This window comes from Thermobia domestica, chromosome 5 (assembly GCF_964235325.1).
Source record: "Thermobia domestica chromosome 5, izTheDome1.hap1.1, whole genome shotgun sequence".
NCBI classification, from domain to species: Eukaryota; Metazoa; Arthropoda; class Insecta; order Zygentoma; family Lepismatidae; genus Thermobia; species Thermobia domestica.
This window is the reverse complement of record NC_137458.1, coordinates 26,099,011-26,219,803: the sequence shown is the minus strand read 5'-3', so window position 1 is coordinate 26,219,803 and position 120,793 is coordinate 26,099,011. Positions and strand designations below refer to the sequence as shown.

Here is a 120,793-nt window from a genome sequence, read left to right as displayed (position 1 = left end):
ACCGATGTTCCCAGGCAATATCAGAAATGTCTTACTCCTTTATTCACTGAATCTGCACTACTTAGAGACGAAGGATGGAATTCTCTGGCGATGCAGTTACTTTCCTCAAATTACAAAAAATGTGGACTTTAGAATAAAACGGTACGTACTTTTGGTGTGCACCTCGTAATTTTCAGAAGAGAATGGAAACTTTAAGCCTGTGTTTCTCGTTTTTAAATTAGTGTAGGTTAGACCACTGTTGCACCAAGGTTCACAATGAGACTTTCTCAAATAAAATGAAAACAAGTGACTATCATCTTCAATACTGCAAGATATTATTATTAAAATTCTTGTGTTTAGTACATATGTTACATATACCACACGAAAATAAGAGTAGACTCCATTTTACCATACTCCATTTTACCATCATATATATATCCTTCAAAACAGGCATTATCAATCAAATTTTTACTTGAGGATTTGAAACGGAATGTTCTTGAACTATCTGCAGTATTATGTTTTCAGAAATCAGCGAAGAACATTGAACTTCTTGATCGAAATATTTCCTAAAATTTTGACCTTCTAATAAGCACGAAAACTGTATAAAATGTATTGACACATTCACACATCTAAAAGATTTTTTTAAACGTACAGAAAAGTCAGTCCAAGTCATCATCCGACGCAAGCAATGGGATAAGCTTTCCAATATTACTTGTTAGATCAACGATATAAGAAGAGGTTTCATCCTCTGGTATTTCTTTATTTCCATCTCTGGATACTCCAACAACTTCAATCCATGTGTTTTTCTTTCTTCGAACGAGAGAACATGGGAAACCTATCTTATCTGCAAGAACTTTATAAAGTATAGCTCTTTCTTGCCGACCACCGATCTTAATATACCCAATAGGAATCAAATTTCTTCCCAAATCAACTTTGATATCACGAAGATGACATGACACCACACTAGTTTCATTATAATCAGCTCCAGGAACTTGACCACACATTTTTGAGTCAACAAACTTGGCAATTCGTTTTGCTTGCTCCTTTATACCAGAAACGTTTTCCATTCTTCTTCTTAGTTCTTCCACATATTCAACTAGGTACTTGTCGTAAGGTAATTTTCCATAATTTTCCAAATCTTCTAATGGCGGAATATCTGCTTCAATTTTCATCTTGCTTTTCTTTGTTTTTGATAGAGATTTACTTTGAGCTTCTGTTTTTCTACTTTTGCGAGGGGTTTCTACCTCTACAGGTGCTTCCACTTCAACAGGTGGAGGTAAGAAATTAACAGTATATATGTGATGAATAGGGTTGACTTGAGCTTTTAAAATAGTTTCCAACAAATGGACATCTATTTTGCCTGTAAGAAATGGAGCAACATAAAATCCAGTATTGGTTTTGTCAGTCGAATCGATACGGCCACAGAAAGAAAACTTAACTGAAGGATTGGAATTAAGTAATGTGTTAATAACAGTCTCCCATGCAGAAGAAACTTTACCCTGCATTTGTTGGTTTAACATTGTAGTTAGAGCTGAACTTCCTGCTAGAGCTGATCCTATTTCTTTGTCTATTCCAGCAACCTGAACAACCATTAATGCAGCGGTTTTCAAAAGAATATTTTCATCTTTCAAACAATTTGTAATTTTAATTGATGATGGACTTTGTAGAAATAAATCCCGGAAAGAAGATTCGCAAAGATAACCACACAAGGTTAAACATGCTTGTGTTTTAATTTCAGTACTTCCTAATTGACTATACGAAATTAGTATATGTAACAATGACATGTTTATTGCTCGGGCACGAAGTTCATTGTCCGCTGTCCACACCCGTAAGCAAGAAAGTAACGTTACTGTCATTTCCTCAGTAAGAGAAGTTGATAAAATGCGCAAAACATCATCAATAAATTTATCTTCCAAAGCAGAAACCAGAGATTTATGTCTACTTTTGGACAAAACTAATAAAGCCACAGCTGCGGCTTCTCGTGTGTTTTCTGTTTGGTTAGTATCCTTGATAATAGAAACGAGTTCACCAATTACTCCCATGTTAAGCATATGAGATAAAGCTTGAGGATGCCTCGACATAGCAGTTACTCCTTTGCATGCCACTTCAAGTGAACCTTTCTTAGTTTTAAGAAGTGAAACAATACTTTGATCAAATTTCTGGATATATAATGACTCAAGTAAAGCTTCCACTTGCGCCATGCAGATTATCACATCAGTCGCTTGATCTTTCAAAATTTGACTCTCACATGAATTGATATAACACACCAACTTCGAATACCCACCAGAGCGAAAAATGTATTCTGTGTGCTCAAGGTTGTTCACAAATGCTCGCAGAACTTTCAGCATCGGAAGATGCACCTCTTCTATTTTCTCGGATTCCAACAAAACCATCAAATCGTGTAATCCTCCAATACCTCGAAATTGTGTTCGCATATCTTCATGGCACGTTAGTAATTCAATTAGAGTCCAAACAGCTTTTTGAATTTCAACAAAACTGCTTCCCGTAAGATCTAACAATATTTTAAAATTGAAATCTTTGTTTCCTCGTAAAGATTCTATACAATGAGGATCACCTAATAAGTTACATAGGGATTGAATATTATTTAGTTGCACATCTGGATCTTCAGTGTCTTTAAGTAAGTGCATACTTACACTAAGAAAATTCGTATTTAATATTTTATTTCTTCCTAACGGTCCAGTAGCTAACCATGATATAGCAAAAGAGATATATTCCTGCATCAAAACGTCACTCTCGTCTCCCAAATAATCTACTAATTTTGTTACTCTATCTGGTTCATCAATTAGTATAGTTCTAACATCAGGATGTTGGCTCAATATCGCTAATATTTTCCCAGAAAATCGTCGAATATACAAGTCTTCGGAAAAAAGTAGAGGCATGAGCGGTGGTATCATCTCTACGAACTCTGGATGGTTTCCTGTTGGGTCAGCTTGAGCAAACTTTACCAATGAACAAACTGCTGAGAGAATCACTTGGTCCTCAATACTCTCGAGACATAAAATAAAGGTATGGACTTTCTCTATCATTAATTTTAGAGATGCGAACAAATTTTTGTAAACAATGGTTCTGTCTTCGCGTTCTTCAGGATCAAGGACTTTTGTGATCCAGGGCTTCTGTCTGGTAACCATTATTAATCAATCAATCTGGAAAGAAATTAAACGATTGGTTTATGGATTTTACTAATTAGTATTGAGATTGCGAAAATCTCAAGATAATCTGAAAAAAATATTAATAAATGTAATGAAATCAGTATAACGTCGTACTATGCCTGATTTCTGGAAATGATCACTGCGTTGAAGACAGATCGTATAGCGCATAGAGGAAGGGAACAAAGATTTCGTGTTCAAAATAATAGCGCTCCCAGCTAGAAAACTATCACCCGCATGTGAATGTGCGAACATAAAAATAAGAGAGAAATACTTCTCCAATATCTTTTTTCCACTTTGATAGCGTAATGTGAGCAGAGTTATACTTCATAGAAATTTTGTTACTCCTTTAACAGAGACCTGAAGTGCCCGAAAAAAAATACATTCGTACTCCAATTTATCAAATAATGTAATAGTCAACTGCTTTTTAAAGTTTATTGTATGCTGAAGTACCTTAAAGACTATAAAAACAGTAAGTTGGTTTCAGAAAGAAAACTAACGTTGTAAATAACGATAAAAAGGGATCTGCTACAATTTTTATGAATTATGCTTACATGAAGGGCTAAGATGTTAACATGTTACATTTCAAAAATCATGCATATGGCGTCACTAAGCGTGCCGATCAAACAAATGGTTGTTGGTGATTTGTCGTGATCAAGCGTCGATCAAATGATCTGGGTAAATTTCTATCGATTTTGCTTCCATTGGGCCGAACAGGCGAACTCGTTATCTTTCCACAAATTATTCATATTACGTCAATATGCTTGGCGACCAAACGCTGATTGTTGGTGATCAAACGACGACAAAACGATCTGGCTCAATTCTTATCAATTTTGCTTCCGTGAGTCGGCTAACAGGTCACCGTTCAAATATATATAAGTACTACGCTTGTAATTCAAAATTAGAAAGTAGTAATAAGTACTGAATAGTCAATTGTCATGTCTTGTACGGTAGGATAAGGCGTACAAAACTCACGGGGAGTCGGTAAATTTGGTCCCTGCTATATTTGCTGAATTTCATGAATATTTACAAGCTTCCTCGTGCATATATGGTTTCTAAATGCGTCTTCGGCATGAAATACCAGAGTTCGACTCTCGATAGGAATATGTGCAATTCAGAATGTACGTTAAATGTATCATAATGCAAAGTTACATTCAAAAGGAAAACTGGATGTTCCTTTTGCAAGGTCTGTCCTGAAGGAAATGTCAGTGAATTTATTGTGACGCGACTGTACCGATCAGTGTTGAATTCAGACATTTACACCCGGGGGGGAATGTCAACTGCTCGGGGGAGGGTTATTTTTCTGTATTTTTTTCAAGAAAGCAGCATATTTAACAATTCCATTCACATACACATCTTACCTAATATTGAGACTAATTGCTGATAAATATTCAATGAGATTATAATTTTAAGAAAACAATCGTTTGATTTCATCTAAAACATTAAATAAAGACTGGCAAAAATAGTTTACACTAAACTTTAACTGCTATTTACAGTAACTATTTTTATTATTTCCTATATTCAGTAATTACTGTTTGTTACTAATGTAAAAATTTTTAAAAAGATTTAAATTAACTGAAATATTTTTTCTCCTAAAACAAACATACTTAGGAATATCTTAATAAAAAGTTATCATTCTTTCTCACACTTCTGATTCTAAATCAAACATATTAGCCTTGGTTTCTTCACTGCATATACATCAATAGTTTAGTTGACGAAATCTTCAGTAGGATTAGTGCCGTGTCGTGGAAAATCAGCGCTTGGCGCGAGAGTATACGACGGCATCCCCGTATATATGAGTGAGGTCGACAGACCAGCCGCCAAAGGTGGGAAAATTTTAAAAAGTAAACCCTGCTTTTCCTTGATTTTGAGCACTTTTCATTACTTTTTTCCTTTCATTTTATATATGTCCACATGTATTTCATTCCTCTGTTTTTCTTTCCTTCTTTTCTTTTCTTTTTCCCTCCCGAATTTTTCACCCCTTACTTCGGCGCCCGGGGCCGTCGCCCCGCTTGCCCCTCCCCCATGGAACGGCACTGAGCAGGATCTTGGCCACCTTCAATAGCAATCTTTCACTTATATACTATTATTATATTGATAAATTCTATATAAGTCTCTAATCAAGGAGGGATAACTGTTCCTCCCTGATCCCTCTAAATGACGCCCACTGAATCTCACCCTTTAACTGAATTATTTTTAATTAAAGAAAGATGTGTTTACTTTAACAATCGTAAAACACATTTACGTCTGTTACTTCCGATGCGAGAAATGGGATTTAGGCGCCCTATTTCAAATAATGTAGGAACTGTATATTTTCAAGAACTGAAGTCTGCTGACATGAGAGATTATATGGAATGATCGAAAGATCTTCCCTATCTTTCCTTCCTTATCTCAACCTGTGCTAGTGCTACCTACTAATATATAATATAGGGCGAGAGTATAGTACCTACTAAAATGCAAACCTTTCTTCAACAGTTAACAATTTCATGTTCTGCCAAACTCAGTCATAGCGTTAAGAAATACAAGTTTTATTGACTATTTGGTATTCTATCTTAGATGTTACATGTTAACATTTATATAGAATGGGTCTGCGTCATTTATATGTATATTGAGAGATCGGATTTCGTCTGCACGTACACGGAAAGAAAAGCAAATAATTGGGTGAAGTAATTTCTACATTTTGTGACTGAAATTTTGGGAGTTTCTCCGGGGGGGAATGAATTTTCTTCGGGGGGGAGATTCCCCCCCTGGCTACCCCCTGAATTCAACCCTGGTACCGATTGAAACTGCTACTAGAGGAACCCAGCTAGTGTTGTAAATAGAAAAAAAAACCGTTCGTTTTTTTTTTCAGAAATGTACGTTTTTTTTTAGAAAAAAACATTGCCTCTCGTTTTTTTTCTAAATTTCGTTTTTTTTTCAAAAAGTCATTTCTAATGCATCTTACGTCTATTTAAATATTAAATATTTTTATGTAGGTATAATCAGCGTAAAATGCAACATAAATTAAACGCTAGATACTGATACGCTACAAATATTTTACAATTTACATGAATACCATACCTATTAACAATTCGGGTTTCAGCAGTTTTCATCAATATCAACTAAGAAATAAAAGTAGAAATGAAATTTTGTTTTTTCGTGAAAGCAGGTCTTTAATAAGTACGAAAATAATGTCACGAACAGTATAAAATTCATATAACTTGTCTAAAGATAAAAACTAATACTAATTTGCCTAATAGTATTTTTCTAAATGTCATATATAAATAATTTGTCGACTAGATACATATGATATGCAGAGCCGGCTCTACCATATATGCAACACGTGCATTTGCATGGAGTGGCAAGTTTGGATGGTCCGGCAAAATCTGTCATAAGTATATTATTTAAATTAAATATTTGTTGTTGGAAACAGACTATATGATGATGGTAGTTACATTTACTAAGCTGACCTTCTATTTGAATACTACATTCATAAATTATGTTTAGGATGCATTAGTTTAAGGCCACATGGACAATGCTAAAGCAAATAGTCGAATAAATCCGAGCACAAATTGCTTGATTGTTGCCAAATGCAAGAATTCAATTCTCGAATAGTAGTGAATATCTGTTCCATTTAGTAAGTTATCACAGTTTTGATATGACAACTAGTCTTGTTTTTGTCAGAAACAAGTTCCTTATCATTGAAGATAGAAACATGTTTTTTAGAAAATGTTAACAGATATAGAAGAGAAATAAAGAAATAAAGATAAAAGAACTAGTTGCACTGGAATTGCAAACTGATACATTGACATTGAAGCTCGCTAGTGAATTCTATAAAAAGGATTACCATCTATCCTCTGCAGGTGTGTTTGCTTTATGTTTCACTAACATAATAGATTAATATTTAAAAAACACACACACACAACGGGATTGCATTTTTAGTGAGTATTTAACCCTTATCCGGGCAACCGGGGCCTCCCAGGCCCAGTAGCTTCATTTTTCTAAAATTTCTCAATAACCATACATATTTAGAAGACATAAAATACTGAATTCTTCTATCTTTCGTCGAAGTTAAAATCATGAACATATCGAGTTGGTAAAGCTTTATTTTTTTTTTAATTTGAAAATCTTTTCCTGACGTAACCGGGCAACCGGCGCCTAGGAGGCCCCGTATAAGTTTAGTGAAATTCCTGTCAAATATTAGATCAAATTGTCACATAATTATATATTGAACACGTGACTATTGTAACCTTTAGTCGGAACAGTATGCGGCAACAGACATTGAATTTTGAGTGTTCTGCACTTAAAATATATACTGGGCCTGACAGGCCCCGGTTGCCCGTTTACGTTACAAAAATGTCTGGACCGGATTTGCTATTCTGCTTGGTCGGCTTACAAAAGCGTGACACGAAGTTTCGCTACTTGACAAAAATATATACCGGTACATTCTAGACTAGTCTGAACAGTAAGTGACAATAGGCATTGATTTTGTGTATTCTGCACTTAAAATATATACTGGGCCTCACAGGCCCCGGTTGCCCGTTTACGTTACAAAAACGTCTTGCCCGGATAAGGGTTAAGCCTTTCTGAGTGCAACTGCACTTACCCTCACCTTTGTTGTTCATGCTGGAGTAGCATACTTAAAATCATGGCTTTTAAGATTTGTTCTTTCTGGAGAAAGGGGGAGGCGGCAAATTATGCCATTGCATGGGGCGACAAATTGACTAGGACCGGCCCTGATGATATGTATATAAAAGACACGAATATAGGATGACTCAAATTGAAGCAATGCAGGATGTTTCAAAATTAATATTAGGGTTTTGAAACTTTGTAGTATCTATTACAATTAACTTACAATTATAAATATTATATAAAATATTATATAATATTTTATAAAATATTATATAAAATATTATATAATATTATAAATATTATATAAAATGAAAGAGCAACTCAAACAGTTTTGTACGCACGCATGTACATGCATTGTTTCTTCTGTCTGCCGTTAGAAACAGCAAGCAGCAAAGATGTAAACTGGAGTGCAGAAAGTTTTTTGTGTTTTAATAAAGACTGAATCTGTACAGTGCAACGGTCTGTGTGAAGAATATTAAGGAGACGCTTGCAACTACATCCTTATCGTTTGCAGTTGCTACAGGTCTAAAGTCTACAGACTACGGTTTACATGCCAATTTCGCAAGTGAAATATTGCTGCATAACAATGAAGATTTTCTGGATCGTGTCGTCTTCAGTGGTAAATCGACATTTCACCTAAGAGCTAATGTGAACACTCATAATGTTTGTATCTGGCCGTCAGCAAATCCTCAGGAGATGGTACACTTGAAACGAGACTCTCCTAAATTGAATGTTTTGTGCCATATGGCGGAAAGTTTATGGGCCTTTCTCGCCTATCGACTACATGTGTGCCGTGTGACGAATGAATCTCACATTGAACACTTGTAGAACCCCACCAGGATATTAGTGCGGTTTTTGGAGGATGGCGCTGCTGTTGTGTTTACATCAGTTTCTGGTAAGCGCGGTGGGACAGGGGAGCGGAGAGCGTCACTCTGCAGTGTATCCAATGATTTTTTAAAGTTGCAGTTTACATGTTATTAAGTAGCCTATTTCTTTGCGCTTAATAAAGAACGCCATAAACTACGAGTATATAGTAGTTATTGAATGCAAGAATGGTTCATCATTCCTGCAATAATGCAGATGTATTGTGAATAATGACATATCCACGGAAATTAACAATTTAAAAACAACATAGCACGTAAATATGTATAAAAATTGATTACGTTTTATTCGATTTCATTATAAAACAGGTGCAACCTGCAAAACGCAGGAATGACGATGCCAATGACTAAAAGGTTAATGTATGATTCATAGCTTAGAGATTTGCGCAATACTTTGTAACTGTAAGTTTAAAACAAGTTAAGGTTCGCGATTCTTGTATTTGTTTTAAGTGTACATTTGTCGGTTGACAAATAAATTATTTTCTCGAGTTTTAACCAAGGAAGAATTCCGATACGTTTCCACTCGAGAACTGTAGAAGTCCTCCTCGTTGGTCTATTGGCTAGCGCATGTGTGTGCCTGTGCTGTATGTTGTTCTGGGTTGAAATCCCAATGAGCCCAAAAATTAATTTTATAATCCTTCACTTTCATTAGTCATCTGTCTCCTTTACCATAAAGAGCATAATTATGGGACGTTAAACTAAAGAAATTTCATTTCTTTCATTCTTTCTTTTTTATGACCATAAAGCCTTTGGGGAAAAATGAGGTGAAGAAGAATTTTTCCTTCATTTTCTTTAAAGGGCTATTGGATAGCTTGCCTTTCGAGATTGGCTTGTAAAATCTGATTATAATGCATCTTTCTTTTAGGATTATTATCGAAATGCAGCCTTTTGGTAAATGTGGAATAAAAGTATTGATAAAACATCAGCGTATGAGTAATGTAAACGTAAGTCAGGCCCGTGCTGGCCCACCGGGACACCGGGGTGCGCCCTCCGAAATATCACAGTATAAATAAAGATACAAGTTTTTAGAAATAAATTCTTACAGTTTTATTGGTAAAGGACCCGTGAAAGGTGCTGTGCGCCCTTTACATTAGGCGCCCTTCCGAGACCACATCAAAGACGAACGATTTTATTTACTCTTCTGTATAGCACAGTTCTGTACAATAAATATACACAGTTACTGTTTGCGAAGAACCCGTGAAAGGTACAGTGCGCCCTTTACATAAGGCGCCCTACGAAACATCACATTATAGATAAGTGGTTTTAGTTATCCTGTATACGAGCTTTGTAATAAATTCAAATACTGACTGGTAGTACAGAACCTGTGAAGAATACAAGCGCCCTTTACATAAGATACCCTGCGAAATATCACACTATTGTTTTTTTAATTTTATTTTATTCTTCTGTATTTCAGTTTTGTATTATGAATTCATACAGTTGCTATTGGTAGAGAACAGGTAAAGAGTATAATCACTTACAAAAATATTATAAAGTTATATATCTATGAAACGAAACAATGTGATACATCAAGAATAGTTCGGATAGTCAAACGTACGATGCATTTATGTAATACTACACTGACACTAGTCTCTAATTTACGATTTTTACGGCATCGAAGCTTTCACAGTCTTAATATGCATCCATATATCCGAGCATATTGATTGTTCCTGTGTGTTTTAAAGTGTTCGGATAATCAGTACCTTTTGTATTTCGGAAATATAGCTGTATTAATTTCCACAAAATGTGGTCTTCCTGTCACCACGGCACGGCGCGTCCTCAGGTGAAGGTGGAGAAGGTCTCTGGGATATAGAGGTTAGCTGCGAATATACTAAGTAAACAGTCGCGGACAGACAAGGGGTGATAATCCAGCTTGAGAATTTGGTATGAGGCTAACAACCTCACCCTGTAAAAAAAGGATTGTTCAGATAAGTTCGCAGAATCCTCTGATCAGAACTGATAACTTGGCACGAACTCAGCAAAGTAAAATCGACACGAGATCTGGAACATGAAATATAAGAAGTTCCTATAGGACAGGCGCGTTAAAATTTGTAAAAAATGAGTTTAGAAATAGAGGTTGGACCTAGTGGGATATCAGGAAGTTAGATGAGAAGGAAATGGAGGAGTCAAGTCGGGAAATTTTACGTGCTTTTACGGGGAACAAATTAAAAATTACCAACTAGAAACAGAGCTTTCCGTTCACAATAGGCAATTACATAGGTTGAAGTTGTTAATGATAGATTTTCACATGCCCCAACAGAAAATAAGGATGGCGATTTAAAAAAAAAATGCAGTTTTTACGAAGAAGTGGAACGGGTTTTTGATCATCTCCTGCAATATCATATGAAAATTCTGTTAGGCGGTTTCAATGCGAAGGTAGGACCAGAGGGTATTTTCAAACCGATTATAGGATATAAATGTTTCTATAAGGAAGGTTGTGACAACGGCGTTAGACTCGTGAACTGTGCAATATCCAGAAACCTTATCGTGAAGATTACAAAATTCCAACATCGCGAAATTCATAAATATACTTGGACTTCATTAGATGGAAAAACACATATTCAAACTGATCATGTTTTAGTAGACAGAAAAGAACAGTCTAGCACAACTGATGTTCGGTCGTTCAGAGGAATTGATTGTGATACTAAGAGGGAGACTATCGTTGAATAAAGGAAATATTCAATATCTGACAACGGAGCGGTATTTTTTTTTTTTAATAGAGGAGAGTCAGGTGAGAGGGGAGCCAGATTGAAGTGTCGAATAGATTCTCGGTTTTAGAAGGTTCGGAGTGCAATAGTGTTCAAGATACTTGGTTGAAATGAGAGATAACATTAAAATTTCAGCAAAAGAAATATTGAGTCACGCAGAAATACGTAGGAACAAACCATGGTTCAACCAGGAATGTACTAAAGTAGCAGAGAAGAGAAAATAGAAGAAACAGCGTTGGCTACAAAATCTGAGCGAAATAACTACATAAAATTTCATTGTCATCTGGCAGAAAACTTCTAAAACTTTTAGAACAAAGAAACGCGGCTTTTGAAAGTTAAAATTAATTAACTTGAAGATAATAGTGAAAACAAAAACATTCGGGACATGTATAAATGCATCAACGAACTTAAGAAAGGCTATCAACTTCGTGCCTATATATTAAAGAAACCTAAAGGAGCAGTTCGCACTGATACAGATAGCATCTTAAATAGATGGACAGATTTCTTTGACGATTTGCTTAACACATAGTCAAAAACTAATGGGCGTGGAGAAAGTGAAATGCATGCAGTATAACCGTATATTCCAGAATCTAACCAGACAGAAATAGAAATCGCTATTTAAAAAAAATTAAACACACATATCCGGTAGTAGACGAAATTCTGGTTGACTTAATTTTAACTGGAGGGGAAAAATTGTAGAGCAAGATACACAAACTAATTCTCCTTATCTGGAACAATGAGGAATTACCACAAGAGTGAAGAGAATCAATCATTGTTCCAGTTCAGAAGAAAAGCAGCAAAACAGATTTAATAATTATCGAGGCATTTCTGTCAACATCCAATAAATCCTCTTAAACACTGTATTAGCAAGATTGACTCCATACGCAGATGAAATTATTGGAGATTATCAGCCCGGATATAGGTAAAATCGATCAATTATCGAACAGATATTTACCATTCGACTAATACTTGAAAAGAAATGAGAGAATACAACATCCTGACACATCAATTATTGACTTTAGACTCTGGTAGAAGGGAAACATTGTAAAACATGCTTACAGAATTTGCAATACCGAGAAAGGTAGGTTAATTAAGATATGTTTAAATGAATCCCAAAGTAAGATTCGAGTAGGGAAATTCTTGTTCACGAGCTTTCACGTTGAGAATGACCTGAAACAAGGAGATGCGTTGTCGTCATTATTTAACTTTGTTCTGGAGAACACTATAAGGATACCAATACCAATCAAAGATACCAATCAAGTTCTAGAGCTGAATTGTATTTGCCAGGTTATGGCGTATGCTGATGATGTAAATTTAATAGGGAATGATAGAATAATAGAAAGGAATGCAGAAATCTTAATTAACGCTTAGGATATAGGCTTAAAAGTTAATGCAGAGAAAACTAAATTAACGGAAGTTTGGCGGGATCGTAATTCTTCATTTTATGGATGCGTTAAAATACCAAATTATATTTTCTTGCGACAAAGTGGATACTTTCATATATCTAGGATCATTATTAACAGACCAAAACCATAATCACTAAAAAATTTGATGTCAACTGAAAGCGGGGATTTCGTGCTATTATTCAGTTAAAAATCTTTTGTTGTCGCTAATTCTGTTGAGGAGTTTGTAGCTCAAAATATAAAACGATAATCATGTTTGTTGTTCTGTATGGTTGCGAAACATGGTCACTGTCTCTGAGGGAAAATCGCAGACTGAAAGTATTTGAAAACAAGATTCTTAAACCAATATTCGAACTCCAAAAGGAACGGGAATGGGGAAAGGCGGAAACTTCATAAGGAGGAGCTGCATAGCCTAATTTTATACCGTTTACCAAACATTGTTAGGGTCATCAAGTTTAGGAGGCTCAAATGGTCAGGTTATTTAGCCAGAATGGAAGAAATTAGAAACGCTTTCGAAGTTGTAACTGGAAATCTAAATAGGAAAATGACCGTTAGGAAGACCGAGGCGCAAATGGGAGAACAATATTAAAATGGTTCTCGCCGAGATTGAAATATGTATAAAGTAGAAACTGGGTTCAGTTGGCTAAGGACAGAACTCAATGGAGAGCTTTTGTAAACGCGGCACTGAACCTCCTGCGTCCGTAAGCCATAGAACTATATTAAGTTGTTGATACATTTAACTTCTTTTTATTTGACAGAAATATTATTGCAGGAACTAAAAAGTTTTTCTGTAGTAAAGAGGATTTCGATTCGAGGTTAGCTATTTACGTTAATACTAAAACAAATTTCGTGGTGATTTTGATATTAAATGGCACCCATACTTTCTTTCAAAGTCTCTCTCTCTCTCTCTCTATATATATATATATATATATATATATATATATATATATATATATATATATATATATATATATATATATATATATATATATATATATATATATATATATATATATATATATATACGTGGAGAATTCAATAAGTAAAGAGACAAATTGCTATAGCTCAATAAAGATTTATTTCAATCTTTCAAAACTAAGGCTATTTTTCAATATAATCACCCTTTACAGTTATGCATTTGTCCCATCTTTCTTGCAGCTTCCTAATTCCCTTGGCGAAGAAATCTTTCGATTTACCCCGAAGCCACCTTTGCACCGCTGCCTTAACTTCCTCATTGTTAGCAAATCTTTTTCCACGTAGGGGGTCTTTGAGTGGTCCAAACAGGTAAAAATCAGATGGGGCGAGGTCTGGGCTGTAGGCAGGATGAGGTAAGACCTCCCAACCCAATTCTCGAAGCTTATCTCGGGTCAGCTGGGCTGTATGAGGGCGGGCGTTATCGTGCTGAAGAATGACTCCTTTTGACAAGAGTCAACAGCGTTTGCTCCTGATAGCTGGTTTAACTTTGTGTTCTAGCATCTCAGAATAGTATAGGCTATTGATAGTTCGCTGATCTTCAAGGAAATCGCAATAGATTGGACCCTGTGAGTCCCAAAAGATGGTCAGCAGCACTTTACCAGCGGAAGGTTGAACCTTGAATTTTTTGCGAACTGGAGAGCTAGTGTGTTTCCACTCCGTACTCTGCCTTTTGGTCTCAGGGTCGTAGTGATGGATCCAGGCCTCATCGCAAGTCACTATTCTTTCAAAAAAAGCGTCTCTTTCAATCAAACTTCGTTGCGTTAAGGCTTGACAAATGGAAAGCTTTGATTCTTTATGAGCGTCAGTAAGCTGTCTGGGAACCCATCTGGCACACGTTTTTCTGTACTTTAAAATGTTCCTAATGACATTGTGAACAGTTCCAACACTTACTTGAACTTCCTCAGCTATCATTTCAACAGCAATTCTTCTGTTATCACGAATAAGTCCGTCAATCCTCGATTCCAACGAAGAACCAGAAACTTCCACTGGACGTCCACATCGGGGTTCATCACCTACACTTGTTCGGCCACTTTGAAACCGATCAACCCACTTGTACACATTCGCACGGTTCATACAACTGTTACCGTACTGTCTCAACATTCGAGAAAAAAATTCTTGGTTTTAGGCCTACACCTTCTGCGACTAAAAACCTCATGACTGAGCGCTGTTCTTCTAAGGTGCAATCTTGTAGAGGACTTGCCATGATGAATTGATATTTTTGAAGTTATGTTGACATAAAATTACGAAACAGCAGATCAGAGCATATCCCAAGGTTGCCAGCTAACACCCCTGAAACAAAAAAAAAATGATTAGTGTTAAAAATATAGACTTTGTCTCTTTACTTATTGAATGATCCTCGTATATATATATATATATATTCCTGTTTGTATGGGCGCCCTTTTAGTAGACTTGTCCACCGCCCTCATTAGTATCCCAGCACAGCCCTGACGTAAGTATCATTGCTTCAACACATAATAAATTCACAGCCTTTATTTTTGAAAACATAAATTCCCCTTGAATTCCCTCTGAATTTCTTTCAGACTCTAGGTTTCAGGTGACAAAGGATTAACTCTACTAACTGTTTTCACACACAAAATAATTTTAAAACTTGGGGGAGGTACCCCGGAAATGTGTTTTGTATGTTTTCTTTTTTAATACGTATTTTTTTTCTGAATTTCACTGGAGCTATAAGGAACTTTCAATTGTCAGGTACCCCACTTAAACTTTAATCGCTCCCCTACCGCCCGCAATGTAACATTGTTTTTTTTTTTTTTTTTTTTAAGTTTTCAAAATGTGGCAGAAATACTGGATTTTTAAATTACCAAACCATGCTAAATGACAGGTTAGACATCAGAGAGTTATCTTTTTGTACAATTTCAATCAGGGGCGGATCCAAGTCTCCTTCGGAGGTGGCTAGGAATGTGGCGGTCAAAGATTATCAGTTTCTCTCTGACCGGACTTCAGCACATCCGAAAATAATTTCAATGCAAAATAATGTTACTCAAGATACTGCTTAGACAATTGATCGGAGATCAAATGGTGCAACTTGGTCTCAGTTTTGAATACATCTTATTTCAAAACTACACAATAGAACTTGCTTTAAACAATGAAAGCACAGTTGCCAAAATATAACTTTGATTCACAAAGATGAACTTAGGTTTTGTTAATAGGAGAAGTAGAAATTCCTTACACTCGAATGCTACCAAATTCTTAGTGTTTCTTTGTACAACACTGAGGTTAGTTTATTCGCAAGTTATTGCCAAATTAATATGGAGGTTGTGTGTACTTTCTTTGCAAGTCCTTTAAAATGTTCTGAAAATATCTTACACAACTTTTGAAACAGTGTTTGCCTTAACTTGAACATATGCGTGAAGTGGTTTATTATGAACAGGACAAAAATAACAGTGATAGATTAATTACAAGTAATCTGGTTAGAAACACTGTTGTTTGTATTTTAGTTCCAAAACTGGCCGCCCGCACTCGTTCGTTGGTCAGGTAATAGCAAAGACTGTTTGAGGTGCTCTTTTACTTGATGCATTGTTTATAATTGTACGTAAAATGTAATAAGTACTACGAAGACTTAAAACCCCAAAATTCATTTTGAAACACCCTGCATTTCTCACCAACAGTGTTGGAACTAAGATGTAAAAAGGAGAAAATTTTCCTTATAAAGTTATTGTTTACAACTACGATAGTATTATTAGTCGAGACTATAACTACAACAACACGAGTTAGTAGTAAAACAAAATGTAATCAAATGTATACTCAGTGGCCCAGGTGGCCAAAGTGGCACACACGGGTGTGTCATTTGTTTAATCCACTCCTGTGTGGACACTAATTAAGATATCGGGATATTATTCTTGCAAAATATGGTTGGACTATAGTTTATTATATTAATTTTTTTCTTCTGGTGTCGAATTTCCCTCTCAAATTTCACCCCAGTCAAAAATGCGAGAATTTTCTAATTACAAATTTCCTTTACTACTTTTTTCCCTGTAGCTTCCTTCGTTGTAGAAAGACCTCCTTAAGACTTGCCAAGTAGATACCTCGGATGGATACTTAACTGATGACATCAATTGGACGGGCCTGCGCGCAGTGTTGCCAATTAGGGAAATTAAAATTTTCCTAAATTTGGGCAAAAATTAGAAATTTTTATTTATAAATCCGTACCTATACGTCCGAGTGCAAGTCAACTTATGCCAATCGAACATTTGTCCTTACTTAAGAAACGCAAGTTCAGATCGTTACAATGGGATAATTAGGGAACGCACGAAGAATTCATATTTAGGTTCTAACCCTTGATTTTTCTAATTTTTCTTTACTTTTCTGTTTACCGTAATATATTTTTGGTAATTACAAGTTTTGTTCCTTAAATATCGTCATAACACTTGTAGAATATATTAGTGGTGTACCAATGTTTAATTTAAGATAGTTTACGTCTGTCTGGTAGCAGCATTACCAGATACAGAAAATTTTAATTCCAGATTTTAGGGGGAAATTTTGGAAAAAATATCTGTTTTGTCTCTATTATTTCCCTCTTGTTGGCTATATCGGACCAAACGTACCAGTATCTGGAAGTCTCGTCTTTGCTCTACACAACGCACTATAGAAAGTTTCAATAGGATAATTAGGGGAAGTACAGTTGAGGTTTACAGTAGACCTTGTTCTCTAATTGGGAAGATAACTGAGATTTTTTTAAAGGTAGAATGAGATATTTTTTATTGACATGCTTACTTTATTAGATGTCATACTACTTGTAGGATATATTAGAGGGATACCAAAGCTTATTTTAAGATAGTTTGTGTGTGTGTCTGATAGCAGTGTTGCCAGATACAGAAAATTTTAATTCCAGATTTTAGGGGCAAATTTTGGAAAAAATTCCCTTTTTTATTTCTATTATTTCCTTCTTGTTGGCTACATTCGAACAAACGTAGCAGTGTCTAGGAGCCTCATTCTTAGCCTAAGCAGTGCACCATAAAAAGTTTCACTAGAACAATTTGGGAAAGTACAGTTGAGGTTTATAATAAACCATGTTCTGTAAGTGGTAAGAAAATAATGAATTTCTGAGGTAGAATGAGATTTTTTTTAAATTTCATGCTTACTTTGTTATATATCGCCATGATACTTGTAGGATATATTCTTGGAGTACTAAGGTTTATTTTTAGATAGTTTTCGTCTGTCTGATGGCAGTATTTCTAGCCAAAACAATTAATTCCCGCTTTTAGGTGAAAAATTCGGAAAAAAATCCCTTTTCCCCTCTAATATTACCCTCTTACTGGCTACATTGAAACAAACGTACCACTACCTGAAAGCTTCCTCTTTGCCCTACAGAACGCATCATAAAAAGTTTCAATAGGATAATTAGAGAAGTTGTAGCCCCGGCATATTTGATTTTTGCTTGTGAGGCGTAAAAAGTGTCAAAATTTCATGTGTATGACAGAATTTTTTCTCTCTCTCTTTGGATGGAAGCAAGCGACTACAGGATTTCACTGTACCTTGTCAACACACCAAAGATTCTTTTTGGTGATTTGAACCCATATAGCAGGAGTGGTACTAGATACAAAAAAAAAAAAAAAAAAAAAAAATGAAATTCGGTTAGGGATTTTTTTGTAAATTTTCACCCCTACATTTCCATCAATAATTTCCTACCCATTGGCAACACTGCAATGCAACTTACACCAAAAAATAGTCACATCTATTTTCTAAAAAACAAGGCCTTAACCATATCAATCGAATGAATGGTTTTTGAGCAATAAGTCACTAACTGGAAATGTAGGAAAACGCCAAAAATGACCTGGGGCCGAAAGGAATAATCACACAATTTTGCTAGTATATACGTATAAAGAAACAAAAGATTTGTAAGTTACGAGGGCTTCGACTCAAGTTCTGTTGATTATTTCAATAATCTGCAACGTAAATCAATAAATAATAGTTGCCAGAAAAAAACAGACATTTGAAAAAAACATGAAAAAGAACGATGTTTTTTATTGAAAAAAAAACTTCACAGAAAAAAACCGTTTTTTTACAACACTAAACCCAGCTAATCAGCGCTTCATCGCTCAGTGTGCTCCGAGCATCCGGAGAGTGAAGACGGGCCTATCGGTGAGAGTTGTTTTTTGATCTTGTGAAAGTGAAAATGCAACGCTCGTTAGAACAAAGATTTGCGATCAAGTTTTGCTTGAAACTTGGCAAATATGCACAGTGACACTTCTGATGCTAATTATATCCAAATTCAGGACCTCAACTTGAGGGAGGGAGAGGAAGAAGATATATAAAAATGATTCCCATGGGGGAAAGGTAGAGGAGATACATAAAATCATCGTAAATGACCTATATTAGTGCCAAACCCATAGTTTTTTGGTATCGTGAGTAGTGAAGGGTAAATTCCGGGGAAGATTCCCAAAAACGGGAATATTTCGGGAATTTATGTACGAAGAAAATTCCGTTGTATTACTATATTATGATTTCAAAATAAAATTCGTTTTCATCACAGTATACTTATTACTGTTGTCCAAAGAGGATTCTTTAAAATGTATACTGAACGGCAATATGTTATTTTACTATTATTTTATTCTATTTAGAGACTACGTATAAATGTATGTTTACTTACAATATGTTTTATGCGAGTAAATATGTAGGCAAAACACTTGGTATAGAAAGTCCACAAATCTTTACACCGCTAAAACAATTTAAATTTATATGTAAATGGATTTTCTAAACTTGACCCTACTACCAATATTATAATCATATTAAGTTTTTAAATGTTATAAAGAAATTAGGTTGGTAACTGCCAGAAAACACTCTCGAAAAATTCGTAAGATTGTCAGTGTATGGGATGGCATATATACAGAATATTGATTTGAGATACACTGTGCTCTGTTGCTGTGTTCTTACTGTGTACTATTAAATCTCTAATTGAAGAAGACAGGTTATTTCGAACAATATACACGGTGTTACAAAAATTCGCCAAAAAAGTTTGGTACATGAATACACACGTAAAAAGAAGCAAAACAAATCCTAATTAACACAAGTACGGAAACAGCGGTACTAATGAAACATCCAGAAAAGCAACTCTAATTTTTGATATGTAAACATTATATTTTAAAAGTATATGCATTTACAACAACAGATTTCTTTATTCAATATCTGATTTTCTCTCAGAGAGCGTAATTCGAATCAGACAGAGTACACAGACCGATATCTATTACTGATGGTGGTTCGGAGTGTATTGACAGTACTTCACCTCTATCTCTACAGAATTTCTATATTACTTTACAAACTGGTTCCTTTTATCATATATAAATTTGTGCTTTGCTACTTTCTAGTGCAAACAGAAATGGAAATTTAAAAAATCATATTATTAATTAGCTAAATACAGTAGTCAACGAATTTGTTTTTTAACCCCGAAATTATTTAAAATCTAAAAGTAAATGATAACATTAATTAGTCATATGGTTCTTATAATCTGCAAAATAAAGAAATGAAAAAATCCTTCACGGGAATTTATATGCCAGGGAAAAACACGGAAATATTCCCATTTTTTATTTTCCTTCGCACCGGGAATATTCCCACTGCCCATCACTAATTCTGACATGAACAGTGACACTTCTGATGTCATTTCAATTGAAATTCAGACCTACAACTTGGAGGAAGGGGAAGGATATAAATTATATATATATATATATATATATATACAGAGTGAATCAAAAGTCTGGACACGGTGGAATAAATCGAGAACTTAACTTCGAATCGAAAAACCAAAAAACACGTGTTTAGTAATATTAAAAAAACTATCTGATGAAACCAAATTCGACCCTCTAGACCCACCCCCTGGGGGCTGGGGTGGGGTCAACTTTGAAATTTCAAATGGAAACCCCAATTTTTGATTGCAGATTTGGATTCTACGGCTCAAACTATGTAAGGTTTCATAAACACTTTTCCGTCGATGCATTATATGGCGCCATAATCGGCGAAAGTAAATTAACTGTTTGGGGTGAAAAAGAAAGACATTTTGCTGTTAGACCGAGAATCGTTACCAACAGATCCGTCACCGTTAACGACCTGCCACTTATAAACGAATCGCTCAGGTAAAAGTCGCTTTAACATGTGAATGAACGAACGAGCAATGCCATCCCAATGTTGCAATCCCATGTCACGTGCCACTAAACGTGTTATAATTCACACATCCATACGTTGCATGTGAGAAGAGAAAACAATAATGAAACGAATAACACACACACACTCACACACAGGTATCACTTCTTGTACAAATCCTCCACTATAATGCTCAAATTACAGGTTACGCCTATAACCTTCGTCATGTCTATCCCGAACGAAAGTTCGATCAACGTACTTAAGAGGACTCCTTGCCACGAAAATGAAATGAAATTTTGGAGTTTTAGGTCCCACGATTTTGCCGGTTAGGCTAAAGGAGACGGTGATTATGAGAGAGATGAATGAAATGGTGGAATTAAGAAAGTGGGAGGAAACGGGAGATCCCCGAGAAAACCCACGCACACGGTGTTTGTCTACCACAAAGTTCATTTGGCGGGAGCAGGTTTTGAACCCAGGACCCCAAGCACCAGAGGTGAACGCTGTACCACTGAGCCACCGTGGCCCCATCCATGCCACGAAATTAAGGTGGTACCGTACATATGTATTGAAGTGTGCACTCTGTTCATACAATGCTCTTTAGTGGTAACTCCTTTAGTTTTGAAATTATATTGGAACGACAGAATCTAATCTTGTCTAGGGTCCGATGTGATCAATTTATTGATGACACATTAATAATGTCGTATTTACGATTTTGTTTCGGGAGGGGCTTTGCTAACTTTCGGGGGGACTTTGCCTGGAAATGTGAAAATTCTGCAAGATATTTCATTTACTTTACTATACTAAGTAAGATTTCGGGGGAGGGCTTAAGCCCGGAAGCGACCCCCCTAAATACGCCACTGCACATTATAGACATTTAAAAATTAAAGGATGAAAGGATTAAAAATAAAAATAAAACATACTACTACAGACTACTACCCTTTACAGACTACTACTACGATCACTACTACTACTACTACTACTACTAGCAGATAATAATAATAATAATAATAATAATAATAATAATAATAATAATAATAATAATAATAATAATAATAATAATAATAATAATAAGGAGAAGAAGAAGTAAAGAAAGAATTCAATAATAATTTCACCCATCTAAAACTATGCGAGACTGCGAGCAGTCTCGAGAGTCGCAGTCCGACTATTCGCACAAATCAGGCGAAATGATGGCGAAAATCATGATGCCGTCGCTTCGGGGGACGACGTCGTGCCACTGCCGGGCCAAGACAGCCGTCTGTCTCATAGCTGCCGTTCCTGAACAGCGGCGGGGCCGTCACGGTGTTCGCTGCCAAGCCGACAAATAGGCAGCCGCCTTTGAACCAGCACTAGCACACCCTTTTCGCTGCTGTCACCCAATAATCGACGACGGTCGGACAAACTTCGTCGGCAATTGTTCATGGGGAACGTCTCGGTTCCAAAACCTAATAGAGGTTCGGATCCCACTTTCAACTGTAGGTCCCGTCTCTCTCGTCCCACTGCGGAAAAGGAACGATAAACACCCTAACAAACCCAATAGTCACACATTTTCTTTTGTTTTTTGATCACATGTATACTTCTTTCATCACGTCTACAGCATTGAAGCTAATTAAAGTTCATATAGGGAGTTCTCCTGATTTCGCCATTACAGCGCCACGTCACACAGCCACAACGATGTTTCGACTAAATCTTATACAGGTTTGTGCGCAGAATCCGACTCTGCAATAAGAAATAAAAGCTTCCATTTCAAATCTTTCAGCTAACCCCACCTAGCGGTAGGGTGCGGTATCGTGTTTGGTACCATTGAATAACTTTGTTGATCCGACGCTTATTTCTCAAAATACTGCACCTTGTACAGACGGTCGGGGCTAATATCAAGCTCATAAACGAAGAGGGGAGCATCTAATTTCGCCGATTACAGCATGATATCACACATCGACGAAAAAGTTTTGATTATACCTTACATTATTTGAGATGCAGTCTCCGAATCTTCAATAAAACATTGGAGTTCCCATTTAAAAAATCATTGCCCCCCCCCCACTCCTTTTCAGAAGGTGGGGGCGGAGTGTTGCGTTTGATATCATCGGATAGCTTCTTGAAACATATTAAATACGTTTTTTTTTGCGCTTTTATGATCAAAAGTGTATTTCTCCAGTTACTCTACCGTGGCCAAACTTTTGGTTCACCTGTTATTTCAAACATAAATTAGCTTGACAGTTACAGGCTATTTTTGATAATTTCATACCATTCGAACATTTGCACGTTATAGGGCCAATTCTACACTATCCTGATATCTTTTAATCGTCAGATAACACTGGTCGCAGTGGTCATGTGTTATTTTGTGTAAGATGAGATCTACTACCGCGACAAGGTTGGATCATTCCGATAATTTATCTTTATCAGAGAATGGTACAATCGACCCTAATGAATGTCATATTTTAGCGATTAGAAAACAGTTATATCAATACATTTTCATCTTAGACACAGAAGTCAAAAAACACCATAGTGCAATAAGCAGATACTTCAATAGCTATACTTTTCTTCAATTTTCCTTTTACTTTTAATTGTTTTATTTTTTGTGCTCTACTTGCCGCTTTTGAATTTTCTGGTTTGCAACACTGATACTGCCCGAAGCCCGAATGAAGAAGGTGTGCCTTTCTCTGTGTCTTCTGCCTGTGTGTAGTGTGCTTCTATCCAGTGACGAGAAGGAACAGAGAAGTGAACCAGTGACACTGAACGAGAACAGAGGTACCAAGCTCATGAACTAAATGGGAGTATTTAGGGGCCATTTATTTTCCCCGATTACTGCGCCATGTTATGCATCGACGGAAATGTGTTGATGAAACTTTACATAGTTTGGGCCGTAGAATCCAAATCTGCAATCAAAAATTGGGGTTTCCATTAGAAATTTCAAAATTGACCCCACTCCAACCCCCAGGGAGTGGGTCTAGAGTGTCAAGTTTGGTTTCATCAGATAGATTTTTTAATATTACTAAAAACGTGTTTTTTGATTTTTCGATCCGAAGTTAAGTTCTCGATTTATTCCACCGTGTCCAGACTTTTGATTCACTCTGTATATATATATATATATATATATATATATATATATATATATATATATATATATATATAGAGAGAGAGAGAGAGAGAGAGAGAGAGAGAGAGAAAGAGAGAGAGAAGATACATGATCGAAATTACCAATATCAGTGTCAAATAAATAGCTTGAAGGTTTTCTGTGAAGAACAGTTACATTTTCGATGCCGTTTAAATCTAAATTCAGCCACGCCACGTGGTGCAGAGGAGGGCAGAGAAATATAAAAATAATCGAAAATGACCGATATCAGAGACTGCTTTAGTAATAGTAAAAATTGACTGACTAACGGAACATATTACTATATTTTTCTTAATTTAACCCAGCGAAGCGGCTAATTGATGGTAGTAAAAATTGACAATTATGCTGTGAAGCTGAATATTTCTTCTTCTTCTTCTTCTTCTTCTTCTTATTATTATTATTATTATTATTATTATTATTATTATTATTATTATTATTATTATTATTATTCGTGTACTTTTGAACTTGCACCATGCAATTACTACACGTTATTATTATATCTTAATCTTTCTTGGATTGTATGTTATTTCGTTTATTCGTGAGCAGTAATTTGTCTCAAAGTTTAGGGCTGAAGTTAGTAATATTTGGGTTACAGTTTTAGCTGGAATGATAATGTATGGGTAACGTAGTGGACTTACGAGTACTAAAGCTATCCAATAGGTTCAAATCCTGTTCACGCCGAAGTTGTCTCTTTATAAAGTGATCTTGAAGAATCGGCTTTTCATACTAGACGAGCAATTCTAAAGAATGTGGAAGCAAACACCTGTATCATGATGGAAACGATTTACGAATGTAGGTTGCGACAGGGCAAAGAATTACCCGGACATTTGAAACACTTCATTGATATGCAGTATACGCTTTCCGTGTTATCGTTCTCAGAAAGAAACGCTACACCATTTGTTACACGAAGTTTGGCTAGAGCAATCCTTGAAGTAATGGTATCGTCCAATCTCGGTTCGATTCACCGCTAGGTAATATAATTTTTTTCGCGTAAAATAATGGATGCCAACAGAGGTTCTTCTATGGTTAGAGAGCTTACAAAGCATCATTGGCGAGACTCCGAGTAAACAGCGTGTGCGTTCTTCATCATACACTGTAATGATAAGTAGGTTCATATTTATATTCGTCTCTCTTTCTCTCTCTCTCTCTCTCTCTCTCTCTCTGTCTGTGTTTTTCTTGGCGTTTTCCTAGCATGTCTTTGCATATTTCCCCTCTCCTTCTCTCTCTCTCTCACACACACACAATTTATATGCGTGTGCGTTTTCCACAGTTAAAACAGAGCAAGAGCCCGATCGACCCGGTCTAAAAAATCGAATTAACTGGAAACTTCGGCTTCGTGTTTTTCATGCCCTGGGGATAACATCTCCAGTTCTGGTCAAGTCTGAAAGAAACACTTTAATCGCTAGGAAATAAGTAAAATCTCCTTTTTATCCTCTGGGTTACCGAGTCTTAATCGAATCACCGGGTCACTACGGGTTCGAATGCTCGATTCAGTTGTGGTTCATCCGACTGGCACGATGATCCGTTTCAGGTTTAGCGTGTTCATTCTATCTGTGCGAATTACAATGTCATATCCGCAATAGATGAAATTGACACTGGATGTTCCGAACAGATAAATGTTCGGAGATGACCAGGCCCCTTTTTTGGTTATTTCAAAACAAGATTTTATTTATATTAGTTGGACATAAAATTTGTTTCTATCCATTTAATGTGTTTTATTCACATTGGAAATTCGAAACATGCAAAGTCTGCTACATCTATAAGAAGCATTCAATTTTTCTTTTGAACATTTGTAGCTTTTCATTATGATACAGTTTGGACTTTTAATATAAGGTGTTTCTGATAGAAATTGAGAAGCAAATTAATATTCATTCATTTTTCTTCTTTTTGTTTCTCTTCTTTCTTTTTTAGTTTTAATTAGTAGTCAGGAATGGAATGTATGACCTATGCTACCTACTGGGTTTATTAGAATGTTTCGGAATAGTACGTCCAATGTACAGTACCAAATTTGCAACCGAACCACATGGAAACAAAGTATGAGTAAAATTATTATTATTATTATTATTATTATTATTATTATTATTATTATTATTATTATTATTATTATTATTATTATTATTATTATTATTGAAATATTTGCAGTGAGGTGGACATTAAACCTGCATGATCCTTCGCATTCTTGTGCCTCACGTTCTTATGTCTTCTTTCCAGAAAATCTAAAACTACACACAGACTTTGCTTCGTTTCGAACGACCTCGACTTCACTTGGGGAAAATTTTGCGATGCGAGTCAATTTTCAAATGAAACTCGCTCCAACTTGCTTATGCCCATCCCTAGAAAGCAGGATCAGTAATCACACGACCCGTATGTCTTCCAACTCTGCCACATACGAGTATGGGGTACAAACACTTAATATTAACATTCAGTTTGCACGTCTCAACAAATAAACAGTATTTTCATTCCCTTCCTATTTTTATGCATCTATTATTGCATTCTACTGAACTGTAATGATTTTTTATGTTTAAAAATAATTATTTATTTCTCAATAAATGTAACTGTATAAATTCAGCAACTCACCAGAAGTGAATAGAGTCAATCAGAAGTGATTTTGTAACGAAGAAATAACAACATGAAATGCGAAATCTCTTTTAATAAACTGTCGAGATTTGGGAGTCGACAAACTTAACACTTTCGGGTACCTATCACTTGCAAATCCTGGTAGCCAGAATTAGCCCGGGATATGTTAAAAATGACAATCTCAGCAAATTGCAGAAGTCTTTTAGTCTGAGAAAATAGAAACGAAATCTCTAATTTCTAGTTCTACTAGTCTTGTAGGTCTGTGTGGCAAAAGTAATGACAGAAATAGGGACAATGAATTATGATTATTTTGTAGAGCATTCCACCTTAATATCACAGGAATTTCATCTTCCGGTTTGGTTAATAGTGAACAATTATAGAGTATATTGTTCTATGAAATCTTTGAGTTTCTCCAAGGCTATGCCAGTTAGGTTAAAGGAGACAGTGATGATGAGAAATGAATGAAATTGTGAAATGAAGAAAGTGGGAGGAAACGGGAGAACCCCGAGGAAACCCACGAACACGGTGTTTGTCCACCACAAAGCACTTGGCGCGAACTGGGATCGAACCTAGAACCCCAAGCACCAGAGGTGAACGCTCTACCACTGTGCCTCCGCGGCTCCTGCCATACTAAGTAAAGTATGTGTCCTGTCGCTTATTTGTGATTACAATCAGAACAAGAGTGAAAGGTAAACTACAATAATAGTTTTCTATTAAGGAGGAAGTATACCTACTTTTATTTTAAGAAATGTTTTTAGCTTACAATTTGTGTTCTGGTTTACCCCTTCCCCTTAATCTTGGCTGAAAATGGAAGGGCATACTTAGATTTTGAGTGTTGGTTCTAATATATTTTAAGCATCATTTCTGGGATCTAGGCCTGTGCGATATGTCGATGTATCGAAATCGTCGATATCATTATTGAATACTATATCAACATTCGATATCGCAAATATATCAACATCCTAAATTTTCGATATGGATATTCGGGTGGAAGAGGTGAGGTATAGGGATCCCTAAGACTTGCGATGGATGAAGAAATAAAATTTAATTTTTACACTAATATTTTCTAACGACAATTTCTTTATTTCCACAAATTGCAATGTAAATAAATCCACTTGCAAATTTGCAATATTATATATCGTAATTTCTTAGCCGCCAGAATTTTTTTGTTCCCGAAGAAAAAAAGAAACAGAAGAGCTCCACACAAAAGCAAGTGCTTTGAACTTTGACCTAGAATTCACGTATCATATGAATGTTGTTTTGTTCCTCTCTCTTGGAGAGTTCCATCCCTTTGGTCTTAGAGACCGCTAATTGACAAAAAGTGCACACATGACCGCTATATGCAGACATGCTCTTAGTAGGAGTCTGAGAGTTTGAAAAGGAAACGAGATTTTAATAATAATAGTAAGAAGAATAAGAATTATTATGATCATAACAATTGAGTTTACAAATAGGGTCCCACCTCTTTATCTTGCATGGGAGGCCCGCAAGTCTGCTGCGCCACTGGTGTTCCTTATTCTGTATTTGTGTCTCCTTCCGTTTTGTGTGTATGATTTTTTTTTGTGCTGTTAGGCTTTAATATTAAAGCTTTACACTATGGCATATTTTTCTTTTTTAGGAGATTTATTTTAAAAAGGAGAAAAACTGCTTTCTTTTGATATATATTTTTTGCCATTTAACTTGTTTGAACTGCTTAAGTAAGGTCATTTTGTAACTTTCTATGTCATCCATTGCTCTCATGATAATAAAATCGTCACTCTTAACAATTTAGTTTATTCTCTTATTTACAGTTTGCCACACTGATATATTTGTAACAAATTTGAGGTTTGGACCAACGCCTTTCTAATTCTCAACCACCCCAACGATCCTGTTTTTATTTTCCTACTATTGCAGGAAAGGTAGAACTGCAGTTGAGAATGCACTTTTGGAATCGTCCATACACTGAATTACAAATGTGTAATATCTCTAATAGTATCTCTAATTATCTGAGTCGAACCTCCTACCCAGAGCAGCGCGGAGTTCTTATGACTGTTTGGTTAGGAGTATCGTGCCCAGTGAAGCTCGGAGACGGTAAGGAATCTCTTGCCGTAGCAGCGCAGAGGTGGAGAGTATCTCCTGCCCAGTGCAGCGCGGAGATTTTAAGGAATTTCTAGCACGTAGGAGCGGAGAGGTGGGTTAGTGTCTTTTGCCTAGTGCAGTGTGGAAACGGTAAGGAACCTCTTGCCCGTAGCAGCGCAGATATGGGTGGTTTCTCCTGTCCAGTGCAGCGCGGAGATTGGATAGGAACCTATTGCCCAGAGCAGCTTAGGAGTAAGGTTAGAGAGTCTCTCCAGCCCAGAGCAGCGAAAGGTAGGAAGTGATCAGCTGGAAGTTCTGCCTCTTGATGTGCTTTTTTATAGCAATTTTTGGAGACGGGGCCTGTGGAGGGGTAGTAGAGATCCTTTTCATGACTCGTTGTGTAATTCTCGTGTTTCTTCGGAGACACCATCCGTCGGCTGCTTGATGATCCCAATGGAGAAGAACATGGCATGTAGAACAAGCAGCATATATATATGGAAATGTTAAGGGATACAAAGTCTTCATTAAAGTACAATTAAAAGTCAACAAAGATTTGTTTAGTTTGTTTGGTGGATTTAAGTGCAGCATCGAGGCTATATGAGACTTGATCTACAGCTTAGCGTGGAATCCAAACCACATGAGCTCCCACTAGGAATTGTAATATTGTGTGTGTGTGTGTGTGTGTGTGTGTGTGTGTGTGTGTGTGTGTGTGTGTGTGTGTGTGTGTGTGTGTGTGTGTGTGTTGCAATTATTTTAATATTATTGTTTCAATTTCCAATTCAAATTATTTTGTTACTACTTTGTGTGAAATCATAGACGTGTTTTTTATATGTAAAGTCTGAATATTACGTAACTTCCTTTTTCCTTTCTGAACATCGTAAAATCATTTCTTTCTCTGAAAAATCTGGCAACCTTTGCGTACGCACTCTAGCCCTCGACTAAGAAAGAGTGATACGGTTAATATATTGACAACAATTACCATATGATTATTTATTATTACTAAATTCCTAGTAATGCAAAAATACTGAAAGTTGTTGCAATGCAACTGTTACGTTAACAATAATCTAGAATGAGTAAAGATGGGATAACCATAATAGATGGTCATGTTGCACTGGGCTTACTCGGGATTAGGCTCACATTCTTCAGTAAAGCTCGCAATTACTTGGACTCGCGCTCGCTAATTTTGTTCTGATTCCATTGAGCTCAGGCTCAACTCCATCAATGGTGCTTGTACTCTATCAGGCTCTTTAGTCTACTCTCGATAAGCCTCGGGGTCACTTTTCCTCGATCTCAATTATTGACCCCGAGTCCAGTTATTCGTGAATCTCGATATCTCTGCAAGAGTGAACTTGTTGTCACTATGTTAAATATAACTTTTTTTCAATGTGCTTGTTCTTTGATCTGTATTGGGCTGCGGTTCCAAATAGTACTTTTATTTTATTAAAAGAATATCGAAGCCAAGTCCTTACCCACACTTTGTTTACAGGTCACCGAAATCAAGAGGTACGAAATCTGCTTAGTACTTAGGTGCATGACTTTTGAGGAAAACAAAACAATGTTGCCAATCTGGTGGCAGTCAACTCTTGATGTGCTGACCACAGATCCTTCTATTTAAAATCACTGTTTGGTGGTTCAAGTTCTTCCGGTCTTCGTTAATTTAAACCTTTTAGGATTTTTGCTAACATTTCTTACCATGGCGTAGTATAGTCTTTGATCGCTTATTTAGGTTCCATAACAGGTATTTAAGAAGTTTTTTTTATTATTATTATTGATCAAGTCAACGATGAACCAAAGAACATCCCAGATGGTTTTGGAACCGGATGGTCAACTTGGCGGCGCCAAGTGGTGGCGTAGGGGCGTGATTTTTCTTTTCTTCTGAAGGCAAATTCCAAAAAATTCGCGCCTTTAGTTTTCAAGATATCAGCTTGACACTTTGCGAACGGATTGAGTGTACCTTTCGGTACTTCTCAATTTTTTTTTTTTTTTTTTTTTTTGAGATCCCTACCTGAAACCAGGGCCGAGCCCGAGAGGCACAAGTGTTCCGAGGGGGTGATTTTTTCATTAAAAATTCCGGTTTTACTCGATTTTTACGGTTCAAGTGTATGATATGGACATATGAGTGGTACCGTTGGAAAGAGCTCGTTATACTGAAGAAAATGGGTTTTGAACCATGACTCTATGTCAAATAGTAATGACACAGTACATTTTTGAAACATTTATATATATATATATGAAAAAAAGGGTCACCATCAGACTTCCAAAAATTTCTTTCGACCTGAGTTTTCAAGATACAAAATTGAAATTTTGCACAAGTATTATGTACTACCATGAGCAAAATAAATGACGCGTCTCTTTATTTTGAAGTTTTTTGAAAATATCTCCGTTTTCTTTACATGTTCGAAATTTCGGAAGGTTTCCCCAGCAGGACAGGTTAACAACAAACCCGTTTTTAATATTTGTGTTAGATATTAGCTTAAAATAAAGAAATTAGAAGCAAAAAACATTAAATCGACAGAAATCTCGAGAATTACCAACTCTGCTAAAGTGGGAAATTTTCAAGAACACGAGGGAATTCTGCATTTCAACACGAAGCAGCGACATCTATGTCATTGAGAGAAATGTGGATTAAATCTACAAACTAAACTTTTAACGAATATTTCTTGTATGTCTTATTATATGCATTATCTGCAAACTCCAAATATATGAATATATGCTAAGTATTAACATAAAGATAGAGCAAATAGTGGAAATTATCTATGGAAAAAGGACGAATTGGTAGGACGATCGTAATGAAATATCGTCTTTACCGGAACAGGCACCGTTCACGTAAGAAGCAAATAGCTCAGTTAGTTAAAGCAACGAGTCTGTATGCTGAAGGTAGCGGGTTCGGTCCCATTGAAATGCCGTTGTCATTTTTATCACTACACTACGGTTAATTTATTTATTTTTTTATGTGGGAAAGAATCAAATTGTAACGTATGTGTAAAACTCATGACGATACCAAAAAAAGAAAAAATGCCGTTGTCGCACTTGCATTAGCGTCCCTAATTTTGTCTGCAAACAGTTTCGTAATTATTTCCCCTGTGCTCACTGCTCACCATATGCTCGCTGGCGCATAACGAATGTTTCCCAGTAAATTAATTCTAATTTGGAGAATTTTATAAAGTTTCACAATATTTCTCACTAGATAGTCTTCTATCTACGTGTTTGGATATTTTGATAACAGATGTCCCTATTAAATGTTTAATTTTCCCTAGATCAGGGCTGTCCAAATGGCGGCCCGCCAAACCATTTCCTGCGGCCCACAAAGCTTTCATGATTTAAGATTGTTATAACTGATAATATTTTAATTTATATTCATTCATTCATTTAATGTTTCCACTCTTCTTTCGGAATAAGGCATCCATTTAGCGCTTCTATACAACAAAAAGGAGCAGGCATCCAAGACAACACTGGAGTCAGTAATGTAACCGTTGCTGAAAGGGGCGATTACTTCAATGAACAAATTTATATTTGATCTAGCTTTTTAAATCAGACCCTTTCTTCCTCGAACTTTGCCTAGAAGCCATAGCGCGCAAGAAATACACCAGTTCTTGTGATAAACACAATTTAGCATACTTTCCAAGCTGCAATCGTCTGACATTAGATTTTGAAAAGGAAGCGTTTAATTTTTCTGAGCTCTGTAGAAACATCGAGAGTATCATGAATGGATTTAATGCGAGATTCTCAGATTTTGACAAATTAAAAAAAAACTGCATAGCATTATTTACTAATGCATTGACAATAAACATCGAAGAACAAGCTCCAAACTTACAGCTCAAACTTTGTGACTTTCAGTCTGACCCATTGTTTCAGAGAAGAACAAAGAAAGGAGTAGATTTTTCAGACTACTTTCTAACAAACGTTTCCCTAGCTTTTGTGTGTTGTGTTGGAAAATAGTGTCACTGTTTGGTAGTACTTATCTGTGCGAAAGTGCATTTTCCACCATGAAAATTGCAAAGAATCGCTCCAGAAGCTGCCTTGGAGATTCTTCTCTCTTACATCTGCGGGTTACATCTTTTACAAGAGGAATGGATGTAGATACCAAAGCCCTTGTAAACGCTGCTAGTCACCCTCATTAGTCACATTGAATAGGAATGTTAAATTTCAAATATATTTTTTATATTTTTCTTTTGTAGTGTAATAATATATATATATATATATATATATATATATATATATATATAATTATTATTATTATTATTAGCTGCGGCCCTCCACCTTACTAGTAAAGACAGTTATGGCCCTCAGGCTTATTATAATTGGACACCACTGCCCTAGATGTTTAATTACGGAAAAGTTTTACAATGTATTTGTATTGAATTGAAATTGTTTTGAATTTACTACATAAGGTAAGTAGACCCAAGGAGGAGAACTCAAGTAATTGATATTCTACGTAAAAGCAACCTATTGTAGAATGATGATGCTTCTTACCTTCAGCACATAATCTTTACGTTAGAGAGTCAGAGAGAGAAAAATCCTGTTTTTCCTCCTCTATGACCACCCATCTTAAACCTCTACATATCATTGTTCGTCTCACAAAATTTCGGTGCTCCAAAAACATTCAAATAATAATAATAATAATAATAATAATAATAATAATAATAATAATAATAATAATAATAATAATAATAATAATAATCCTGAATATGCCATCCTCACATAATGTAAGGATATCTTAGTTTCCTAGTTTAAATCTTAAATATCTTAGTTTAAAATGCTTTCTTTAGTACTTATTTGAGCAACCATGTAGGAGGGGGTACGACTTTTTATTTTGCCCCTCTCATTTCAGTACCCTTCCAACAGAAAGTAATTTTTGATAAGCAGGACAGACAAAATGAATAAGAAATATATTTACAGCATCCTCTCCCCTTTCATGACTGGAATATCACGTAATATTTTTTATTCTACGAAAGATGGCCCTTTGCGGTTAGGGGTAGGTAACTAAAAAAATACCTAATATATAGCGCCCCTTGATTGTAATATTACCGCTTCTTTATTTGTACGAGGGAGCCCCTACACAATCAAGGGTGACAAAAAGAATAGGAAGAGTGTCTATTGATTCCAGTGGTGGATCCAGCACGAACTCCTGGGGGAGGGGAGGGGAAGTGAAACATTCTTTTGATGATGTGAAGCTGTCACAAATTACCACTTAACTAAACTAAACAATAGTGGGGGGAACCGGAACCCAGTCAGTTTAAATTGATGTAAAAGTTTAATTTTTGGCTTCATATTAAAGTTTTGGTTTCAAATGAGAATTTCAGTCCAAGTGGTAAATGATCAAATCTCGTGGGGCTCTTCAGTGTAGGCTAATACGGCCCCCTTATGAGAAAAGGCAAAATTATTAACATGTTTATAACTTTCGAATTTTTCGTCTATTTTAAAGAAATATTTTGCTTCGTATTAAAGTGTTGGTTCCAAATGACAAATTCAGTCCGAGTGGACAATGATCAAATCTCCGGGGGGGGGGCTCTTCAGTATAGGGGGCTACGGCTCCCTTATGGGAAAAGGCAAAAATATGAAAATGCTTATAACTTCCGAATTTTCCGTCTATTTTAAAGAAATTATTGGCTTCATATTAAAGTCTTGGCTTCAAATGACAATTTCAGTCCGTGTGGACAATGATCAAATCTCGGAGGGCTCTTCGGTGTAGGGGTTTCGGCTTCTTTATGGGACAAGATTCACGTAGTTGATATTGCAAAATTGTTTTATATATATAAGTGGAAACTTGCACCATTTGGTTAATTTTAACTCTTATGTTTTGCACATTCATATTCTAAGCAATAGTTACTCCGCAGAGCTAAAAGAAGGCACTTACAAGTTTCATTAAAATGAAATGTCTTTTATGAGAGGAACGAACAGGCACCCAAACGTTGGTTGAGTCGTACGGTTGAAACTCGTTAAGCTCACTTCAATTATTATTATTATTATTATTATTATTATTATTATTATTATTATTATTATTATTATTATTATTATTATTATTAAAGCTTTTTGCTCCTAATTTAGTTATTTTACTTTATTATTTAACGAATATATTGAAAATTGTCAGAGACACGTATGCAGTAATTTATTTCGGGAGGGGTCCGACTTCAATATTAGGATAAATTATAATAAAATTTTAAAAGATAATCCCCAAAATTAGGCTAAATTTACAGAAAAGTTGGGGTTTCAGAGGGGGTCCGGACCCCCTGGACCCACCCCTAAATGCGTCCTTGTTTGTCAGTAACATTTCCTCATTTTGAAACCCTCAAAAACTTCGGATAGACTATATAAAGGAAAACGAGTTATTTTCGATAAAATATCACTTCAAGGAGACGCGACAGTTTTAATGCACATGGTGGTATCCAACGTTCACAAGGGCAAGAATTCCTTCCCTTTTATTCTTTTGCTATTGTGCTGTATCGAAAGGTCAGGTTTGTAACTCCTACGAACAAGCATGACTGGCAGATAGGAATACTGAACACAACTCCAGAGAAATACATGCTGAACTTAAGTTTATAGCTACGCTTTGGTGATTTGCCCTCAAGGTCAATCGAGTGGTAATTCAGTTCCGTCTCTGTTCTTAAGCCATGTTCGTATTACTTCGAACAGTTTTGCTAATGAAAAGCATGCCTCTTAATATAACAGACTTCTTTCGCGTAAGAAATCGAAACTCAGTTGGTCAGAGCAACTAGTCTGTAAGAATTAGGTTGTTAGTTAGTTAGGAGCCCAGTACGAGTAAGGATTTTTATTACTATTGTTTTTATCTTTTTTATGTGAGGAAAAATCAAATTGTGACATCGCGATATCAAATGTATTTGATTAGGTAGCTTTGTCTTAGCTAAACTTTAAACATCAGTAACCGTCGAAATTATTTCACCAACTGATCACTTACTGAACATTTCAAACACGTCAAACCAGTGGCATAACATGAAGGTTAACCTCTCCTCCGCAGTCCTTAGTTATGCGTCCGTACTTTCAAGGGCGGACTAAGGGCCGGGCGACTGCCCGGGGCGCCAGAGAAAGAGGGGCACCAAAACGAGTCTCAAAAAGTAAATTTATAATGTGCTTTCTACTGACGTTTTTGGTTTATATTCTTGTAAAGTAGTGGCAATTAGAAGAGAGTTTCATAGTACTAAGGGGGCTGTATCGAAAAATTGAGAGATGGCATGTAGAATAAAGAGTGCCGGGAATTAAGTATTGTTTGTTTGTTTGCTTGAGTTTAGCGTTCGACGGTTATGCCTTAATGGGCAAGGGAGATGTGGATACTAATTATAGTGGAATCCGAACCACTTTTATCGTTCAACAGTAATCCACCGGGAATTGGACCCGGTACCACAGAAGGCAGGCGTGCTAGCCACTAGACCAGGGGAAGTGGAGTTGGTATTGTTTATAGCGGGCCATATTCTTTGTGAAGTTTTCCTAGGTAAGGATTTCTTTTTGAAAATGGGTTTAAAACAGGGGCGTCATTTAGGGAGGGCAGGGAGGGGCATTTGCTCCCCTGAGTCTGAGATGTATATAGATTTTATCATTAGAATAGTAGTAAATCAGTGAAAAACGCGAAATTTTACTTATATCAAGAGGTCTTGCCCCCCACCCAAAGCAAAATCTGAAATGACGCTCCTGGTTTAAACTATTAAAAAAACACTATGATAAAATGTAAAATATAGGCTACTACTAGGGGAAGGGCGCCAAAAAGTCACTTTGCCCGTGTGAAAATTTGGCCTGCCCCGCCCCTGCGTACTTTCTGTATACTTTTTGTCCTTGCAGCTTGTGCGGTCCCCACGCCACATTGTTGCGGGGGCGCTATTTACGCCTACCCTTCGAACGCAATTCAATAACGGTTTAAGAAATTCTACCATCAGCGTGGAAACGGGAATATATTTTTCTAATAGTCCCATAGAACTTTCACTCAGAACGCCAGTTGCAATTTTTCAGAGTGGGCTCTGGCTAAGTAGAAGGAAGATCTGTTTCCTAAGTAAGTTCCTTTCAGAAAGTTTGCGATTTCTTTAACAGTGATGTAAATAAACATACTCATCGTTATTAGCTCGACACCAAACCAATGATCGGCAAAAGTTATTCTGCCTAATTTTATAAGTGACTCAAGGGTGAAACACTTGTTAACGAAAGCAATGTTGTGTATATACTGCCTTGTTTCTGACAAGCTATAAAGTCTTTTGTAATCTTTAGACACTTTTCCTATTCTTTTTGTCACCCTTGGTTGTGTAGGGAAGCCTCGAACAAATAAAGAAGAGGTAATATTACAGTTAAGGGGCGCTATAAATATATTAGGTATTTCTTTTGTTACCTAACCATAACGGCCTAGGGTCGTCTTCAGTAGAATAAAAAATGCTACAGGATGCTCTAAATGTATTTCTTATTCATTTTGTCTGCTCTGCTTCTCAGAAATTATATACCTTGTGTTGGAGGGTGCTGAAAAGAGAGGAGGGGAAATAAAACGTCGTGCCCCCTCATACATTTTAAATTTTGTGACGTGGTTGCTCAAATTATTACTAAAGAAAGCACTATAAACTAAGATGTCTAAAGTTACAACATTATGTAATGGTGGCATATTCAGGAATAATAATAATAATAATAATAATAATAATAATAATAATAATAATAATAATAATAATAATAATAATAATAATAATAATAATAATAATAATAACAATAAATATGAATGTCTTTGGAGAGCCGAAATTATGTGACACGAATCATTATAGGTAGAGCTTTAAGATGAGTGGTCATAGGGGAGGAAAAACAGGATTTTTCTCTCTCTGACTGTCTAACGTTAAGATTATGTGCTGAAGGTAAGAAGCATCATCATTCTACAATAGGCTGCTTTTACGTAGAATATCTATTACTTGAGCTCTTCTCCTTCGGGCAACTTTGCTTATGTAGTAAATTCAAAACAATTTCAATTGAAGACAAATATTTATAGAGAAAATTAAACATTTAATAGGGAAACTGTTATCAAAATATCCCAACACGTAGATAGAAGACTATGTAGTGAGAAATTGTGAAACTATAAAATTCTCCAAATTAGAATTAACATTTACTGGAAAACATTCGTTATGCATCAATGAGCACAGGGGAAATAATTACGAATCTGTTTGCAAACAAAAATTAGAGACACTAATGCAAATGCGACGATATTTTCTCTCTTTTTTTTTTTGGTATCGTCATGAGTTTTACACATATGTTACAATTTGATTCTTTCCCAAATAAAAAATAAATAAAATAACCTTAGTGATAAAAGTTACAACAGTCCTTCACAGGATTCGAACCGTCTACCTTCGGTATACAAACTCGTTGCTTTATCTAACTGAGCTATTTGCTTTCTTACGTAAGTTGAACCTGTTCTACAGTAAAGACGATTTTTCATTACGATTGGGCTAACAATTCGTCTCTTTCCGTAGGTAATTTCCACTATTTGCACTATCTATACGTTAATACTTAGCATAGATTCATATATTTGGAGTTCGCTGATAATGCATATAATAAGACATACTAGAAATATTTCGTTAAAATTTTCGTTTGTAGATCTAATCCACGCTTCTCTCACTGACATAGATGTCGCTGCTTCGTGTTGAACTGCAGAATTCCCTCGCGTTCTTGAAAATTTCCCACTTTAGCAGAGTTGGTAATTCTCGAGATTTCTGTCGATTTAATGTTTTTTGCTTCTAATTTCTTTATTTTAAGCTAATATCTAACACAAATATTAAAAACGGGTTTGTTATTAACCTGTCCTGCTGGGAAAACCTTCCGAGATTTCGAACATATAAAGAAAACGGAGATATTTTCAAAAAACTTCAAAATAAAGAGACGCGTCATTTATTTTGCTCATGGTAGTACATAACAACGTATTTTTTTTTAAATTCAGATGTCTACGTGAACCCAGGCCTGGGACAGACGGGCGCAAAAATTTTGGAAATTTTTTTTTTTGAAAAATCTCGCGGTTTTCCCGATTTTCCTGTTTCTGGTGTATAATACGAACAAGCGAGTAGTACCGTTGGAAGGTATGCTATATTCTAAAAATAAATAAATAAATAAAACGAGATATGAACTATGATCCTACGATAAATAGTAAGGAAGTGGTAGATGTTTGAGTGAAAGTCTCAAAAAGTGGAAATCTTGAAAGGGTTAATATATAAAAATCAGACTGATCTTGTGGGTGATCATTTCACGGGAAAACGGCTGAACCGTTTGAAATGAATTTTGGAAAGGAGATATCACAGTAGTAATGGACTATGTTTATGCTCTTTATACGTTTAAATGCCATTGACTAACAAAACGCTTAGCACTGCATTATGATGTCAGCAAAATATATGAATCGCTTCCTTCAAGGTCAAATAAAAAGAAACTAAAGTGATTCATATGGAAATCATACAAGAAAAACAAAAGTAAATAGTAAAAGAAGATGCCTAATAGATAACACTAGAACAATACGAACCTAAAAAAAAACTAAAAGATTACTATCCTTTACAACACCAGTAAGATCCTACGCTACCATACCAAATTTTAAAATTTGGTAATTTCCAAAATTTAAGGGTGAACCGATACACATCTCCAAGATGCGTTAATGTGTCCTTGTCCACAAAATAATAAATCACCATAAAAGAAGAGGGTCCCTGAGGTCAATAATCTTTCATTTTGGCAATTTTAGGGAGCAAGATGAATCACGAGGTATATATACTACGATATCAAATTTGGGAATTCTCAAAATTTAAGATGGGCCTATGAACACCTCCCCAAATTTAACAAGAACTGCACTAATGTACCTATGTCCTATGAAACGAAAGGGGCCGTGAACTCAATCACATAACGATATACAGGGTGGCCCAAAAGTAGGTATATACCCCTGAATTGATCAAGTATAACATTCTAGCTTGTGGGTTTATTTGCTTCAGCTGTTCCGGGCTTAGGATATAAGAACAAATAACAAAGAAGCTAGGTCTACCTGTTTGATAACAATAAGAAATGATATGAAATACAGTGAGCAGATAAGTACGGAACTGTATACCTACTCTTGGGTCACCCTGTAAGACAACAAGACCTCATTAAAGAGGATACAATAGATGAAAATCTCCGAAATTTATATTTTTGATAATTTATACCCATAAAGGGGAGCGAGATACTTCCCCAAATTTAAGAAGGGAGTGCCTACCTTAAACTGGGCTTTTATCTTGTCAATGAGTATCTAAGAGGAGAGCGAGGGCCCCTTGGATACGCATTGATGCACTACACGAAAAAATCTCACGACTCTGTCAAGTTAGAAAGATGCAACTATTTACATAAACAAAACACTTAAAACAGACATGTTTTCGTTGGAATGTTTAATAAGCGTATCTCAAAATTTGCGAGTGTTCGTTGGAATGTTTAAAAAAGCGTATCTCAAAATTTGCGAGTTTTCATTGGAATGTTTAATAATCGCATCTCAAAATTTGCGAGTTTGTGTCAACACCAGACCTTATATGATTTCACGAGATCCACCGATTGCTCCCCTTTGTCATTAATTCGATATCTCAGGAATGAAGTCTCCATCTCTTCTCCCAACGGATTGGTAGATCTCACTTGTATCAATACATGCGAGTGTTAACGTCACAACACAAATTTTGTGGCATGTCTATTGACATTCCAACAACAATGTGTCTCAGTCTTTTAGAAAATTCCCGTTTTAATGGGGGGGGCATTTATACAGGGTGTTTCAAAACAACACTGACAACGTTTGGGAGACTAACGTAAGACAAAAAGTATAGATCAACGTGGGTGCACAAATGCTTCCTTCCGGAGTTATAGGCCGTCGAAAACATGAAAAAATGAATTTTAAAGGTCCATAGCTCCAAAACTATGGGATCTACGCAGTCGGATCAAGACTTCACGTAGGAACTACTATGTGGCGTATTCAAATATCCATGTTTGAGAATTCTGCGGTATTTTCCACAATTTTTATAGAGGTAGTTGATGAGTACTTCAAATTAAATGCCCGTAGCCAAACTCCTCCAATAAAAATTGTTGCGTGAGTACCTTAGGATTCTGAAACATGTATTTTTTGGATAGCGCACATATTAGTTCCTAAGTGAATTCTTGACCCGACTACGGTAGGTCCCATAGCATTGGAGCTATGGACCTTTAAAAGTTCATTTCTTCACATTTTTGGTAGCCTATAACTCCGAAAGGAAGCATTTGTACACCCAAGTTGGTTTATACTTTTTGTGTTATCTAGGTATCAGAAATCACTTAGAATCATGTTGTCGGTGTTGTTTTGAAACATCCTGTATAAAGTTCTCATAAACAATAAGCGGACACATGTCCAGGGGCGCACCCACGGAAAAAAGGCGGCCCGCCGGATCCGAAACTCCCAAAACTTACTAACCCAGCATATATTTGACACTTTGTCAATAAAACCATACTTGTTTAACAGGGAAATGATTGATAGCATGAAAATTTGAAATTACACTTCATCTGTACGCTTTCTCTTATAAAAACAATTTAGTTTTATCATCTTTTCTGAAAATGTAGGAGGAAGCATTTTATAATTACTTACCGTCTTTTCGGGTGCAGAATAATATAATTTTAATACGACATAGACGTAGTGGCTTGTAGTATTCGATCCCATCTCAAAGCGTGGACCCCTCCGAACAAAAATTTCTGGGTGCGCGTCTACACGTGTCCCAACACTTTTGGAATTCCCATTTTAAGAGGGGGAGGGAGCATTTTCTATATTTTTTCGCCATATTAAAATCGCCGTTGTCTGTTGTTTGTATTCACATCTCGGGAAATCAGCTGCCTCCTTTGAAATGACTTTTTTTTTTTAACATCAAGTTAGTACCTACCCCAAGCTACATTTTTACCATGTCTCTTTGATTAAAGGACGTATTCTAACTGGGTAGTTGTCAAACATAGATTATCTCACAGGTTTGTATTATTACACTTTCATTGAAATGTGTACTCTAAGGAGGGGGGGAGGGTCCAACGCATTTCATAACCCCATTCTCTGAGTGCGGAGAACCGGTATTTCAGCTACTAAAGTATAAAAATTACTATTTATATATGTGTGTATTTTGCACCCATAAGTGTGTTTTTTATCCGAACTTCTGTGCAATTAACAGGTTTTTCAACCATATAGGATTTTCCGAGCCAACTTTTGGCGTTCCCCCTCCTCCTTTTAGTAAAGGATAAAGGAACAAACATTCAATTACGTGGTACCAATATTTCCCTATTTTTCAGACAAGCACAATTAACGCGTTTCACGACTGTCTGATCACTTATAAAACATTTATTTGATGAAATAAATATTGTTCTTCGCTATTTTATTCTATATTGTAATGAAATACACTTTTAGAATAGCTGTTCAATGATAGAGGTCATACTTCTGTAGCGAAAGATATCTGGTTCAAACCTAGACCATTTAAGTCCGTGGGGGTTTCTCGAAGTTCCTTCCCATTTCCGAAGCGAGGTTCTAGGACAAAAACTGTATGTGCGTCTATTGTAAGGTAACATTTCCAAAATATCCCGATATTGATAAAAGATAATGTATATAAATTTCATTTGAATTTTGAGAATCCTTACCTTGTGTTTTGTATCCTTATAGTATTTTCATAATCTGTTCCTATTATTCAAGTGATTATCATATTACACTAATTGCAAGATGCTTTGGTTTTAAATGTAGAAAAGCGAGAAATAGGAAGAAGAAGAATAAAACTGACTGATTATTTGATATATAGAAGAAAATATTGGGAGTTGAAAGAGGAAGCTGAAGATCGAGGAATGTGGAAGAAACATTTCCAGACCCAAACAAACAAGATGAGGAAAAAGAAAATAAAAATTAATAATTAGCCCCAGGACCTTCCAAAAGATAGAATACTTAGTAACAATAATAATAATTTTTGGAAAGCGAAACGATAAAAATAGTAGTTTTAAAGGTTGCATAGAATGAATTTAATACCGTTTAGTCTAAAAGAGACGAGTGATCAGTAACACTGGTGCAAATTCCGGGGGATGAGGGACGTGTTCCCCCAAATTTGGAACTGGCGGACTGTCCTCCAGAATAATCCGATTTGAAATGTGTTTTATTGGGTAGAAATGGGTTGATTTATGTCTGACTGCCACAAAGGAAAGTGAGGTGAAATTGATGTCCCCTTGTTGTATAATATACAACAGGTGCATCTCAGAAATCAGATTCATCTACCGTGATATGGGTCTCATCTCCCTCCCCCCGAATAAGCCTCAAATCTGCCCGCCTCCCAATGTTGAGGACAACTCTGCTTCCCTGATCCTCCACAGCATTGTTTTTCAACTTCATAAATACTTTGAACATCGCTTTAAAAAATATATGGGAACGGTCTTACCTGCCCCCCCCCCCCAATGTTGATGACATTTTGCGGCCCTGCTATGATTACTAATAGTGAATGATTATGACAGGATTTGTGGAATGAGAATGTGGGAGAAGAAAGAGTGTATACGCAACGTAGGAGAAACACATCAAAGCAAAACAAAACGAGAATCACATTTTTTTTCATGAAACGATATCGACCATAACAGCAGCATTTCTAGTCATTCCGAAACAAAAATGAAAATAACATAAAAATCCTAACCCTGATAACAGCAACTGACAATTCAGCATCATAGGGAGCCCAGTTATACAAACCGAGAAGCATGAAATAATTATGAGAAATAAATAAAGTTCACCAAAATTTATGTCATATGTACCGGCATGTGTAAGCATTAGCAATCCGTGTGTGACGAAATGCGAGTTTGTAATGACGTCACCGCCATGACGTCATGTGCCACACCTCCCTTCTCGTGGAACTGAGCTTATATTGCAGCCGGCGAGACAATCCCACGGAGATCGACGAGAAACCCAGTGGAATTGGTTGCCAAGGAGACTCGCCCATTGAGCTAGTGTAGCACACAGTTGAGTTTAGTTGTGTTGGTTAGAAACAAACGCAGCGAAATGTCATTCGAAGACGCCGGTAAAAGTCCAGGCCTTCAAGTTTGGAGAATTGAAGTGAGTAGCCATTGCATTTACTATTATCTTTGTGTTTTAACATACATTTTAAGTAGAAGACCTTGAACCGCGACTCACTCACGACTCGCCACGACGAAGATACATAGGATTCAGTGTATACATTGGCAAAGAGCTTCGCGTGATACATTCCAGCACGCCTTTACTTATCATTCATATGTCAGTCAAATAGAGCAAACAGATATTGATATCTCTTGTTTTTATCTATTTTTGTTAATTTTAATGTTTTGTAGCCGGCAAAATATGCTCTGCATGCTCCGGTCAAGTATTTACACTTTTGTTTATGAGTGTGTGTTGTATTAAATACGACGGCTAAAGTAAATTCTACAAAAGAGCAATAGATTGTTTACGTCATGCGTGTGTCATACAGTGTTGTCACCCGAATTCGTTTATTAGAGAGAGAGAGAGAGAGAGAGAGAGAGAGAGAAGGCGGGGTTAGTTTTTTTCTGTTTTATACTATTAACGAGTATGGAGTGGGCGTGATGCGAAGAAATGTATTCTTTTGTTGCAAATAGAAGTTACCACTGGTGATTTTACTGCAATGGAATGCGCCCAACTTCTCTTCTTTTTAACACTTTTTTTCCTGTCTGTGTTGTGTTCAGCTGTTGCAGTTTTCAGTCACCTCATTAGAAACAAAAAGAAAAAGAGCGGAAATTGGGAAGAAAAAGACTACATTTGAGTCTAATTTGGGGTGGTAAACTAAGAAACCGGGATTCAAGTTAAAAATAACATTTATACTTATTTGGTCAAACAAATATAATTTCTTAATCATATTATTACTATACATTTTGATACGACGTTTGTCGGCAAGGAGGCTATATAGGACATCATATAGTTTACAAGTGGTATCTGAATCTGTTGGGGATTTAACCCTGGTCCTATGCACCAGAGGCACGAGCTCTAGCCAGTAGATTAAATGAACTGAGGAAGACAATCTAGAACATATGTTTCCAATTATTTTTATTAAAAAAAAAAAAAAAAAAAACTTGGATCCTTTTCTTTGTAAACCTTACAAAGTTTATGCTCCCTCATATGTAGGGCCAGCCTTATGTGTAGGGACCAATTGGGAACAATTTTAGGAAGCTCCACATTTAAAGTCAACTTGCGCCTATTCTACATGATATAGATAGATAGATTGTAATAAAAGTTGTGCATAGTTTTCGAGAAAGTTAATTTATTTTGATTCTTAGAGCCTCATCCTTTTTGTTAAAATAACACTTCTTCCTACTTCGTTCTTCATTGCTAGCTAATGATGAATAGAAATCTTGACGCCGCAATTCAATACCCCTATCCAAAATACCTTACACATTGTATTGCAAAAAAGTAACTACCTGTTACCGTTTCCGTTCTATGGCGACTCTCCAGGATCGAACTCGGGACAAAAAGATCAAACAGAAGAGCCTTATTTATTCTTTGTGTCTGTTTAAATAAGAGGATTATTATTTTAATCTGGTGGAACATTATGCCTTCTTATACAAGAATAGTATTTATGGATTTTGTTAGGGACAAGTAAAAAGTTTTTACAAACTATGCACTAAAATTTTAATTCTGAACGTAGCCTACTGCCAAAACAGACTTTGTTTTTGTGCAAGTAACTAAAATTTATCACATCTCGAAAAATACAGTATGTAGTCACAATACAAATTTTTAAGTGACTATAAAGTTATTTATTTACTCTTCAGAAATAAAAATAAAAATTTAAGTGCACTATTGGAAATAAATTATATATATTTTTTTGAACTTCTAGACATCATTAATATCCATAAACTATGTATGAGTCTTTATTATTCCTTTTTTAATTGAAGTATTTTTCTTGCAACCCCCCCTCCCCCTCCGTGCAAAGTCTTTTAGAATTTTATCTTAAGTTCAAATTCGTGCTTATTTCACAATCAATAGACAAAATCGCCAAACTGTTCAAACGTTGATCTCAACAAAAGTTTTGATCACTTTCAACTTGGAAAAGCCCTTTCTTCAAATGTCACAATCACTGGGATCAAGAAAAGCGTGTATTGTAGTGCGTTCTTGTGTGTATTTGACACCGAGAGTAGAATACAGTCGAGAGCGAAGCCCGATTTGAAGCAATCCGGCCCTGCTCGTACGCGTTTTGTGCCTGCCTAATTCCGGGTTCGATCCCTATATGAGTACAATCCTTTGGTAGAAACTAGAGTAAAGATCTCATCGTCTTGGTTCTAAAAGAACATAGACCTTCTGTTCCATCAGTTCTATTTCTTTTCATTAATCAGGGGTGCCCACAAGGGGGGGGCTATGACGCAAAGTGCGTCATTGAAATATTTGGGGGGGGTTAAAAATCTGTATAAATATGTTTTAGGGAATGTAAAAATTAATCGAAAAGATGTTTTCATGGAAGAACACCTACGGGTAGACAATTAGGGGGGTGCGTCATGGACATAAGGGGGGGCACCACTGCATTAATCATCTGTCTCTTTTAGTTTAAAAGACACAATCCTGTGATATTAAAACGCCGCGACAAACATCTTGGCATTTGAAGGTGGCGCTCCAAGTTCCCTTTAAATGCTGCTAGCAAATGCGAGGCCAGCGGTATTGCCACGTTTATTTTGTACACTTCCACGTCTATCCTGTCACCTGATCACGCTGTAGTTTGTCTGCTTAGCCATAGCCACACCCCTTTACCACTTGGCAACGTCGCGCCAGAGCTTGCGTTTTATTCGTTTAGCTGAAATGCCAAGAAGTTTGTCACAGGCTTTAAATTAAGGTTTTCACTCCATTTTTACAATTCAGAAAATATAGTTCATAGCTCCTTTCGTTGGCCAGATTATTTCTTTGTTAGGTGTAGTATCGCGTATGCTTTCAAATAAGGAGACATTAAAGATTTTTTTCTCCTTAAGTTTATCTTATTCCATATCTTTCAATATCGTGTGCTTCCCTTCTGGATTTTCACGCTCCTGAGTTCTGGACTTATTGCTTTTATAGGGAACAGCGACTCGCATCTTCCTTCAGTCTTCCCCTAGCAAGGCGTATAAAAGGAAGATGGGTCAGGATGTGAGCAGGGTGGTAACATTCAATAGATCACCACTGGAAAATTTACTATAAGCAGTGTTGGATTGTCTCCGGTCGTGCCCAATGTGTTACCACCCACGTATATTGAAAGCCTGTTTCTTTCTTTTCCAAAGGAAGTCTTCTGAATCATCTATGACTACAGACATTGACAATACATCATTAGCAAGTGTAAAGAAATGATTGGGTACAACAGAATGTGTGGGAGGGGGAGGTGGTAGACAGGAGTGAAAGAAAAACTTCGCACTAGAACGCTTGGATGTAGAATTCATACATTTGAACATCCATCATTAAACAATGTAAGATTAAGAATACCGCGCCTTAATTACGTATGGACTACAGTAATTCAATTTGCAAACTTTAAGCATTAGTATTACTTTATACATCCTCAGTAACTTCTTAGTGGAAGATTTTAATCCAAAAAATATTGAGGGGGGAATACCCCAGGATTTCGCACCTGCCGAAAACTAATAAAATGTTGGAAAAATTAGATGAAAGAATACTATTAAAAATCGTTTTAAAAAAGCTGATTAGAACATTGACAAAATTTTACTTTGAGAACGTGGTAAAGGGAAGAAGAAATCAACTGGTAAACATAAATGGAACGAGGTTACTTCCACGTCAACACCAAGAGAGAAACCAAAGATAGGTGGATCTGGAAAGATAGGCACAGGGGATGGCGTGGCCTCATGCGTCCCTCTATCTTGGTTCAATGTTTTTAGGAAATGAAGGGTCATAGATATTTTTGGAAGTGGAGGAACGACCTCCGTCCGCGTTTCCCCTCTTTTAGGCCCCCCATTTTTTGACTGATAGAAATAATTTAAACTATTAGTTTTATATTTTTGAAAGTTTGTATCTATCATAGTCTGGGTTCTGGGCGCCCCTACCCAGTTTTTTCCTTCTATATCCGCCACTGATTTTGATCATTGATACGCCTACGGAAAATCATAGGAAGGTATCCTACGAGTAGTTGCCAAAACATTTTCATGTATTCTCGTGATCCCAGGTTTGATCGGAAGTAAAGATTAACGTAGTTTGTTTGTTTTAGGGTTTAATTGCAATTTTTTTCTTATTCTACAACGAAACTATATCTGAGAAGAACCAATTAATTTTAACGTGACAAGTGAATCCAGCACGCATTGAGAAATCGGGCTTTCTAACCACTTGATTACATGTGGTTCTCAAGTCACGTCATCTTTGTTGGACTCACTTTTGTCATCATTGCTGGAAATAAGCTGAATCTAAAATAAAATAAACAAATCGACAAGTTTCTGTATATATTCCAGTGATGAAACTATTTCTCTAATGCTGCAGTAACAAAACAGTCCTTTTCTCCAAAATCACTTTTCTGTGTTGACGCATAATGTTTACTACAATTAGGTTTCAACGTTGAAAAAGGTAAAAAGGCAACTGAAGAAGCGTAATTTTGTTTTTCTTATGTTCATATGAGAATGACCCTGAGTATTATTAGTGTATGCCTCAAGGGAAGGATCTGGGAACCGGTATATTACGTCACGAGCAAAAAGATCCGACTATTTTCTCATACTTTCCTTTCTCTCGCTGTTTTCAGACAGTCACAGGAGATAGTTCCACTTTGTCGGAAAGGTTACTGATGATTCATCTGAAAAATAGTAGCAGTTCCAGGTCAAGCTACGTGGAAAGATTTGTATATATTGTTTAACGAAATCTTGCTGACAGCGTTACTCTTGTAAAACTTGCTTTGATTTTACACTCTGTTCCTAATGAAAAGTCATTGCTGTATGCGTGACAAGTGACGTTACGAAATTAATTATTCTTGCTGGCGTATTGCCTAAACGAAATCTTATGCTGGTATGGAAAACAATCAATTTGATTTGGACAAGACGAAAATCTGTTCTAATTTTTATAAATACAATGTCTTTCAAAACAACACCGACAACGTTTGGGAGGTGATTCCTGACACCAAAATAAGACAAAAGGTATAGACCAACCTGAGTGCACAAATACTTCCCTTCAGAGTTATAGGGTGCCGAAAACATGAAAAAAAAAATACTTTAAATTTCCATAGCTCCAAAACTTAGGGATCTACCGTAGTCGGGTCAAGACTTCACTTAGAAACTAGCATGTGCGCTATCCAAAAGTACGTGTTTAAGAATCCTAAAGTACTCACGCAACAATATTTATAGAGGCAGTTTGGCTACGGGCATATAATTTGAACTCACTAACTACCTCTATAAAAGTTGTTGCGGAAGTACCATAGGATTGTGAAACTTGCACATTTAGATAGGGCACATAATAGTTCCTGATAGAAGTCTTGACCCGACTACAGTAGGTCCCATGGCTTTGGAGCTATGGACCTTTAAAGTTGATTTTTTTCATGTTTTCGACAGCCTATAACTCCGAGAGGAAGACCCAGGTTTGTATATACTTTCTTATCTTGGTGTCAGGAATCACTTCCCAAACGTTATCGATATATATATATATATATATATATATATATATATATATATATATATATATATATATATATATATATATATATATATATATATATATATATATATATATATATATGAGATGTCCAACATAACAGCAATGCTATGTTACACTACAACGTGATAACGATATTAATGACAAAGGAAAACACGAGTAACTCAATGAACTGCAGCAACATGGACTCAATCAAAGCAGAAACGGAAGAAAAATGTCACGCAAAACGATTACAGTTTAGAACGGAAGTCAAATATCAAGGTTGACAGAAATATTTTATTTATTGAACAGCTGTGTTCGCCATCATTTTTACATTAAGGAGAGAAGAAAGAAAAAAAAAAAGCCTCAGTGTTATCAGTTGGAAATATTCACTGAACTATTCCTTTTTATGTCAGTCTTAAAGGCATGCTGAATTATTCTCTAACCACTTGTACAGTCCGTTGAAATAGTGGAATTTTCAATGGATTTTTTTCTTCCTGGTTATTTATTGCGCGGTAAGTCAGTAGACTAAAGTTGTTATATTTCAAAAATGAAAATTCGGGACGCTACTAAAGTACGAGAAGCTTGGAAAAAGAAATATGCAACAAATAATTCAAAAAATGTATTTCCTCACCTCATAGGCCTCTATTTAAAAAAAAAAAAAAAAACTGCAACATTTTCCTGTTTGTTCAGTTTTTATTAATTAAAACAACATATTTTTCTTCTATCTAAATGATTAAAGTATTTCAGAAGCATGAATGCAGATTGAAATAGAGTACTAAAGATAACAATAAGATTGAGCAGTAAAACCTTTTGTCCCTGGCCCAATGAAATGATTGTTTTGCTCAATATCAAAGTAGTTAGAGCGTGAACTTAATTAAATCCGTGTTTTATGTATTCGTTTTTTAACTTTTGAATTGGCACACTCAAAAGTTGAAAAGAATAATATTAAACCTAATCTTGAGAAAAAAGCAAAGTATAATATTCCCTTCCTTTCTTCTTCGCTGAAATCAGGGACATTTAAGAGTTCCAAAAAAATATTTTCGGGGCGCCTGGACGCAGATCTCGGTTCCGGGACGAATGGCAACCCTACAGTAGACAAATGCAGAGAAATAGTTTGTAAGATATAAAAATAAGCTTCCATTACCTTCTAATTCTTTAGAATACAATGCAAGGCAGCAGAGATCATAACATTTGACTAGATTTAACCAGCTTGTTGTGAATATTAAGAGACTCATACTTTTCGCACGATTTATTTTTCGTGTTTGTTTTCGAATGAATGCTATGGATATTTATTTTTTTTTACTTAATTACTTAGTATTTAGAAATTAATATGTAATGGAAAAGTTTGTCTTCACTGTAAGTTTTAATACTCTTAAAATTATTCTACTTCTTCTACTGTTATTAGTTTCCAATATACAAATAATTATTTACTATTTGAATAACGGATATTCAAAGACTACATTATTCGAAAAATGAATTATTTGTATTTTAACAGCACTTGTGTGATCTTATATGTCTTCAAATCAGTGATGTATTGATGGAATTGGCGCAGGGCTGGATTAACCCGTCTGGAGGTCCGGAGCTAGAATACAATGTGTGGCCCCTGGTGACTTCGCCTACTTTATTTCTGTGAAAGTAGAGTAGGAAAGTTAAGGAAATATGTTTCATATTTTTGGTCACATTATATTTTATGATGGTGATTGTATGTCCATGATTCTTTTTAGATAGGCAGTTAAGATTTTGATCAGAATGGAGGCCCGGGGCTATAGCTCCCTAATACCATCCCTTACTCCGGTCCTGAATTGGTGGTAGGTACACATTCGACCGTTCTAAAAATTACGGCTTATAGACCCTACCCTCCATTACATCCATGATTTAAAGTGAGTATACGCTGAACTTATAAAGAAGCTTAAAGCAGAATACCCTGCGAAGCACGGGGAAAATTCGTTTCATTTGGACATAAAGGTTTGAATTTATATTTAAACGGCATTGGAAGTGTCACTGTTCATCTCAGGACCCAAAAACTATGGTTTCGACACTCAGTCATTTTCGATAATTTTTATATATCTTTCGCCCAGGCCCGTATCCAGGGGGGTTCTAGGGGGCCCCCTAAATTTTTGCTGCTCCCTAAAATTTTCACGGTATGGTTGGAAATGAACTATAATAAGGTGTTGAACTATAATATGGTTGGATCGGGTCCCCCCTAACTTCAGCCCCCCTCCCTATATTTTTGGGCTGGCTACCGGCCTGCTTCCGCTCCTCCTTTAAGTTGCATCGTCAAAGTGAAATGATAAAAACCATCCCGGTCCAAACCTCGTCTATGTTGAAAATGTGATAGAGATCGGTCAGGTGATTCAAGAGGTACGAAGTTTCAAACATAGTGACTTTATTTCTATATAGATATCTATATCCTATATTAGATGGGCATACGCTGTATATTTATGTATACTCTCCATTACATACACAGTTTTCTCTGCTTCAAATCAGTTATGGCAAAAGCAACGTCGTCACGGATTTAGAGAACAAACAGGGCTAGAATAGAAATCACGTGAATAACATATTAGTTTTCTGATTATTATTTTGTACATTTAGAATAATATGAAGATAAATTTTTTGTGTTCTTCGAAATAATAAAAATGAAATTATAGTTTTACGTCCCACAATTTCGTCCTCTAGGATAAAGAAGACTGTTCATCAATTAAAAAATACTCATGAAATAATCGGTGGAATGGGAATATAGGAGCAAACGTGAATTTCGAGAAAAATATATAAACATTGTTGTCCACTATCTTACTTGGTCTGCGATCAAATTAGGGAGGGATTCCTGTCACTAGTAGGGATGGCCATATTTTCCGGAAAAACGGAAAACGGAAAATATTTTTTCCGAAAACCGGAAAATTGAAAACTAAAAATTTTCCGGAAAAACGGAAGGCGGGAAATTTCCCGGAAAAACGGAAGGCGGGAAATTTCCCGGAAAAGCGGAAGACGGAAAATTTTCCGGAAAAGCGGAAACGGAAAATTTTTCCGGAAAACGGAAAATGTGATTTCCGGAAACCGGAAAACTTTTTCCGGAAGTGGCCATCCCTAGTCACTAGAGATGAGCGTTCTACCACTGAGCCACCTTTGCCACTTCAAGGAGAGGAATACATATGAAAAGTATTGCAAGTTCATTTAGATAAAACAATGAGCATTTAACTAGACTTGAAGAATCAGTAAATTCACTAACATTTTACTTCATTTCAAAGAAAACAAGCAATTTCACATATAAATCAATGGGTTAACTAATAATAGTGGCGTAAATACTCCGTGAATATTTAACGAAGCAAGCGTTAATGGGAACTGGAAATTTTAAGATTGGAGGATAGGAACATTCACAAGATCAGATATGCAGATTATACGGTTATTATAGCTAGTACCGAAAAAGGACTTCAGGCGATGATTGACAAAATACCTGACACTGGGGAAACCATATGTAATGGAAGTCAATATTGAAAAGTCCAAAGTTATGAGAATAAATCCGTGGAAACACGCCCTTACGGGCCAGAGTAGAACAAAGAGAACTTGAAGAGGTCGATCATTTCAAATATCTGGGAAGTATTTTAACGAAAAACGCGTACTGCACTAAAGAGATCAAGGTCGAGAATTGGCATAGCCGAAGAAGCATTCAAGTAATTGTCACTCTTAACTAACAACCTTAATATTGGACTAAAGAAGAAATTGGTCAAGTTCTATATATATGGAGCATTGGACTTAATGGTTCAGAGACTTGGACATTACGAGAGATAAAGAAATATTTAGAGAGCTTCGAAATGTGGTGTTGGAGGAAGATGGAGAAGATAAAATGGACAGAAAGAGTAACAAACGAAGATGCTTTAAAACTGATAGGAGAGAAGACTCTCCTAGCCAGCATCTTTCGTAGGAAGGCCAATTGGATTGGACAGATATTGCGAAGAAACGGTTTTCGTCATCCGCCATAGAAGGAAAGATGGAAAGAAAGCGAGGAATACGAAGAGCACAATGATCAATACTTTGAAAAATAGAAAAAAATATTGGGAGTCAAAAATATTGGGAGTCACGATCGAGAAACATGGAAGAAAAATTTCCAGACCCAAACCTAAAATTAATAATAATAATAATAATAATAATAACTAGCAGCGTTCACCCCGCTTCGCTGCGGTCACCCCGGAACGCAATAAACTTTGTTACTTAGATAATTTTTACTTTTTCGCTTTCAAATTGCAGTAAATGTTAACATTATAGCGCCTGTCATTTATGTTAACCCGCCGAGTCACATGGTCATGCGGGTTGCATATAAATACGTTTATTTTTACCTATGATGAACTAATAACAAAGGATTTGTACGTATGGACACTTGAATGGTCAATTATCTCAAGACACTGGTAATTAAAAATTAAAGTGATATGATAAAAACCATCTAGGGTCCAAATCCTAATAACCCCCCAAAAATGAAAGAAATTGGTTCAGCCGTATTAGCGTGATGAGTTCACAAAGGATTTGTGCGTTCTCTTTTATATATATAGATAGTTCCAGGACCTGCCAACACACAGGATACTTACTAATAATAGATACTCATTACCGATTTAGTTTGCATACGTTGTTTTATTAGGTGGTAGCGAAACCTACAGCCAGGTCTCGGAAGCTGGGCTTACCCAAGTTTTACTCGCTTCAGTTGAGAGAGAGAGAGAGAGAGAGAGAGAGAGAGAGAGATAGGTAGATAGATATTAAATTCTTACGATTTTCGATTTGTTTTCTGGTGACAAAAGCACTTTGTTTATTGGGTGACAAGAGTGGAAGGGAGATACTTGTTCCGAGCACGTGAGTTTTTTTTTTCTTGTTTAGCTAGCGAAGCAGAACTCATACGAACCTAGAAAATGTTCAGTGTAGTATGGAGGTTCGCCTTAAAATAATAGACAACGTTTGGGAGGTGATTCCTAACACCAAGATAAGACAAAAAGTATAGACCAACCTTGGTAACAAATGCTTCCTTTCGGAGTTATAGGCTACCGAAAACATGAAAAAATGAATTTTAAAGGCCCATAACTCCAAAACTATGGGACCTACCGTAGTCCGGTGAAGGTTTTACTTAAGAATATGCCCTATCCAAATATCCAAGTTTCAGAATCCTGCGGTACGTCGGCAACAATTTTTATAGAGGTAGTTAGTGAGTACTTCTAATTAAATCTTCTGAAATGAACTTTTCAGGTTTTCGGCAGCCTATAACTCCGAAAGGAAGCATTTTACACCCAGGTTGATCTAAACTTTGTCTTATTTTGGTGTCAGGAATCACCTCCCAATCTTGTCGGTGTTGTTTCAAAACACCCTGTATATCGTTGTGAGCTAGGTAGCTACACGTGTTAAAGGCTACGCACTAACGCTCTCGTCGTATTGTGATTTCCTCGTTTATGTAATCAGCTCAGCCTTGGGTTTGGTAGCAGTTGAAGGGAAATTTGATTTCCGCTTTGACAGTTTTTTTTTTTTTTTCTTTTTGGTCTTAGTACAGTTAGAACTTTTACCAGGCTGCTTGTAATCCGGCCATATGGTTCAAATTTACTCTTTCTCTGTCACACTATAATTATTGTTACAAATTTAATCAGATTTTTGAATATTATGATAATCTTAAAAGTGTCAAAGTTTGAGATTCGATTTGTGATGATTGTTTCGAGTGTAACTTCCCTTTCCATGATCCATGCCACATTATATGAGACTTCGATCTCTTTAGCTTAGGGTCCGAACTCTACCAGAAGTCAAAAGTGAAAACTTTTAACTATTGATCCACGATATCATTACATTCTAATTGATTCGATTCTTTGGTATTGTGTTTGATCTGATCTGATTGATAACTTTAGTAGCACTTTTTCTATAGTAGTGATTTAAGGTCAATTTGAAACGTATAGTACTTTTAGCGTCTAACTCTTCAGCGAACACCCTCTTCTCAAAATGTAATCCCTAAAAGCATATTCATACTAAAATTTCATTAGATAGGTTTATATGTTTGTGGTCAAGAGAAGTTTGTGTTTATGGACAATCATTTCGACAGTGAGTTCTCGGTAACCATAGGTTCTACAAAAGATGCCATTTTCACTGATTGATTGTAAATTTTATGAAGATTGTTCAGTTCTAATTGAATATTTTAAAAAACATTGCCGTTATTTCTTTATTACATTTTTTTAGGGGCACACTGGAAATATTGAAATTTTAAAAATAATAATATCCTACGAGTTATACATTCCATTACCACACATTTGTATACAGGGTTAGTACATCTCTTCAGAATTTGTTTGCCAAATGATAACGAGTGGTGGACAAACACCGTGCTCGTCGGTTTTCTCGGCGTTCTCCCGTTTCCTCCCACTTTCTTCATTCCACCATTTCACTCCTTTCTCATTATCATCGTCTCCTTTAGCTTAACCGGCATAAGTGTGGGACGTTAAACTTAAATATTTCATTTCATTTCCAAATGATAACGACAAACTAACGAAACCATTTCTCCAGTCAAAGATGAATCTTTATTGTTTAGAGTGTTTTGCCCAATGAATACCATATATCACTGACATTATAATTAATTGTGTGTGTAATGTATTTGCTTATTACATACTCCATGCAAGAAGAAATAAAACACTGACCATACATGAATTAGAAACTCCAACTGGAAGTAGGCTCAAATCTTGCAAACTGAACGAGCCCCCTTATGATACTCCTAGCCGATTTTTATCGAGACTTCTTTCGCTTGTATGTAAAGGGGCATGTACAGATGTGAAGAGTGACAAGGAGATTCATGCTCCTATGTGAATGATGCGCTGAGTAAAGAGTGCAGGTTCAGTTAGTAATAATAATTAAAAGGCAGCCATTTCATGATGGAGGTTTTCTTTCGTAAGTCGGATTCTCGAGGGGGGGGGGAATTCCTTTTATTTTGTGACTTTCTTATTGAAGTACCACCTTTATTTTCATGTAGTCGATTCTTCAATTTAAAAAGTCCTTTAAAACACTATCTATTTGTGAATTGTATGTCCGGTCAGGACCTGGATATCTTGATTGGTTTTGTTATATCTGTTTTGTTATTAGATATTCAAGGAAAGATATCCAGTCCGTAAGGAGTCAAAGTAAACACAAGGATGCGTGCGCCCTTTATTTTGCAATAAATTAAACTTGTATCATAGATTATAAGATAACATTCATAGAACATACCATATCTGCCAGGCTTTTATCAACCCGTTAACCGAAGTTGGTTTTCTTATGTTCACGAACTGACGCCATTGCTTAATTCTTTTGCTTATCTATTTGTCCAGTTGAAAACCAAGTTTTCAGAATGAAATCACTGTGGTATTGGTTTCGACTTCCTCAAATTTCACGTCCTTTCCTCATTTATGTATACTTATGTGTAAACCGTTGAAATGTTTTAAGCGGAAGCTACTTGTAATATCCTCCAGGGAGACGAGACAACTACGATCGAAATCATGGGCGGAGTTACGGGGGGCATGGGGGTATTTCCCCCAACTTTTTGACAAAAAATAAAAGTGCCACCTACAAGATAGCCACTTACCAAGACTTCCGAGACCGATCAAAAGGTCTGCCCCGCACTATCCCCCCCAGCAAACAATTCCCAGCTCCGCCTATGATCGAAATGATTACTAACTATTACGATTATTTCTAAATTTCTACTACGTCTAAATATTTATCATCATAGGTATTCTGCCATTATTGGCAAGTCACTTGCCGCAACTGAGAAGTTTCCATGCTGCACAGTCTTCCGCTAACCTCTTCGTCTTCACGTAGGAGTTTTCTGTTTTGATCTCGTCCATTAATTGTAGTCTCCTTCACTCTCTTCCTCTTTTTCCTGGCACCATCCCCTCTAGCAAGTTATTCATGATACAGTTCCTTCTTAGCCAATGTCCCAATCAGTTTCTCTTCCCCTTAATAATATCTAAAATCTTTCTTTTCTGCCCCACTATTTCTAACACCCTCTCATTCGTTTTCTGCTCGACCCAACTAATTCTTTCCATTCTTCTCCACAGCCATATCTTGAAAGGTTTTAGTCGTTTTTCATAATTTTTGCGTAATGTCCAGATTTCAGACTCGTACAGTACAATACTCCACACAAAGCATTTTACGAGTCTTTCTCAACTTTATTCAAGATCCCATAATATAGTATTTCTTTCTCCTAAAGGTTTCTTTCGCCATTCCTATCCTTGCTTTTATTTCACGTTTGCACTTCATACCATAACTAATAATACTACCCTGGTATCGAAAACTAGTCACCCGTTCTATTTTCTCTCCTCCTACTTCTGTAGTTGACACCGATCCCTTCGTTCCAATCACCATAGCCTAGTTTTTATCAAACATTTATTTTCATCATATATACTTTAGTCCTTCCTTAAGTCTTCTAACATCTTGACTGATTTTCTTTTCAGATGCCGCAACAAGCGCCATATCATTTGCAAACCGTATACACCTACTTCGTACCGTAATACGGTCTTGATTATGTAGACTTTTTTTTTTCACTCTCTTCTAGATAAATCTTAAATAATCTTGGCGAGAGACAGCATTCCTGTCGAACTATTCTTCCAGTTGCACTCTTCTCGGTCATTTCCTCCCTATTCTAACATCGACTTATTGATTCATGTATGTTTCTCATGAGTCTTCGATCTTTCCATTCCAATCCAACTTTCTGTAGAACTTCCAACAACAATCCTCAATTCATTCGGTCAAAAGCCTTTTCTAGATCAATAAGTCTAAATACCACATACTCTTCTTTCCTTTCTTCTATAAACCTTTCACAAATCACCATTAATAATCCAATTGCATATCTTGTGCCCTTACCTCTCCTGAATCCGAACTGTTCCCCCTCAACTTTTTCATTTGCTCTCCATACAACTTTCTGTTCAGAGTTCGAAGCAAATTTTTTGCTGCATGAGGTATGAGACGAATAATTTTATAATCCTCACCTCTCTCTGGGTTCGATTTCTTAGCCGTCGGTTTCATGATCGTCTTCAGGAAGTCCTTTGGCCACTCTCCTGTTTCATATTAATATGTATAAGTACAGAAACTGTTGATGTGTAATATTTAAAAAAAAAAAAAAATCCGAAAGGCTTAGAGTAATTCTATACAGAATGAGGTCCGTCGTGGCCAAACGTTTAGCGCACGTTTTTTGGGGGTGAGAGATCCCTGTTCGATTCCCGGCGGGAGTTTTTGTAGTTGGGATCCACGTTAAGCTGTAGGTCTACTTCTCATGTAGCCTAGCTGCTGAAACGGACGCTAAACTCAAGATCAAATCAAATCAAATTTTACACCTGTAAACACCGTGGTTGTGTACAGTAACTACAGTCTATCTTAAAGTTTAGCTTCTACATATGTTGTGCACTTTCTCTGTGGACTTGCAGGTTTTCTTATTTACAAGGTAAAAATAATAAAGCTAAATACCTAAGTTTGGCTTCATAGCAAGCTAGACCCAAAATACTATTAAACAAGATATTCGATGGCTAAGATATTGATTACGACTGGTATTTTGAGCATCCGGAACTTGTTACATCATTGAACCACAGAGAGAGCGAGTCCCACGGAATCTTAAAGGTAAGAGACAATAGCGGGAACACCTTGAGAATGACCTTCTATATTAACTGCTGTAAAAGTATTTACTGTGTTCAGTGCGTGTTTACATTACAGTGGAAGTAACATAAAGGAATTTTCACTTTCTTCCAGAATACCTTTTCAGTTATTAGACGAGTAGAGCCCAACTTTTGAAATATTTTGTTTTACCTTTATTTTGAAAATTTTGGAGATATATATAATACCAGTATAAGGGTACAATAACAAATCTCACAGATCCGTTGCGATACCAGTCGTTGCTTTTTAATCTACCTCAAGCTGAATGTCCCTTATACATACAAAGACTATGAAATGAGGGTCTCTGTTTTGACAAAGAGATTCGAACCAGGTAGAAGTCTCCCGGGAATTGAACTCGGGCCTTTTTGACTAGGCCCGTAATTACATTTGTTGAATTGACTTTCTCAGGTGTGACTAGCGCTGCAATAATGTGATGATGGTATAGGCCTCTATGCAAAAGAAATTTATTTTCAATTATTCATGGGAGGGAGCAGCACGAATGCAGATTAACAAAACTCTAATCTTCCTAACATGGATATTATAAAATCAACTCTGCTCCGCCTTGCAAACCTTCTCCAAATGTTGATTGCTTCAAATTTATAATTTCTTTCCAGCACCAACGCGGTATGAAATGTAAACCAGTGGTGGATCTAGCTCATGGCCGGGGGACCTATGCCCTCAGTTTTTTGAGTTGCAAAAAAAAAAAAAAAAAAAAAAGCTGCTATTTGTATTTTTTGAAAGTTTATAATAAACTCACGATATAGCTATCATAGGCTGGGTTCTGCTTCCCGGTTTTTACTTTCTAGAACCACCACTGATGTGAACTTATGTTTAACTAAGCTTCGAACCACTACTTTGGGTTGTATTCAACTTAAGTGCCCTACCAGGAATTAAACACGCGTGTTAGCCACTTAGCCACAAAGGGAGTATAATTTCAGTACTTTTTTTCTAAGGTGAGCATCCTTCTTGAGCACAAATGTTACATGAAAAGATACAGTTAAGGGTGGAAACGAAACAATCATAATACACTCAAACTTTCCCGAAAGGAATCAAACCCGTACGACGCGCGCCAATGGATTCTAATAAAATATGCTGATACCAACTTTACCCAATATATTCAAATTTGATCTAAATCATTATACAAACGTATTCCGAGTTTGTATGTTGTTTTAAGCAAAATTGTAGAGTACTATATCCGTGTAACGAGTTCTTTCCTTGATTAAGAGTAAAGAATAGTTATCTTTACAGCACAGCCCTTAATAAATATTAACATAAAAGATTTTTTCTCGTGTAGAAGTAAAAGACTATACAGTATATCTCATTTATCTTGAATTGAAATTGAGAACAGTTAAATACTGGTTGCTACTACCACGCCTTCCTTCGGTCACACGCTAAGACCCTGTAGCTTGATGGATGTTTGAGCACGAAAGCTTTTCATTATTTTTCAATATATTACAATTGGTCAGGTTGAAAAAAATTACACACTACTCTTTAAAAAAAATAAATAATAATGTGCTCATAAATAATCACTACTGTAGCATTTTTCATTTCTTTCTTTTTTAATATTTACATTTAAGTAGTATAAAAATTAAGATGTAATTCTCATGTCTAACTTTGCAGCTAAAAAATTGCAGCTAAAAGATTGCACGAACTGTATATATAGCCTATATTTGAATGCGGTTCTTTCTGAAATATTTAAAAGCTTTTGAATACAAAATGAAATAGAGAAATATAAATACAACAGTTTAAATATTAGAGGTTGTGGTTCAAAGTCACGTAAGAAAGAAATAGCTGTTTCTTTTTTCTTCTTGTTGTTTCAATCTTTAAGATCTGAAGAAGAAAAATATTATATACGGCAGCAAAAAATTGTAAATGGAAATTGAAACAATAGTATTTCATTCGAAGCTTTATAAATTATATATGGATTTAGGATACTAGAAACTCATACAATGAAAAATAAATACAAGCTTTCATGTTTTAGACTCTGTGGTAATAAATAACCTATTTACTCTTTTTCACTTTGCGCAGAATCGAACAAAAATTAGTGTTTATGTTAATTTAATACTGAATGATTGGTGTACATAGGTTCAATTCTTGATAATAATACTAGATCTGTATTTTATTTACCAGTGCCGTGTGTTATTGGGGAGAAGCCTGAATTAAGAATTAACAAAGTCTGCGAATAAAAGCAAGGACAGGAATGGCGAAAGAAGCCTTTACGAGGAAGAAAAGCCTTTTTTTGGGGGGGGGCGAAACAGCTGAATAAAGAGTTTAGACCAAGATTCATAAAATGCTTCGTGTGAGGTATAATACTGTATGGCTTAGAAACATGGACATTACGCAAAATGATGAAAAAAGACTGAAAGCTTTAGAAATGTGGGTGTGGAGAAGAATGGAAAAAATAGCTGAGTCGATCGCAAAATAAAGGAGAGGGTGTTAGAAATGGTAAAGGGGGAAGAAATATTTTAGGTAATATTAAGAAGAGGAAGAGAAACTGGTTGGGACATTGGCAAAGAAGGAACTGTATCATGAGGGACGTGTTAGAAGGTATAGTGGCAGGAAAGAGGGCGGAGGCAAAGGGGACAACAATTAATGGGACGATATCAAACCAGAAAAATCGTACGGGAAGACGAAAAGGTTAGCGGAAGACCGTGTAGTAGGGATGGTACCGAGACCGAGACTAGTCTCGGTCTCGTCTCGAATTATCGAGACGAGACCGAGACCGAGACGGACTTTTTTATACCGAGACGAGACCGAGACGGATTTTTAAAAACCGAGACGAGACCGAGACCGAGACAGACCTCTATAAATCGAGACGAGACCGAGACGAGACTTAGGTCAGTCTCGAAAGTCTCGGTCTCGTCTCGAATATTGATATTGATAGATACTAAAATTGCCTTCACTCAAAATTTGTTTCGTTGCTGTGTTAGATAATATGAGAGCGGTTGACTGATGTACATTGGCGTATTTAGGGGGTGGTTATCGGGCTCAAACCCCTCCCGAAATAAATTTGTGATAATTTTTTGCATTGCACGTACAACGCAAATGTTTTTTACTGGTTCCTCAAGCCTCTCCAGAAACTAAATCCACTGCTGATGCAAACAGAACTCACTCTCTCTCTCTCTCTCTATCTCTCTCTCTATCTATCTATCTATCTATCTATCTATCTATCTATATATATATATATATATATATATATATATATATATATATATATATATATATATATATATATATATATATATATATGGTCGCGGTGCCACCCAGGTCCGCCCTGCATAGGTTCCCGGGGCCCAACTTTAATTTTAAATGGAAGCAAGGGGTGAGTGGTACCTCGTTCGATAGATCTTGAAAAACTAAAAAGCGTTGTGGCAAAAGATCTTTCATATCGGGCACTGTATTCAAAATGGCCGACAAGACATGTTGCCTCTATCAGATACAGTTAAAACGTGCAGTACCACTAATATGAAAACGGTTGAATATAAATGACCCGAACAAAAACTCAAATAGAAAATGTCATGTGGCACATCGATTGATATTGTCGCGGAGGCTTCCAGGGCCACCCTTAATGGGGGCCCAGGGCGCAACTCAAAATTGTAAATGGAAACGGGGTGAGTGATAGCTCGTTCAACATATCTTTAAAAACTGAATAGAGCTGTTGCAAAAGATTGTTCATATGGGTCACCGTTTTCAAAATGACCACCAAGACATGGTACCTGCATCAGGTAAAACGTCCAGTGTCACTAATATGAAAACACCAGAACAAATATTCGAATAGGAAATCACAGAGGGTATTTATCATTCTATAGCTCGGGAATGTTGCAACAGTCGAAAAGATGATTAGAGTGAAAGTGCCATAATGGAAAGGAAGAAATTTAATTCCTAGAAATTTATCCTAACCTCACTCCGTAAGTGAATGAAGCGGGAAGGATCGGTGAAATTGCAAATGAGAGCCTTAGTTTTTGCAAATTGTATCTACGAAACAAAGTTATTTGAAATGTGTTTTAATAAGAGATAAATGTCTCTGTAATGGGATAAAGTATGTAAAATTCTTGTTAAATGGTACCTTCCATTTTGATTGCAGGCAATGGTTTAATGCAAAAATGAATCAACTGAAATGCGAAACCAATTTGTCGAACAATGCAATTTTAGAACAATGTTTACAAACGTTGGTTTTGTTCAACAGTCGTCTGCATGATATTGGTTCGCTTATTTTCCTTCATGTCTTCTTGCGTGTGATAGAATATGAGTTTCATTGAGATGTAAACAGTTACATTCCGAATAACTTTCAACGGTAATTTCAGTTGTGATCCTTAGTAACGAAACGGTACATACTGATGCAGATATGTCCCAAAAATCTTGCACGCATTGCGTTAAATTATCAGGGGCGAAGGGGCGGGTAAAATGTTAAACTTGAAATTCGCCTTATTTTTTTTTCACCTTATTTCACTTTATTTTTATTCATTATAGTACCAGTCATTTGTACACACAAGTGCTTCAGATAAACCATATCTATTGCAAATAAAAGTGAGGTTCTCATTTGAGATTTTACCATTCATTCCCGCTTCACCCACTTACGAACAGAGATCGGAAAGATAATTTTCTATCATTTCCTCTTTTGCATAATGTTAATTATACTTTAATAATCTTTTTCTCCGTTGCATTATACTCGAGCCGTGGAATGATAAATACCCTTTGTGCTTTCCTATACGAGTTTTATTCTGTTCATTTATCTCCAACTATTTTCATATTAGGGGGCTAGTGGTACTGGACGTTTTATCTGATACAGGCACCATGTCTTGGCGGCCATTTTGAAAACGGTGACCCATATGAAAAATCTTTTGATACAATACTGTTTAGTGTTTCAAAATTTATCCAACAACGTATCACTTGACCCATATTTCGGTTCAAAATTTCTAAGTTTGGCCCACTTGAACGGCAGCCGTGGAGCACTGCGAGAACATTAATCGACGCGCCCCATGCCTTTCCTCTTTCACTTTCTGACTGTTCGTTTACCTCCAACTGTTTTCATATTAGTGGTACTGGACGTTTTATCAGATACAGGCACCATATTATGGCGGGCATCTTGAATTCGGTGACCAATATGAAAAATCTTTTACAACAACGCTTTTTACTTTTTAAAGATCTATGGAACGAGGTATTACTTGCCCCATGTTTCCATTTAAAATTTTAAAGTTTGGCCCTGGTACCCCATGAAGGGTGGCCCCGGGAGGCGCCGCGACAACACCATTCGGTGTGCCCCATGGCATTTCCTATTTGAGTTTTTCTTCGGTTCATTTATGTTCAACCGTTTTCGAGATATATCCGTGGAAAGATTAAATATATACATATATCCGTGGACCCAGTATATGATCAAGGGAAGGGCTAAACCATAGTTTGCCTCTTTATCCAGTGTAAAGAAAGTAGGATTGAAACTCATTTTATCCAGTGTATACCTGAGCGTTAAGGGGGGCTATAGTCCCTATAGCCCTCCCGTATGATCTGCGAAATATATATATATTAAAAATGCTGAAATTTTGTACCAAGTTGGGAAATTCTTCTAGATACTCTGCAATATCACTAGATAAACAATGTTGCTAAAAGCAAAATAAAGTTGTATTTTCTCAAATTGCGCTACGTAAAGTATTACATATTTCTAATTTAGTTATTTAACAAAACCACAATAGCCCATATATTATTTAGTGTAACAAAGGACAACACAGTATCATTAACATCAACATTTTGGAAATCTCTAATAACTCAAATGGCATGGACGGTGCAATGCGCATCAACTGTATCTTAGCTTCAAATACTGTGATCATGGTATAATATATTTCGAATGAATGAGGGAACAAAGTTACAAGAAACGAAAAATTTAAATGTTTCTAAAGACTTTACTTCGAAAACGCGCTGACATATCACGTCTCATCATGCAGATGCTTCCAAAAGACTTAAATGCTTATAACGCCATTTACAACAACTGTTATTTCACATCGTTTCAGAGATACCAAACACATTAGTAGTGATTGTTATACTGCTTAAAATGACGTATTTGTATTAAATCTTTATAATGATTATTGCTTTCCTTTGCTTCTATAACATTACAACAATAGTTTTTGGTGGTTTTAATTACAAGAAGTCGCAGTTACATTATTTTAAGCAGCGTTGCCCACTTAAATAAATTGCTAAATATTATTCTAAATATGTACAAATAACGTAGATGAACTGCAAGATGATTTAAAATTACTCGTAGTTTGTTTTATGGTGCAAGAATGCTTTCAAGAGAAGACGTTTTTCATAGTCTTTGGGCTATTTATAATGTTAATGTTTAAGTCTTCGTTCCAGCAATACATGTAAATGCAAATTGTAACTGAAATTAAATGTAACTGATACATTTTCAGTAACACTAGTTGTTGTTCTAAGCCTTAGGCCTGGTGTACACTTCAGATTAAGACCGTGTTTAATTAAAAGTTCTAATTACACACTAATTACATTTCACTTGCTTTAGTTTGACCACCGATCACATCAAACTCGACCCATACCACATAGCTATATGCAATTATTCAAGGACTTACAGTTAGTAATACACAGTGTTCACTTTTGTTTTGTTTTGTTTTAGTTTAACGTCCCACAGTTATGCTAGGGCGGCTAAAGAAGACGTGGGGCTAATGATTATAAGTGGAATCCGAACCACTTCGGTCGTTCAACTTTACCCCTACCGGAAATCGAACTCGAGACCACGCGAACCGAAATCAAGAGTGCTAGCCGCTAGACGAAATGGGGGTTCTCACATTATGTTGATTTAAATTATTCAGTCAGTGTTGCCAGATTCAAAGATTAAAAAGTAGCGTGTCTGTACTCCGAAAGTAGCGAATTCGAACTATTTGTAGCCCAAATATATAGAAATGAATACTGATGATGCTAATGAAATAATTTAATATGAGCTGGAAAATGTGCTGGACGCATTGCAAGAAGAAATTATGATCGACGGACGAAAACAATTCTACACTGGACACCACAAGACAAAAACAGCCTAGGAATCCCCCGCATACAAGAAGGTGTGACGGAATCAAGAGCCACTCAGGAGTAACCTGGAAAAGAATTGCCCAAGTTAGATAGTTGTGAAGACTTGGAAAGACCTTCATCCAGCAATGGATTGATAATGGTTGATTATGATGGTGGTGATGATTTTATTATATCTTAACCTCGGAGGTATACTAAACCAAGTCATAATTTTGTAATTTTAGAGAAACGAAAAACTTGTTCCTCAACTAAGACTATATACATAACTTTTACTAGGTAAGGTAGGGTAAAAATGGATCCAAAATTTAATGAAAGTCGTAGAGCGAAAAAAGTATTTTTGACTACTCAATCCATCATGTTGCAGCAAAACTACGAAAATTAACACAAAAGAAAACTAGAAAGTTAAGAGTCACTTGTTTTGGCGAGTGAGAAAAAAATAGATACAGATAACTCGAATTACCTATATACTTATATAATATGTGTGTCCATGTTTCACAAGTAATTTTTAATCAATATAAAATTTCAACTTAAGGAAAGCAAGATTAGTTTTCTCGAATAAAGATTGCATGCACCGTTGAGAGCTCAGGAATAAGATTATTCTATGTTACGGCACTGGATATGTGCTTACGTAATACATTACGACCTTATGAACTTGTGTAATAAACAGAATGCACTTAAAATGAGACGCGAATTATGCGAAACATCGGACTTTGAATCTAACTTGTTTTGTGATCCAACTCGAGACCTCACATAGCAAAGATGAGTGTAATAGCTCCCACCACAAGGTTCAGGACGTTCGTGTTATAAAGTGTCAATTAAACACGGAGATGTGAAATGGTAATAAAGCATTTCATCAATTTCAAACAAAATACGTATATTGTAGTAATAATTTACCCTATTTGTTAAGATAATGAACGTTATATTCTGTTTTTAAAATGACAGTCAAAGCAGAATGTATTGAATAATAAATGAGAAATTGTAAAGTTTCAATTTCGGTACGATTAAATACATTCGTGCTGCTATGTGTTACGTTATCCGTTAGGAGGTATTGAACAATTCTGATTCAAAGGAAGGAAATAAACTACTGTATATTACTGGAGTTAATTTAATAGAGTTTAATTGTATAGGCAGTTCTGAGGCTATATGAGACAAAGTCTATTGCTGAAAGTGAAATATGGGTTCTATTAGGGTTTTAGGGTGATATACCCACTGATCATTGAACGTGGAATACGCGCATGGAAATCATTAGCACTAGCAAATTAGCTATGAAGAGGTACACCATATCATAATTCTAAGTCAAAATGAAAGGAAAAAATAAGAGGAAACGACAGACTGCACGAGAAAAATACTTTCACTATTTTAATTTCACACTATTTATTTCGAGACTTTCGAGACGAGACCGAGACTTGGTACTCGAGACAGAGACCGAGATCGAGACAAGCATCTGTTGACCGAGACGAGACCGAGACCGAGACGGTGATTTTTTACTCGAGACGAGACCGAGACCGAGACGGTGATTTTTTACTCGAGACGAGACCGAGACTGTACAAAGTCTCGTCTCGTCTCGATACCATCCCTACCGTATAGCATGGAAGTTTCTCAGTTCCAGCAAATTACCTGCCAATAATGGCAGAATACCTATGATGATGATGATGATGATGGTCTAGAAAGTACAAAATAATTGTGAGAATCTATGTACTAACGACATGTTGCACTACTTCTAGGCCTATATGTCGCCTAATACCTAATATTGCATACGAGGCGAGACGAGAAGTAAGGTCGTCTCGTCTCTTAAATTTTGTAGAAGTCTTGGTTCTATTCTCAAATAACTATCTCGTATCGATTTTTTTTCTCGTCGCTTTTCGTAAATTTATGTACAAAACTAATGCTTAATTTTTCTTAATTTTATATAGAAACTATCAGAATCCTTCCGCGTGACGCGAAGTTTCCGAAGGGTATGTTATAACAACGTTTAAACCATACTTATTATTGGAGATTATTATGTAATGACGTGTATTTTTCAAGTTTGATAAATGATCTTTATTGTGTTCATACTATCTTTTTATACCAAGAATCTCGCAACACTCAGTAATGTTAGACTTGGGCCAACTATGAGAGTCATCCAAAAAATAGAGCGTGAAGTTATACAAAATGAGAAACCCAGTATTTATTGGAAACACTTTTTTTTTTTTCATACCTGAAACTTCCTTCACTTCTCTATATAATCACTTCATTTAAACATTAATCTTATCTGTTCATGAGTTTCAGAATTCCCATGTTATACTCTTCTGTTGCTAATTCATTAAGCCAGGTGGTCCCTGAATTCAAACTAAAGACCACGCAGATGGAGATGCCTTTCTTGATCAGATTGTGACTGGTGATAAGCCCTGGGTATTTCACATCACCCCAGAGAGCAAGCACCAATCATTTGAGTGGTATCTTCCCTCGTCACCAAAAAACAGAGAAAATTCAACACACACACTCTCTCTCTCAAGACGAAAGGTCATGACAACCGTCTTTTGGGATCGTAAAAGTGTTATTTTGGTGGATTTCATGTCAAAAGGCACTACGATCAACGCAAATCGTTATTGAGAGACTCGAAGAAACTCACGGCGAGCCATCCAAAGCAAGTAGTGAGAAATGCTTTTTGGAGGAATTATGCTTCTTCACGACAATGGCCGCCCTCACACTGCTGCTGCAACTCAAGAATTGCTGGATCAATTCAGATGGGAAATTTTTGACCATCCATCCTACAGTCCGCATCTCACTCCTAGCAATTTCCACTTTTTCCCCTAAGAAGAAAGAGTTTCTGGGCGGTAAAGGTTTTGGAAGTGATGAAGTTGAAGAATGTAGTAATAACCTGGCTTAATGAACTGGCGGCAGAAGAGGATAACATGGGAATTCTGAAACTCGTGAACAGATAGAAATGCTTAAATGAAGATGGTGATTGGTAAAAGAAAGCTTCAGGTATGTAATAGAATTGTTTTTTTTTTTTTCAATAAGTATTGTACTTTTCATTTTGTATAATTAAACTGTCTTTATTTTCTGAAGGACCCTCGTAGTATTGCTCAAGTGACTAGAGCAATTTTCTCGTCTCGAACTTAAAAAGGTACTTCTCGTCTCGTTTTTAAGTCTGGAATCAATACCAAAATAGTCTCGCCTCTTGGGTAAGACTATTAGTAGTGTTAAAAAGCATGTGCAACCTCTTACTGAGAGAGAGAGAGCCGCCTGTTACTGATGTTGAATAGGTTTACCTATGATAGGAGTTAAGCAGTTTCCGTAAAATTCGAAAGAGAGAGAGAGAAAAAGAATACAATACACGACCATAGGCTGCTTCCTTAGAGGAGGGAAAGAAAATTAGTCGGATTTAGAGGGGAAAATTTTATTTTACCATGAGCTGTATTATATATCTAGTATCTGGAAATCAATCTACGTCCCGCAAGACCTCATTGTTACATGGGAAGGTGTGCTGTATATCGGGTGTTCAGATTAAACTTCCAGTACTTATAAATCACAAATGGTTGGAGATAAGAGCGGTTAAACAAAACAAAACAAAACAAAACAAAAGAGGTAGAAAAATTTCATAGTGTGTATAGAATTGAGCCCTCTGCTCCCCTCATAGGACCTTGTATCATGGGATCACCCGAAAATTATAAAAAGCAAGTTAAGTATTTTATTTATTTTACATTTTTACAAAAAAAGTTTTGTGTTTAGCATAGTTTAGGAAATAGCCACAGTTCAACTGTAAGTTTTGACTGCGCAAGATTGTTTTGTTTGACAGGGCCACACACGAAAAACGCTTTGCATTTCGCCTAAAATGGGAGAATATGATCTTTAACTATGAATGATAACTGATATGTTAGGCGAAATGAGTATTAGGCGAAGTAAGAAGGCACAGTCTTGATTGGCCATCTTCTGTAGATGAAATCACACTAGTGCCATGTGTCAGACACTTCTATAAATTACTCGAAGTCGGTAGCACATTGTTCGAATAGTGTTGTTCGTCTGGGTTATTTTTTGTAAAAGGCTTGTTGATGGTAACCGGTTCCGGAACCTAAATAAAAGTTTTAATTCGGCGAGCTTCGTGAAAACGGAAGTACGTTCAGACAAATCACTTTTGTTCACGGAACTGGAAACAGTAATTCGGTGTGCTTTCGGAAGAGAAGCAGAATCCACTTTGTTTCTGTTCACGAAACCGAAAACCAAAGTCATATTAATTTAGGTTTTGAAACTGTTTCATCGTCGTAATTTGCAAACATTGTTAACTTAGGAACGTTACAAATAACTAAAATACCTCAAGTGAACCACCTACAACAACAAAGGTCAGTTCTGTTACACCTATTTCTCTTACATCTGTAATTTAGTTCCATTTTAATATTGGTTCCAGTGACGGATCCAAGAAACATTTTTTTCGCAAAAATCAGTTTGTTCTGTTCAGGCAATAGATTGTTTCAGAAAACTGATTTCGATACCTGGTCCGTTTTTTGCAAACTTTTTCATTTCCGCACTTAGATTTTTTTCGGACAAGTCCGTTCCGGTTTCGGAACCGAAACCCATTACTCCTCTTGGTTCAGCTATTATTAACAACCCTGACTAGACACAAAGGAAGCAATTTGACCGGCTTAAACTCTTAATGGATCGTAACGGCGCGTGGAGTTTTATGAGTTTTATTATTTACTTCCAGACGTTAATGATAAATAAAGTTTATAATTTTGAAGTGTGAAATGTATCCATGATACATTCTTAACGAAGCCTATCTAAGCCTAACGAAGCCTGCCTAAGAACGAGTTATCGAAGCCTAGTGTTGCCTACTATACGGAAACTTATCGTCTCGTCTCGATTGTCATCTCTAAAATTAAACTAAATTAGAGCTCCTAAGTAGTTAGCGTACGCGCTTTGGGCATGGGAGATCCGGGTTCGATTCCCGGTAGGAGCTCATGTTCGGATTCCACGTTAATCATTGGTTCACGTCTCATATAGCCTCGCTGCTGAACGGAACGTTAAACTCAAAATCATCTCACCTCTAAACTAGGAGTGCATTTTTATATTTGAGACTAGGCATAAAAGAAGGGATTTCTAACTAAGTTTTAGAGACGAAAAATTTCTCGAGTGTCGTAGTAACCAGTAGCGTACGCAGGAATTTATTTCGGGAGGGGTCCCACTCAATATGAGGGTATTTTATATTAAAATTTCTAAAATTGTCTCTAAAATTAGGCTAAATTTACACAAAAGTCAAAATTTCGGGGAAGATCCGTACCTCCCAGGACCCACCCTCTGCGTACGTCCCTGGCAGACTAGTTCATCCAAGTCTTAGATCTCAAATCTTGTTTTAATGTTACATGACTTCATAGTATAAAAACTATAAACTGATAAATGTGATTGTACGAACATAAGGAAGAGTTATTTATTAACATTAAATGATACGCAAGTCATTACACAACATACTCCAGCAAGGGCGCCCATGTTGTGGTTTCCAAGGGGGGCCAAGTATAAGCGACGTTTCAAATATAGTTTCAAATTTTTCTGTAACTAATGTAAAAATTCTGTTGGGTTTTCAATATTCCCAAGTACAATATCCTGTTAAGGGGGGCGAGCGCCCCAACTTGCCCCCCATGATGGGCGCCCTTGTACTTCAGTAATAAATATGCTTTGCTATATCACACCTTTCATGTAACTCTTGCAACGCGGAAAGGTTATAATAATTTCTAAATTAAATTAAGAAAAATATCATGGCATAAATGGTTTTATATAAATTTACGAACCGAAAAGACGAGAGCCACTCTTCCGAGAATCCAGACCACACGATAAATATTTTTTTGAAAATTGAGACGAGATGTTTACAAAGTCCTCGTCTCATTGGTAACATTATCGACAGTTGATACTGGATACACTACCGAATAGTTCTCCTTCAACATACAATATTGGACTTATTTTCAAATACCTGCGTTTTTGGCTATATATCTAATTGTGGAACTTGTATTATGTTACATTATGCAAGATATTTATCACTCATGATGTTGCGTGTTTGGTGAAAGTCTTTCTTCAAGTGCGTGTGGAATAGTAAAATAAACTTCCCTCCAATTCCCAACCTTCCATAAAGAGCTTTTTGCGTTTGTGAACTCAAATTATTGTTATTTCTCGGTGACTGAGCAATTGCTGTGTGTAATTTCTTTCACGTCGTATGATTGGTTGTTACGTTGATTTATTGCTTTTTGATTGGTCTCAATTCATCCATTACACGAAAGGAAGAACAAAAAAATTACCTTTTAAGATGGTCAGAAATTATTCTTCCGAAAAGAAATCTTTCGTATGCTTTACTCGCTGAAGAATATTTTACGATAGTTTGACATAATCTGCAACAATTTGTAATGAAGAAATTATCGTGTTATGAAATGACCAATGAAACTTGCAAAAGCAATTTGTTACTAAAAAATTATCACTATCGCAACTTGCCTCTTTACCACGCTACAATTACCAAGATAAACGTTTTTTCAGCATGACTCTAGTTCACAGTGAGACAGACCAGCTTGTTTCAGGGCGACTTATCTAGATGGAGATTTCGACCAACCAGGGTCATGCTATGCGCTTAGCACACGATTTTTTTTTTTTTTTTTTTTTTTATCTTCAAATTCCTAAATATTACGTTCATCACTAAAACATTCCTCATGTACAGTCATATTCTTTTTCATTCTGATATTAAAATTAGTTCAGTTGGTAGATGATGTAGATACTGGTTGTCCTTATATATCAAATTACTTTTATTTTATTTAAGAAAGAGCTACAGGGAATTAATGCTGAAAAAGATTTCAGTAGTAAATAGAAACGAAATAATTCTTGATTAGTATTTTAGATTTGCCTACTGGAACTGAAATCTTTCAGTTTAACGTCCTACGATTGTCCTTTAGGAAAGGGTGGCACGATGATTAAGACAAAAGAATGATAGAATTGGTGAAATGAGAAGTGGGAGGAAACAGGAGTAGGCCTACTCCGAGGAAACCCAGGGACACGATATTGTCCACCACAAATTTACTTGACTGATTCATACTAGCGTTCCTATCTTGAACAACTTACACTAAAAGTACAAATCGCTGATCAAAGTAAAGCCAATATGTTCGATTAGTTGGCGAAACTGTCAAACATTTATTATTTTATAAATAAACGTTGCTTTGCTCAGCGATTTGTATTTTTAGTGTAAACTTACTCTGTTGGGAATCGAACCACCGACCCCATACAGCACAGGTAAGTGCTCTACGACGGAGCCAGCATGACCCCTCGTATTGAAACTGAGCAGGAAACAGTACAATCACGGAGCTCTAACGAAAATTGTTCAATTTTGAAGAATCATTGTATGTTGGGTCAATTAAACAATGAGAAAATAAGCAGCTATTACACAGCGATTACTTGAAATACTCAAAGATGTTCCGTAGTCCTAGATGTTATAAATTTCTGTGCGCAGCAAAGGCCTGTGTGGCACGACGGCTGTTAATTCTTTGCTGCGCATTTCGTCCTTGCACTTAAGATGGGTTGCCACGTTAGAACAACTTATAGCTGTCATTAAAAAAAAAAAAAAAAAAAAATCATCTTGAAACACTACCATATTTCACCGTATACACATAGTCTTGAAAGGGTCATAAAAACTTTTTTCCATCTTGCAAGTAGTTGAACGATGCTCAACTTTCTGGAACGTCTTGCTTGCTATCTGCTATCTCCCTTCCTCTGACACAAAGGAAAAACCAGTTTCGCCGTTTCCGAAACAACGAATTCTTTTGGACAGGGAGGGGGAGTGCGCCAAAATACACGTTTTTAATGAGGAGGTTAATTGTTTGTCCACTAGACTGCAGTGCTGCATGGGTGGTGATACCTTTCTTGCTTACAAGAAGTTGTAAAATCTAAACAGTAGATAGAAAGATCGGGTAGCAAGGTCTTTTTTATGACAGCTAGAAGATTCATGTAAAGTGGAAACGTGGCTTTAGGCCGGCAGCAAATTAACCATAGACAAAATAGCCAACCCGAAGCAGAGGGAGACAGGAGAGGATGAAGAGTGTGCCCTGAACGCATGGACCGTATATATCAATCATAAGAACGATTCGAGGCCTTTCTGTAGCATGTGCTCGAGTAAATATGCTGCACGACGCTCTACTTTGTTGCATTGCTCAAAGTAGGTCTACTGTGCCTCGGCTTAGCTATCCCGTCCTTTGGTCTAGATGCGGCCGGCTTTAGGGATGTGCGTTATCCTAGTTTTGATATTGAAACAGTGCATATTAACATATCGAAAATATCAAATACTAGCAGAATACTCGTTCTTTGCACGGGAGAGAGTGTTTCATTTTGGATATAAAGGGCACTAAATCAGTCACCAATCAACTTAGGACAGTGCTTAAAGTGACATCAGATGAGGTGGCGGTATGGAACAAATATGATATGATCATATATATATATATATATATATATATATATATATATAGAGAGAGAGAGAGAGAGAGAGAGAGAGAGAGAGAGAGAGAACTAATATGTAAATGTTTCACGCTCCAATATAATCAGTGGCGTATATACTGGTTTGCTGGCTTGGGCTACCACTAACCCTTCATAACACCTGTACATTCATAATAATAATAATAATAATAATAATAATAATAGCTCTTCCTCTTTGGAATAATGAGCACTTGCTAGGGAGCCTAGTTTCCTTCCAGTTGCACCTATGCTTTGGATAGGTTGTAATACTACTCACGAGAGTAAATGGGAGTTGCGTTAGCAATGAAGAACGTTGAAAGAGGCGATTAGCCAATGAAGGAGGCTCAGTCTGTAAGAGCCTTCGGAACGTAACGTGAATAATGAAACAAGTAATTATAAAGCTCTGCCAATTCGAGCAAAATACTGTCAAACACAAAATTTGAGTTGCATTTAAGCAAACCATTACGGAACGAGGCTCCAGGGACCCCAAAATGCGCTGTCATGACTCGTATAACTTTCTTTTACTCTTCGCTCATGCCCAAGAAACCGATTTCTCTAGAGGCAACTGGTCGTACCTGGCAGACCGTTCGTACTCTGTGGATGTAGATGGAGCGAAGGGGAATGCGCTCATAGCTACACGATTCTTGCTGCAGAGAGGTAAATTTGTGAAACATACCTTGACCTCACCCCCGCCATCCCTCTTATGGGGGAAAACTTCCCTTTGGTTTGGGGAAAGAAGTGAATTTCTTCGGCTGTGTCGCCAATTTGTCATTCAGTCGTGTGATCTTGCCGAGTGAAGATCGTAGACTACCTATAATGGTTAACCAGTCGGTGCATAGCGAAGCCCGTGAAATAATTAAATGTAGCAATCCTCTCCGCATCCAACAAATGAAGGGTCTCGGCTACATCAACTTATCTCTCTTTCGAGGGAGGTACGGGAAAGCACATACTATTGACAGCAGCATCATAAAGTTCACACTCGAAATTAAAAGGCTCTAATTCCGGCAAGGAACTGAATTTCCCTTCTCTAAACTAAATGAACTTAAAAACTTTTGAATATCAAAGTATAAAAGTGTAAAAGGTAAACGGCTTGCAAGGTTTAGGCTTTCTATTGTTGAACTAGCCTTTAGACTTCTGCATCTAAACTGATTGTTGAGCAACAGTGATTACGAAGTGAGGAAAGAAGCAGAGGCGGTATGCTTTCGTAAAAATTTTGCTTGACCATATCGGCGATCTAAATGTGGAAGAACACGGATGGTACGTTTACTTAAACATCGTATTTACAATAACATTGTGGTCCAACGCGACCGTTAAGTGGATTAAAACAAGAAAACACATATATGTTCATATGATTTTTCCTCTCGTTTTCAAGGCTTTGTAGGCAATCTCGTCTCGTCTCTAGTATCTAATATTTAATGATTCTTTCCAATTTCATTTCCATTTTCAAAAACTTCTTCTGGTCTGGTCTGGTCTCGTCTCGTGCTCAACACTAATTTTCTTATATCGTTGTAAACACAGAACTCCAGACAAAACGAAAAGAATAATTTTGAATTTAAAAAAGAGTCCAGTCAATACCAGAGACGGATCCAGGTTAAACACTTTACGCGGGCAGTACGGTAGTTAGAATTGTTTGAGGGGGTATGGAATCGCCTTCACAAATGTTAAAAAAAAAAAAAAAATCAAGAGCACAAATTCTGCCATTGAATAGGGTGATAGGGAACTATTATTAACTTTTCAAAGCAGCAGCAACGAAATCTTTGATAGTACAAACATAGTTGTTGACTCAATGCTAACATCGTACTGTGTAAAATCTTTTTTGTTTCTACATGCAAATTACAATTTAAATATGGTATTTTTACCGGTATGCCATACCGGCCGATTTTCTAACTTTCGGATGCATAACCGGCTCATACCGGCTCACTTTAAGCACTGACTTAGGATATTCCCAGAACTATGAATTCGACATTAATATCGGTTATTTTAAATTATTTTTACATGTCACCATTGCCTCCTAGGAGTACTAATCGGGGCTGAATTTTGAGTTTAAATGGTGGGGCCGCGGTGGCTCAGTGGTAGAGCGTTCACCTCTGGTGCTTGGGGTCCCGGGTTCGATCCCAACCCTAGCCAAGTGAACTTTGTGGAGGACAAACACCGTGTGCGTGGGTTTTCTCGGAGTTCTCCCGTTTCCTCCCACTTTCTGCATTCCACCATTTCATTTATTACTCATCAGCACACTCTCCTTTAGCCTAACCGGCATAACCGTGGGACGTAAAAATCAAAGATTTCACTTCATTTTTGAGTTTATATGGCATCGGAAGTGTTACTGTTCATCTCCGCGACCCCGAAAACTATGAATTCGATACTAATATCGGCCATTTTCAATTATTTTATGTTATCTCCTCCCTCCCCTAAGTTGCACCATCAAAATGAAATGATAAAAACGATTCCAGGCAAGAACATTATCTATGTTGAAAATTTGATCGAGAGCAGTCGGTTGGTTCGAGTTATGAAGTCACAAACATAATCACTTTTTTTTAAAGCGATATTTACATATTGAGAGTGTTATATGTATCAGTAATATTTTTGATATCGATATTTGAAAACATCGACCGATATATATTAACATATGGGGCAGCTTTACTTGCATTCCTACATCCTATTGGCTACAACAATAAAGGAACTACTCGTGTAGGTTATTCGAAGCGAACATTATTTTGGTTGACTGCTTACGTGGAGCTTGTGTCGATTTTCAACACTGAAACATTATGAACAGTTCTTTTTAATGGTACCCGAATTACTATTTAGGGTTTATATGCAAAGCTTTGTAGCCATATCAGGAATCTAATCTAGGGCTATGTGCATATTTAAAAATGCGTTTTACACACTTGTCCACGAAAAGACACGAATAACAATTTCGTTCGAATATTCATTTCAGTAACATAAGCAGAATTTCATGAAGAGGAGTTCAAGCTTCCAAATTCATATAGCTTCAGCTTTTGAGTACAAACCTGAATATGGTAAATGATTAGTTTTCATATTTTTCAAAAGGTTTAAATCCCAGAGCCCCTTCCCCTGATATTTGCGGGGGGTCAACGCCACTGATAAAATTATTAGAATTTTAACAATATTAATGCAAAACCCAAGACTATCAACTATCAGCTAATACACATTTGTTTAACGCATATAGTGTAAGTAAAACCTTATTTGCACAGGTTTGTAGTAATGGAATGTTTATCACAATAATTTCCGTTTAAATTTGCACTTGGAAACTCAGGACTTTATGGCTGACTAAATTCTGGTTGTAAATTTATCTAGCCTATGCACCCTTTCGTAGTAAGTGGTTTACTCACATGTTTTGCTGCGTTCCATCCCCGATGAATTCAGATATAAACCCGAATACCTAGTTAAATCCTACTTTAAGCCGTAAGTCTTGCATGATTGAGTCTCAATGCTAGATCGAGACATTCAACTCCAACAAATAACCAAATAAACAAATAGTTTGTCGCTTCAGAAGAAAGAATGAAAGCAAGAAAAAAAAAAAAAAACAAACAGCAAAGCTATGAAAAAGGACGAAATGTTAACTTTACGAGTGACAAGAACATGGAGAATCTACCGTGAGATCCACTGCGATGATGTCATCTAATTAGGAAGGCGTAGTACCCGCATCTTTCAAGGTCTCCCCAAAGCTAGCCACATTATTTCCTGTTGGAAATGGTTACAGCCCTTTCTTTCATGTTCATCAGGCCTTTACGAGACAGCATGCATCAAGTTGTTTCCAGATTAAATTGGTTTCTGGATTTCTTTCAACAAGAATTCATGTGATGCTTGTTAGTAGAAAGTGGATGTTATAATACACGCTGCAGCAGTAACAGCAGTTATATACAGTAACCTTTTGTTCTCACAAGTGCTTATTTCTTATGTAGTTCTAATAAGCAGACATTAGAAGGAATGCATTTCTTAGAATTAGTAATGCAGTAGAGTAAAAGTGAGCGTAACAATTTCTGGTTGAGGGCGATCTTTAACAGACTTAACCCTATCCGATCTAAATTAATGGGGGCCTGTGATGCAATAGAGGCTATACGATCCCATAGGGCCGATTCTGGGGGGGGGGGCTGGGGACCCCCAAAATATGGATATATTTACTTGGATCCTTGGTTGGATATCTGATAACGAAAGATACAATATTCCCTCCCCAAAGTTTCACAGCAATCGAAGTTGCTGGTTTTTATAGTCCGGCATATACTGTACGTGCTTTAAATTTACGGCGTAAGCAGGTATATAATAAATATAAATTCTTGTTTGTTTTGTCGTCAATATTGATTCACTTCTTAGAGATGTGGAAAAAAAATGTAGGCCCTATGTGCTAATGATTTTACTTTTCCACTAATGACAAGTATGCGAAAGGTACTAATGATAAGTTTGAATAAGTGCGCAAGAAAACAAACAAGTAAGTTGCGAAAAACAAAGAATTGTTGGAGTAAGTTGCGAAAAAAAGTATGCGAATAACATAAGAGCGATTATTGGTGTGCAAATAATATCAATTGTCGAATAACAAGAGCCTAAGTATGCGAATAACGAGAACAATTGTTGGAATAAGTATGCGAATAACGAGAGTAATTGTTGGAATAAGTTTGCGAATAATAAGCGCAATTGCTGGAATAAGTACGCAGATGATGTTAGAATAATTATTACTCTGCACTTTATCAATTTAAAATCTGTACTTTGTCTAAGCACGAGTACTTTGAAAGGTGAGACTTACGTGAGGCGAAGTAAGACCTCGTAAATAACCAATTTTAAGTACCACTATTTGTCAAGTAATTTACTAGAAAACAAAAAATAATAAAACAGTTAAGCTTTAAAGTTGGTTTGAGAACTATTTATCTTTCGTCTCTGAGAGTGTATCAGCAAAATAAATCTGCATGATTGACGAGGAATGTGCTGCAACTCCACAGAAGTCCGCTACAGACAAAGTTAATGTACCGCTATGTTTCCTCTGTATGGGATATGAACCTGAGCTATTAGACATGAATCTCTGCATTCCAGTGTATTTTTTATTATCCGCTTGAAGCTGTTAACTTGCTAGATATTAGTAGATTGTAGATAGCTAAGCCATATATTTAAAAGTTGAGAACGACCGAGATAAACGCGCAAATGAAGGCTTTTCAGGTGGTGAAGTGTAAAGCACTGGAGATTCCGTGACCACTGCTGAAATTCATCACGCGAGGAAACAATTTTTTTCCTGCATGGCTTTGTTTTCCTTTAAGGTTGAAAAGAAGAAATGTTCCTACCTTGTGTTTATTTCTTCATTTCCTTTCTTAAAAATGTTATCTCTTAAATGTAAGTTGTATTCTTAAAATAATACAAGCACTGAAGAGATCCGCCCACTATTATATTTTCTACTGTTACCTTTTGTATAGGGTTTGTAGCATTTCTCTTTGTAATACTGGAACAAGATAATGCTTTAAACGGGTGTTGGTTTCAATGTTCGTTTACAGTGACCTATTAACAAGGTTTAGTCGGAAGTAACTCATTAGTTGCAACTTGCAATTGATAACAGATTCGACAACGACACATTAACTGTTTAGTTTACTTTCCTCTAAATGGAAAAGGAGATTTTATGTTATTAGTTCTCAAAACTTTTGCTATTTTGTATCTGATTTGAAACTATTTTATCAGGTGACTTGAGAAATTTGAACAAATCATTAATTTATTTGTTAAGATAATTTTCTGAACAATCGGGAACATTTATTACAAAGTGCTTGAAATCAAGTTCGGACCAAGGGCCGGGCAACCCGAGCTACTGCCCGAGGCACCACAGTCAGGGAGGAGCGTCAAAAGTTAAATTTTGTGTGTTTTCTACTGACTTTTATTTTTTGGTTTATATTCTTGTAAAGTAGCGTCAATTAAATCATCTTTCTCCATTCCACCATGGAAGAAGAGTTTCATAGTACTAGGGGGCTCTATCGAAAAATGTCATGTAGAAGAAAGAGTGGAAGAGGAGTTGGTATTGTTTATAGCGCGTCATGTTCTTTGTGAACTTCACAACACTTGTTACTAAGTTTTAGTCTTGCGACAGTGTTCAGCTTTGTACAAATTCATGAAATAAGTTTTATGAATGCTGTGGACTTCAACTACTAGCACCTAGATAGTTGTTTATATTGATGTGCGTAAAACACGTTCTACATATATAAAATGTATTTATTGGTATTTTACATTATTAGAATAGATCAGCGTTTCCCAACCGGTGTGCCGCGGCACACTGGTGTGCCGCGAATGGGCCGCTGGTGTGCCGCGAGGAAATCGAAACAAATTATTAATTCTATAGGAACCAAATTGCAAGACATAGGGAAATATGTATATTTGTATTTCACATTACTATGAACCTCTACTATAAATCTACAATTTTAAGTTTCATACTGTGTTACTTTTCTGTACATTTTTAATGTTGATAAACGTATTTATCATTGTCATGACCATTATTGCTTCTTTATTGTTGCAGACTATTTCGTAACTTGAATTTTTAACATATCATTCAATAAATTCAACAAAGCAAACATGCATACAAATTACCTACATTTGTGTTTTAAAGGTACAGGAGATTTGTTTATTTTTTAGTGAAAAGTTAGATACCGTTTTCGAACGAGAAACTGGATTTTTAAAAACCCGAGTCCTATATTTCATTGCAATTGTTTACTATTTTAAAATTAGAAATAAAAATAAGCATAATGATTTACCACGGGGGAAACCAGTGATCGAGCTTTCTTCTCTGTAAGAAGGAGATCAGTAACCACAGAAAAATACCACGGTATTTTATATTTACAAATAATAATAGTAATATTATATATATGGGTGTGCCGCGAAAATTCAAGTTACACATGTAGTGTGCCGCAAGTTGAAAAAGGTTGGGAAACGCTGGAATAGATTGTTACATAGTCGGATATATGGTAGAATGACTCCTGATCAGTGATGTGAGGTGGAACATTTTCAATTTCAGAAAAATTTCCCCAATTTTTTCCGGAAAATTTTCCGTTCTAAACAAATATCAGAGTTCATGTATAGAAATGTTTAAAAGTGGAAGATCGTTTACAGAATCTGAAAATTTTCATGGCACAGAAAATTTTCGGTATTATGTAGGAACAAGTGACACAGTTTCTCATGAATCGAAAAATTTTGTCGTGTATGGAAAAAATTTTACTGAAAATCTTTTTATGAATAAGAAAAATTTTCATTATTTTCAAGCAAAAAGTAAAACAACTTTTTATGTAACGGAATGTGTTATTTCTTTGTAGAAACAAGTGAAAGGAATTTTCATGGATCGGAAAATTTTCATTATGATGTAGAGACAAGTGCAAAAACTTTTCATAACTCGAACAATTTTCAATATTGTGCATAGTGATGTTAGGTGCAAAATTTTCCACTATATTTAACTGCACATTGAGCTATAAAGTTGAATTCCTGTAGAGGAAAGTTAGAGAGCATTAAATTATAAATTTCCAATTAGCTTTCGGGAAGCGGAAAATTTTCTAATTTTTCGATTTGGCAAGTAAAAACTTAGTGTTTCTCTTTGTGTGTGTGTGTGTGTGTGTGTATGTGTGTATGTATGTATGTATGTAGTGCAGGGAACATAGAATTCATAGAGTACAAATATCCCATTCCGTTGTTTAAAATGTAACAAGAAAGCGAAAAGAAACCTTTGTGAATTTACCAATTATTTAAAAAAATGAAAATTCCATTATTTCTTCACATATAGGTCTGCTTATGTAATGAAATAACTAGACAAAACATAGAAGATCCAGTTCCTTATGAAGATTATTTTTGTAATAAAAAATAAGAAGAAATGCTTTGACTTTATTGTATTTAAACCTACGAGAAAACTTCGTCTTACGCATATTAAATTAACAAAATACGATTTTGTGAGATCAGAGGCGAATTTTGAGGAAGAATACATTGAAATATTTTAATTGCAGAAACGAAAAATTATTAGATTTTCATTTCATGAAACTTTTTTCAGACAATAGACCCTATTTATTACAAATAAATTTTACGGCTAAACTACGAATAAGTGGAATATGTTTCTATGAATCGGAAAATTTTCCGTTTCAAATTTTCCGGAATATTTACATCGCTGCTACTAATGTTATAACAAAACAACTTACAATATGGCAGTAATCATGTCACCATTAGTAGTATTCAATAAATGATGTTCTATATTGTTTGCTTATACATATCGGTACGTTAATAATAATAATAATAATAATAATAATAATAATAATAATAATACAATGTAATTGATACCATACGTATATTTTTAAGTATTAAATATACTGTACCTATATCATGTATTTGAATATTAATTTTTCTTTTTGGAAAATAAAAATCACTGTAATAAAATGTAAAATATACACTAGGATTAGGGAGGAGGCAAAAAGTCACTTTGCCCGGATGAAAATTTTGCCTTGGTCCGCCCCTGCTTGAAATCCCCGAATTTACAAAAATTGAGGGTATGAAAAGTATTGAGTAGGATCATTCTGTACTGTCCGAACGTTTCTTATTCCTAAAAGATTTGTAAATACTATAACACTTACCTTTCAAATCAGAACCTGCCTTAAGCCGATTGAACCTATTACTTCCAACCAGGTTCCACAGTAAAGGGGACTCCGCGCTACTACTGTATGTAAACTTCTCTGGGTTAACAATTAGGATCTACACACAACACCCATTGCAGTATACGTATTTCTAACACATTTAATGTTTTACACCTTGTGCTTTTAGCACACTGAATACAATTTTCAAGCTACTGAATACAATTTTCCTAAAGTGAATTGTTTTTAAGCTAAGAATATTAGTACTACATTCCCCAAAAGTGGTTCAAAGCCCACGTTACTAGTAGGTCCTATTCTTCATAACCTTTGTATTACATAACCTTGTATTATGGATAAAGACTTAAAATACAAAACCTCGAACTGAACCCTACCCACCATTGGCTTATCTTATCTAAAAGCGTAACATGGTTTCAAACAGGGATTATGATATTCAGATCTTTTGTATCAGTCGATCGCTTGGTATGTTCAAATATGGAAATATCAATATCAAAAAGTGTTAGTCGATAATTAAATATTTGTTACGCTCCATGATTGTCCTGTAGGATAAATGAGACGGATCATCAATAAAAGTGAATGATTTTGAAAATATTAGTAGAATGAGAATGTAGGAGGAAACAGAAGGGCCCAGAGAAAATTAAATGGACACCACATTTCTTCATTGCCTAGGATCGAAACAAGGACCTTTTTAACCAGAGGTGAACTTTCTGCTAGTAAAGCACTGTGTGTCAGTTTGCCGAAGTAGAAAGTCTCACTGGGGGAGCAGCCAGAACATAGACTATAATAGGTATATCATGACTTTATTATAAGCTTCCAAAAATGTATAAATAATAGATTCAATTATTTTTGTCACTTAAACCTGCCCCCTCCCCTTCCGGCCCCGCGCTAGATCCGCCACTGGACGTACCAATATTTTTCGACACTGTTTCCTTATTTTGTTGATATCGATTTCTGATATCAGATATCGCAGAGCTCTAGTCTTCACTTACCTGAGTAGACCCAAGGCAGAAATATCTGTTGTAACAATTCGACGCTGGCCTATAGCCAGAACACGTAGACAGGGGAGGCCGAGATAAATTGTTTTGGCGGAGCTGACTTGAGTTCTTTTCATAATAATACATACACACAGTAAACTTTCGATAATCCGGCACGTTCGGGGTTTGGTCAATGCCGGATTATCGAACAGTCTGTCCTGCGAACTCCAAACGCTAAGTTGATGACTGAATACAGCTATAGCAATAAGTTTGGCACCACATATTGTTTACTAGGAACAACTGGATAATTATTTCGAGTCAAATATAACCAAAACTTAATTTTAATCCTACATTTTAAAGAATACATAATTACTGTCAACTGTTGTAGGCATTTAATAAATCGGATAAAGAAAACAACAATACCTTGCTACTGCCAGACCTTTGGACATTTCAGAAGGTTGGATGCCAACAGACCAACGGAAGTCTAGCTACTATACCTATAAACAACTGCAAGTTTCAAGGGGCTGAAGGTCCCCTCACGGAGGGCTGAAACTCCGTATGGTCACTCCCTAGCTACAGGCCTGTTTTCACGTAAGGTCAATGTGGGCACCTTTGCTTGCTATAGCGACAATCTGACAAAAAGTTTTTGATGTTAAATGTAAATCAAATTGATGATACTCATAACTGAATTAAATTTCAAAACTTTCGTTTTCTCTTACAAGGCTCATAAAAAGTACAGGCCAAGGTGACAGTGAAATTGTTTTAAGCGTGCAGCTCTCTTTGATTCAGCGAAGTGATTAACATTTTAAAGGTAGCTATTTTTTTTTTTTTTTTTCCTTTCAGTCAATCCAATTCCCATTCATCTCTTCAGTTAAGTGTGGTACCGTGTAACACGTAGAATGGCTATCACGCAAAATCATAATATTTTTTTGTGACAAGTCGATATTTCCATTTACAATTGGAAAAGTTCTTCCTAATTCATGTGACCGAAACATCTTTTCAATTCTGTGACGCAAGAATTCTATGTAGTGAAATCGAAATACATTCGCTGAGGGGGGAGTATTCCTTTTAGAAGGTCAATACCGCCAGAGTCTTCCTTTTCCGACCTTTCAGAATGTCACTCGTGACTGATGTATGCTATGATATTTGTACTGTCATTCGATCTAGGTTTGTTTTCACGATTCCTTGGGGAGAAACTATTCGGAGTAAATTGGTGTGGACGGTGAGTGGTACGGTGTTCACTTCTGATGGATGGAGTCACTGGTTCGTTCTCAGCTCGCGCAAAGTGGGTTTTCTCGGTATTCCCGTTTCCCCTACTTTTTTCATTCTGGCATTTTAGTCATTATCACAGTCTCCTTTAGCCTATACGACATAAGCGTAGAACATGAAATTGAAATATTTAATTTTCAATTGTAGAAAAACCTCATGAATGGCAATTACGATATAATAATTTGAAACCATTAACTATAGTTTTTATATTTAAAAAAAAAAAAAAAGTTTTATTAATGTGTAAAGGGGTGTTTAGTTAGTTTTGAGTTAATGTACTGAGACTATATGAGATGTGAATCTAGAGATTAAAGTGGAATGCAAAGCACATGAACTTCTACCAGCAATCAAACCTAGAGTATAAATGGAGTTACGCTAATACTTTGTCCCAAGGCTGTTTAAGACATGGACCTACCAGTTTAATGTATGATCAGAATCAGAAATGCTTTTACAGGTATTGACCTCACGTTGTGCTGCTACGAATAGCTATAAGGCAGTTGTGAGATATGGTGTGAAGGAAGCTTATAATTATAACGTAGGCTCATAGTTGGATAGTCTACCTTTTCCCACTGTTGGCCCCACTGTCTGTGCTGCTAGAGATAGCTACGAGGAAACTGTAAGAAATGGTATAAAGGAAGTTTATAACGCAGGATAAAGTTAGCTACCGTTTCCCTCTCATGAGTGTATTTTCTGTGCTGCAAGAGTATTAAAACACTTTATATCTATATATCTTAAAGGTAGGAGTAGAGAGAGTACTTCAGTGTGTACGCTTTTCAGAAACCGAGACCTACTAAATTACCTTGTAGTCAAAATTTGTAAATTCACCGTATTTAAAAGTGTGACATCAGATTTGAGAGTAAAAGCTATGACCAAACAAACCAGAAAGTACACGCTTTAGTATAATTTAGTTAGTTTTCCACGAAACGAGAAATAAGGTTTTGTTTCTTGTAAATTCTGTAGGAATTCTCGTCTCGACACTCAAAGAATTATGTTTAGTCTTGTTTCTAATTTTTTTTCTTGCTTTTCTAAATTTGTGTGTAAAATTTATGCCCCGATTATTTTTTTCTTAATTTAATGTAGAAGTTAATCAGAATGCTTCCATGTCACGACAGGTCCATGAATTTTGTGACATAACGAAAACCATGAGTATAGGCCTATTGTGTAATGACTTGCGTATCTTTAAACTGAAATTCTCTCATTATGTTCGTACAATGACGTCAACAATTTGTACATTTTATACTATAAATCATTGAACATTAAACCAATGCTTGAGACTTAAGACTGAGTGAGTTAGTATTGCTCACGAGAGATTGAAATTTTTCTTGCTTCGAAAACTATACTAGGATTGCTTTGTTCCTAGTCTCTCCTCTAATTTAAAAGATCATCTCAACTTTAGTTCGATTCTAAGACGAGACAACAAATTTATTCTCTCATGGATAATAATTAATTGGGAGTAATGAACATCGCATAGGTGTTGGTATTCTTTTCGTAAGTAAATTCAGCAAAGCTCATTCTTTCATACTTCAATTAGGAAATACTTTATGCACTAATGCCACCGTTCTTTGTTTCGCTCACTTTGAAAGTCCATTCACCTTTTCTCACTGGTATGTCGTAAGTTACCTCAATGAACCTTATAAATTCTGTACAACAAATTATTACGAAATACACCGATAGTATTTCAATGCAATGTAGAAGAATAAAATGGCTTCTTTGTCCTAATTTCTTAACTGGTCAGTATTCAAGAGACGTACTCGGACACGTCTGCAAAAATGGACAATACCAAACGCTTATGTCACATTTGACAGGTCAGCGCGGCATTTCTTTGAGGAAGATTAATATTGGGAAATAGCTGCTATGAGGACCACAATAGAGGAGGAACTCGACTAGAAACATTTCCTTCCTCAGGAGTTAAATTGGGAATTCTATTTTTAACTTTTTACTTTACTTGAGACTTGAAACTTACCATACGAATACCATAAAGTAGTTTTTTTTTTTTAAATTATAGTAGTAGTATTAGCAGTATGAGCTTCCAACTAACAATCAAAGATTGTAACATTAGACATTTTTTTTTTTTTTTTACTTTCATGACCATTTATTTAATAAATTTAGGCATTAATACGGGCTTGTGTTTGGAAGAACCCAGATCGATTTCAGATGGGACTGCTTTGAGCGTAATACAGTATTTCAGGGACTTATTTTAAACAGTTTCATCCTATGTAGACTCGCTACTGATAAATCCGATGTAAACGTAAATCAATCAATCAATCAATTAATTCAGTGTCGGACTTTCGTTTCTTGGCAGTGAACTTATTAACTATTCCTTAACAAAAACATTAGTAGTGACAACTGCGGAAATTCCGGGTATATATTCCCTTCAATCCTGGAACTGGAGTACTGTCCCCCGCTAATAATCCGTTCAAGATGTGGTTTTTGAGGAGAAATGTGATGATTTGTGTCCGATTTTCACAAAGGAAAGTGGGATGGAACTGACGTCCCCCCACGATAAGCTTCAAATCTGCCCGCCTCCCAATGTTGAAGACAATTCTGCTCTCCTGATCCTCCACAGCATTAGTTTTCAACTTCATAAACATTTTGAACATCGCCTTCCAATGTTGAAGACAGATTTGCGCCGCTCGTGGTGACTTTCATATTAAGCTTAAAAATCTTTCGCGGGAAGGAGTGAGTGAATTAGCGTCTCTTAATGCGAATTAGTTTTAGCTTAGTCCTTTGTGACTTAAAAATAAATAAATATATATATATATATATATTTAAAATCTTTCGGGTTTACGTCCCACAATTATGCCGGCTATGCTAAACGAGATTGTGTTGATGAGAAAAAAATGAAAATGGTGGAATGAAGAAAGTGGGAGGAAACGGGACAACCCCGAGAAAACCTAGACACACGGTGTCTGTCCAACACAAAGTTCACTTGGCTTGAGCGGGATCAGGGACAGACGCACCAGAGGTGAACACTGTACCGCTGAGCCACCGCGGCCCCACTTTTTCGTGACAAATTCAAGTTTTAATGTTGATACAATAATCTCCAGAAAGTTAATTCTGCTCTTTTTTTTTTTAAGGTATAATACCACTCCATTGCTTTAAAATGGAATTAAAGGAGATAGACGCAAGGGGGAAATTATTAACTAACTAAGCATCTTACACGATGTTGACAGAAGAGATTCTTTCCACTCTTGTAGCAATTCCTCCTCGTTCCAGCTAAGGAGAATAAATTTGTGTATCTTGTTCCACAATTTTTTTCCCTCCAACTAAAATAAACTCAGCCGGAATTTCGTCTACATCTTGAGATTTGTCTCTTTAATTTCTTCGTAGGTTAAAATCATTATAAATGAATAAATTGTTTTGGAAAAGGTGGTTGCTTTTGATCACTTCAGTTCTTTGTTTCGAAAACTACCTCTATTGAAATTGTTAGCGAAAAGGCTTGGGATGGGGGGAGGTACCTCAATATCGTTACTTAAAAATATATATATATCAGTAAGCATGTGCTTTCAAAGATTTTATGTTGTTTTATAGCCGTTACCCTTAAATCCACTCTTGATACGAATCGCACATATTACAAGAAAATCTTAAGTCGTAACCATGTGTGAAATCTTGATATTAGCAGTCATTATACACGAAAAATACAAATTATTAAAAGATCTCCAAGCATTTTGTAAGTGCATTTACCTACACTTAATTAACATGTGCATCAAATCGTGAAAGTCGTGAAAATTAAAGGTCGCAAAGAACTTCAAGCGGATTTGCATATAGACATTATTAGCTTTTAAGGAAGTTATTAATTTTCTTGTATTATTTTAAATTACTTGAACTATGCATGCCCTCTTCTTTAGATAAAATTGCTACAGTTATAAGCAAATGAACGGTGTTTTTTGCTACCGTAAAAAACTGTTCAGACTTTATAATAAATAACCTTTAGAAACTACTTTTAGAGGCGTCATTTCATAAATCTGCAATGAACGGGTAGCTCACGAAAAACTGTCCCGCCTTTATTCTTGTCGGTACAGTCGGCAACAGTAATTGTTGCTACTAAAATAGAATAGAATAGAATAGAATAGACTATTGATTGTGTGTTAGGGCAGTTAAGTAAGAAGTGGTATCATTCTTGTTGCATACCCATGCAAGCAGGGGCGGATTCAGGATATGATCAAGGAGGGGCTAAACCATATTTTGCCGTTTTATCCAGTGTAAAGCAGGATTGAAGCCCATTTTATCCAGTGTATATCTGAGCGTCAAAGGGGGAGGGGGCTATAGCCTCCCTTGGATCTGCCACTGCATGCAAGTATAAAGCTGAATATTAGGTGCTCATCAGTTTTTTTTCAAAATCACTCATTCAATTTGATGAGAGGGAGGCTGGTTTTTCGTGGGCCACCCTGTATATTACTATCATTCTTATGCCATGCAAGAATTTGTTGCTGCCGACAGTGTACGTCTGCATGTGCTATGAAAACCCAACATTAATTCTAAGTAGATTCTTAGTTTTTATATAAGTAGCGTACGTGTCCTCGGGGCAGGTGACCTAGGCTTGATTTCTGACGGGAACTCGGGTACTTCGGATCCCACGTTCAGCTCTAGGTCTACATTAGAGGTCTGCACGGGCCAAAATTTTTTGCCCAGCCCGTGAGTTTATAATGTGAAGCCCGATCAGTCCGAAGTGTTCTAGCATTTACACCCGAGCCCGGCCCGAGCTCGTGCAATAATCAAATAAGCCCGAAATAAGCCCAAATTGCAAACCTTAATAATTAACGCAAAATTGTATTTTTATTTACAGCAATAAGAGTTTTAATTTGGCAGTTGTACTTCAAAAGTTCTTCAGCAAGAATGGTGCAATAAATATAGTTCTGTAATATATTTACAAAATTAGGATTGAAAAGGCCCGAGAAAAATGGTTCAGAAAAATGGACGTAATATACCTTCTGCAGGCCCGAGCCCGTGTAGACCTCTAGGCTACGTTCTATATAGCCTAGGCGCTGAAAGGGGCGCTATATTTCAATCTAACGAACCAGTAATTGTGGGCATTTGTGAAGGTGACAAGACTGACTGGATCTTGTTTAAAAACAAGAAATTAAACCTTTAACGTCACACGTTTACAAAGCCCAGTAGGCTGAAGAAGATAGATGCAAGTTAATGCTAAAATGTTGAACTGGAAAATTCCAAAAACTTACTGTCAAACTTATGACACTTCGAATTAAATATGAAGTTCTATTACTGAGTCTCGGTTCGCCCTCTTGACAGGGGTAAAAGTGAGAGGGAACGCAGGGACGCCTTTCCCCACTTCCAAAAATTGTCTATGGCGTCCTCTATCTCCTAGAAAAAAAAAGGTCACTGGGCCAGCGTGACGTCATGCGTCCCCCTACCTTTTCAGATTCACTTTTATCTCTGCCTCTTGATGTTATATTATGGGAGTAGGTAGAATTGGCGAAATAAGCCCGAGTCAAGAATAGTATGAAGATTAAAATTCGGTAAATAACGGAGAAGCTTCATTAATATCATTTTGTAAATAAGCAATTGAAGAGGAAAGTGCAGAAAGGTCACATAATCCGGCTGTAAGACATTTAAAAGATGTACACATACAAAATATGAGTAAGTGCAAGTTTGCATCTGAGGAAGGATCATTATTATCACATAATCATTTACTTGGGGTAAAAAAAAAAAAAAAAAAAAAAAGTGTAAGGAAATTTAATTTGCAAATGCTTTTCGGATCTTTAAGTAATAGGCTATAATCAATATTTTTATTTATAAAAGGACATAGTTCTGATTTACTCCTTTTGGGAAAAGAAAAAAAATAATCTAGCTTTAGTTTTCAGAGTGCTGCATCTTAACTAGGGTTATCTATGAGACAAGCTGAGGTTTCCTCTCAAAAAGTTCTCTGAAAATATCTGTTTCTATTAGAAATAGTGTCGCCCACGGGACGAGACGAAACAAGAAAATTTTCGTGACTAGATGAGAGACCGGACGACAGCTCTTTCAATAGAAAAAATAGATATATTTTTCGAGACGTGAAAGCACTTTTACACCTTTTCCGAGACGAGACAGTCTCACATCTCAACTCGTGAACAACACTAATCGGAAGAGCTCTTGATCACAATTTGTTTCGCCACGTTTCACTGGCGTCTCTGTTATGTAAAATTTGGGGGGGGGGGCGCATCGAAGAAAGTGATGAAAATGGTGCTACCTAGCCCAACCTATTTATTATCTTCGATTCCATTTGTTACCTTTCTGCTTACCTTCACGGATCCCCTAAGGTATATCAAGAACTCTGATATAATCGTTCCACAGCCTGAATAATATATTCCCAATAAATATAATTTTATTTATTTATTTGTTTGTTATTCTGTCGTTAGTTAATAAATTAAAGTAGAATGAAATATTGAATGTTTTGTACTTCAAAATATTGGGGGGGACGCACCCCTCGCCCCCCCGCCAGAGACGCCTATGCCACGTTTCAGTGCAACCCTAATCCAACCTGTTGATTTTTACTAAGAATAGAGCATACCGTCTTAAAATATTTTATAAAGCAAACGCTGTTATTATTTAAATGCATTTTATTTCCGATTATGTGTTTGGCACATTTTAATGAGGCACCCTTGTCATCGTTCATATATGATAATGCGTCGTCTCATTTTGGAACCAAATGACAGCACCTTGGTAAATTCTTTGACAGTATTATGCTTCTAGGAAAAACATCTGATCGAAGCAAACCTTTGTGACTATGACGTCATTTGGGATGGACGCTCGCCAGCAGATTTTTCCAAAACGAACGAAGAATACATGAGGAAAAGGTTTAGCGAAGAATCAATGACAAAGGGACGAGAAAAAAAAAAGTAAAACCACTTTTATATAGGAATTTCTCTCCCACTCACAATAAAAGTTTCTGAGCGATTTATCGATTTTTAGTAGTGATGACGTGGGGATGATGAAAATTCATTTGCGACCCAGAAAGAACCATATGTCGCTTTAACTCATTAAAGTCAGTCCAACCAAAAGAGCGGAGGAAAATGATAGTCCAGAAATAGCACAAGTGGCAACAACGATAGCGTGTTTCCGTTGTTGAACAAAGTAGCAGAATGTATAATTATGTGCTTTCTTTGTTGTTACCATACCCTTCATTTACTAAACGTTTTTTCCTTGACTCCTACTGATTCAAATCGCACTGTGTACTACAAATACTAGATTGTGCTTTCACCGGAAATCAAACTCAGAATCATGTGTACTAAGGATGGCCAATTCCGGAATTTTTTACTTTCCGGAATCTGGAAAGTAAAATGGAAATTCGGGGGAAAATCTGATTTCGGAAAAATTATCGATTTTCGTAAATTTCGGAATCTTTCCGAAATCCTGAAAGTGAAAATTCCGATTCCGGAAAATTTTGGCCACCCCTAATGTGCACCAAATATGAGTTGTTATACAGCTATTCAGCCAAATCCAGGACAAGTCGTTGTTTACCTGCTACAAAAATTTCCAGCATATTGTTAAAAGGTTTCGGTGCGTTCGCAGAAAAATAAATATTGCGTGGTTGTGTCCGGGTAGACCAGCATTTAAAAAAAAAAAAATAATTCTGCGGCATATTTATCAAAAATTTAGTTTTTTTTTCTTGATCATAAAGAAAACCTGGGCCCGGATTCGATTCCAGGTGAGAGAGGCTGATGGTACCTATTCCGAATTATGCGTCACACTCCGAATTTTAAGAATTCTCAGACAAATTATATGACGGAACGGCAAATTATCCAAACCACTCACAAAATATACACCAGAAATTCCTGGTAGCATTTGTAAATTTCGACCTACACTGTGTATCTAGGCCTATTGAAATATCGATATAATTCTATCGCTAAAATTTTCACTTGGCAGCATTGAAATCACCGCCACTGGTGATATTCTTTGACAGGTTCAGTACCAGGATTACTTAACCGCCAACAAGCTGACGCTACGATTTCCTGTTTGTGTTTTTGGTTTAGATTTCCATCGCAACTTCCAATCATGAATATACTTATCTATTTCTTTCCATTCCATGTAGCGATTTGGGTATGGGAAATAAGCGATCTGGGGCCCATTGCTGATCCTGGGGGGGACCCCGATAGCTCATGTGGGCCCCGCATTGTATTTATGAATATACAATATTTGACAAATTTAAATGCAATATGTCTTAAAATCCTCGTATATGCCTTCTGCATCTAAATGCCCCCCACCAAATTTATAGAGAAATCGGCGCCCTTGCCCATTGCGTAAGTTTTCCTCAACGCAACGTAAAAAATGAAATGAAATCTTTTAAGTTTTACGTCCCACGATTATGCCAACTAGGCTAAAGGGGGCGGTAATGAGAAATGAAATGGCGGAAGAAAGTGGAGGGAAACGGAAGAACCCTGAGCAAATCCACGCACAGGGTGTTTGTCCATCACAGTCCACTTGGCGCGAGCTGGGATCGAACCAGGGACCCCATGCACCAGAGGTGAACGCCCTGCCACTGAGCCACCAGTTCAACCACAACAAATTTATACGGCTGGAAATTAAGGTCCATATAAAAATAAGGTGCAGTACGGAGCAGTCAGAAATTCCAAAGGCAGTAACACATTTTACTGCGGATCACGTGGACTTTCTAGAACAGAGTGACAGACTTTCAATATTTTCTAGAGTTCGAACAGTATGCGGTTTTCCTGTATGTTTCTTTTACAGCTCAAGCAGTTTCTCGAAATTTCCTGAAAACATACACTTATTACACACTTGTATTGTGGCTTGGAATACTGTGATTCTGATGAATGTTGAATTACCAACGAAATGCACACGAGCAACAATAACACTAGTTTCCTTTTTATTATTATTATTATTATTATTATTATTATTATTATTATTATTATTATTATTAAGAAAGCTCTGAGACAAACACGTTACATGGTGATTGAAATGTCATTAAGACCTGGCTACAATGTAACGGTCAACCTCAAGAATCACGTCTACACAAAATTGATCTAAAGAAAGAAAGAAAAGCAGAAACAGAATTTTGTTACGTCAGTCGTGAATACTGCTCTTAAAGGCATGTGAGAAAGTATAAAAATGTAACTTTCAGAAGGTACAACCGGTATGTTTCATATCACTTTGAATTAATAGTTAAATGCGAAATAATTAATCTGGTCACAATTTCAATGCGAAAACAATCAGGTTTTCCTGCCGAGCCCTGTATAAATATATAATAGTACACAAAAGGGAAAAAGCTCTTCGATAGGACTTCACTAGAACAGCCACTATTAGCGCTGTTCTTTATTAATGGAATTTCCATTGGTTGAAGCAAGTCATGGCATCAGGGCCGGATTTCCCAATAGGCCCAGTAGACCCGGCCCAATGGGCGCAAGCTCCCAGGGGGCGCACGGCCGAGAGAAAAAAATAAAAATATCTAGAAATAAAAATAAATAGCCATAACTTAACATATTTTTTGAATTGATTAAAAAAATCAGGCTAATAAAGCATTCTTTATTAGTTTTTTTTTACTTATTTGCCCAAATGACTAAATTGAACAAAACCAGTTATTCACCAACCTTTTGTTAATACATTAACGGTATTTTGTTAAGCCCAGAACCAAGCAAATTCCTCAAACTTGCAATGATAAAATTGCATTGTGGAGTGGTGTTTAAGTAATTAACATATAGGTCTGATATATTTTTTTAATAAAGGGTTTTAGGAAGGTAACTTTAACCAGACTAGAGTCGGAAAAAATTATTGGGCCTAGGGGCGCCAAAATGCTAAATCCGGCCCTGCATGGCATATTTATTACCTTTAAAGAATTCTATGCCTTAGATATCTTCTTGTCATGCTACAAATGAATAAATCGTGCTTATTTTGCTAGAATCTGTTTAATGCTGCATTTTTTGTTTAGCATCCCACGATTATGCTCCGGGACTAAGAGAAACCGCAATGACAATGGATGAAATAATGGAATAAAGAAATTGAGTTGAAACGGTACAACCGCGAGATATGGTGTTTGTCCACCACAAAACTTGCGCGAGCTGGAGTCGATCCAGCAATTCCCTCTACCACTGAACCACTGTGATAGCCATTCAATAAATTAATTTATTATATCGTATCTGTTTCTGTATTCAAAGTTTTCAACTTTTGTATAGAAGATTGATATTTTCATGTATATATTATGTTCGTCTTTTAAGAATGTCTAATATTTTGCATAAGTGGTACGCAACTCGAAACTCTCTAATGTCTGCAGTTTGCATAACGTTGTAAGAATGAGCTTGACTGAAATATTTTTGCACTATACTATTATTATTATTATTTATAATGTTATGGACGTGAACAAAATCATTAAGCTATAAACCAATGTTCGCAAATGGTCCATTTTGCTGATCTTTGTTTATATAATCCCAGCAAAAGTGCATGCCTCTCTTTAATCAACAGTAATTTTAGAACTAATATAGGTAATTATATTTAGTTTTCTTTTACGTAGAGGAAGCATAAGTCTGTAACTTACCGAAAATTGTACTCAAATCGATCAGTTTGTACCGGAATTATTTACAAGTAAGGGGTTTACAGATATGTTGAAGGAAGATACACTTTTACTGGCGAGTACACGGTGTTGGTCGTCGAAGTTTTCTCAAGAGAACATTATTTTTATTCTTGAATAGAAGCTACAGTATATGTAACTCCATTTCTTTGAAGCGTAGATGTGTAAGAAAAAAAAAAACATTCTGGTGGGAATTAGATAAACTTTTCATATGAATAGTTGCATCTTCTTGATTTGATCGACGTGATAAGGGTAAGCAAACTGAAGCTAGGCAAATTGCAATATTTCACTATTAACTAAGTTTGGATAATCGTCATAAAAAGTTATTCTCTGACACAATTATCTATATGTAGAATCAAATTTACAAAATAGACTCTGAATTTCTTCAAAAGATCTTTGGTTTGCCTTTACTTATTATAATGAATTTTCAAAATGTAAAATTATGCCATTATTTGGTCACGTACTAGAAGCACAAGTCTCGTTTTATCAGCATATTATTGCGTTACACTGTATGAAGGCAGTAATAAATCGTCAGGCATACTTCTCATAGTTTCATCATGAAATCAAGATGTTGATAAAAAGCAATAAATTAAACTTATTTAGATTGAAGATAGATTCCAGGTGTGGCGCCTAAGACATATCGGACATTAAATATGTGTGTTCTAGGTAACAGTTCTCCTCTTTTACAGCTGTATGTAACACGCAAAGTTAGGTGGCTAACCTATTTTAGAAAAAGAAATCCTGTATAGGGAATGCATTTATACATCTGCTACAGAGTCGTTATTACCTTTATGCTAATTACGTCCTAAATAACAATTAATATTGCATGTTGTTTTCAACAGTTGGATTCTATTGTTACTTACGGTGATTACTTCGTTGTGTAAATAACCCTCATTACTTCATTCCAGATGTATACATTCAACAGCATTTAATTCCGTTGCGAAAAGAGCAACTAATGTTGCCAGCTCACGCTGTTCGATAGATTTTCTTCACAGTTAACCGTGATATCACTAACAGTGCTGGCGTGAGGATAGAAATAACTCCAATTGTTCATAACATTTTTGGACTTCTCACAAAACTTAGCATAGTCTAAAATCTGTTAATAGAAGGGACGAACCTTATCTGTAAAAGTGATCTTTGTACTGTCACGCATAGAGAGAGAATATTCTGTGCTTTGGACGGGGAAATGACGTTGCAAACTTCTGACGTCATATTATTATTTATAGTCAGCAAAAAGATATTTTTAAAGAAATGTAAATTTTTCAGTAAAATTAAGAATTCTGTATTTCAGATTATTCGTGGTTCTCTTTAAGAACAGGATTGATAAGGCTTCATATCTCTTAACTTTTTTATTTAAATTATTACTTAAAACGTGGAATGAGGAATTAATATTTGTAATTTATTAAATTATTCACGAACTAAACTGTTTATTTACTGCAGTAAAACATGCAATTTTCAAAATTATTATTTCAACCATTTCAGTTTTTTCTTTTTTTTTTTTTTTTTAAATCGAGGTGTCTTTACTTTCGGAAATCTAATAAATATTCTGGACCTTATGCAGAGTCGGTTTGAAATATGATTAGCGTCATACTAAAGGCCTGACTACTGCATGAAAAATGATAGTCGAACTCTTTAGCATGGCACTAATCACGCGTCAGAACGATTCTGGATATGGCCTTATATATCTTGTAGCGCTGAACTACTGCACTAAACTTTCTCGCTTCCATTTCTTCAATTACAAAATGTAATTTTGCTGCCATTACTGCAGCAGTTTAGACAGCAGAAATAATGGGAGTTTTCGGGAAACTTCGAAGAAAACTCATACTCCCAAGAGTAAACTGTCCCGTAATGGTCCGCTGAACAGCATCATAATTTGATTCAGTCTAGACTGAGAACTTAGTTAACGATTTCTATTATGCTAGACAGTTTTTCCTATTGATGACTTACCGGTAATCAAGTGTTTCATTTAACCTTTGAATTTATATACAGCTTATTTTATACAAGATGGGAAGAACGCATTCAATATTTAAGCCAGCAAATTTATCTAAAAGAAGAAAGATTAGCATACAATAAATAGAACATCATTCTATAATAAGATCATTAAAGATCATTAAAATAAAGATTAAGATAAAGATTATCATTAAAAATTATCATTATGTTAATTAAAGAAAAAACGATATACGTCGAAAATAAAGGGTGCAGATTAGGAATAGTCCGCCAAATTTAAAATAAAAAAAATCACTCTTCTTGCTTTGAATGATTTCCTAAGATGGTTTGGATTGTTATTACCCTGGCGCATGCTCTACGTGCTGCCCTATTATGTGCAATTATTTAATCCTGAAATTCATTCGTAGCGTCTTAGTTAGAAAATGTTTCTTATGGTAGGAGTTGTATTCATGGGTGCAGATTTTACTTTACGATGACTTCCCCTTATAGGTGTAAATATGCCTTCGAGCAAAAACGACTGTGCAAAAACACTAACCAACTTGTGCTAGGTGGCCACTAAAAGCGAGAATGCCATCTACTTTTAGAGATTAAAGAAAATTAATTTTAAGAAATAATAAATAAAATTATTTTTTTAAAAAATATGGATGTAGTGACTTTCTAAAAACAGTTTAACAAGAACAAAGTTTAGTCTGTTGACAAGGCAGTAATTAGTGACTTGTGCATTATTTTCATAAAAACTGAGTTGGTAACATTGGGCGAGGGAGGGGGTGTCGAAGTCTGCCTTGCCTCTTGGTGAGTGTACTGTACGTGCATCGGAACGGATGAACAGACAGACGTAGCCTACATATACTCATTTTTCCGGCATGTATCTGCCATTAAACGTATAAATTCATTAAAATTTTGAATTCGATTTTTTCACGATCATCATGGTTTTTCCCCTTCCTTGTCGTTGCTCAAATATAATAAAGGGAGTGGATAAAGAATTAAAGTGATTAACTGAAACTAATGAAAAGATGACAGATCAAATTGGCATTACTTTGGGAGTTTTTTTTTTTTTCATGTTTTTCCTTATTCAAATATCAGGTATAATGCCAACATAAAGTGTATGGTTCAAATGCATGAACCTATACTATTCTACATTGTTGGCGATAATTATCCCGCAAACTTCACCGTGCGAAGGAGCCATAAACATTCGAGACCACATTTACGCCGATCCCAAGGGTTTCAGTATTCGCGCGCTACTCTAGCCAGTTGTTTGAAGTTGGTCATGTAAAATGTACAGAAAAATTTGGGCAAGAGAACAGAACCTAGCCAATCCCTGCGGGGCTTCTAACCCGTTCCTACTACTACTACTATCATCATTATTACTAGTAAAACATTTTCATTACTAGTATGTTGCGCTAGCACGCTTGGCTACGAGGGCCGACAGCAGGTGGTCTTTGCTTTCCGCTATATGAGGTCATGACTCTTGATGTTCTGTCTGTATCGACCAATAAGATCAGAGGATATCTGAAACTCTTGGGATGCGCGAAAATGCTTCGAGACCCTCTTCAAGTTAAAACGTAATAATTCACAAACTTGTCAGAGGAGGGGTGGGGGTGGCAAAGCCGGTTTCTCGCCATTACTATTCTATCGTTGAATCAACGTGCTTTATAGTACCCTTTTGCGTTCAAACTGGTGAAAATCATTACTTTGTGTTGATTAATAGACAGTGCTTGCCTTTGTTCAGATAAATTTTAAAGAGCAGTCATATATAGTATCAAATAATGTAATTTACATTTTAAGGTCTCATTTAAAATCATTAAGTACTCATGAATATTCTCGTAATCTACGAATAAATTAGAGGCATTCGTATTTAGTTACCTTAATATTTGCTGTGCATGCGTTCAGAAAGTTTATAAAATAATTGTCTGATAAGCTTTCCAGTACAAGCTACTTATCTTTTGTTTAGCGGCTTATATAGTCTAACAGAGAACGTTTCAAATTTGTTAACCACGCGAAGATAAATATCTGTTTTCCCTTTTTTTTTAATTTCATGTGCGAAATTGCTTTTTTTATTATTATTATTCTGTCGGAATCTTTCGTGCATTAATATTGAATTTTAATAAATCAAAATGTGTTCTATCTTGATCCGCCCAATAGGAAAACTATTACTGTATGGCATCTGTTCGTATAGCGGATAGCTTTGTGTGGTAGTAGAGGATTTTCTGTTATATACAGGGTATAAATGGTTACTCTTCTTTTTTTTTTTTCTCTTGTAACGATAGTACGTATAAATGTGTAAATGTTATGGACAATGGTCTGGTGCGAAAGATATAATTTTCTTTTACGGCCAGACCTGCACATTTGCTGTTAGGTTTTGTGGCCAGACAGATTTCTAGGCACTTGGCGGGAGCTCATGTGGTTCGGATTCCACGTTAATCAGTAGGTCCACGTCTCATATAGCCTCGCTGCTGAACGGGACGTTAAACTCAAAATCAACTCAACTCAGATTTCTAGGCAATGCAGTGACTATGGGAACAAATACGAACATTAAAATTCTTTATATCAATTTTAAATATCTTATTAGGAATAAAATGAAAGAAAAGGAGGACCTAGTACCCATTATTGGAACCTCAGACATAAAAAAGGGAAATAGTCTATATGGGACACTCAAGTGCTGGCCTAGTTCAAAAATAGTTTTACATCATCGCTTAATCTTCAAGACTGCTTTAACTCCCATTAAATTGAATGTAATACATAAAAAGAATCAAATTATTGCTGGTGTGCGGAAAAATTAGGCATCATTAATAATCTAATTTTCCAATGTGAGCTGTTACAACAAAAAAAGAATTATCTTCAGTAAACATCTTATTTTTTTCCTATACTTTTCCAGTCACTACAAATATGATTTTACATACGAGAAATTGGTATTTAATTAAATTATTACAGTTTATCCAAGAAAACGACCTAAATTTATATATAAAAATATATAGAACAAAAAGGTTCATCTTCAATATCATTAATAAACCACCTACAAAAAAATGGAATGCTGGGAAATTACTATTTACATTAACTCAAATTTACTGTCTAAACGCCGTGAACATAACCATTTCTTTAAGACAAAATATTAGACCAATATAACTTAACTCTTAGATTCCCGGTGATTTCTAAAGTACAATGGTTCATGTAAAGCGACAAATTTATCTCATTTTATCATTTATATTTATCACATGAATAGCAAGAAGGCTACTGGAACTAAACGCTTGAGCCTATGTAGGTGGTGTTCAATGCAGACCCACAACTAGAGGGGGCTAGGGGGGCCTGGCTCCTCTTAAACTTTTCGTGAACCCCATAGACCTTAACACAAAATGCTAGTATTAATAAAAAAACGCACAATTTAGCTAAGAGAATTTTTAATGACTTGGCCCCCCATAATATATTCATGCCCACCCTCCAAACCTCTGTGGCTGATTGCGGGCCTGGTCCAATAGCAGGCCGAAATGAAATGAAATGATTTCTATTCAGTTAAGATGTGATCTAAAAAGACGTCATTGTGAATGTATTTTCAATTTAAAGGGGAAAAAAATGTATAAATATAAGGTATATGTGGAAAAAGTCTTCGGAAAATACACAGGTTTAAATTTATTTTATTTTGTGTGTTATCATTGAACATTCACTGAGTGAATTACATCTTAAGTAGTTCAATAATTATAAAATATATTCTGACGAACTTAGGACAAATATGTCTAAAAACTAGTGTTGCCACGAGACGAGACATTTCTCGTGTCTCGTCTCGTCCCGTCTCGTAAACGAGACGAGACACGAGACGGAACAGAACCCTCTTAGACGAGACACGAGACGAGACAGACTACTTGTCCCGTCTCGAAAACGAGACGAGACGGGACGTCTCGTGAAATGTCTCGTCTCGTCTCGTGTCTCGAAAATGAAAACGCTGGCAGGAATGGCCAAGATTGAAATTGCCAGTGGTCATATAGATTGCAAACGGAAAATCCCCTTTGTGAGAAAACATGTTGAAAAGCCTTCATAGAAAAGTGTCCTCTGTCTATTGAATGAAACAATCGTGATACATGAGCTTCCAGGAATATCATCCTTAATGTCTTGTCCCCAATTCCCCTTGCTGTAAACTGACAAGTAAACCTTACGTTTGGGTGAATCGAGTTGCTGACTGAGACACATATGAGAAAGTAGTACTAAATGTGGTCAGTATTTCAGTGAAGTTTTAGGTGCGAAGCTCCAGGGGTTTAGGAGATACAGCTACCAGAACATCACATGGAAGTACAGAATAGTCTTCATATAGTTGGAGGTAAAAGCTCTGTAAGACCTGTTGTAACGACAAAAGGTGAATAACAAATATATGGGTACATATTAGGATTAGGAAGTCGTATAGTAAGGGTATACCTGACGGTGGCCATCTTGAAATCCGCCATTTTGAATTAAGGTTAAGTTTTTAAAATAGGAATAGGGTCATGTGATACATGGTTTAAGGCGCAAATTTAATCAGAAGAACAATGGTGACGTTAATTTTGATTTACGCGCAATTGGTAAAAAGTTACAGGGAAATTAAATATTGTTGCAGCATATGTATTAGACTTTTACCCCACCTTGTAAATTTTGTGTTAATGATAATAATTAAATAAAAAGCAGGTGGATAAATATTAGGTCTATGGTAAGAGTTGCCTTGATGGCGGCCATGTTCAAATCCGCCATTTTGAATCAGACAAAAGTTTTAAACAAAACGCATAACATTGACACCTTATTAATAGCAATTTTTACCATAACTCCAACGGTATAACCATTTTTGCTTTATCATTAACCAGCACAAAATTAAATGGATCTCTCCTTACGACTACTGCTTTGACGGAAATGTTAACGACAAATGTGTCAAGTGTAACTCGATTACCTTTGTCAGGTGTGCTCACTGTGAGCAGAGCATTTGTGCAAGTCATGCACTCTTTTCTGAACTACATATTGATTGTACTAATTGAGGATTTTTCTGGAAGAAAGACCCAAGTTCAATTATGACTCAATTCAACTTTGGTCATTTTTCCTTAAATTAGCAACTTGTTTATGCGATAACAAATGCTGGTTAATGATAAAGCAAAAATTGTTATACCGTTGGATTTATGGTAAAATTTGCTATTAATAAGGTGTCAATGTTATGCGTTTTGTTTAAAACTTTTGTCTGATTCAAAATGGCGGATTTGAACATGGCTGCCATCAAGGCAACTCTTACCATAGACCTAATATTTATCCACCTGCTTTTTATTTAATTATTATCATTAACACAAAATTTACAAGGTGGGGTAAAGGACTAATACATATGCTGTAACAATATTTAATTTCCCTGTAACTCTTTACCAATTGCGCGTAAATCAAAATTAACGTCACTATTGTTCTTCTGATTAAATTTGCGCCTTAAATCATGTATCACATGACCCTATTCCTATTTTAAAAACTTAACCTTAATTCAAAATGGCGGATTTCAAGATGGCCGCCGTCAGGTATACCCTTACTATATGACTTCCAGCTAGTCCTAATATGTACCCATATATTTTTTATTCACCTTTTGTCGTTACAAGAGGTCTTATAGAGCTTTTACCTCCAACTGTATGAAGACTATTCTGTACTTTCATGTGATGTTCTGGTAGCTATATCTCCTAAACTCCTGGAGCTTCGCACCTATAACTTCACTGAAATACTGACCACAATTAGTACTACTGTCTCATATGTGTCTCAGTCAGCAACTCGATTCACCCAAACGTAAGGTTTACTTGTGAGGAATTCTCTTTTTTTTTATTTCTGACTGGAATGATGACAAACAAAATCAAAGACAGGGAAGATTTTTACAAGGTCAAGAAACCGAACTACCACCACCATCTATTCAATTTGAAAACTGGGTAAGGTCTACACTTGTCTTTATTCTCTGGTGGCGGTATTCTTTTTGCTATATGAACCGAAAACGGCAATTGAAGTATGTCATCTTGCAACTAAAAATTTGTCTTCTCTCTCTCTCTCTCACGCACACACACATACACACACACATAAAAACACACTTTTACCATTTTACTAATCGCTCGCTTATTATACAGCAGTCATGTTCTAAAATTCACCTCTTCGTTTGGAAGGCGGGCGGACGACAAAGGAAGCAATGATATTATCGACGAACCTTTCAAATTGTTTGCTTTCAGCAAATTTATGATACTAATAATAACACTTTAGGTAAAGAAGTTTTACAGGGGGACCTTCGTTTTGTTACGCGGAAATGTTTGATCTGACCAGAGTGCGAAATTGCCCTCTGCTTTCATGTTGAGAGGCGGGGAATACTTCCCTTTCCAAGTGAATAATATTCATTAGGACCTGAATTATCTTCAGAAATTGTTTCTTACAGGCGCATAAAGCCTCTCGAACCTGATAAGTGTAAAGAACATTTGGTATAATATTCATGGAACTCCGTTGAAAGCAGAAAATATCATGAGAATGATCAAAATTCGAACATTGAAGAACATAATTAACAGTAAAGAAATAGGATACCCAAACCATATTTTTAAAGCTGCTATAAAATGTATATCCTATATTTTTACTAATTCCTTACTCCCATGAAAGTATCCTGGGGAGGATATTCTCTCCATTTTTTTCAGACTGGAATCCTTTTATCCCGTACGATTTCCCCCCTGACACAGTACGAAAAAACAAATGTTGTTAAAATCCATACACATGACCCTTCCGGGACTCAACCCGGGGCCTTCAAGCCGATGGTCTATCGCCGCAGACCGCTCGGCTTGGTATGAAAATGTACGTTGTATGATTGCGAATAGATCCCGACAATATAAGGAACTTTAATCCAAAATGGCCACCCAAAAATCAACTTTTTTTTTTTTTTTAAGCCATCAGCTAATCTGGGTGTACTGTCATGAGTTTGTTACATAAACGGGGCAAGCACCACATAGTAGCACACACCCCGCGGTTATGGGAACAGATTTGAACCATGGAGGTGAAGACTGCCCTCAAGCATTCTTTCGTCCGATGTGTCGTTCAGCTCCCATTACTATGACACTTTAAGTAGAGCTTAGTGTGCAGTAACATATAAAATTTCAATCAAATACTTTCCATTACTCAATAAAATTATTTGGTTCCGAGCTTTTTTTTAAAAAAAAAAAATAATTGCAACAAATCTAAATATGCTAAAATGGAAAGTAGTTTTTGGATTGTTATGGGTTAACACTGTGAAACCTAAAGGCTGGAATATATGAAATCAAAGTGTACACCAGGGTGGAAAAAAATCGATTTAAAAAAAAAATCATTTTTGTTGATTTTTTTTTTTTATTTAAATCGATTTTTTTGATTTAAATCAAATCTTTCTTCTTGTAAATTACAAGTGGCGAACTGAAGAAAAAGCATTAGAAATTAGTATTAAATGCTAATTATGCCATTTAAGTGAAAGTATTAGGGTTGAATTTTGAATTAATCTCGAATTGTTAACCTCTGTTAATCCCAAACAATGTTTCTTAACACTTTTAAATTTTGGCTTTTTTAAAAGGAAAATTATGGACTTTTAGTCAAGCAGCTACATCATCATCCCTATTTATCCTAGGATCATGGTTCATACCTCATTCTCTTCAGAATAGAACAGCCTTTGAAATGGTAACATTCACATTTCCCTATCATGTCCCTGAAGCGGGAAATTTTGAGGGAAAATGAGATTTTTCTGATTTTTTTCAAATTTTGATCCCTCCTGGACTCCCTTGTGTTAACGCACATATCTCAAAATCAACTGATAAATACTAAGGGGTGTACTAAATGTGTGTATAAAATTTCAAGCTATCTTGAATAGTAAGGGCGGGGAAAATATTTAACAATGAGCTAAGAACATCCCCACAATGCCCCAGATAACCCGCATGTAATAAAAAAAAATTCCTCAGACATCTCTATTTATCCTAAAGTCGTGATTTGTAATAAAAAAGATTTTCAATCGTACCATTCAAATGTCTCCATCGTGTATCTGGGGCGGAAAAATCACGAAAAAGGGATTTTCTGTTAAAAATATCCTTTTTTACTTTTTACCCCTCTGGACCAACCCCCTGTTTTAAGGTAGAGATCTGAAACTGAAAAATACTAAGGGGTACATTGAATAAATGTGCAAAATTTCAATCTTCTAGGTGCAAAAGTAAGCCCGCGAAAAATATCCCCCAAACACCCTAGATTCCCGTATAAAACAGGATCTAAGGTAACAGTTTCCTGAAACATCCCTATTTAACCTAGGATCATGGTTCGTACGTCCTTCTCTTCAGAATAGAACAGCCTTTCAAACGGTACCATTCATATGTCTCCATCTGAATACCGGAGAAAGCTATTTTTTTATTTTTTTTACATTTTTCCCTCTGGACAACCCTATTTTCACGCAGAGATCTGAAAACATCTGAAAAATACTAAGGGGTGCACTGAACGACTGTGCAAAATTTCAATTTTTTGAATGCAAAATGTAAGCCCGCCAAAAAATAGGAATTATAGGCATAACAAAAAATATCTTTCTAAATTTATGATGTCATCACATACTATGTCTCGACGCAGAAAGGCGTGAAAGCATATGTAACATGTTCTACAATGCCTTCAATTTTGAAAAAAATAAAACGAAGTAAAAAGGCTTATTGGTACTTTTTTAATCGAGTAATGAAGATTCGATTTTTAATAGAATAAAAATAGGTAATATAATTTAAATATTAAGCATTAAGGAAAAAGTATAGCAACGTTTATCAAAATGTCACTTTTTTCACAAAAGTTACTGATATGAAGTTTGTTTGGTAGGGGCATATTTTAAAAAAAAATGGAAATAGCTAAAGGCACGAAATGCATAAATTTCGCCTAAAGTTATAAATCTTAAAAAACAAAAAATCGGAGCGTGGATAGGACCCTCTAAATACGCCCAATTATCTGGGAACAAACAAGAAGACGCGCAGGCGAAAGAATTTCCGTCTTAAATGTCGATGGTGATTTCCCCATTGGAATAGTTAACGATTTAAAAACCCAAACCCATTGTTACGAAGAGAAGAAAGCAGCATTTCTCCGTTACCCGTTCAAAACCGGATTTTCCCTAATCATCTTGTGCATGACACTTGTTTTCATACTATGGTGTACGTACTGTACATTTGAGTCTCATTGTATTATGATTATTAACATCTGTAACCGAAATAACAGAACAGAAACGGAATTTTACTTATTTTCACTTTAAATTATTTTATTTCGGAATTTGATTTAAATCAACGATTTTTATTTAAAAAAATCAAGTGATTTAAATCTTGATTTAAATCAATCCACCCTGGTGTACACACACATCTATCTCTCTATTTATCTATATATCTTTCCATCTCTATCTCTCTCTCTAGTGTCTTCATCTTCGATGTACCTATGAGCAATTTACTGTATATTCGTGTATTGAAACTGGTGAAACAAATTTCAATGTTTTAGAATGTAAAAGAAAGAAGCCAGGGTCGAGAAGCCTCAGACAACTAACAGCAGAGATATATTATCTTGTAAACTATTTGTCCTTGCCTTGTGAGCTTATTTGAATTTATTTTTAAGACCTTTAGGCAACTTTGGCCGAATGGATGATGATGGGAAAATTAGTGGAATGAAGAAAGTGGTAGGATACTAGACAACTTCGAGAAAACACACACATTCGAAAAATGAAATGAAATCTTTGAGTTTTACGTCCCACGATTATGCCGGTTAGGCTAAAGGAGACAGTGATGATGAGTAATGAATGAAATGGTGGAATGAAGAAAATGGGAGGAAACGGGAGAACCCCGAGAAAACCCACGCACACGGTGTTTGTCCACCACAAAGTTCACTTGGCGGGGCTGGGATCGAACCCGAGACCCCAAGCACCAGAGATGAACGCTCTACCACTGAGCCACCGCGGTCCCCACACACATTCAATGTTTGTCCACCACAAAGCTCACATGGAACTAACCGAGATCGAACAGACTACCACATACACCAGAGGTGAAGGCTTCACGGTGTAGCTACCGTGACATTTCTTGTCTTGTGTCTTCTGGGTAATACTTGTAACTTACAAGGGAAGAGAGGGAGATTATATATCGAAGTGGAAGATGGTTTATATACCAATCGAAAGCACTAATGACGCCTATTACAAAACTGGAATAAAAATTTTCCGAATGCATATACTATGCGAGTTATATGAATATATAGAGTGTCCAGATAATCCGTTACCACCCCTTGAAATCGCAAACGATAAGACAGATGCCAAAATTGGAAAACATGTGTTTGATCATTTTAAAAGTACAACGTATCAAAGCAAAAATTCTTGTCACAAGGCCACCCGCAGTGTACTGGGCGGGGTCCAACTCAAAAATTATAAAATGTAAGGGGGTCAAGTAGAGTTTCAATATCGTTCGAAACTTCTTGGGAAATGAAAGAAGACGGAACAACTCTCAATACTCTAAAATTACCTTGTGCAAAATGGCGGTCGGTCAAACTGTCAGCAAAAACGTCATTGTAAAGTCGATGGTGAGACGGGGAGGCAGATGTCAAAACAGAAAAACATGTGTGTCATCATTTCAAAAGTACAATGATTGGAAGTAAAAATATTTGTCTCAGGGTCCTCCACAATGTCCCAGGCGGGGTCATGTTCAAATTGTTCAAATGGAAAGGGAGGTCAAGTAGCACATCGTTTAAAGCTGTTATTAAATGAAAGCAGACAGAACAAGTATGGACGCTCTACGATAATACTGTGCAAACATCTTGCATTTTAGTTGTTCTTTCTGTAATCGGGTTTTAGTTTATTTTCACTTTAATTCTTGTACTCAACGGAAAGAAAGGAAATGCCCCTACTGTGAGATTCTGCTCTTTGAGCCCAATAATATCTAAATAAAGAAAAAATAATAAAATAAAAGCAAATTAAGGCATAAAGAAAAGAAACGACAACATTTGACATCTTTGAGTATAGAACTGACTAGTTAACATATAATGTACTTCCACGAACATAAATAAGAAGAGGTTGGAGCCATCAGAAGTAAAGACTCTTACCTCTACTTATTTATGTTTATGACTGCACAACAGTGGTACTTATGCTCGTTATTTGGTTTATCAATTACTAGCAGCGTTCACCCCGCTTCGCTGCGGTCACCCCGGAACGCAATAAACTTTGTTACTTAGATAATTTTTACTTTTTCGCTTTCAAATTGCAGTAAATGTTAAAATTATAGCGCCTGTCATTTATGTTAACCCGCCGAGTCACATGGTCATGCGGGTTGCATATAAATACGTTTATTTTTACCTATGATGAACTAATAACAAAGGATTTGTACGTATGGACACTTGAATGGTCAATTATCTCAAGACACTGGTAATTAAAAATTAAAGTGATATGATAAAAACCATCTAGGGTCCAAATCATAATAATCCCCCAAAAATGAAAGAAATTGGTTCAGCCGTATTAGCGTGATGAGTTCACAAAGGATTTGTGCGTTCTCTTTTATATATATAGATAAAATGATTCAAACGAAAGAATTCCTTGCACCAGGAAGAGTAAATACGTACAAATGCCTCAGAATGAAAACAAGTGCCGATTGCAAAATGGAAAGTGAACGTGCTCAGAAAATCGAAATGAAGATGTACATTTTGACCGGCCGCCATTTTACACAGGGTAATTTTAGAGGATCGAGACTTGTTCCGTGTTCTTTTATTTCTCAACAGCTTTATTTGACCATATTTGCCATTTGAAAATTTTGAGTAGGACCCCGTCTGGAACCTTGTGGAGGATCCTGGAACAAACATTTTTACTTTAAATCATTGTACTTTTGAAAAGATGACACACATCTTTTTCTTTTTTGACATCTGTCTTATCGTTTCAGTTTTTTTCTTTCTTTGGAGGGTGGCCATAGACTCTACAATGACATTTTTGCTGACAGTTTGACCGGCCGCCATTTTGCACAGGGTAATTTTAGAGAGTTGGGACTTGTTCGTCTTCTTTCATTCCCCAAGAAGTTTCGAACGATATACTACTTGACCCCCTTACCTTTTGTAATTTTTGAGTTGGATCCCGCCTGGGACTCTGCGGGTGGCCCTGGGACTACAATGTTTGCTTTGATACATTGTACTTTTATAATGATCAAACACGTGTTTCCCAGTTTTGGCATCTGTCTCATCGTTTGCGATTTCAAGGGGTGGAAATGGATTTTCTGGACACCCTGTATATTCATATAACTCTCACAGTATATGCATTCGGAAAATTTTTATTACAGTTTTGTAATAGGCGTCATTAGTGCTTTCGATTGGTATATAAACCATCTTCCACTTCGATATATAATCTCCCTCTCTTTCCTTGTTAGTTGTATCTTAATTAGCATGGTGCAGCTTGCTACATTTTACTTTGGTTCCCATGGTATGCTGCTATATTTTTACGAGACAAACGAGACGAGACGGGACAGAACCTCTCGAGACGAGACACGAGACGGGACGAGCACATTTTTTCGAGACGAGACATGCTTTGCACGAGACGAGATGAGACAGCCTGAAGTCTCGTCTCGTCTCGTGGCAACACTACTAAAAACAGTTGAATAGAGAATGTGATTAGCGAGCGTGCCTTTGCAAGTGGTCTATCGTGCGATTCTCGATAGGGTAATAATTTATGGGCGATTTAGAGTTACTAGAGTTAGAAAGTAACACTCTGTTTAGACAACCAGAAATAACATTGATGGTAGCTATTGTGCTGTTCACGTATCAATAATTGAAATCTGGTTGACTGGCCTTTGCCATTTATAGACAGTAACTTCAGGATGTTTTTTTCAAGTGTTTGTTTTTGTGTGTTTGAGTGTTTCTCAACCTTTGTGAGACTGCGGCCCACTAACGTCTCCAAAATAATTCCTGCGGCCCCCACAAAAATTACAATTATTAGTTTCCATTAATTTGCCATATTTAGCAACTAAGGTAAAATATAATGCTGCATATGTGAATATTGATTAGAAGTAATTGCTAATCTGTTTGCTGCACAATTAAAATAAAACATGTATGCAACATATACTTTTGTTTTGATCCCTTGGAAAGTTTCGTTCATCTGCACTGTAATAGATGGTAGATTTAATACAATGAAAATGTATTGTAATAAACTAATGAAAGTAAGAATAAAATTATTTTTGACTCACTATCTCCACTGTTTGAAAGAAGCTGGGGTAAAGATGTCCAAATGCATCTTCTCAGCATCATTCAACACACACGCACAATCCACACACAGTACAATTTTAAGCATTGTTGCACAAGCCACTGTTAAGTACCACCTGTCCAATTTTGAATTGAAAACTATTTTTAAATTCTTAGTTCGTCACTAAAGACAAATAATATTCATACGTGATAAGTGTTAACTAAAATAATAAGTCGTTCATGTATACAATTGAAACTCTAGGTGAGTAAGTTAATGGATTCGCAATGAATTTGTTAATGGGACCCCTATCCTGTTGCTTCTTTTTGGCCAATTGATTGACTTCTTGGATGACGTGAAGTAGCAGCCAAACGCAAACAGTGAGAAAGTTGCAGCCAATTCCTTTGCTTTGTTTTGAGAACAGTAATGGCCGAAAATGCTGTTTCACATAGATACGTCGAGGAAAAGCAAAGAAGAAATGACATTGCTCTTTCATGTATTTCTGTGTATTCTGTCCTCATTTTTATCCACAATTTGTAAATACTCGTAGATTTGTAAAGACATTCCAGCGCTCTGGCCGATGATAATTCGGCTAACTGTACTCTTTCTTTGTATAAAAGGGAGGAATGCGTATGTTCAACAAAAGGCATTATAATCCACATATTGCTCTCCCGAGGGTCTTTATCTTTAGGGTAATACTTTTCGAACGATGAAGAGAGCATATTAAGATGACTGGTTATTAGTTCTGACATGTCAACAACATCGACTTCAGAAATAAAACTGGAGAACTATTAAAAGTTTCAAAATTTCCTTCAGAAACCATATAGTCAAAGTTCAATTTTCTTTTTGAACTATTCTATTTTGTTGCAGGCACTGAATATTGTTGTTTGTGAACCTTGAAGACTCATAATTCAGTTCATTTATTGTGGAAAAATGTCACTTAAATAAGCAAGCTTGGCTACCCATTCGTTGTCCTCAAGATATTGACTATAAGTGCTTTTCTTATTGATAAGAAATAAGTTCATTTCTCAATTCGTACAACCTTCTGAACCCTCCCCCTTGATAACCATCGAACTCCTGTATGGAAAAGATGATGATGATGATTAGATCCCAGTTCCTCGCACAAGTCTCAACAATCGTATGTGTTCAAAGGGCTGTTTTTAATCAAATTAATTATTTTCACAGCTTGCGAAAGAACTTCATTCAGTTCAGGTGTCATTTTCTTCGAAGCAAAATGTCATGATTTGCTACTTCCTTTATTCTGGATGTCACCCCTGAATGTTTTTCCGGTCAGAGAAGCAGCACTATCAATACAATTTTCCCAATACCTCAACACAATTTTCCCACTCTAACCCTTTCATACGAACAAACGCATCCAATGCGTTGAAAATTTCCGAGCTAGTAGTTTGACCTGGTAACTCACATACATTGAGTAAGTCCTCCTTGATGTTATCAACGGTATAATCAATATATCGCACATAAGAAAGCAATATACTGGTGTTCTGGACGTCTTCTGTTGATTCATCAAGGTGTATGGCAAAAAATTGGATTTTTTAATATTTTCAATTAGTTGGGCGTCTGTATCCTCTGCCATATCGGAAATTCGTCTTTCAATCACATCATTTGATAGAGGTATTTCCTTAATTTTGTTAGCTGAAGACTGACCTAAAACTTCATTACATGCTGCTATTAAAAAGGTTTAACGAGTTCTTCTCTAATAGAATAGGGTTTCTTGCACTTAGCAATCTGCAGAGCAACGAAATAAGATGCTTTTAAAAGTGCTGTACCTGTAGTTGAAGCTTGATTGATCGTAATTTTTTTTTTAGTTTTCAGAGCATCTTACGCATAAAAAACTCAACCGGTTTGTCTTTTAAGTTCAAATGTTTTGTGAAAAGTGTCTTATAAAACGAGAAGGCTTCATAGCTTCGTTACCCAGAACAACAGCACAGATAACACACAGAGGCTTCGGCAAATTGTCTTAGCCGGGGAACTGAATGCTTCAAATAGCTTTCTTAGTACACTCATGTCCAAAATTATTGTCGCATGTCTATAAATGTTGTTGTAGGAATATAATTTGATAACGAATTCGCCTGGTATTTCTTATAATGTTAGTGTATGTATACTTGGCAAAGACATGTATGTGGCAAATTTCATGTCAAAAGAGCAGTAACTAAGAACAATAAAACGAAAATAAAACTTTCTTGTCCATTTTGCAAAATTTTGTTTTACTCATTCTAATTTTCGTATTTATAATTCTTTTCCTATGAAAATTACCACAAATACACATTTCCCGATTATACACATAGTATCAGTATTAAAAGTACCCTGCAAAATCATTATCAAATTATATTCTTACAAGAAGACAGTTATAGATATGCGACAGTCATTTTGGACATGAGTGTACTTACGACAAGGGTCATGCTTTTTCTTCTGTGTTGGATAACTTCCGTTCTCCTGTAGGTCATCTTTAGCATCACTGTCACTGTTGACGACATTTTTCGAAGAATTTTGATCACATACAGTCACACTAGGAACTCTATCAATAGTACGAGATTTTTTAATTCCAAAACTAAACAATGTTCCTAGTCTCTTAATCACTTTCGATATGTAAAACAGCACAAAGTTCCAGATTTAAACAATAATCACACAGTATCCATCCACTAAACACAGTTCAACGTCATAAAATTTGCATTTAAAAGAAACCAGGATTATTTCGGAACTAGTAGTCACTGCACACGAAACTTGTTAACCAAAATGTTGCGCACCCAAACACACAACTCGCGAAACAAATGGTCTTTCTCAGCACGGAGGCTGGCTAACAATGAACTGATCTTTGGTCCTCTCTCTTCCGAAATAAAATACTCACACGAAATTTTCCCCTGGAAATTTGATGCCGCGGTTTAAAAGACAAGGAAACACACTTATTTAACGCCGGCGTGGTGATTGACATTTTGCGCACACATGTTGAATTGCCTCCATCCGTTCGGTAGAAATACTATATTTTTATTGTCACTCGAATTCTTCCTCCCATAGCACACAAAAGAAATCTGAAGCTCCCAATGTTTGTGATAGTCATTAAGGGTTTTCGAAGGTCCTGGAGCTTCGATGTTGCCCATTTTGCTTGAAAGCGATGTTGTCAAGCGTTATCTATTGACAATATGCAAGGATGTTATAAAATAGAGGATCTGCCTATATGTATCTTCACCCTATTAAATTAATGAAGCCAAAAAATAACCGAGCATCGGCAAGTCTGATTGATTACTCTCGTTTTCTCCATCGTCTGATTGGCTACTGTTGTTTCCGCCATGATTATTGGCTCAAAGCATTGCGATCTTATTGGACGGAGTGGGCAGAGTAGGGGTGGTGAAACTGTGACGTATGGCTTCAAGTTTTTGTTGTAAGGGCAGATCCTCTATTTTATAAGATCCTTGATAATATTATTATTTTTTAGATCTTAAGAAAAAGAGACAGAAAGAAATGAAGACAAAATTATGGAGGAGCAGAAGAGCTCATGGGATATGATTAAAATTATTTAAGTTCCATCGTTATAGTTGAAACAAATTACGGAAGGAAAAAAAAACAGTTTTCTTGTAACTGAGTTTCTTATGAAGTTTAAGTTATACAAAAAAAGTTGTTCAAATACATTTGAGAAAATGCATAGATAAATTCTCACAGTATTGAGCGGATTTCGAACCACGCACCTTCTGATTACCAGTAATTAGGAGGTGTGTGGTTCGAATCCCGCTCAAGACTGTTAGAATTTTTCTACGCATGTTTCAAATATAGTTAATTTGTCTCAGTGTCAGTTAAAATATAAGATCGTTTTCCGCCCCATTCATCCACAAATATGAAGTACAGTGACGTAGCTAAGGGAGCACGCCTTCTCCAAAAACTTGTCTTGGTCAACCCAAATATCGTGCGTTTACTATATATCAATTTGCAAAACCACCAGATTTGGTGGCCAAACGATTCAGGAAAAACGTGTTTATTTTTTGCCTTATTACGTACTCATGGTTAATTAATGAAGTTAGCTTAAACCACATATGCCGCGGCCCACTAGCAAAATAGCTGCGGCCCACCTGTTGAGAAACAGTTTTAAAGTAAATTTTTAAATATGTATTAAATAGTTAGTATTACGGTTAGATTATTGGTTAGATTGATTAGTTAGTATTATGGTTAATTATTATACTCCATGACATGAGACGCAGAAATGTTGAAATATTTGTGAAGTACTACGCGCACAATTTATCTATAAATGAAGTGAAATCTTTTAATTTGTTCCACTCGAATCTCCAGGCCACTGGTTCTCAACCGATGTGTTGCGACACACTGGTGTGTTATGCAGTCCCCTAAAGAGTATCGTGAAATTTTAGAATTCAAAAATCATGAATCTAATAGTTAGTTAAAATCGAGACAGACTGTAGCAGCCAACACCATCTCCAGCGATAGCAATAATGACGCTCTATATAGTCATTATAAACACTAATAGGTTTCACTGTTACAATAAATACTAATATTTACAACAAAAATATCAAACTTATGTGCGACGTTCAGTAAAGTGTGTCGCCACTAAAAAAAGGTTGAGAACCACTTCTTTAGGATAAAGGAACGGTTGACTAAAGGTGTGGAATGAAACTGTCGAAGGATGTGAGAGACCGTGATTTCAGACGATGGCGGAGATTTTAATATGCAAGTAGTACTTCGAAAATGCTGGTAACCCTTACTGAATACGATCAGAGATTTGTCCCGGAGGAATTTCGTAGCTCCGGGGGAAATTCTCCTAGAACCATCTCTGAAATCATCACTGATAGAAGCCATGGACAAGATGTCTACTACACTCACATGGCCTGAAATCGAACGAGGAACTCTTTGACCCAGAGGTAAATGCTCTACCACTGAGGCACTTTGCTCCATAATTTTTTCTAGTTGTAGGAATGTTCTGACCCAGCTCTTCGTTACGCGTGAAATTTATTTCAGCTTTTACACCTAATCCCTCGAAAATATATAAAAGAGTAATTAAATTCAGAAAAAGATCAAGAAAATAGTCCAAAAAGGGTAGACATAAAATAGGGTGTCCCACGAGGAAGGGACGGTATTTTGGGAAATGGTAGTATAAGTGATTCTAAGCAAAAAAAAAAAAAAAATCATAGGTCCTAATCTCAATTGTTTGCGAGTTACAGGTTGTGAACCAGTTTTGACTTTGTTGCGTATTGCTCACTCTGTATATACTCTATAAAGGTGAGACACAGCGAATTTGAAAGGTAATGGAATGGCTTTTCCAACGGTATGCAACATGTGGCAGTGGTATCTTTGGAAAGGAAGCTATTGAGGAAAATTTTGGAAGGTTAAGGTTATTTAAAGAAATTGGAGGCAACACTGATTCCCAAATATCCCTCAATAACTTCTCTCTGTATAATAGCTACAGGGTGAGCAATGTGCAACACATGGTGGCCCAAAAGTAGGTATACAGTACCGTACTGCATTTTAATACATTTCTTATTGTTATACATCAGGTAGACTTAGTTTCTTTATTATTTGCTCTTAATATGTTTTACTAACATCTTAAGCTCGGAAGAGACTAAGCAAATAAACCCATAAAGTAGTGTTATACTTGATCAATGCAGGGTTTTACTTGACCTACTTTTGGGACACCCTATATACACCCTATAAGCCTATATAAAGTTAAAAATGGTTCACAACCTGTAGCTCTCAAACCGTTGAGATTAGGACCCATGTTCATATGAACTTTTTTTTTTTTTTTTTTGCTTAGAATCACCCATACTACCGTTTTCCGAAGTATTAGAATTTGTATATAATATTAGAATTTGTATTTGGAAAATAGTTTGTCCTCAAGCTAAATAATACAAAGTTGTTTTGTGTTATGTAGATATCCATTAATGCCGATTACTTGTTCCAAACTGTTTTTTTAAATAGAAATCATCATGACAAGAGGTAAATTGTTCGTGGGCGATATCTGATGGTGCATTTCTGGTCTCGGTTCAAGAAACGTTCAACCGAGTAGAAAGTTTTCAAACCAGAGGCAGAATGTAAAATAACTGAGCGAGGTGAACACAACTCAAGGGCATTAGATAATGGAACCACGTTGCACTGACGCAATCGTGATTTCCTTTGTTTTTTCTGTAATGAAAAAGAACTGCATTTCCCTCTTCACCACAGATTACTCACCGCTCTGCGAGAATAACAACATACAAGAATGGATTTCGTGTGTAATTTTGATCCTTGCAATAAAGAGCTAACAAACGCTTTGGTAAAATGTTTCAAATAGCCTATACCGTATGCTCGTAGTCGTAGATATTTTCTTTTAACCTGATGCGATTTTTTTTTTTTTTTAATTTTCCACTGATAGCACGAACACGAGTCTCGTACGCTTTTGAAGTTTTAGTAAGGATCGTACCGTGCAAGTAAATACGGATGTTGAGGACGCCCTTTGATGCTCTCCAAGGTTATGTTTCAAGGTATGCTACTCCTGTAACTACCAGTTCAATGTTGATGGTCGCGTTGTGAAGTTACTCAAGCTGCATTCAAACAAATTCGATACAGGCGCGTCATTTACGGGGCCAGGAAGGAATAATTGTCCTGGGAATATTTATAATTCCCAGGAATAATTGTCCTGGGAATTATATACAGGGTGGGCCGTTTATCGTGATACACCATTGTAAGTTTTAAAGTAATAGATACAAAATGCTGAAATTTTATACAATACAAATATCAGCAGGGGGACATTGTTTGACATACTCTGAGATATCACCAGGTTAACAGTGTTGCCAATTCAACATATATTTTTCAAATGGCACTACGTCAGATTATTACATACGTCAAATCTACAGGTTACTCATATAACTTTTATTCAGTGTTGCAAACTAAGGACGCTACGGTATCGAAAACATCTAAATTTTGGTGACTACTATAGCAATAACAACGTGAGACCGACGAGGCGGTGTACATCCAGAGTACTTTAGTGTTTAATATTGTGATCAGGTATGACGTATTTCGAATGAATAAAAACAAATGAGAAGTTAACTTCTTTCAAAAGTGTTTATTTCGAAAAACTGCTTAAATACATCATACAATTGCGTAGGTTTTTTTCAACAGATGTGAAAATCAGTTCTGTTTACAGCAAATTTGACATCTCAAACCATTCTGAAGATATGGTAGATGCTTAGTTTGCAACACTGCTTAAAATTATGTAATTCCGATAACTTATTGTATTTACCAAGGATGTTACAAAATAGAGGATCTGCCCATATGTATCTTCATCCTATTAAATCAATGGAGCCAAAAAACAACCGACTCTCGACACGTTTGATTGGCTACTCTCGTTTCCGCTATCGTCTGATTGGCTACTTTCTTCTCCGACATGATTGTTAGCTCAAAATATTGCGATTTTATTGGGCGGAATGGGCAGAGTAGGGGTGGCGAAACTGTGACGTATGGCTTCAAAATTTAGTGATAAGGGCAGATCCTCTATTTTTTATAACATCCTTGGTATTTACACCTAAATTTGCAACACTGTTTTAAATTACATAATTTCGAGAACTTATTGTAATTACACTACCAAATTGTATTCTTGTAACTCTATAGAAGCAAAATAAATTAATTGTTTTTTTTAAAGTTCCCACAAATGCGTCATTTTAAGCAATAGATAAAATTTTTCCTATTTTCAATATCTCCCGAGATATGAAACTAATATAAACGGCATTGTGATCTTTGTCTATTAGAAAACATTTATGTAATTCAATGTGATACTTATCTAAACATTTTTATTCTAACAGTCATTTGAAAAGAAGTGACACTTTTAATTTCTTGTAATTTCATTTCTACTTGCTGGAAATACGTCATATCATGACTGTAATATTCGACATTACAGTACTTTTAGATCAGCATTTCGCAACTGCTGTGTCGCGAATACATGTCAGGTGTGTCAAGAGATTTTTCTCTCACTAGTTTTAAGTTCGATGTCGTCTTATATTTCAGATGATAATATTTCTTTCTCACATCCCTGTTTAACAGCAGGGATGGAAAATGAACCGGTTCTTGTACAAACGCTGCGGACAGGATCCTATCTTTAGCATGGGTCCCTGGTGCCTGAACCGGTTCAAAAACTGGTCACAGCCGGTTCTTTTTCCATCCCTGCTTAAGAGTCATAAGTTTCTTTTATATTCATGTTTCTATTCGAGAGTCTTACCTAGTTTGCTTGTGATTATATATATATATATATATATATATATATATATATATATATATATATATATATATATATATATATATATATATATATATATATATATATATATATATATATATATATTATGGTATTTCAGATAAAACGTCCAGTGCTTATAAATCCGAAACAGCTAAGAATAAAAAGATGAAACAAAAACTGAGATAGGAAAATGTCATAGTGCATATCACAAGGTGGTGTTGTGGTGACCCCCAGGGCCCTCCTTGAAGGGGGCCCAGGGGTCAACTTCAAATTTTCAAATGGGAAATGTATTGAATCATATCTCTTTCAATAGTGCTTGAAAAACGAAACACCTTTTGTAGGAAACAATTTTCGATTTGGGCCACCGTTTTCAAGATGGCCGCAAAAAGTCCTGTATCAGTTTGAAGTTGGCACCTGGGCCCCCTTCACGGAGTTCCCTGAGGGTTACCACAACACCACCACTTGATATGCTTTATCGTCGTTCCCTATCTCAGTTTTTGTTTCATCTCTATTCTCAGCCGTTTCTGATTTAGGCCTATAAGCACTGGACGTTTTATCTGATACAGGACCCACTTGATACAGCATGATACAGGTATGATTCAATACATGTTCCTATTTGAAAATTTGAAGTTGACCCCTGGGCCCCCTTGAAGGAGGGTCCTGGGGGTCACCACAACACCATGTGATGTGCCCTATGACATTTTCCTACCTCAGTTTTTATTTCATCTTTTTATTCTCAGCTGTTTCGGATTTATAAGCACTGGACGTTTTATCTGAAACACCATTTTATATATATATATATATATATATATATATATATATATATATATATATATATATATATATATATATATATATATATATATATATATATATATATATATATATATATATATATAATATATTGTGTGTGTGTGCGCGCGTGCTTTTTTGCATGTAGTAATAAAAATACACGGATGTCGCGAAAGTTTGTAACATACTTTGGTATGCGCCAAACGAAAAAAGGTTGAGAAACGCTGCTTTAGATGTACACTCATGTCCAAAATTGTTGTCGTATGTCGATAAATATGTTGTTGTAGGAATATAATTTAATAACTAATTCGCCCGGTATTTCTTATAATATTAGTATATCCATAATCGGCAGAGACATGTCAAATTTCGGCAAATTTCATGTCAAAAGAGCAGTAAATAAGAACAATAAAACGAAAATAAAACTTTCTTGTCCATTTAGCAACATTTTGTTTTATTCACTCTAATTTTCATATTTATAATTAATTTCCTATGAAATTTACCCCAAACATAAATTTCCTGATTATACACATACTAACATTATAAGAAATACCGTGCGAATTCGTCATCAAATTATATTCCTACAACAACATATTTATAGACATGCAACAATAATTTGGGACATGATTGTACATGCCCCGTCCGTGTCATCTGCGTTATTACTGTTGTAGAACTCTCCAAAAGTTTGGCTGTCTTTCGATGTTTGTAATACTGTAGTGTCCTTAGTTTGCAACACTGCATGACAAATTGGTATTGTTTTCCTTTTACATGTAGATTTGAAATACGTATGTAATAACCTGACGTAGTGCTATTTGAAAAAAAAAAGTACAACTTTATGTCGGATTGACAACGCTTTTTACCTTGTAATAGCGCAAAATATATCAAATATTTCCTTCCCGATATGTGCATGATACAATTTTCAACGAACTTAAAAAGTTCGTCACTGAATTCTCTGTGTGTTTTGTGTGTCTGTTATTTGCGAATTTTTCAATTTTGAGCCCTTCATTCGATAGAACATCAAAAGCTATATCAAAGAAGTGATGGAATTTTTCGCGTCTCCTAGATATTGGCCCAAAAAAGATCGGATATTGGTAGATTTAAGGAGCCATATCTCGGGAACTGTA

General features: G+C 36.1%; 1 protein-coding gene across 1 annotated transcript; it reads right to left on the bottom strand.

Moving 5' to 3' along the window:
- Positions 1–290: 290 nt before the first annotated feature.
- Positions 291–96,510, bottom strand: LOC145685797 (armadillo repeat-containing protein 3-like). The gene is made up of 2 exons (XM_081758341.1): positions 96,417–96,510; positions 291–3,143 (listed from the first exon to the last, which is right to left on the bottom strand). Exon 2 carries the CDS (start codon positions 3,126–3,128, stop codon positions 639–641), a length of 2,490 nt encoding a protein of 829 aa, XP_081614467.1. The 5' UTR covers positions 3,129–3,143; positions 96,417–96,510; the 3' UTR covers positions 291–638.
- Positions 96,511–120,793: the final 24,283 nt, after the last annotated feature.

Bases quoted from the DNA above. Each gene is read 5' to 3' on its own strand.
- LOC145685797 (XM_081758341.1), bottom strand. From the start codon at position 3,128: ATGGTTACCAGACAGAAGCCCTGGATCACAAAAGTCCTTGATCCTGAA.